Source organism: Dipodomys merriami, unplaced genomic scaffold (assembly GCF_024711535.1).
Source record: "Dipodomys merriami isolate MVZ:Mamm:240054 unplaced genomic scaffold, mDipMer1.0.p SCAF_10, whole genome shotgun sequence".
NCBI classification, from domain to species: Eukaryota; Metazoa; Chordata; class Mammalia; order Rodentia; family Heteromyidae; genus Dipodomys; species Dipodomys merriami.
The window spans coordinates 22,757,270-22,901,448 of NW_027202271.1; the positions used below are offsets into that span (position 1 = coordinate 22,757,270).

General features: G+C 40.5%; 1 protein-coding gene across 2 annotated transcripts; it reads right to left on the reverse strand.

Moving 5' to 3' along the window:
* Positions 1 to 26,056: 26,056 nt before the first annotated feature.
* On the reverse strand, positions 26,057 to 83,479 carry Lrig3 (leucine rich repeats and immunoglobulin like domains 3). 2 transcript variants are annotated; one of them, XM_069987707.1, is made up of 19 exons: positions 82,888 to 83,479; positions 76,687 to 76,758; positions 76,454 to 76,528; positions 50,694 to 50,825; positions 49,771 to 49,914; positions 48,385 to 48,528; positions 47,878 to 48,021; positions 47,070 to 47,213; positions 46,056 to 46,136; positions 45,191 to 45,262; positions 42,395 to 42,466; positions 41,488 to 41,651; positions 37,449 to 37,769; positions 35,531 to 35,812; positions 33,791 to 34,243; positions 32,231 to 32,389; positions 29,212 to 29,355; positions 28,837 to 29,112; positions 26,057 to 26,637 (listed from the first exon to the last, which is right to left on the reverse strand). In XM_069987707.1, the coding sequence occupies exons 1-19, from the start codon at positions 83,142 to 83,144 to the stop codon at positions 26,393 to 26,395; spliced, it is 3,381 nt and encodes a 1,126-aa protein (XP_069843808.1). In that variant the 5' UTR covers positions 83,145 to 83,479; the 3' UTR covers positions 26,057 to 26,392. The 2 variants fall into 2 exon arrangements, with proteins under 2 accessions (XP_069843808.1, XP_069843818.1); XM_069987717.1 differs by lacking the exons at positions 76,454 to 76,528; positions 76,687 to 76,758; positions 82,888 to 83,479 and having other exon boundaries at positions 50,725 to 50,783.
* Between the last annotated feature and the right edge of the window lie 60,700 nt (positions 83,480 to 144,179).

Here is a 144,179-nt window from a genome sequence, read left to right on the forward strand (position 1 = left end):
AGTGGACTGAAATATGGGGTATGCAGGAGTGGACATCCATGGTTTGGCTTTGAACAACTAACTGATACATATTTCTTTTAAACAAAACGAATACCAGGAAGCTAAAACTGGGTTTGTAGGTGTGGGACTTGGGGGAAGCTGATAAATGGAGGAAATGGTGAAATGATAGTCATAATATTCAATCTGCATATATGGAAATGGAATCGGATAACTTGAGGGATTGGATGGAGTTGGGCTGGATGGGAACAGAATGATAGGAGGGCTAGCACTGTCCATAGTCCATTGTACTCATCAACTGACATGCTAAATTGAATTTCCTTTGTATAACTATTTATTTATTTATTTATTTATTTATTTATTTATTTATTTATTTATTTATTTATTTATTTATTTATATCAGTTGTGGGGCTTGAACTCTGGGCCTTGGTGCTGTCCCTCAGCTCTTCAGCTTAAGGCTAGCACTCTACCACTTGAGCCACAGCACCACTTCTGTTTTGTTTTGTTTTTTTCTTCTGGTGGTTAATTGGAGATAAGAGTCTCAAAGACTTTCCTGCCCAGGCTTGGCTTTGAACTGTGATCCTCAGATCTCAGCCACCTGAGTAGCTAAGATTACAGGTGTGAGGCACCTGTGCCTGCCTGGCTTATTTTATTTTTGTCAGTCATGGAGCTTGAACTTTGGGCCTGGGTTCTGTCCTGCAGCTCTTCAGCTCAAGGAGAGTGCTCTACCACTTGAGCCACAGCACACTTCCTAAAGATAATAATTTTTTTTTTAAAGAAAAGGAATCAGGCAAGAAGGGGAAAAAAGCGTATTTTCATGATGGCCAAAAAAGAAATGAAGAAAATGTGGTACATATGTGTGTGTGTGTGTGTGTGTGTGTGTGTGTGTGTGTGTGTGTGTGTGTGTGTGTGTGAATTCTATGCTTCCATCAGAAAGAATGACACCGCCCCATTTGTTAGGAAATGGAAAGACTTAGAAAAAATTGTATTAAGTGAAGTAAGCCAGGCCCAAAGAAATGTAGTTCCCATAGTTTCCCTTAATTACAATAACTAGTATATGTCTAGGACAAGTAGAAAAGGTTAAAAGCTATGTACATATGGCCATATAAGATGATGCTAAGTGAAATGAACACCAAGATAGGGACACAAGTGGTTTTATCATTCTTGCTGTCGTTTTTAATGTATTATAATGTACCATGTGATTTTTTTTTTTGTTTCTGTGGTATGTTCTTCCCCCATGGTATAACCTCTGTTTTCACTGTATTTGATTCTGGTGCCCTGCATCTTGTATATACATTTTTCTAATTTAGGGAGGGGAAGGGAAATAACAAAATGCTGAAACAATGTTACAGGTTGACCAATTGTAAGAATGAGATGTACAAGACACTATGTTGACAATGAACTTTACAACTTTCTATAACTTTTGCAACATTCTATAAACTCCCCTGTCTTCCCATTCATGATGGGCTTCTATTCACCCCACAGGTAGGATTTCACTTCATGGAACTTTAAATATAGTATCTTTTGCTTGTTCATTTGTTTGTTCAGGCTAGAAGAGTTTTAACTCAGGACCTCACCCTCACTCAAATTCCTTGTTTGGTTGGAGTTCTATCACTTGAGCCATACTTCCAGACCAGCTTTTTATTGGTTAGTTTGGAGATGGAATCTCATGGATTTTTACCTGTGGACTGTCTTCAAGCCACAATCCTCCAGATCTTAGCTTCCTGAGTAGCTAAGATTATAGGTGTGAGCCACCACCACCTGGCTAGCTATTTCTTAATCTTATCATGTATATATGTGTATGTAGTTTAAATGGACATGCTTACTCTAATGCTCAGCCTTTCATCTTTCCTGAAAAGGGGGTGGAGAATGAGGACATTATTTGTTTACTGCATCCTTGCCAACATTTTGTGATTAAGGTACACACATATACACACACACAACTTTGTCAGCTTTTCTAATTAGCAACCTGCAAAAAAAGAATGCTTTTGATAAGCAAGTGTTAGAAAAAGATTTCAGTTCCTCAAAAATTTTTTCCTTCAAGTGTTACACATGTACAAAAGTGAATACGTCCTAAACGCATAGTTCAGTGATGTTTTGCAATGTGAATACCTTTCTAATCAGCATCTTCTGTTCCATTCAATATTGCCACGTGCGACCACTTAACATTTAAATTAATTAAAATTAAATATAATGAAATATTCAGTTCATTTTAATACCCAGACAAGAATAACAGGGACCAGATTTACCCTTTCAACTGAAACAATGGGAGAACTAGAAAAATATTTGAAGTATATGATTTTCATTATATTAACTCTCAGGCAACCAAGGAAAGTAAATCATGGGAGCTGAAAATCTGCAAGGTGGGCTTGACCATAATCTCAATTACTGCCTGGATATCTCTAGGGTAAATATCAATAGGGCTGGATGATCCCTTTGAGTTAACGAGATGTATCTAGATTTCTGCACTGCAAGGGTATGTAGCATTCACAGGGCAGAATCCTGGGCAAAGAGAACTGCACAGAGAAAGAACGCTGGAAATTTGTGAGACTTTCCCTCCAAGTATTCAGTTGAGTACTTACCAATACATGTATATGAGAAAAAAAATACCTAAAGCTAAAAGAAGAACTTCAAAAAAAATGAGAAGGAACCAGTGCTTAGTATGCTTTTTTTGATGCTATAACAGAATACTTGAGACTGGGTAATTTGTAAAGAATGTAGTTTTATTATAATTCTGGAGGCTGGAAAATCTAAGATCCAGAGGCCTATATCTGACAAAGGGCCTTACTGTATGCGTCCATGGTAGAAGACAGAAGGTCAGTAGAGTGAGAGAAAGTAGAGGGATCTGAACTCATTTTTGCAACAAATCTGCTCTTGTGGGAAGGAAGTCTCATTGCACCCACATTGACACATTTAGCTGGAGGCTCTGTCCTTGTGATTGTGTATTGCTATAAAAAATTTAATACTTTAGTAAGTAGTGCTGAAATGATTGGAAAGCCATATTTAAAAAAAAAAAAAAGCAGATCTTAGGGGCTGGGAAGGTGGCTCAGTGGTAGAGCACTTGCCTTGCATGCCTGAGGCCCTGGGTTCGATTCCTCAGCACCACAAGCAAAAAGAAAAAAGCTGGAAGTTGCACTGTGGCTCAAGTGGTAGAGCACTAGCCTTCAGCTGAAGAGCTGAGGGACAGCGCCCAGGCCCAGAGTTCAGGCCCCACAACCAGACTCTCCCCCCCCCCCCCCACACACACACAAAAGCAGATCTTGATCTTTATATCCCATATAGTTATTTTTATACCACCACACACAAAAAACTAATTTTTGATAAATCTAAAGAAAATGTAAAACTTTAAAATTTCTAGAAAAGAACCTGAGACACCCCATATGATCAATGATTAAATATTGTTAACTCTAACACCAAATGTGTGGGGTATACAAGAAATATTTTGAAATTGGAAATTTATTGAAATTTATCAGATTAAAAACTTTGGCTTATTTGACAGATATACCATTAAGGGTTAAGAGCCACAGAGCCAAGCATGGTGGCACACACACGTAATCCTATCTACTCAGGAGATGGAGATCAGGAGAATCATGGTTTGAAACAAGCAACACATTTCTGAGGCTCCATCTCAATCAATAAAAATCTGCATGTAAGCCAGGCATTGGTGGCTCATGCCTGTAAGTTTAGCTACTTAGGACACTAAGATCTGAGAATTGTGGTGTCTGCTCATGCAGGAAGGGCTGTTGAAACTCCTATTGCCAATTAACCACCAGAAACCATAAATGGTGCTGTGGCTCAAAGTGGTAGAGTGCTAGCATTAAGTAGAATAGCTCAGGGACAGTGCCCAGGCCCCAAGTTCAAGCTCCATGACCGATCCTACCCCCCCCCCAAATCCTGTACTGGTGCCTGATCATCCCAGCTAGTTGGAAAATATAAATAGTAGGATAGTGGTCTGGGACAGCCTGCAGGAAATATCTATTCAAAAAATAACTAAAAAGATGGCACAAGTGCTACAGTACCTGACAAGCAAGCATAAGGCCTCCAAATTCAAACCTCACTATTACCAAAAAAAGTGCTACCCTCCAAAAAGAATTAACTACAAACTTCATAAAGTATTTCCAGATTGCATATCTGAAAAGGAACCCATATCCACAATATATATTCCAAAATCCACAATATAAACCTATATAAAATGATCAGATGATGAAGAGAAACTTCTTGTAAGTTTATCTTTGTTTCTCATTAGAGAAATATACACAAAACAAATCTTAATGAGGTACCAATTACACATCTGCTAAAATTCTCCAATTATTAAAACCAATGATATCAAAGGTTAGTGATAAGCAATGGGAACGCTTGTTCATTGCTACTAAACATTTTAGAGCCCTCTGGAAGTTTTGAAGAAACTGATACATATACCTAACATGATCTAACCATTCCATTTAACGGTATGTATGTAAGCAACATCAAATCTATGCCAGTCAAAATATTTACATTGGTTATTTATTGAAACCTCACTTAGACAGCCCTGAACTTGAAAGAATTTAAATACTTGTTAAATGACTAATCAAAAAAAATTGTGAACCTGTTGCAACAATGAGAAGTACAAGTTGTCATGTCGAAAATGAACTTTACAACTTTGGTGGGGATGGGGACCTGGGTTGGGGGGTGGGTGGGGGAGGCTGGGAAGGGATGTGAAGGATAAACAAAGGAGAAGGCTGCAATGCTTGATAAGAAATGTACTCATTATCTTGCCCATGTAATTGTAACCCCTCTGTACAGTATGTTCACAAAAATAAAAATTAAAATAAAAAAATTGTGATATGTTCATATAAGGCAACCTACTCCGTAATAAAAATGGATGAACTACTGAAGTGTGCAACTAGCACAACTGCATCTCAAGTAAAAGATGACAGCCAAAAGAGGCTATTGCAGTAGAATTCTAGTTCTAAGAAATATTAGAAAGAAAAGTAAAATTATAGCACTAGGAAGCAAATCAGTTGCTTCCTGGTCAGAAGGTAGAGCGAAAGAATTGGTTCTAAAAGCACGTGATGAAAATACTGGAGGTGAGCCGGGCGCTGGTGGCTCACGCCTGTAATCCTAGCTACTCAGGAGGCTGAGATCTGAGGATCGCGGTTCAAAGCCAGCCCGGGCAGGAGAGACCGTGAGACCCTATCTCCAATAAACCACCAGAAAACCGGAAGTGGCGCTGTAGCTCAAGTGGTAGAGCGCTCGCCTTGAGCTGAAGAGCTGAGGGACAGTGCCCAGGCCCAGAGTTCAAGCCCCACGGCCGACAAAAAAAAAAAAAAAAAAAAAAATACTGGAGGTGATTAAAAATGTTCTGTGAATAGCATGGTCACAAAATGGTATGTATTTGTACAGACACTTCAAATTATATACTCATACAGCTGGTGAATTTAATCCTCTGTAAATTATACCTCACTGACAGGAAGTAAATGAAATGGACATACAGCCGTAAGGCCAGATATGTACTTCTTTGGATTTTGCCTTTCCATGAATTTAGTCATCAGACATGATGACTAACTTGAGTGCTTGTCTTCCATGCTCTTATTTTCCATCTCCTTTATATACTGTCTCCATTTTGGACACTGTTGGATTTTCACTGGTCCCTTCCTTTGAGTCTTTATTGCCCCCCCATTTTTAAAAAAAAATAAACATTACTTAGTTCTACAAGGGAATTTCATTTTGAATGTCCATCTAAGTGTATAAAACACCAAGACCAGATTCAGTTCCTCTTTCACACTGTACCCACTTCCCCAGCTAATCTTCCATTGGACACCTGTGCATAAAGCATTTCTACCTTCGTGCCTTTCAATATGGTCAAACAAAACAATAACATTCCTAGACCATCACATCAGTTGCTGCTCTGCCTCTCTTGTCAACTAGTCCTTCTTTGGCTCATGCTATTTCCTTGGCTAGTATATGTTTTCTAGCTCTTTGTCATGTGCACTCCATTTTCACCTGATTAACACATAAATATTCTTGTTAACAATTTCTCTTGGAATTTTTTTTTTTGCCAGTATGGGGGCTTGAACTTGGAACCTGGGCGCTATTCCTGAGCTTCTTTTGCTCCAGGCTAACACTCTACCACTTGAGCCACAGCTCCACTTCCAGCTTTTTCTGAGTAGTTTATTGGAGATAAAAATCTCATAGACTTTTCGGCCTGGACTGGTCTTCAAACTGCGATCCTCAGATCTCAGCCTCCTGAGTAGCTAGGATTAGTTCGGGGTGAGCCACCAGTACCTGGCTAAAATTTTTTTTTTCTTTTACAACTTAATGATAAATCATCCATTTTCTGTTCTCAAATTTGCTCATCCTATAGTGGTTTAAATCAGCTAATTGTAAGAACCTATTGAAGTTACAGACCTAGATAAACTAGTAGATGGTGATGTATGAATAACTTTATAATTTATAAAACATATATACATTGAAATTACAATGCTGGTTATAATCCATTTCATGGATATTTAAATTATCTTTGGGGAAACCTTATCTTAGCATCTTCAAAGACAACTTAGTTAAGAAATGGCAACCCCAAGTAGATTTCTCAATATATACCATGGCATGCTTACAGGCAGCTTCAAGTTATTCAGATGAACAGTTACCTCTAGAATTCTGACAGACATAGTGTTTACTGTAAAAGTAGTAACAGATTCAGAATGCTTTCATACACATCTTACCCTCAGCTCTGTTTAACAACACTTTAACAAAAGGCTCAGGCCTTGATTGCCATGTCATAGGGCTGTAATAAAATGTCTTCCACCTGAGGTGTTGAAGCTAGATGGCAGATCATTCTCCATATTTTTTTTATTGTTAAACAGATTGACCACACAGAAGTTAATGCCCTCTTGGCTATTAACAATGACCTTTTAGGAGAAGTAATTTTTATGTAGGTCATATTAACATAAAAAATTAAAGTTTTCATTTTTCCTTGAAATTACAGAGCTATAATTTTACACAAAGAAGTTATATTTCACCATGCCTAAAGAACTTTTTCCTTTATAATTCAATATAAAAAGGGTGCTTTATACATTGCTTCTCTCCTCTTAAATGACTTGCTTTTACTCTGTGTGTGTGTGTGTGTGTGTGTGTGTGAGTGTGTGTGTGTGTGTGTGTGTGTGTGTGTGTGTGTGCATGAAAACATATAGATATTGCAGCTTGAACTCATGCTCTCCCTTGGCTTTGTGCTCAAGGCTGGTGCTCTACCACCTGAGCCACTCCTCCACTTCTAACTTTTTTTCTATCTAGGCTGGCTTTGAACCAGCATCTTCAGAACTGAGCATCCTGAGTAGCTAGGAACACAGATGTGAGCCATTGGTGCCAGGCTAGGATTTGCTCTGTTAATGGGCAAGAATTAAAATACAGCTGCTGTATGTGATAACCAACAACATCCTTGACAACCAAATCCACATCTGATGTCCTATGCTACCAAGGCCAGGCAAGTTGGATGAACAGTGTATCAGACATATTGCTGTCTACAGCTGGGGTTGCTAGCACAGGCCTGAATCAATGCAGGAGTAAACAGAAAATACCGAGAATCTCCTGAACGATAGGTGTCACTCTTCCTCTTGAATCTGCCCCCTTGTTGCTTTGGAGGAGGGAGGGAGTTTAGTATTGCCATTAGTGGTTTATAGAGATTGTCTTCCAAAGTCAAGTATTTTATTAGCAAAAACAGAAAATAGTATCTCCCTCGTCAGTTATAGACAATAACCACCCACGTTACAAATTGCTGATTGAAAAGATCATGGCCATTAACATTTGTTGAGCAGCCCCTGGGTACAATGGAAGAAAAGAAAGGAGAACTGAATGATAAAATGAAGGGCAGGTTCTGGAGTTTCTAAGCTGCCTATCAAACTCTCAGACATACTTAGGTATGCTTGGAAGGCAACTTAATAAAGTAATCATCCATTTAGAATTGATTGAACCACTGACACTGTTTTCAAAGATTTTAAAAGGCACAGATATGACATAGCCTTTCAAAGAACTAATGGTCCCAGCTATGCACACAGAGCCCAAACATATAAAATACTAACAATATCAGCTGATAAATTAGTTCACAAAAGTAAAGAAAGTCATAACATCTGCGGATGGGACAATAGTGGAAAGTATGTGACTGCTTTTTTTTTCCTTTTTTAATATATATTTTTTATTGTAAAGATACTATACAGAGGGGTTACAGTTACATGAATAAGGTAATGAATACATTTCCTATTCCTTCTTTGTTTGTCCCCTACCATCTCTTCCTTCTCCACCTCCCCAACTCCTCCCTTCCCCGCCCCCAAGTTGTAAAGTTCATTTTCAACATAGTGTCTTGTACATCTCATTCTTACAATGGGTCAACCTGTAGCCTTGTTTCAGCATTTTGTTATTTCCCTTCCCCTCCCCAAATCAAAAAATGGTACATGAAAGATGCAGGGCACTGGAATCAAATACAGTGAAAATAGGGATTATACCATGGGGGAAGAACACACTGTATATGTCTGGGACAAGCAGAATAAGTCAGATAAGATGATGTTAAGCAAAATGAACTCCAAGATAGGGACATAAGTGGATTTTTCTTTCTTGCTATTGTTTCTAACATATTTATAAGGAACCATGTGATTTTTTTGTTGCTTTGTATGTCCCTCCCCCATGGTATAACCCCTGTTTTCACTGTATTTGATTTTGGTATAATTTGGGGAGAGGAAGGGAAAAATCAAATTTTGATTGCAACAATGAGATGTACAAGATGCTATGTCGAAAAATGAACTTTACAATTTAGGCGGGGGGGGGTTGATGGGGGTGGATGGGGGAATGTAGGTGAGGAGGTGGGAGGGAAGTGATGGTAGTGGAAAAACAAAGGAGGAGGCAATGATGTTTGATAAGAAATGTACTCATTACCTTGCTCATGTAACTGTAATCCCTCTGTACAGTATTTTCACAATAAAAAACTTATTACAAAAAGAAACAAAAATCATATAGTACATTATAAGTACATTAAAAACAACAGCAACAAAGATAAGACCTCTTGTGTCCCTATCCTGGGGTTCATTTCTTTTTTTTAATTGGGAAAATATTGTACAGAGGGGTTACAATTACATGGGCAAGGTAATGAGTACATTTCTTATCAAGAATTGTAGCCTCCTCCTTTGTGTCCCCTTCCCATCCCATCCTCCCTCTACCCCCTCCGCCCCCCACCAAAGTTGTAAAGTTCGTTTTTGACATAACGACTTGTATGTCTCATTGTTGCAATGGGTCCACCTGTATCCCTATTTAAACGATTTGCTTTTTCCCTTCCCCTCCACAAATTATAACAACATCAAATACAGTGAAAGCAGGGGTTATACCTTGGGGGAGGGACATACAAAGCAACAAAGAAATAATCTTATAAATGTGTTAGAAACAATCGCATGAAAGAAAAAACATTTGAATACATATCTTAGGGTTCATTTCCCTAACATTACCTTATCTGACCTTTTCTGCTTGACTCAGACATATACTAGTTATTGCAAATAAGGGAAACCATGGGACCTATGTTTCTTTGGGCCTGGCTTACTTCACTTAATATAATTTTTTCCAAGTCTTTCCATTTCCTAACAAATAGGGCGATGTCATTCTTTCTGATGGAGGTATAGAATTCCATTCCATTAGCATCATCTTATATGGTTGTATCTACATTAAAAAAAAATACATTTGTGGAGCTGAGGGTGTATAGCTCAGTGATAGGCACATGTGGTAAAACCCTAGCCTGGCCAGTCTAGTTACTTTGCAAGACTCAGAAGAAGGAAAAGGAAGAGGAGGAGGAGAATAGGGAAGAAGAGGAAGAGTCAGAGAAGGAAGAGGAGGAAATGAAGGAAGAGGGGGAAGAAAAAGAGGAAGCGAAGGAAAAAGAGGAGGAGGAGGCAGATGAGGGAGAGAAGGAGGAGAGGACATGGAGATTTAAAGTGAGCAATATTTGGTACATGAAGGAGAAATTGAGGCCCATAGAATGAGGCTTACAGCCGTCTACGGTAAGTTCCTCATGCTTCTGCTTGTCAGCCTGAAGATGCTTTGGGGACTAAGAGTGGATAATGTTGAATAACAATAAATGTATTTTTCTTTGAGGGATTTTTCAAGACAAAATTGTACGTATGATCATTTTTTACTATTCTCTTTTGTTTGTTTCTTTGTGGTGGTATTGAGGCTTGAACTCAGGGCCTGGGCACTGTCTTAGCTTTTTCACTCAAGGATAGTACTTTACTACTTAAGCTGAACCTCTACTTCCAGCTTTTGCTGGTTAATTGGAGATAGGATTCTCTTGAGTTTGTCTGTCTGGGCTGGCTTTGAACTATGATCCTCATGTCTCAGCCTCATACATCATATCTGTGAGCTTCATATATCAGCCTCCTGAGTAGTTAAGATCATAGGCAGGAGCTACCAGTACTCAGCCTACTTGCAGAACCATGATTTTCAGATCTCACCCTTTTAATAGCTAGGATTATAGGTGTAAGCCACTGACACCTGCTTACCTTTCGTTGTAAACTTTGGGAATGTATTTTCTTATGTGTTTCAATAGCCTCCTTCTTGCACAGGATTTTATTCCAACCAATCACATGCATTGGGTGATGAAAGATGTTAGGTAAAAGCATATTAAAGAGCTTATTCTGGGTACCTAGAGACCGCTGGAACAAATAACACTAATGTAGGACAGCATATACTTAACCTGTGTGAGAGAAATTTCACGTGAGATGTGCTTCAGATAAGGTAGCATTTGCATCTAGGGTGAAGCCATAAGCACCATATGTCCTAATTGGTTTTGTCATAGTGCCTAAAAGGGCATTTGGGTTTAAGGCCCTTTCCAGAGGTTTCTTGCTCAACCAGAAAGCGTTGTCATGAGTTAGTAGGTGATGCAATTGCATGGTTATGGCCAAAACTTTAGGGAACATGACAGGTCAGGACTTTTTCCAGAATACTTTTCTCATCTGGTGACTGCCAGCTATCTGGATAGAATTATTGACACACAGCAATGTAAGCAAACTCAGGAGGTTTTACATCCCTGTCAAAAGATCTGCCTTCCATATTAAAAAAAAAAAACCAACAGGAAAATACTGAGCTTCTTTAGAACTAGCAGAGTTGACAAATTATTTCTCCTTTATTCAAATTAATTTAACAAAGCAAGTTGTTGTCTAGTATTCATGTATTTTATTATTTTAAGTAGATGCAGAAAGGAGTTTCAATTCAACAAGTCACATCATGAGTGTTATTAATGTGCTTTAAGTGATGGCCCAATTAACAATCATTTTCTATGGTAGCTGAACATAAATGCTTCCTTAATAAAGGAAGTATTTCATATAAGCATAAAAGGAATGAGTATTTTAATAAATCATCTCAGGATATTGTTAAATCATCTGGAAAAAAAGTTAGATCCCATCTTCACATCAAAATAAATTCCAAATGGGCCAATAACTTAAGTGCAAGGTGAATTTGTGGAAGAACCAGGTGAATATACAGATGGTGATTGCTACAATTCTGGTAAGCAGATGAATTACTAAATATCACAATGCTGCAGCAGCCATGATTATATAACATATACAATTGTTTTTATGCAAATTACTATCTGTAGAATTCAGATAAACAAAATGTCTGAGAAACATATTTTATCCAAAGCACTTGGTAGTTTGTATATAAAATTAGATAGTAACTGCCAATAAAAGATTAATACCCTGAAATACGAGGGAGAAAAATACCTGGAATAGTAAATTCACTTATTCATAGAAAAACCCAATATTGTATGACATAGTGTGATCTCACCATGTGTATTATCTAAGTAGCCCCTAGGTTAAGGCAATGTAAGTTCAAATCCTGGCTTAGCTACAAGGTGAAATTTTCATTAGCCCAGAGTAAATTATTTAGTTTAATATTTTAGCTCATGAAAAGTGTTTAACACCTTTGTTCCTTTTCTTGAGTGAAGCACAATGGTATTAGTAGGAATCACGGTATAGTGTATATTTCATAGGGTTATTAAGAGTACCAAGTGATGAGATTTATTTTTAAGAGCTCTAAGAAGTGTTTGACACACAATAAGCCCTGAAGAAGTTTAAGTAAAAGAAAGTTACAGTAAGACTCTACCTTTGGAGCGGGGGTGGTCATGGGGCCTGAACTCTGGGCCTGGGTACTGTCCCTCAGCTCTTCAGCTCAAGGCTAGTGCCCTACAACTTGAGCCACAGTACCACTTCTGGCTTTTTTTCTGCTTATGTTGTGCTGAGGAATCGAACCCAGGGCCTCATGCATGCAAGGCAAGCACTTTACCACTGAGCCATCTACCCACCCTAAGACTCTACTTTTTACACCCCAGAGAAGGGGATGTACACATTGCCATGCTTCCAGTAAGGCTGAGAAACTGGTCCCTCATATACACTATTTATGCAATATACAGTAAGGTAAACTGATAGGAAGCTGTAGAATATGTAGGCTTTGATCTGATATTGCCTCTTCAAGTTATCTTTTCTGAGCAAATGAATAACATTGATCAATGTGTTATTTTCACTACAGAAAAAATATGCAACTTACATATCAAACAATATAAAAATAGTTAAATTATGACATACATGGGGTTTTTATTTGAATTTGATCGTTTTGTCTGCTATACATTCCTGTGCATGTAGTTTTTAAAAGTATGTACATATGTTTCATACATGCGATGCATACATATAGTATATTTAGTACTGTTTATATTTGTATGCATGGTATTTGTGGGGAAATAAAACGTAGAAGTATGATCAGATTTCACCATGAGCATAATACGTATATGAGCTACCATTGAACAGAGGGCTGGCAGAGGATCTTTCCTTTCTTAACTTCAGTTACCACAGCTTCACAAGTGTCTTTATCATGGAAACAACCAGAAGAAAAATGTGTTGCTGTTGATGTCACTGTTTTCTTTCATTGCTGGTTTTGATTTCTGTACCTTTTCTCTTGTCTGTAAGTTTATCTGAATTGGGGAGGGGAAGCAGAAGCACAGAAATGGTGGACAAAGGGTGAACCAGTTCAGCAGTGATGCTCACTAGACACTATGCTGGAAATGAACTATGCAACTTGGGCGGGGGGGGGGGGGGAGGGCTTTGGGAGGGGAAAAACTGGGAGAAAATAGGGAAAGGATGACACTGTTCAAAAAGAAATGTACTTAATACCTGACTTATGTAATTGAAACCCGTCTGTACATCACCTTAACAATAAACATAAAAATTAATTAAATGTTTTAAAGACAAAGAAGGAATGGGAAATACTACAGCAGGCACTTAGAAGATTGGGTTTGAGTATTCATATGGCTTTGCATCTTAACAAGGAGCATTATCTCTAAGTGATGATGCTGTCTAAAACTAGTGTATTTTGAGCCACCTGGAATGAAAGCATTGTGTGTGTGTGTGTGTGTGTGTGTGTGTGTGTGTGTGTGTGTGTGTGTGTGTGTGTGTGTGTGTGTGTGTGTGTGTGTGTGTGTACGAGTGCGCTACTGGGGCTTGAATTCAGGACCTGGTACTATTCCTGAACTATTTTTTACTCAAAGCTAGTGCTGTATCACTTGAAGCTCAGCAGAACCTCCAAATTGGAGATAAAAATCACACAAACTTTCCTGCCCAGGCTGGCTTCAAACTACTCTCTTCAGAGGTCAGCCTCCTGAGTTGCTAGGATGGAAAGGCACGAGCCTCCGATGCTCAGCTGTGAATGAGTCTTGCATCAAGACAAAGACTGTGAAGTCAAAAGCCAACTTCTTGATATCTCCACTGACATGATTAAATGTTAGTAAATGTTAGTAAATGCATATAAATGAGTAACATAGGTGGATAATAGAAGAATTGCATTGTTTTCTGTCAAATGTGTGTTGAGCATCCGGATCCCTTGTCAGTACCATGTTACATCCCAGAGAGAGGACAGGAAGGAATAGTGGTTGGCCCCTGTCCTGACTACGCAGTCACTCAGGTAAGGACAGTGGCATTATGCAGGCACGCATTGTCCAGTATGGCCAGTGTCGTAATCAGCCAAGTGTATGTGCCGACTGTGCACAGAGAACAATCACACACACTAGCAGTACTATCATGAGCCTTACCAGTCCAAATCGCTGCCCTAGTGGGGCTTACATTCAGTGAGGACAGACAAAAAAAATAAAATAAAATGCAAGTTAAGTTAAATAGTGGTCGGTTCTAAGGGCATAAAAGCAAATGAATACTTTCAGTTTGAAATTTTAAAAGGACGAGGAGGGAGAGAATGAGTGAGGGAAGCGAAACCGAGCAGAGGCAGCCTATCAGAGAAGAGAGTGATTGATAAAAGACTGGAGGGAGAGGAGGGAGTGAGCCATGGGAATACTTCGGAGATATTTTGGAAGAAAAGAAAAAGGAGGAGGAGGTGATGAGGTACATGTATAGAAGGAGGATGAAGAGGACGAGGAGGAGGAGGAGGAGGAGGAGGAGGAGGAGGAGGAGGAGGAGGAGGAGGAGGAGGAGGAGGAGGAAGAGGAGGAGGAGGAGGAGGAGGAGGAGGAGAAGGAGGAGGAGGAGGAGGAGGAGGAGGAGGAGGAGGAAAGGTAGGCAGAAGCAAGAGTTGAGCAAAGGCAAATATTTGGAGATGAGAGCCTGTCTTGAGCTTCCAGGAAGAAGCTGGAAGCTTCTTCTAGAATCTGGACCTTACTTGGTCTCACAGACAAGAGTAAAGGTTGCTATCTTTCATTCTGAAGTCACTATAGCATTTAGAGTATGAGAGGGACATAAACCAATGTGTTATAATAGACTTCTTGAGAGTAAGTTGCATTGCAATGATAGGTAAGAAATACCAATTGTTAGCATGCTGAAGTAATCCAGGGAATGAAAAGGAATAAGTGGGCAGGAAAGATGAGGTGAGAAATATCTGGGATCTGGATACACTTTAAGAGCAGACCCAACAGAATTTACTAATGAATTGGACATATGTATCACAGGAAGAGAGAAATCTCAAAAGTGACTAATACTTTTAAAATACGATCGAGGAAAGTCTGAGTTTCCATTAAATGAAATGAGCAATGTTGCTGGAAAAGGGAGGGTCAGGAGATCTCAGGAAGACGGGGGGGGGGGGGGGGGATAAACGAATACAGATATACAGATGACAGATTAGGATTGGGCAGTAGAGATGAGCAAAATGAGCATTCCGATGCTATTAAGAGTGGTGATACAAGATAATATTTTTAAAGAGTGGATACAGTTACATGGCTATAGATAAGAGGTCCAAGACTGAGCCCCGCAATTATAATGTAAGAGACTGGGAATATGAGATTGAACCACCAAAGAAGAGAAAAGAGGTAGGAATGAAACCAGGAAACTATCCTAGATGTAAGAAGTCAATTTGTTTCAAGGAGGTGGATGGGTCAACTTCCAATGGTGACGGTAGGCTGGGAAGAGGCAGGACTAAGCAACTAGCTAGATATAAACACACAGAAGGCATAGGTGACCATACCAGAGGCAATTTTAGAGAAGAGATGGTATATAGGTTTTGGGTAGGTTCATGAGCATCCTAGGAAGTGAGTAATTAGATACAACTCTTCCAGGAGTTCTGTAGTTTGTAAAATGCAGGGGGGGAAAAGGAGAAACATGGAGCAGATGGAGAAAGAAATGGTGTCCAGATGGCATTCACATTTTTATTTTTAATATGAGAAATAACAATGGGTTGTATCCTTATAAGGGAAAAACAGAATATAGAGAACAGTTAATGATGCAGAAGAGGGAGATTCTTGTAGAGATGTTGCTGAGTAGAGCGAGGACAATGTGCACAGGCTGAGGGTGTCTAGTGGGGGCCCAGGAAAAACAAAGCCTGTGAGCTAACCTTTCAGTGGGAACAAAAATCCCAGGGAAGCAGCATGGAGAATGAAGGAGGTGATGTGGGAAAGAAAGAACAAGAGAAGGTTGCTGAGCTGACTGTAGCTTCCTGACAAACTGCTCTGTCATGTGGGACATCTTCTGAGACATTAGAGTAGAGAAATGAGATGTTTCCTAACAGTCCACCCTAGGGGAGAAAGAGAGAAGCATTTGTTCAACCATTCACACCTTCCAAGTGTCCACGATGTCTCCTCAGTAGAAAGTCCAGGTAGGCATTACTAAATAGATTATTATTTTAAACTCGTGTTCATTCAGTACAAGTTTCATCTTGTCTGACAACATGGATCATCAAAATATGTGGTGAATTAGGGTTATGGAAGTGCAAATAAAGAGAAAGAAATGTGTGTTGATTGTACAAGGGATTTCATGTAGACATATGTTCATATGTACAAACAAGATACCTTCATCAGACTCTTATAATTACTGTGAAACTCAGATATATGGGAAATTACTGATATTCCCTAATCAAAGTCACAATTAAAATGATTTGTTGCTCTAGTGGTAGAGTGCCAGCCATGGGCAAAAAAAAAAAGCACAAGGACAGTGCCCAGGCCCTGAGTTCAAGTCCCAGTACTGAAACCGACAAACCAACAAATAGAACCGAAAGTTAGAATTAGCTCTATGAACAGAGCAGTGAACATACTTGCAATTCAAGTATGTGCACAAATAGAAAGGGTATTTATAATTTTGTAGATAATAGATTGTATTGCCCTCAGCTCTTCTGCAGTGCCTTTCAAGCTATTGCATCAAAAGGGAATTTAATGGTATACAAAGAATACTTAGTATCTTTAATAGAAGTGTCCTAAGAGCATACTTAGCATTCTACAAACACACAACTATGTGCATGTGTAGGTACTCATAACTTTTTCAGAGAGGCTAGATAAAAAGCAAAATGCAAAACTCGTAAATAAAACCAATTACTATCTATATAGGCATATCTCTGAAAATTCAGACAGCAATGTTTTAATACTTGTATTTGCGAGTATTTATCCTTCTCATACATAATCAACATATAAGTGGACATATGCCTTCTAAAACTATAGAGAATTAAGAACAAATTAGATTGAGTAATGATATCTATTTTTAAAAATCCACATGGGAACTATTCAAATTGTAGATATTCAACTAAATTTATTAATCCTGCTTTATCTACCTTGAATGTCTTGAGATGCATCTGGAGGACCCATCTTTGATTTTGTTCATTCTTCAGTATAAAATATCAGTGGGATCCCCCCATGTTCTCGTCATTCTGCTAAAAGCTACGGAGAACACGAAAAAGTAACAGTGTCTACTCTTGGGAGGTTCCCAGAGAAAACTCGTGAAAACTATATTTCTCTCTCCATTCCCCATGCACAGAAAGTAATTGGCTTCAGTCCAGTAGACTTCTCAAATGGAAGAGGGGGTCTGGGAGAACAACGTGAATCATAAATGCTTCCATCATTAGCCATTAAAATACAGTGGAAAATTTAAGTCAGTCCCTGCCTGACATGTTGTGGTCCACTGAAGGGGTGGGAAGTGGTATGCTTTCTTTAATTATTCCCATGGAACTGAGCACATGTCTAGCCATAGCCTTTTCTTTTACTATTTTCCAAATTATGAGGACTCTAATTGCTTCATCTGGAGTAGCCCAAACTCATTGGAACACTTGGCTGCCAATGTTCTTTCCTTTTCTTCCTTTTCTCCATTCTCCCATTCTACACATATACATTCCCTGACACTCACCCGCCTCGTCCCCATCACCTCTTTTGGGGTCTAAATCTGATGAAGGTCTGGTTGTTCCACCCTTAGACATTTTTCTTAAGTGCTTGAATTAAATCATAACTTGCTTTGGTCAATCATCTAGGGAGCTCTTTAGGAATTGGGGAAACATTTTATTTACGACTCAAGCTTTCCACCTGTGCTGGCATGGCATGGAATTTACAGCTATACTGAAAGCGTTATAACCATCGCCTCAGAAATTCCACATTTTCTTGAGCTGCATTATTATGGAGCATTTGTCAGGCAGCCAATTGCTGTGTCAGCCCCTAATTGATTTATATTAGCATCTGTAGGAGCAAGGTGGGGTGAGGGTGGAGGTGAGCCTGGGCCCACTTCTCATTATCCAATCACAGAGCTTCTCATAGATGTGGAAACCCAATGGGATTTGCCAACAGAATCATGGGAGGTCTATTTTTTAAAATCCTTTCTGTTTTATTTTTTATGCAAAGTGTTTAAAATGACTGATGTTAACCAAACCAGTGTACTCCTTCATCATTTCTGAAAAGGATAGTGAGCTTATCCTTGCCTTACTGCTATTCCTTAACTCTAATGAACACCTGACTCTAAAAGATGAGCTTTGGGCTGGGATGTAGCTCAGTGGCCAAGCACTTGCCTAGCAAGTGTAATGTCCTGGGTTCGATCCCCAGTGCCAATAAGGAAAATGGTGAGCTTTGTTTTCTCTGAAGCAGGGATGGAGGTAATGAAATCAAGAAATCCCTTCAAAGTTTCTCCTTCTGATAGCCTACATTTACAAAACAACAAAACTCCTGAAACTCCAGCTTGTATTTATCCCTCAATCCTACTTCTCTTAAATGAGAAAATACATCTATCACTTATTTAGAAATAAGTCTGAGGTTAAGTCCAACTTAAGAGAACCCAAAGAAATCAATGAAAGAAGATCCTGGTAAAAGTGTTCAGGACAGGCAGGTGCTGGCTCATGCCTATAATCCTACTCAAAAGGTTGGTATCTCAGGATCATGGTTCAATGCCAACTCTGGGCAGAAAAGTATGTGAGATTCTTATCTCCAGTTAACCACCAGAGAATTGGAAGTAGTGCTGTGGCTCAAAATGATAGAGTGCTAGCCTTGAGAAAAAGAGCTCAGGGATAGTGCCCAGTACAAAAAACAAAAAACAAACAAACAAAAAGTTATCAAGATATTCCACATTCCACTCTTATGCAAGCTAGTAGGGAGTTGCCAGTGTGCTGTGCCTTGGCCAATGTGGATTATACTTACTGGCATCCATGGTCTTTACTAATCGCTTCAGTGTCATATGTGACCCAATTCACATGTTTAGATGATCGGCCAGGACTCTATAGATATGTGGGTGCTCAATGAGTTTCAGACTGCCACCCTGAAGCATTCCACAGGGGCGGGGTCTGTGATACTGGAGATGGGCATGGTATGAATGTGGAGACTAGGGGAGCTGTAAGAAGAAAGGAAGCACATGGATTTAGCTGGCCCTCTGGCTGGAAGGCAACCTCCACTAGTGGCATTAATGCTGGAGAATTTGGCCTGTCCCAAAGAACTACTGCTCTGTCAGGTAGCAGGCTGAGACACAGTGTTACACACTACTTTGATCCAAGTGTGTGGGGAACACTACTATTGGTTCAGAGCATGTCTGGGTCCTGCTGCTCCTTGGGAACCATGGACTTTGGTCAAAACTAGCCTCAGTTATAGCAGCTTAGTCTTGGCCTACCTTGGTCTGAGTGCACCTTGATCAAAACACAGTGGGCCACAATGCTCCTTGGCTCCTAGATGGCAGTCTCAACATACTGGTTCAAGACTCCCTTTGACATATGATATGTTGGTCATGGCACAAAGCCTTGTTCACTCAGTACCTTGTCCTCAGGGTCATAGTGTGCCTTAGCCACAGTGTTCTGGCTTTCTCATGTCTGGATCTTTGTGGATGGATGATAATAGGTTTTGGCTGTTGTGGACACCTCATGCCTTGTGGTTGGGTCACAGAGTACCCAGCATGCTTTAGTCACATCATACATGATGGTCACCATGTGTCTGGCTACCATGTACCTGACCCCTGTATCTTGGGTCACTGTGTGCTCAGATCATGGTCTATGTGTGTCTTAAGATGCTTGTGTTGCAAAGTAAAATCTTTTAGTATTATGGTACTGTTGTGGGAGGGGGAAGAGGGTATCATAGACACTTGAAATTATTAGTATCCATATATGATCGCTTAAATCTCTCAAAGGCTCATGTGTTAAAGATTTTGTCCCCAAGATTGTGACACTATTAGAAAATGGCAGAAAGTTTAAGACCTGGGGCCTATACCTGGTGCAGTCAGTAAAGCCTGTAATCCTAGAAACTACAGAGACAGAGATGTAGCCTCTTGGTTGGAAATGAGCCCGGGCAAAAAAGTTTGTGAGATGTCATCTCAACCAATGGCAGGATGTGGTGCTTCATGTCTGTCATCCCCAGAGACATGGGGAAGGCCCGAGAATTTCTTCTCAGGCCAACCTAGCAGGAAGTAAGAACTTACCTCAAAATTAACCAGTGCAAAAAAACAGGGTGGAGGTGTGGCTCATGCGGTGTAACCTGCACAAGGTATAACACAAGCACAAGGCCCTGAGTTGAATCCCCAGTTGTGCTCTCAACCCCAGGCAAAGGAAGCAGTGAGGTCACTGAAGGAGGTACTGGAACTCTCCCCAGTTGCTTCTCAACCACGCTGAAGTGAGCAGCTTTACTCCACCCCATACTCTCTGCCATGAAGTACTGCCCTGCCACAGCCCTCAAAGCAATGGAGCTTTTGATTATGGTCTGAAAGCTTGGCAACCATGAGTCAAAATAAACCTTTCCTCTTGAGAAGTAAATTTTTTTCCATGGAAAAAGAAGTCAGAATTATACAGCATGGTAAAGAATTTGTGCTTCAGAATGTTGAAGTGGGCATTTTGGACACACACACACACACACACACACACACAAAGGTGATAGACAGATACTCACATACATATGGAGATAGGTGGAGTCCTTTATCTTCGAAGTCTCTTCTGATTCTGAGAACACTTCAAAGTCATCCTATGGGAGAGTCAACTCAATCATAATAGAAACATGGGAATCCAGTTTCACCTTTGGGATCTTACCAGCCTTGACGGGGTTCTGCATGGGTCACATGTTTGTCATTTCTTGGTCCCCACAATATGCCTAGGATAAAAATTGTACGTACTTCATTAAAAAAATTACGATATTTTCTTTTTTTTTTTTTTTGTCAGTGTGGGGCCTGAAATCTGGGCCTGGGCACTGTCCCTGAGCCCTTCAACTCAAGGCTAGTGCCTACCACTTGAGCCACAGTACCACTTCCAGCTTTTTTTGCTTATGTGGTACTGAGGAATCAAACCTAGGGCCTTATGCATGTGAGGCAAGCACTCTACCACTGAGCCACCTTCCCAGCCCCTTTTCTTCTTCTTCCTCTTCTTCTTCTCCCTCTCTCTCTCTCTCTCCCTCTCCCTCCCCCTCAGATTCAGATTGTAGTTTTAAGTTGGATAAGTTCCCAAATCTTTCTCTTCTATGATCCTTAAAGATGATCATAAATAGTTTTTTCATTTAAATCTGAAACCTCAGAATGAATAAGGAAGTAGATATAGCAGTAGGTCTTATTGTTCCATCACAGATCATCTGTCCATGGCTTTTTTACTGGCAGATATAAAATCAGGTTATGTAAGATATGGGTTGTTCAATAATAATAAGAATGAATAAAATCATAGTAGTAACTATCTTTATGTAAGTGTTAGGATTACATAAAGTACAAACTTCACAGAAACATGGAAGCAAGTGTTATATCTAATTTACATGTAGCAAATGTATGAGGCTTTGAGCTAGTAAGGTAGCTCTGTTAGGTAACTAACATGAATCTGAGATTGCACTCCTGACTTGTAACTTCCATTTACCTGTAAACATCTATTTGCATGATATTCTTTATGCTGGTTTCCATGGATAAATAAGAAGCATTGGTCAAGTCTGATACAATTTGTGTCTATTAGGAAGTTTTTTTTTTTAATTCTTATCTCCTTAGCACACGTCTTAGCTTTCCCAGTGTGACCTCTGTGAAAATAAACTCATCTTCCAGATTGCTTATTAGTGGCTAGTCCCCGAGTTCATTCTTGGATACCTGCCTGTATTCACTGAATTAGTTTGTTCCAAATATCTTAAATGAAGTATCTATCTATCTATCTATCTATCTATCTATCTATCTATCTATCTATCTATCTATCTATCTATCTATCTGTCAGGACTTAGGTTTACACTCAGGGACTCACATTTACTCAGCTTACTTATTCAGCTGGTGTGCCGCTCTTGAGCTATGCCTCTAGCTCTGCTTTTTGCTTATTTATTGGAGATGGAGTATTGCGGACTTTTTCTGCCCTGGTTGACTACTATCCTCTAGATCTCAGTCTCCTGATAAGTTACAATTACAGGCAATAATCACGTGTCCAGCTTAAATATGATTTCTATGCAAATCATATCTTAGATTTTACATTTAAAACCAAAAGGTTCATGTATTCAACTGCCAGCTTGTAATGTCCACTAGATTATTACTCAGAATTCACACATCTGTGCAGAGTGGAGCTGACATTCTCTTCTACAAACTTGATCCTTCCACCATGCTCCCCATCTGACATTAAACATCTGAGATGAAGTTCACCTTTCACAAACAATGTTTTTGGTCACCCATGACTCTACTTTGTCTGTCATTCAACTTATCAGCACATTCTGTGTACTAAATATAAAATATAGAAATAATATAATCCTCACTACCTTCAGCAACTGTTAAATCTTATCTGGATTGTGGAAATGCCACATAATTATGTTCTTGTTTCCAACCTAGTATCTATTCGATCCATTAACAACAAAGCCATAAAATAACCTGCTAAGGGATGAAGAGTAGCTCAGTGGTTGGATTTATGTTTGGTATGTCCAAGGCCCTGCTTTTAATCATAGCATTAAACAAACAAATTTGTTAACATTCTTGCCTGTGATCAAAATTATTGAAGATCTATGCCTGCCCCAAAGAGAAAAAGGGCAAATCAAGTTTCCTTCTCTAAAGGATGTTGAATGGTAAGCACAGACTTCAAATTCTTTACATCAAATGAGTAGAAATCAAATCAATCTAAAATGTGTAGTAAGAGACTTGATAAATTGTGTAAATCTAAATAAATATCTTCCAAAAATCTTCCACGCACTGATTGACACCCCCCCCCTTTTTTTCTAAATAAAGGTCCCAACTATTGGGTTAATTCTATAAGGTTATTGTATTGTTCTCTCACTAGAGGTTAGCTTCAGGAATCCTGGTAAGTGGATATTTCTGGAGTATTGAAATTATTCAAATCATAAAGAAAGGGCACCTCACTTTGGAGACTAATAGCTTTTTTGGCAAGACATTGTGTTACTTGATGTGTTAATGGAAGACTGTCTTTAAAAAATAACTCTAAATTATCCTACTAGACAAGTCCAATCACTATAGTTCCCAAGAGTGAAAAGACAGAGAAGACATTTTATAATGACATTTGATTTCGTTCTCTTTGAAAATACCAGGGTAGCAACATCTATTATACTATTGGTTATAAATTCTTTCTACCACATTGTCAAGAGGACTAAAATCCTTCCGTGTGTACAAACACCAAACCATTTCCCTATTTTGACTGGTATTTTTAAAGTACTATGAATGAGTTTCTTCTGAGAGTCAATAATTTGTGATTTCCTTCAGTAACAAGGATATGGAAATTATGTATGTTCCATAAGTACTTAATCTTTATAAAAGGTTACCAAAATCCAAAGACAGATAAGATTAAACATGCTAACTATCTTATCATTAGTGTCAATAGTGAAATCGTGGGGAAAAATAATATAAGCTAGTCATGGTAGCTCATTCTTATAATTCTAGCTCTTCAGAAGAGCTGAGATAGGGAGGATCATGGTTCAAGGCCAGCCAAGAACAAAAGTTCACAGTCAATAAAAAGCAAAGTGTGGTGATGTGCACCTATAATCATAGCTATGGTAAGAAGAGTGAATTGGAAGACTGTGATTTGGACTTGCTCAGGGAAAATGTTTATCTCAAAAATAAGCAATTATAAGAAGGGCCAGAGGACTGACACAAGTGGTAGAGTGACCTTGAGTTCAAACACCAGGATGAACTAAACTATATATACATGAATATGTAGGAACTATTTCCCATGTTGTGTGAATATCTATGAAGGTATGAAGTCCATGTCATGTGGTCTAATAGAATGGGACATTTAAAAGTTTCAAGCATTCTTCCTCATACATAAAACAAGATGATTACAAGGTTGGAAGTATGTTTCAGTGGTTAGATCAATTGCCTAGCATGTACAAGGTCCTTAATTCAGTCCCTAGAACCATTAAAAAATAACTAAACATATGACACAAGTATCTACCTCCACTTGGGTTTCCACTTCAGTTATTTTAGTTTAGCTTAATACCCACATACTCACACAGTTAAATAATCCAAAGTCTCAACAGGTATTCTCTTCCTCTAAGTGTCAAAGAGAAATCAAGTTCAATGACAGAGATTCAGATGACATCGAATCTGTAAGTTTTAACTCATAAGTTGTGTAGAAAGGTGAACTCAACCTGACGAGTTTTGTTCTTCCATTTTGGGCAATGATTTAAATCTTTGTGCTTCTGTCTGGAAAAACCAAGTTCTTTGAAAGAAGTTTATTGCTCAAAACACATCTGTTACACATGAATAATAAAATGTTGGAAATCTGACCCTATGATAAAGCAAAGCATAGGAAACTGCTGTGTCCTCGTCGCTGGTGGAGAATGGAAGGATCCATTTCTTGCCTTGGCCCATGGCATCTTAGTTAAAGGGGAAGAAGCTCACGGTAGGCTGGATTCAGGCTCCTGGCTCATATACAACACAGCCTGAATTCACTAAGCAGGAAAGCCTTTACCACCAACTATGCCCCAACAAGAATCTGCATTGCCCGGAGCTGTTTTCTATTCAGTGCAAACAACAGTGGCGTAAATCTGCACCTTCAACTTGAGAAGGTACAGATTATTTTTATTCAATTATTAAATTTATTTTTATTGAATTTATTTGTATTCATTTTTGTTTAACCCCTTTCAGGACAATTCATCTCGAACAACAGGGCTTTCTCCAAGCTACACGTATGAACAAGAAATTCCTGAGGGAATTTAGTTTAGTAAGCTCATTGCATTCATAAAAACTATGTCATCCAGTTTTAAAAACAGCACTAAGCCCATCTTCCTCGCTATGCAGGCCTGTTGTGTATAAGCATGTCCACCTAATTTTGTTTAAAACAAATGTTTTATGGGGAGCCCGTGGCTTATGCCTATATTTCTAGCTACTGAGGAGGCTAAGATCTGAGGATTTGCAATTTGAAGCCAGTTCAGGCAGAAAAGTGTGAGACTTTTATCTCCAATTAACCAGCAAAAAATCAGAAGTGGAGCTGTGGCTCAAGTGGTAAAGCACACACCTTGAACAGAAAAACCAAAGGGATAGAGCCCTATTGCCCAGCCACATACCAAAAATAAAACATTTTAAGAGTGGCTAAGTAACAGATTCAATTCTTAGTTACTATCAAGGAAAACTGATGAAGAAATTAGGGAAGTATTTTGTTAATTGCTGAATAACACTGTATGATGATGGTTCAGAAGAACCATTCATATACATTCATTCAGCAAAAAATTTAAAAAAAAGAAGTAAGAACAGAAAAGAATTTCGCCAGCATCCACTGCGACTTGAGCAGTGCCAGGGTAAAAATTCACCCATTAGAACCATGTTGCCTGTAGGAACTCCAGCTAAGCCAACGTGCTGTTCCAACAACAGGAGTCAGGAATGGGAAATGGGATAAGCACAGGTATTATAACTAAGGAGCCTGAGCTGACAGTGCTTGTATTTTTTTGCACCAAACAGTAACAGTATATCTTTTTCCTGTCTGTAGATTTAAAAATGAATGTATCTTATGTCTGTAGCTTCTTATATAGATTGCATTCACATACAACAACATACTTCAAGAATCTGTATGACACTTGGGAGAAAGGATAAATGGTAATTTTTACTTGTTTTTCTGTGTGTGTGTCTGTGTATATTTATGTGTATGTGTGCTAGTATTGCTGCCAAAGCTGGCTTTGAACCATAATCGTCAGATCTCAGCTTCCTGAGTAGCTAGGATAACAGGTGTGAGCCACCAGCCTGGCTTTTTTTTTTTTTTTGCTTGTATTTTAATGAGCTAAATGTATTTTGATCAATTTGAGGCAGAGCAATATGAATTAATTCAGTCTAAAAATGTATTGAAAATGATCATAATTCTTTTTTGGATGAATGGGGTTTGGCACCAAAATGATATGTTTTATTAAATGTAATGTGCAAAAAAGTAAAAATGAAGGGGATGTCTATGCAAAAAAGGTACAAGGCAGTAGGTACTATTTCAAAGGCTTTAGTATTCATGTTTCAATAAAAAGAAATCTGGCATTATAAAAATACATAAAATAGTCATGGATTTATACCATTAATTTACACAAGATACTTTTTTCTTGCATAAAACAAAGTTATAAAATATTTTTAAAGGTATTTCTTATAAGAAAATTACTCCCAGTATAAAATTTCTTATAACTTTTTGTAATTTGGGTTCATCTGTATAAATAAAGCAATTTATCCTTTTTAAAATTCATAACTCCATTTAAAAACATAAGATTCTGTCTCTTTTAAATAAAGGTCTGTGTGAGGTAGTATGTTGAAACTGTCCTTTGGTTCCATTCAGTCTATGTGTCTGAGTCATAAGACTGAAAATTTGGAGTCCTGTAGTTTTCCAGGCTCTGTTTATAGGCACATGTGTGGTTTTCTTCTTGAAAATCTGTAGTTTCTTTCTCACCAACCTCTGACCCGAAGTCCAGGTTGGGGGAGGAGGGAGTTTTCAAGTGCAAAGCTCTGGGCTGACAATCTGAGGGCTGAGGAAAGCTGGGAGGGGCGTGGAGATGTGGTCTCTGCAGAGACTTCCCAAAGGTACCTGAAAGAACAAGAGCTCTTGAGCACCTGGATCCTTTTACCAACATGTTAGTGCAACAAAACCCTGCAAACGATGAGGTACCTTACCACACAGGCATGCACTGGATTTCCCTACAAGTGCATGTGACAGTCCTCCCATATAGGAGAGGACTGTCTATGCTATTAGATACTTACACGATGCAGTGGAGGTCAACCACTCCCTCTTATTTATTATTATTATTTATCCCCAAATAAATGCATCCACTCTTTATCACTTGCTATGACCCACCGTAATATTAATCATTACACTAAGCATTCTTTTTTTTTTTTTTTGGTCGGTCGTGGGGCTTGAACTCTGGGCCTGGGCGTTGTCCCTCAGCTCTTCAGCTCAAGGCGAGCGCTCTACCACTTGAGCTACAGTGCCACTTCCAGTTTTCTGGTGGTTTATTGGAGATAGGAGTCTCACGTCTCTCCTGCCCGGGCTGGCTTTGAACCACGATCCTCAGATGTCAGCCTCCTGAGTAGCTAGGATTACAGGCGTGAGCCACCAGCGCCCGGCTACACTATGCATTCTTGAAGTTGGCCAATTCCTTGCTTTAGGCCTTGACAGCCTATGATTCTCTATAAAGGGCATTTGGATAATAATCTTATATGAGGGTTTAATTGTGCACAGACATAGCAAGTTTCAAGGGCCAGGAATGATGTCCATAATATAACCCCAGCTACTTGGGAAGCAGAGATGCGGAGGATTATGATTCAAGTCCAGTCCAGGTCTTGAAGTTAGGGAGGTCCCCATCTCAACAAATGCACTTCTATAACATCCAAGCTAGAATGTACAGATTATGGTCCAAGGCCAGCCCTAGGCAAAACTCACAAGACTCTATCTGAAAAATAAATCAGAAAAGGAATAGATAGCTGGTGGCTCAAGAGAAAGTGTGAGACCCTGAGTAAGAAGTTCAGTACCACCCCAAAACAAAAATAACAACTTTATTTCAAAATAATCCTCCTCCTCCTCTTTTGCTTCCTTGTCTTTTTCTTCATTTTTTTAATTTAATTTTTTTGTGGTACTGAGACCAGCCATCTACCACTTGAAGTTCTGTTTGACATACTTCCATGTTTGAGGCATGGTCTTCCCAAAAACCTCTACCCTAGGCTGGCTTTGAACTTGCCATCTTCCTGCTTCTACCTCCTGAGTAAAACAAGGATCACAAGCATGAGCGAACAACATTGGGCTCATAATATAGGTTCAAGTTGTTTCAAAAAGGAATATAACTAATAACATGATAAGACATAAAATGTCTTAAACACTGGATATAAAATAGTTTAAAATTTGACAGAAACAGAATTAAAAAAAAAAAAAAGGGAAAGAAACACCAAGGCAAATTGTGGCTCCTCTTCCCATATGGCTCCATTCATTCTCATTGTTCCCACAGACTATACCAAAAAAACAAAACAAAAACGCACAATGGAATCTCGGTGCTGTCAGCCAGTGCCTCACACCAGCACTAGGCTGGACACTTCTGAAGGCCTCTCTGGCAGCAGGTCGCCCAGCTTGTCTGCCTGAGCAGCTGTTGCTAGGTAAGATGGTCTTTTCCACCCTCCTACCACGGGTTCAGTTAGAAGCCACCAGACACACCAAACCACAGTCATGCAACACATGCAACTCCACCCCAAAGGCTGCTTGGGGCCTCAAACCACTTTTTCCACATGGCTGACAAGCTCAGCTCCGAAGTCATTCCCCCAACTCCTGCCTCCCAGATACCACACACAGTGTTACCCAGAAAGCGCCCAAGGCTTCGCTACAGATTAAATCCATCATCAAGTAAAAATCCCCTGTCTTTGAGTTCAGAAACAGCCATACTAAGAGGTTATTGTGAAGATGCTGTTAAGGGAAAATTCACTTTCAGAGGTTTGATAATTCCAATACTCAGAACTGGGAGATGGGGCCAGAATTAAGAAATGTAATCACACTCATAATCCTAGTGACTCAGGAGGCTGAGATCTGAGGAAAGTAGTTCAAAGCCAACCTAGCCAATCTGCAATTAGCCAGCAAAAAGCTGGAAGTAGAGCTGTGGCTCAAGTGGTAGAGTACCAGCCTTGAGTTAAAAAAAAATGAAAAGGAAAGAAAAGAAAAAAAGCTAAGGAACAGTGACCAAGCCCTAATTACTGGCAAGCCTCAGTACTGATACAAAATAGAAACCTAATACTTTCACAAACTTACCCATGAAAGAATTACTGGAAGGAACAGATGCTGGTTCTAGACTTGTACTGAAATCTAGAGAAGACTTGTTGAGACATAGACTTCTCAGCATGGGCCCTTCATTTTGGGTGTAGGTGGGGTTGATTAGCTTCCTCCCGTGGGAAGGCCATGCTCCGTTACTACAGCTCCGTTCACAAGACTCTTCCATAGGTGGCGGACATGGATAGCAGTCCTTCCTCTTCAGAAGACTCGGCTCACAGTGCTCCATCAAAGCTGTCCTTGCATCGGGACTGCAACCTTTGCAATTTGAAATCCACATCAGAAGAGGACACAGTTAGCACTTGCAGTGGTCTCCCTGGGACTCAGATGAGTTCCTGGCAAGGAAAACCACATTACCTGGATGATAGGCTTCAAAGGGATCCGGGCCATACACGTTCGCCTTCAAATACACAGGGCTCGAGGAGCTCAGAAAGGGGCACAGGAATGGGTCTGTGGCAGTCTCCACGTCAGCCTCACTGCTGGTATCCATGTGGCAGGTCCCTTTAAAACATACATCCGAGTCACACAAACGTTTTCTGTCTTGGAAAGTGGTTTTAGCTACAACATGATACCAAAATTGTACAGAGGGATGGATTTCTTTCAAACTTATGGAGTCCTTTGGCTTCATAAGTGGGCGAATCTGGGCCTGATGAGCCACTGGGTGAGGTGACCAATCTTGCTGCCAGGTCCATCCTGTCTCTAAGGGAAACAGCTCTGTGTGTGGTCCCCAACAGCCAAAGCAGACAGTCTGAATTCCATCTGTCAGCACTGGCCCCTTTCTACAAGATGTCACAGGTGACTATACCAGGAATTGGCACGCGACCAATGACCTATCAGTGTCCAGTTCAAAGACAGGCATACTCAAAAACAACTTCTCCAAGGGCTGGTGGCTCATGCCCATAATCCTAGCTACTCAATAAGCTGAGATCTAAGGAACATGGTTCAAAACTAGCCTGGGCACCGCTTTCACTATATTTGATGTCAGTATAACATGTGGAGGAGATGGGGACAAAAAGTCGTTTAAGGATTCAGGTGGACCTGTTGCAACAATGAGAAGTACAAAATGTCATGTCAAAACCAGCTTTACAATGTCGGTGTGGGGGGGGGGAGGGGGGTATAATTGGGTGGGGGGAGGGGGGTAAAATTGGGTGGGGGGAGGGGGGAGGCGGGGAAGGGAAGTGAAGGGTAAACAAAGGAGGAGGCTGCAATGCTTGGTAAGAAATGTATGCATTATCCTGCCCATGTAATTGTAGCCCCCCTGTACAGTATGTTCTCAAATAAAATAAAATACAATTAAAAAAAAAAAAAAAACTAGCCTGGGCAGCAAAGTCTGAGAGACTCCTATCTCCGATTAACCATCAAAAACCCACAAATGGAGCTGTGGCTCAAGTGGTAGAGCAATATCCTTGAGAGAAAAAGCTTAAGAAGGGATAGTGCCCAGGCTCTGAGTTCAAACCTCAGTACACACACACACACACACACGCACACACACACACACACACACACACACACACACACACACAGCATACAAGATAAACAAAAAAAAACCCACAAAACAACCCCCCCCCAACATCTTCAATTAAATGCAAAAGGTACTATGCCAGTTAGACGTGGATGCTGCTGTCCAGGGATTGGCAATATTGTCAATTCAGACCCATGACCCTGAATGGGGGCAAGTCTCTGCTGTTTGCCACCATTTCATCTAAGCAGAATGTGCACTTTTAAGCTCAGATTTCATCTCTCTGGGCACAGCCCCTTCTCCCTGCTTTGTTGAGCGAGAAGTCATTTGTCTTACTGCTGGTTACACTGTGAAACTGAAGACAAGTATACCTGCCCCCACCTAGGAAGCCTGGCACACAGCAAACACTCAATAAATGCTTGGGGTAAAAGATGATTCACTGTGTGAAAAATAACACCAATAACTTCCATTTGTGGACTTCTCAATAGGTGCCACATACTATGTCCTTCCTTCCTTCCTTCCTTCCTTCCTTCCTTCCTTCCTTCCTCCCTCCCTCCCTTCCTCCCTTCCTTCCTTCCTTCCTTCCTTCCTTCCTTCCTTCCTTCCTTCCTTCCTTCTTTACCTTCCTTCCTTCCTTCCTTCCTTCCTTCCTTCCTTCCTTCCTTCCTTCCTTCCTTCCTTCCTTCCTTCCTTCCTTCCTGCTTGCCTGCCTGCCTGCCTCTCTCCCACCGCCCCACCTCTCTCATGCTCCTAAACTAGTGCTCTATATCACTCGAGCCACATCTCCACTTCTGGCTTTTAATTGGGTTTGCCTATCTAAGCTGACTCTGTACAACCATCCTCAGATCTCAGCCTCCCCAGTGGCTCAGATTATAGGTGTGAGTCACTGGCACCCAGCTTCAGTACATTCTTATAGACATTTAGCCAGGAAAGACTGTCACTGTCCACTGTGTCAGGCAGCCTCCCTCACTACCCTCAAATCCATGGACCATCTAAAGTAGGGGTGGGGAGTCTTTTCAATCTTACCCCAATCTGGCTGTATAAGGCCTACATCATTTGGTTTGTGATGATTCAAACATGTTTACTTTTCCTATGCTTCACATTGGTTGCTGAAGGCCATCTGCCTGGATTGATAATTTTGAATGGCCTTTAGATGATGTTAAAATATCCAAATGACCCCTGACAGAAAGAAGAAAAAAAAATTCTCACCCTTGTAGGGTCAGAATTAAGAGTTCTCTAAGGTGACTTTAAACCATTTCACATGGGTGAACATTCACTAAGAAGGAGTCAGGAAAGATATTCTGGGGTGGTTTAAAGGAAGCAGTACAGGGCCTGGAGGGATTCAACTCCACTTATTTGTCTTCTATTGTCAAAAATGAAGACTTCTCTTTTTTTCCCCCTAACAGTTGAAAAAAGGACATAAAAACTATTGAATTTCAACTTTACTAGTGACTTGGGCCAGCTCTTGCTAGTGTGTCAATGTCTTGCAATAGTATTACATCTGTCCATTCCCCTGTATCATTTCAAAACAATTCCTAGCCACGGTCATGCAATTTCGTGTCCTATTGCTGGACAGTACTGGGGTTCTTGATTCAAATCCTCACACTTGCTAGGCAGGTGCTCTAGTCGTTAAGCATGCTCCTACCTCCTCCATTTTTTAGGTAATTATTTTCAAATGGGGTTTTACTTTTTCCCTGAAGCTAGCCTTGAATTATGATCCTCTATCTATGGCCTCGCAGGTGCTGAGATGGCAGGCCGGGGCCACCACACCTCAGCGACTGGTTGAAATAGGGTCTTTTCCTATCTTTTGGCCTGGGCTGGCCTTACATCACAATCTTCCTATTTGCCTTCTAAGCAGCGGGGACTATAGGAGTAAGTCACCATACCTGGCACTCATGTCCATTTTTAAACACTTACCAGGACTGTCGTGTTGTGGTAGGAAAAACCCACCTCCTGAAGAGGTGACAAACTGGTGGTGACTCCCACTTTCAGAGGACACGTACCCATCCTGCCGATCAGCTAAAGTTCCCTGAGAAGACAGGTAACTCGGGATATCTGCAGGCAGGTTGGTCTCATCTGTAACCAAATAACAGCAAGAAAGATCACCATGGTCCCTCCCAGACTCTCAGGAGCAACAGTCTACGCTTCTTCCAATACGTGCACATAAAATAAGTGAAGAGCTACTCTGAACAAAGCCATCCTGAGTGCAGTATCTAGAGAGGTAGATGAAGGCTTTGAACCCTGAGAAGTGTGAGCTGAGTTTCTGATTTATCCCTCGCTACTGGATGTACTTCCTAAAAAATGTAATAACAAGTATCTTTAAAAAATACTAAAAGCCGGGTGCCGGTAGCTCACGCCTGTAATCCTTGCTACTCAGGAGGCTGAGATCTGAAGAATCATGGCTCAAAGCCAGCCTGAGCAGGAAAGTCCATGAAACTCTTATCTCCAATAAACCACCAGAAAACCAGAAGTGGCGCTGTGGCTCAAGTGGTAGAGCACTAGCCTTGAGCTGAAGAGCTGAGGGACAGCGCCCAGGCCCAGAGTTCAGGCCCCATGACCAAAAACTAATAATAATAAGCACTCCACTCAGGTACCAGAGGCTGATGCCTTGTCATCCTAGGAGATGGCATCCTCAGGAGGCTGAGATCTAAGAATTTCAGTTCAAAGCCAGCCCAGGCAGGAAAGTCTACGTGACTCTCTCCAAATTAAGCAACAAAAAGCCATATGTAGAGCTGTGCTCAAGTAGTAGAATGCCAGCTTTGAGTGGAAAAAGCTAAGTGTGAGCACAAGGGTCTGAGTTCAAGCCCAATTATGGCACAAAAAATAAAAAAATAAAACTCAAGAATTTTCATCAGATAGTAATTTAGTCCTTAAATCAAACTTGGGTTTGTTGGTATCACAGTGTTCACATTCTAGTTAACTAGAATAACTAGGACCCTGTATGTGCTCAACGCACACAATTCCCACAGCAAGCAAAGCTCATGACAAAAGCTAAGTGTGAGCACAAGGGTCTGAGTTCAAGCCCAATTATGGCACAAAAAACAAAAAAATAAAACTCAAGAATTTTCATCAGATAGTAATTTAGTCCTTAAATCAAACTTGGGTTCATTGGTATCACAGTGTGCACATTCTAGTTAACTAGAATAACTAGGACCCTGTACATGCTCAACGCACACAATTCCCACAGCAAGCAAAGCTCATGACACAGGGGCTCCTGGTTCCATCTTGAGAAGGAGTAACACTGGTTTCACTGATTGGGTAGTTTATTTCCCAGCCAATCTGATGAGGTCTGAGCATGAAGTGTCAGTCTTTACATACCAGCTTTGCTACTTTTGGTTAACCTTCTTTCAGCGTGAGCCAAATGAACCACTTAGGAGATGGGCTCAGACTGCCGATACATATTGTAGAAGAAAATGACAGCAACACCCATAAATCCACACCACTTGGGCATTCCAGGCCATGCCGCTGGGTACACACCTGTGTTGGTGATGCTGCAGTCTTCGCTCCTCCGCCTTGTGTGGTATATGATGACCACCCACACGAGCGACGTGCCCACCACACAGCACACCACAGCGATGATCACCACGCCCACTGTGGCCCAGCCATCGTCATCTAAGGAGGGGGCGGCCAGCTGCGGGGAGTCACAGGTGGGGCTGGGGATCACGCTGAGGCGCACATTGCCCCTCTCCGTGCCCAGGGTGTTGGACATGGAGCAGGTGTATTTCCCAGCATCGCTGACATCCGAGTCCACAATAATCAACAGCTGATTGCCGGCCGCAAAGAAATGCCTCTCGGTCACCACCAAGGGGCTGTCATCTTTGGTCCAGTTCAGCCTCGGGGGAGGGCTGCCCCCAGCAATGCACTGCAGCACAGCCGTTTCTCCCTTGGTTACAGTTCGGTCTAACAGAGGTCTCAGAAATGATGGTGTTTCTGGAATGACAAGGGACCCTTTTACTTTCCTAAGGGACAGCTGGCTTTCATAGCTAGCACTTGAATTCATTCAGATCGAGGAGTAAGATTTCATGTTTCCTCAGTGTACCAGGCATGGTCAAGAACAACTCACAACAAAAAAATGTAACAGTCCTTGAGATCTTATTGTTCTGCATTCATGGACTCATGAGAAGAGCTTAGGATCAAACAAGAAAACATACTTTATAGGTGGGTGTGCTGGTACCGTGGCTTGAATTCTAGGTCTTGTGCTCTCTCTTCTTTGCATCTGGCTGGCACTCTTATCACTGGACCCATGTCTCCAGTTTGTCATTTTGCTGACTAACTGGAAATGGAATGTCACAGACTTTTCTGCCTGGGGTGGGCTTCAAACAATGAGCCTCTAGATCTCAGCCTCCCAAGCAGCTAGGATTACCTTAGGCATAAGCCACTGGGGCTAGATAAAATGTAGTGGGTTTTTTTTTGTTTGTTTTTTCAATTTTTATTTCAACCTCTTTCACCCTTACCAATGGTAGGAAATTGGTGGTGGCAGGGGTGGGCAATAAAACATCTTAAAAAATATGCAAAAATATTTTTAAGCACAAGTATGTGTGGGTGGATGGTAAAAAAAATCAGAATGTGTACATTGAATTTTTCAAATTAATGTCTAGTGCCTGATATCTAGGTCAATGTTAAAATTCTGAAAATAGTTTCCTTGTATTAGTAGGTAAATACATTTCACTCTTTCAAAGTCACATATAGGAGAAAAAAAAGCATTCCAGTTTTAATAAGCACGTGTTTAGGTCATCAAAAGATTCCTCTGATGTCCAGATTGGTATGGGAGAAAACAGAAACGTGTTCCCCCTCGATCTGACTGACTGCTTCACCCATTTTTTTTCTTTTGGTTTTGTATTTATGTACCTAGCACAAACTGGCCTCAACATACCCAATCCTCCTGCTTCAGCTGAGTGCTGGAATTATATAGACATGTACTACTATGCCCAGTCCTCATACATTTCTTGTCTTCAACGTGCTTTATAGAAGAGTATGTGTGTACAGTGGAGGAGGGAAAGCACCAACGCTTTTACTTGGCACTGAGGGAACAGATTCATCTCCCAAGGTGTTCCCTTCAATTCAAAGCTTACAAAAGGCATGCCCTCTCCAGATAGGGCAGGATCCCTGGCATCTGCTCTCTTCCAAGCCCAAACCTTTTGGCACCACGGGCCGGCAGGGGAGCCGGGCTGCTCGGGCCCGGCCCGCACAGTGCGTTCACAAGCGCTGCGCCCTTACCCAGCACCGTCAAGGTGGCGTTGGCGGAGATGCTGCCCGCGCTGTTCTGCGCCGTGCAGCTGTACACGCCGATGTCCTCCGTCTTCACGTCCACGATGAAGAACACGTCGTCCTCGGGCATCACGTGCATGCGCCGCTCCCGGGCCGCGGGGAAGTCCGTGCCACCGTCCTTCTGCCAGGCGATCTGCGGGGCCGGGTGTCCCAGCGCCGCGCACTCCAGGCGCGCCATGGCCCCCGCGCGGATGGTCAGGTCCATGGGGGTCTTGGTGAAAAAGGGAAGCACTGCAATCCCAGAGAGCAAGGCGGGCAGGAGAGTCAGGGTGTATCCTAGCTTTGCTCGACTCCTCCCAAATCCTATGACCACACACGCACACACCTACACACATATACACACGTACCCCCCATACCCACACTACACACACCACACATACCACACATACACCTCTCCACACACATACTACCCACATACACCCTCACTCCACACATACCACAGGCACACACACACAGACACGTACATACACATACCCACAGCCCCCCCAACACGTACCACAAGCCTATATACCCACCCATACCACAGACACTTTAAGAAAAGATCTACAAGTTCCCTGACAAAGGTAAGGCAGGGTTATTTCTAACACAGGTACCTGGCACAGAAGGCTGGTGGAGAGCGGTAAGTAATGAGCCAGGTTCAGCCCGTACAGGGGAACGACTCAGGATAAAGCACCAACCGCCCCATACTCTAGCCAGCAGTCGGTCTCCCTGCTACTTTCTAGCCATGTTTTCAGTTTCCTCAAGAATTAACTGTGAGATCTTGGGCAAATACATCTCTTGGTATCCTGCCCATTCACTTCATCTCTTTTTCAGTTCCCCTGGGAAGGAGGCCCTGCCATTTTTCTAAATTTATATAGGTATTCGGGCCTAAACACTAACCTTTCCATGTGCCAGACCTCAGGCATCACTGCGGTTAGCTCTCAAATCCATCCACACAGTGGCACAAATGGTTAGAGAGGCCAAAGTGCTGAGGAGCCGGTTGTAAAGATGAATGCGTGTCTCAGAAAGCAGATGATGATACAATGCTGGGGCTTATTAACTACAGCTAACAGACTATGTCTTCTCAGTACTACCTAAACACCAAGGCATTCTGCGAGGCCCTTCATACCCAGGGTTTTATCTCATGGCTAGAATGGCTCCATGAGGTAAGGACTATTATTCCTAACTGGACAATGTAGAGTCAGAGGTCAGAGAGGTTAACTCACCTGCCCAGAGCAACATTGTTTTAAGATGCGGTAGCAGGATTTACACCCAGATCTCTGACTTAAAGGCAGAGTGCTGCTTTAGCAATATATTTTGTGGCCTCCCACATCAATACGATTGATCGTGAACTCCCACGGAGCCTAAGATACCTGCCTGCCTCATCCCAACACACTGCAGTGAGCTCAACTGAAAAATTGCTGGCTTCAATCTAAATAACCAAGAATCCTGATGTTTGTGGAGTGAAGGGTGGTGAAAGAAAGAGCTAAGTGGAAAGTATGAGAAGAAAGGAATCAGGGTAAGGAATGAGAGCGAGAAGATGAGTGATAGACAGACCTGGAGAGACAGAGAAAGAGCGAGAGACAGAGATATGGAGAAAAAGACAGACATAGAGATAAAAGAGAAATAGGGAGACAGAGAGGGAAAGAGATTAAAAAGACAGAGGGAGAGAAAAGAAGAGAAAGAGAGAAAGGAAAAGAAAAAAGAGAGCCAACTGAAAGAGAAAGGGAACAAAACAGAGACAAGAGAGAAAGGAAATAAAGAGAGGAAGGAGAGGGATAGAGACAGAGACAAAGAGAATGTGCGTGAGAGAGAGCACAAGACACATACAGTGTTTTCTGCATCTAAAAGCTCTCGTTAAGTACAAAAAAGCAAATTGATGACATACTGTTTACTGTAAGCTTGGCTTTGACAGAGTAGGAAGAGCCAAAGTGATTGGAGATGACACACTGATATTTGCCTTCGCTGGCAAATTCCACGTTGCGCAGTCGAAGAATGGTGGTATACTCCATCAGCTCTCCACCTTGGGCCCGGAGGTGTGCATAATTCTCCATTTCAGCATCGTGTAATAACTCATTGTCTTTTTTCCAAGCGAAAGTCATTGGGGAATCACTGCTGCTGGCAGCCGAGCAGACAAAACTCAAATTGGAACCTTTTATTGCCGACTGTGTTTCCGGCTGAACCGTAATCTGGGGTTTGGGAAAATCATCTGTTCAAAATGGAGAGGAGGAAAGCAAACAATGTGAAGGCTCGAGAGTCCAAGGGCTGTACAAATCTGAACACCAACAAATGCAAAATGAATGGCAGCTGAGCTCTGACCCTCCAAGTCTTTCAGACACATACAAGCAGTCCCAATGTTGAAGTGGTACCCAGAGAACGTTGGACATCAGACGCAGACAACAGGCCCATTTATCCATCAGTATTACCGAGAGAAGGTTGTTACCTTGAATCTAGAGGTAACCCATTATTTATTCCAAAGGCCTTATGCTTCACGTAAATGGAAGAGAGCAATAAGAAGTCACAGGGGAAATCAGACAATATTTTAAAAGTGAGCAATGCCCAGTTATCCAACTATGTTTGACAGCAATTAAGTGATTATTCAGAAGTGCCAAGACAGGACTTCCAACATTCACAGAAAAGGAAATGGTACATATTTGAGGTGACAGGCTGGTTAGTTTGATGTGATCATTCCATATATTCATATGCAGAAATGTCACACTGTACCCATCCCTATATACAATTACTCGGTTTCAATTAAAAATGAGAATGTTAGTCAGGATTTGGTGGATCAAGCTTGTAATCCTAACTACGCAGTAGGCTCAGATTTGGAGGACAATGGTTTGAAGTCACCCTGGGTAGAAAAGTCTGGGAGACTCTTATCCCCTAAATAATCAGCAGCCAGGCTGGAGGCACCGGATCAAGTGGCAGAGCACCAGCCAAGCAAGCAAGCTGAGCAAGCCAAGGCCCCATGTTCAAACCCTGGTACCAGCAAAAAGAATAAAGAAAGAAGGAAGGAAAAAAACCAGGAGGTATAGCTCAAGGTCAGAGAGCCAGCCTTGAGCATTTAAATAAACTAAGCAAGAGGATGAGACACTTGAGTTCAAGCCCCAGTACCTGCACAAGAAAGAACCAAAACAGTGAAGAAACTTCAAAGGCTCATGGGATATCTTAGAATTCTTTTCTCAGGAAATGCAATTTTGTCCACGAAGAAAGCAAACACATCGATCAACAATCATCAATATCACCAAAGATAACAATTACTCCATCTACCCCAAACAGAAGCAATTAAAAAAAAAATAGTACTTTGGGCAGGGCCAGAGGAAAAAAAGAAAAGGGAAAAGAAAGCTTTCGTTGGAACGAAAAGCATCTGGACTCTGCGTGTGTGGTGCTGGCCCTGACCTGCAGTCAGGCAGCCAGGCCATCACGCTGTGTGCCACCCTGCCCAAGCTACAGTATAATTAGAGTTGAGCAACTCTTTCATTCTAAACACTTATTTTTAGTTCTCTCTTACTTTTTGGAAAAGTTACCTTTTTAGAACTTCAGCTTTCCCCAAAGGAGGCATCTCAGATCTACCAACATGTATTATTTGGGTAGTTTAAAAAGATGACCTTTTGCCACGTGACAGTGGTTCATGCCTATAATCCCAGCTACTCAGCATGCTGAGATCTAAGGATCATTGTTTGCAGCCAGCCCAGGCAGATTTTTTTTTTATCTCCAATTAACCAGCAAAAAGTGGAGCTGTGGCTCAAATGGTAAAGGGCCTGTCTTGAGCAAAAAGGGTAAGTAAGGGACAAGACCTGGTATACATACATACATACATACATACACATACACACACACACACACACACACACACACACACACACACACACACAAACACACACACATGACCTTTTATGAATGTGAATAAATATGGGGATGTTCACATTCCAGGACAGGCCTGTGTGCTGTAAACAAGATAGCTTCTCCTGGAAGATCCTTTGAAATGTTTGCCTATGCTCAGATTCACTATGGAAGCATATGTATATCTGCAATTGTATCAGATTACTAAGGAGTTTCTATCTTGGGATTTGGGGGCTGAGAAACAAGGATCATGGGAAAGCAAATGCTTACTCAGGCCCTTACAGATGAATGCCAAAAGCTTATCTGTTCCAAAAGCTACACCAGAGATTTTATTTCCAGAAACTGTTGGCACTCTTTAATGCTGCAACCTAAAAAAAAATAGTATGTTGTAGACAAGGCAATGTTCAGTAAATTTTTAAATGTCAGTGTAAAAAAATGACTCTGCCCTCTTCACTTGGTACTTAAAAGTAAATTTTGATCTCAGGTTTTATATGCACATCTATTTTTGTAAATTTTTTCTCTGGTAGCCAGTGGCAACAGCAATGTGGTAGCAGACAGCTACATCAGAAACAAGAACCTTATATTATTATTTCTTTAAATCAAGATATGATACTGTCTAGTTGTATGAATTATAGGTAAGCAGTTGCTAATGCTGTTTCTTGGGTGATAAATCAATAGATCTTAAAATTAATTGTAATAAGACAGGCTCTGGTGACTCAGGCCTATAATCCTAGCCACACAGGAGGCTGAGATCTGAGGATTGAGATTCAAAGTCAGCCCAGGCAGAAAAGTCCATGAGATTCTAATCTCCAATTAATCACCAAAAATATCAGAAGTGAAGGTGTAGTTAAAGTGGAAGAACACCAGGCTTGAGTAAAATAGCTAAGCAAGAGCATGAGACCCTGAGTTCAAGCCCCAGTACTGGTAGACACACATACACACACACACACACAAATTATTTGCAAGGGCTGGGAAGGTGGCTCAGTGGTAGAGCGCTTGCCTTGCATGCATGAGGCCCTGGGTTCAATTCCTCAGCACCATATAAGCAGAAAAAGCTGGAAGTGGCACTGTGGCTCAAGTGGTAGAGAACTAGCCTTGAGCTGAAGAGCTGAGAGACAGTGCCCAGGCCCAGAGTTCAGGCCCCACGACCAGCAAAAAAAAAAAAAGTAAAAACAAATTATTTGCAATAAATTCAAACTTTCTATAATGTATCATGCTTTACCTGCCAATAGTTAATTTCTCAGCAGCCCATAAATCCTTAACTACTTCATTTTCTCTGCTACAAGCCTCTCAACAAGACCCAGGGAAAGAACAGAGCCGCTAAGAAAACTTCATGTACTGCATCTTTGGATGTCACTATTAGGAACTGCAATTTTCTCCACACTCTCCAAAAATAAGCAGCAGTAAGATTAAGAAAACAAACATCAATCACAATAATCAGCAACACCAAAGACAGCTATTAATACTCCATTCACTGAAACCAGAACCAACATTCAAGAGCAGCCGCAGAGAAAGATGATGAATGTGGTTGAAAATGTGCACCTATGAAAACTGAAGAGGAAACCTATTGGCATTGCTTTGGGAAGAGCAAGAAAGAGTGACCGGAGAGTGATGGAGGGGGTGAGATTGATTGACCCATCACATAAACATGTGTGGCTAGATACCAATGAAATCCTCCTTTGTATAACGAATGTGAGCTAATAAAAACAAAGCAAACAGCAAACAAACAAACAAAAAGCAGCACCAGAGGAGCCTCCACTTCCTGGATGAAGAGACTAAGGTCTGGGGAATTTAATAAAGTGAAGCAGAGCCTGAGACTGTTTTCAGTACTCTCCAGATCCAATTTCATTCTCTTTCCACCAGACCACCACAAGGCCAAAACAAAGATGAAAAAAAAATGCTTTTAGAAAACCCTCTGTTGTCATTTGTAAGAATTAGAATGATCAGCAAACTATAGATCCAATTCTATCTACCTCAGCAGAACTGACAGCTTTATTAAAGGAGTAGAAATCTAGTCAAAACCATTATTTTGGGCAAATGAGAGGAATAAATAAAAACCAAGAGTGGGTGATACTTATACTTACCACACACAAAGCCATCTGGGCTAATGGCGAAAATACTTCTTCCTTTTAGCAGCTGAGGATGGGCACAAATAGCACTGACAAAGCTCTGAAAGTTATTCTCTGCCACCCACTGGGGCAGCCATTTCAGCTGGCAATCACACAAAAGGCTTGATGTATTTAAATGCCTGCGGAGAGTAATTACATTCAATTTGTTTTGTATGAAATGCAGATTTCTACAAGTAAACTAAACTTAAGTAACTATTAACAAAGCAATGAGTGTGGAAAACAAATACACACCCATGCAACATCCTATAGGACATCTTAAAATGCAAAGAAGCATACCTTGCTGGATTTGCTTTCTGCCATTTTTGCTCTTATTGTCCTACATGACGGCCAAAGTAAGGCATCAAAATTCCTTACTACTGGGGCTGGGAAGGTGGCTCAGTGGTAGAGCGCTTGCCTTGCATGCCTGAGGCCCTGGGTTCGATTCCTCAGCACCACATAAGCAAAAAGAAAAAAGCCGGAAGTGGCGCTGTGGCTCAAGCGGTAGAGTGCTAGCCTTGAGCTGAAGAGCTGAGGGACAGCGCCCAGGCCAGAGTTCAGGCCCTATGACCGTATCAAAAACAAAACAAAACTAAACTACAAAATTCCTTACTACTAAAATATCACTACTATATTTAGGCATCAGACTATATTTGGTCCCATAGATTGAAGTGGCAAATTTAAACAGAAAAAAAAAAAAAAAAGAAAGCTCCTATTGGGTAACAAAATGAACAAATAACCAATGCCTTTGGTTTTCTGGTAGAAAAAACTAATGTGAAGAATATGCTAGACACTTTTTAGAGACATATAATTTGGGATGAAACCCTATGACAGTTTTCTTGTGGATGCTTCATTTAAAACTCAAGGGAAGAAAAGGAAAGCTTACAGTTGTTGAAGTTTCTTCATTTGGGAAAATGCGTTTCCTTGTAAAGACATGATTGCATTGTCACTCAGGTCTCTGAAAAACAGCCAAACACACCACACAGGAAGGTAAACAACAGTCATCTTGGGTCTTGGGACAAAGTTTGGGCCACACTACCTATCCCTACCCATACACTAAGCAAGTAGTCTGTGTGTTCAAATGCATGAGTATAGGAGTTCCTGAGTAATCTCTTAGAAGAGTGGAAAAATGGAGAGTCTTGTTATCAAAAACTCATCTGTTACAGAGATGCCAGGTCACCATATTATTTCATTCCTAATGGCCCAATTTGTTCAGCCCCATTGCTTTATTGTCTTTCTCGTGCTAATTAGTTAACTATTAGTTAACTTTTCATCACAATTATACATTTGAAAAAACGTTTTTAAAACAATTTTATTAGCATATAGTAGTTGTGGTATTTCCATATATGGTCAAAGTCACTCCCTCTCTCCCTCCCCCCACCATCTTAAAACAATGTCAAAGCTGGCGATGGTGGCTAATGCTTGTAATTATAGCTAGTCAGGAGGCTGTGATCTGGAGGATCAAAGTCCAAAGCCAACTTGGGCAGAAATGTCAGCAAGATTTTACCTCCAAGATAGCCTCAAAAGGCCAAGTTAGAGGCATTGCTCAGGTGGTAGAGCACCAGCAGAACAAGCAAGATGAGTGAGAGGCCCTGAGTTCAAGCCCCAGTCTTACCAAATTTCAACAGGTTTTACTGTTCTATTTTCTTTTCTTTTTTGTGGGTCATGGGGCTTGAACTCTGGGCCTGGACACTGTCCCTTAGCTCTTCAGCTCAAGGCTAGCACTCTACCACTTGAGCCACAGCGCCACTTCCTGTTTTCTGGTTTATTGGAGATAAGAGACTCATGGACTATCCTGGCTGGGCTGGCTTTGAACTGCAATCCTCAGATCTCAAACTCCTGAGTAGCTGGGGTTACAGGCATGAGCCACCAGCACCCAGCTCACTGTTCTATTTTCATATGTGTGTATGAAGTACTTTCACCAGTTCATCCTGGCTTTACCTCATTTACAGACTACTTTCTATAATACATACACAAACTCCCTTAAAGTGATTTATGTACATCTACTATTTATTGTATTTATTCTTAGAGTGACTCAAAAGAAGATGGTACTACCAAGTTGTTTAGCTTGAAAGGGGAAGGTGAGAATCCATCCAATTATTTTTAACTCTAGAATTCTAGAAATCTGTGCTTTTAAACATCTGCCGAATCCTACCATACACAACTCACTAATACAAAGGTAGTAGGTGCTCAGACAAGATGTCCTTGTTAAAACAAATAAACATTCCAGATAGGCCATTTATAAAATGACACACTACTTGAGACTGATTTTATTTTTTCACTGGCAATTATAAACAATTTGGTTGAAAGTACTGATCACAATGGTTAGCAATGGTTCACACTGCTGTTCTGCAGAGGTCACAGAAGTACAAGGAAACTGGAAAAAGGCAGGGAGAAACAGAAGGTGAAGAGTGAAGGTAGCAGACTTGCAAGAGTCAAGAAGGGTAAAAGAAAATAGAAGTAGGAGCTGGGAAGGTGCCTCAGTGGTAGAGCGCTTGCCTTGCATGCCTGAGGCCCTGGGTTCGATTCCTCAGCACCACATAAGCAAAAAGAAAAAAGCCGGAAGTGGCGCTGTGGCTCAAGTGGTAGAGTGCTAGCCTTGAGCTGAAGAGCTGAGGGACAGCGCCCAGGCCCAGAGTTCAGGCCCCACAACTGGACCAAAAAAAAAAAGAAAGTAAAGAAAATAGAAGTAGAGGTTAATACTCCACTGCTCCACATATTCCACTTTTCCAGAAACATAATGGGCTACTTGTGAACAAGCCCATTTTGGCTAGTTTTCCTTTGAAAACATAATCTGTTTTCAGGAAGTAGAACTATACTGACCCACCCTTCCAGAGCAGCTTTGAGAATCCAGCTACCAGTTTTCCTACTGCACTGTCAGGCTGGCTAGTGAGCCATCTCTCTCTCCAACAAACTGGTGGAATCAGAAAATAACACACAGTGGTTCATGGTAGCAAAGGAATCTTCCCTATCTGTCCCCAGCAGAAATGCATATAAACCAAATGTGAATTTTACATTGTAACTTCTTCTGCCCAAGTTAACACATAGGACAACTGCCAGCTACAAGCCTTCCGCAATAGATGGAATATATTACTTATTATACTGTAACTTTACTGTACCAGTGTAAGATGGATAGCCATGGTTATAAACAGTTGGTTTGCTCTTAGTCAACACACAGTGCTCAGACAGTGTTGGAGTCCTCCCAAGATTAACTAGCCTTCCTCTCTGACCAGCTGAAAATCCTCCACCCTAAATCTCACTGCAGAACTGTGTGCCAGCAGCTCTGAGGAAGGGCAGAGATGGCAGGCTAAGGCTAAAGACATAAGGATATTGAGGGCCAAGGCAGCCTCCTTCAGTCCTCTGTCTTCCTGTTATGGATGGAGAACAATAGGGAGAGCTACATTGTGCATTCTGTATTAAGCAAAAGCAGCAACAAAACCCTCAAAATAGTGTGAAAAACCCTTCCATGTCACTATTAAGGATTGTGGGTGTTGCCTATGATCTTTAATAGAATCAGTGAATCTTCAAGGCTTCCACCTAGTTAGAAATGAAGAAAACTACTGAACAGTATTCTCGTAAAGATTAAATGGAACTTTCTGTCTTTGTTGTCTCTCACTTTCTGTATCTATTTCTTTCTCAATAGCAAGGTGAACTTCAGGGTAACTAAATTTCTGATACTCACAGATGTTCTAATGCATCCAGACCAGTGAAGGCTTTTTTAGTAATAGATCGAATCCGGTTTCCCTGGAGTATTCTGGGGAAAAAAGGATAAGGAAGAAAAATTACATTGGAACAGTGAATTTTGATGAGTTAGTTTAGAGGTAGAGCTCTAATTTCTCTTTAAATCATTTGTAAAGAATTCTATTTTCTTGAATTAAACAATCTATCTTAAGTGTGTCCCTGTTATCTATAGTTCACTAATGTGGCTCAATATGGTTTTCAAAGGATTCGCCAGAAAACCCAGCAAAACTAAGTATTCAAGAAGTTACTTTGATGGGCATTTTAAAGTAGTCTCCTTCCAAGTCTTTTTAAAATATGAAGAAACTTTATTTCAAGGAAGTGATTACAGATAAAGCAAAGAATATTGAAAGTTTTCTCCTCTCCTCTTCCTTGAATATCTTCATTGTCAGCTTAAAACATAATCTTGTCTCCTGCAAGACTCTTTTATGGCTAAACCTAAGATGCTTCGTCCTGTATTCTTGGAGTCTCCTATGGCATTATCAAGGCATGCTGGGTCATTATCAATGGTCTCTAGATAATTTCTGGTGATTAAAGTTCAACCTGATGGCAGGGGAGGGGGGGGAGTCAGAGTTGAAGTTTGTATGGGCCCTCACTTTTGAATACAATTACCAAAGTCTAAACATTCAAAACTATTTAAAGTTCATATACTCTTTACTAAAACAAGTGGGAAAAGAAGCTAATTACCATGCATACATCTTGTGACACCAGCACTCACTAGGAAGAGATGAGAAGGTATACAAACAGGATGCCACACCTACTCTCATCTCTTACAGGTGGAGCCCCATTATGAGACAAATTATACTCACAGCTGTCTCAGTTTATCAAGCCCAGAGAAGGCGCCATTCATGTCTTCGATAGTCCATGAAATCTCATTGTTTTTCAGATCCCTAATAGAGACAAGCATTCTCATCAGAGAGAGTGCTCCAGAGACCTAAGGTCACCACCCAGGTGGCATAACATCTGTAACCAATTCCTCCTAATCCCGGGATCACCTCCACCCCCCTTTCCAAATAATGAACTTCATTTTCCAGGAGATTGCTCTTACTCTGTACTCTTCCCTCAATAACATTGTAAGGATTTGCTCCAAATCAAGACAGTTGACTCTCGGGCTCTGTGAGGTCCTCCTCGATCAAAATGACTAAATACAGAAGGCTTGAACTTGTTTGGGAAGAAAAAAAATGCATCAAACTTGAAAGCCATGGTGCCAGCCACACAAGCAGGAGTCACCAAGGCACACGGGCTGTCTTTCAATTCTGTTAACGCTTCCAACAGGAAACGGCACCAATTTCTGACAGGGCAAAAAAATCAAAAGCCCATTGTGCAATGTTCAATTCACATTTGAGAGAGTTTTCAAAGGTCAATTAATTCAACTCTCTCAGTTTTTGTTTTGATTTGTTTTGTTTTTTCTCACTGGGCAGAGAACAGCTTGTGTATAGACTTCACACAATAAGCATATGTCTTCCCACACTGCTCTTTGTGTATCTTTTTGCTCGGAGTTATTTTTAATTTGTATTTTTTTTATAGAAGCATGAGTGGATTTAAAGTTATTTATCTCTTTAGAAGTTAGGAACGTCCCAGAAATCCTGAGAAGGGTACCTACAGTCACTCCACAATCTGATCACCAGCCTTTTTAATTCCCGTAAGAAACACATATGGATGAAATGGATCCATCTTAATCAAACTGTTCTGGGAAAGATTAAGACCCTCTTTTTGAGGCTATACACATTTCCTTAACAACAAAGGAAATCTGCTGAGAGAAAAGTGGGCACATTTAGGAACCAATTAGGTTCTGTGGATGGAGAGAAAAACGTGTAACTTACAAAGTCTTTAAACTGGAAAGCCCCCGGAAGGCACAATCAGCAATGTAGTTGACTTTGTTGTTCCCAATGGACAGGGTATTTAGTAAACTTAGACCAAGGAAGCTTGAATCATCTAACCTCGACAAGTGGTTGAAAGTTAGGTCTCTGTAAAGGAAAAAAAAAAAAAGATGTATGAAGAAAAAAAAAAGCAGCTTTTATTTTTTTTTTCCATTCAATACAATGATCTGCTTTTCTACAAGACAGGTAATAAATAAAACTGTAATAATCCTTATTTTTAAGTTCTGACTTAACAATAACTCAGGAAAACATTTCCTTTAATCTCAGTAATTTAAGAAAAAGGGAAGGACGAAGGGTAAGCAAAAACACTGTCTTTATATTCAAGAACATTATATATATATATATAAATTGAACTATGTTAACTTGAGTATAGGAATAGGAGAGGGGGAAAATGAGGGAGAATGACAGAAAGGTGACACTGATCAAAATTCTGTATTTGCAACCCAACTTATGGAATCCTAACGTCTTTGTACAACTATGTAACATTAAAATAATAATGATGATAATGATGAGAAGAAGAATAATGAGAGCATGATTGCTTTTGACTCTGGGCCAGGGAAACAAAAGCAGCCAAGTTGGCTTCAATTTATCACAGCAGAAATGTGACAAGGTGGCATGTGGGGGGTGGGGAAACCCCAAAACCTGTCACCTTGGAAACATTGTTATGAAAATTTCACACATCAGTGGTAAGGAGCTCATGCTCTGCCATGATCCCTGTTCTCGAACCTGAGGAGAATAAAAAGCGACTCACAGCTCACTGAGTTTCTGGCAGAACTCCCAAGCATCAGGGCTGATCCTGTGAATGGCATTCTGACTCAGATGAAGTTCCTGCAGCATCAGTAAGCCGTAAAGCCAGCCTTTGGTAATCTCGGTCAGGTTGTTATGGTCCAGCTGCCTGCATTCAGGGCAAGAATCAAAGGCAAGGAACGAGTTCATTATCTGGTATTTTCAAAGGGCACAGATGACTGCCACCTAGCCCTTAGTCTATTACTAGAGATTTAGCTTTCCAGTTCTGTTGGAGACATCAGCAAAAGGTACTATAAAGTCTTCCTCATAAATGGATATGCTCGTAAATTCCAGATTATCTGAAGGAAAGCTGAAAACCTGAATATTAAATTACAAATGAGATTGCTCATTATGAGATTTTTGACATGGTGTCTCTCACATAAGAGCTACTGAATGTTCACTGAGCCTTGAATGATCATACAGCCTAAAATAGGAACAGGGTGGCCACCACCCACCACCATTGCTTACTTACAAGATTTCCATGTTGCTCAGCCCCCAAAATGCGCCATCCATAAGTCTCGTGACTCCATTTCTTTGCATTCTCAGAGACTTCAGAGCACCAAGACCTTGGAAGGTGAGGCCATCTATGTTTCTAATCTTGTTTCTGTTTAGCTCACTGTGTTGGAGATTACATTGGAACAGTTAATTTGTACAACAAATTCTGGAAATAGTAATAAAACGTATCACTGCTACAATATAGTTCATCTAAGTCAGTGTTAAAAGTTAACATAGAACATTTTAAATTTCACTAAGAAGAACATCTCTTGATTAGCAGAGAGTGGCTCTATGTCTGAAAGGCAGGGTGAATTTTTGGAATAATAAAATGCTAACACAGTCAGGTGCTGGTAGCTGACACCTATAATTCTAGCTACTCAAGAGGCTGAACTCTCAGGATTGTGATTTGTTTTCAATTAACCATACACATGCAAAAAAAAAGCCAAAGTGGAGCTGTGACTCAAGTGGTAAAACGCCAGCCTTGAACAAGAAAGCTTAGTTTAGTGACAGTGCCTAGCCCCAGTGCTAACACACACATGCAAAGATAAAGCATACTGGTACTAGATGACACTTTAATTTCTAAACAGTAGTCCATTCAATACCATAGTATAAATTAATAGCAGCCCACAAATAAGTATTTGGTTTTAAATGACCCAGAATGAGGAAATTAGACATTATACTAATATGTAAGGTATATTCAAGAACAACGCCATCAAAGGTATCTCTCACTTAGGTGGGTACAAAGCCTGTCACCATCTCCCCTGATTCTTTTCAGGTAGAATGCATTCTTGTAGGCAATAGTTCTCAACCTTGGCTGTACATGGTAACCACTCGGGAAGTTGTAAAAATTACTGAGGCCTGGATCTTACTCCCAGAGGTTTTAATATAATTGGTTTGGGGTGTGGCCTTGAAGCTGTGAGTTTTTTTTCAATGCTCCCCAAGTCTCTATAATGTGCAATCAAGGTTGGAAGCCACTCTTGCAGGAACCTGCTCACAGATGTACCATTATTAACAAGACAGTTCTTTATAGCCACTTAGGCTATGGAAGCCTCCTGGAGTTGTGGGTATTATTGTCATAAACCATAGCTGCTGACAGCCCCCAGGATTTCTGCAGTGCCACAATGGTACCTTTGGAAGAGGGGCTTTTAATGATCATACGATTCACTCCTTTAGTAACAATCTAACGTGTCTTGTCAGCCAGTCACTGGCATTAAGTGACAGTTGGGTTTTTCCAACTCAGATCCTGTAACTCCTGCTCTCAAAGGCAAGGCTGTGGTCACAGGCTTGGCTCTACTTCCTCTCTGTCACAGGTTAGGTTTTAGCAGAGATGGGATATGGTATCTAGGAAGCCACTCTGACTTACAGCTGCTGCAGTTGTGGCAGTTTAAACATCTTGGGTGGGATGGTTGACAGCCGGTTCCTATTCAACTTTAACACCAGGAGTGTGTTGGCCAAGTTGTCAAAATAACCAGGTTCCACAGACATGACTCGGTTGCTGTTGATATACCTGTGGAAAGTTTGAAGAGGAGCTGTCTTTCTGCTTTAAGAGACTAAAGTGCATTCAATTTCTGCATTTCCAAGATTCTTTGGAGAAGCTAATCATCCATGACCACTTTCAAATATTATTGTTTAGGTCCTGATGGGAAAGTTGTTAATTTACACATATGGACTAGGAAGAAAACCACTGTGCTTGCTATATCTGAAGGACACGAAAGTTTGTTGTGTAGAAGTGGAAGTGTGGCTCAAGTGGTAGCACACCAGCTTTGAGGAAATAGGCAAAGCAAAAACATAAGGCTCTGAGTTGAAGCCGCAGTACTGGTGTGCATGTGCACACTAAAGTGTGTGTACGTGTATGTGTGTGTGTGTGTGTGTGTGTGTGTGTGGATAAATTTGTTGTGGATACACTTCCACTTTCTGTGCTACTGTTAATTAACAAAAACCAGCAACAGTTTAATTTTTATTATATTTCTTCCAGTATTGGGGTTTGAACTTAGAGCCTTCCTTGTACTTGGTTGCAAAGTATTCTACCACTGAAGACACAACCCCAACCCTAACTTTCATTTTTACTTTGAGCAAAAAAAAAAAAAAAACCCTAGTATTTTATAATCTAAAATGTAAGAACAAAAGGAAGATTGTGGCTCTTTAGTCCCAGAGCAAATGTCAAATCAATGAGAAAGTTTCATTTTTGGTCCATCAACAATAACAGGTTTAAAGTTTTCTTGTTTTCTTTTTTGTTATAATATTTTCATTACAGATGAAAATTTTGGCAAAGAAGTGTCCACTTACAGAAACTTGAGTTGCAGGGGTGGAAATGCACCTTTCAGCTCTGAAATATTATTGCTGCTCAGGTCCAAAGTTTCAAGGGACTGAAATAGTTTGAGACGCTCAGGAATTATCTCGGAAATCCTGTTGCCAGCCCTGGAATTAAGGAGACAGTCCAGATAATGACATTCATGATACCACAAATGGAAAAGAGGGTGAAAATTCTTTAATTTTAATTGGGTCTTTAGAATTATGGAACATTTGAGTGATTGAAACAGTACTTTTCTAAGTGAAACAGAAATATCATGGCCACTTCTGATGTATTCATTGGCTCCTAAGCAATGGTATTAGAATATATGAAAAGCAGTTCTACATGAAGTGGAGATAATCTTTAGCAATGACTTCTTGAATGCTAGGCACTTAAAGACTACTGCTTGATTTTTCTTTAGGCTACTTTTCTGAATAGTTGTTCTCATTTTACTAAATGGATAATGAAATGCCCAGCATCCAGTGGGCAAATCAGGAACTGATGAAATAATTTCTTGTTCCTTTCCCCTTGATTTCTAATCTAAGTCTTCTATTGAAAAGTACCCATAACTCCAGTGTAAAAGATCTGGACATAGTCACCAAAATAGGGCTGAAATAGGCTCAAGAGATCTGTTCTTTTAACATGTTTCAATGCATTGCCAGAGGCTTCCGGAGCAGTAGAAATATCCCAGGGTTTGGAGGATTATGAAGGTGTCACACTAAGAGCACATCAGTCTAATCCCTGGACACAGATTAGGGTATGTTTGACATTAGCAGTCATCAACAATAGACTACAGCCACTAGCCATGTGTACTTTTTAATTTAAATTATAGTAAACGTTATCTAGGCATTGTGCACACATCTGCAATCTCAGCATTTGAGAGGCAGAGGCAAGAGGATTTCAAGTTTGCAACCAACCTGGATTGTATGATGAAACCCAGTCTACAGGATAGGTAGATGATGCATACCTAGGTAGGTAGCTAGGTAGATTTAGATTTTAGACTATCTGATAGATACATTAGAATTCAGTTCCTTAAGTTGCTCAGTTACAGTAGCAACATTTTAGGAGCTCAATTGCTACATGTACCTAGTAGCTAGGACAGTACAGATTCCTATTGCTAATAGCCTTCAAATAGGGGAAAACGAGAATATGTTAAGAGAAAGATCATGTCAAATCTCTTTTGAGGAATGTGAGGTAGTGTGATCTGAACTCAAGACCTTGTACTTGCTAGGCAGGCACTCAATACTTGAGCCATGTCTCTATCGTTTCTTTGCATCCATTATTTTGGAAATAGGGTCTTGCTTTCTGTCCTGGACCTCGATCTTTCTGTTTTACACTTTTCACTGTAACTGAAATAATAGGTATCCACCATCACACAGAGTTCTTTATTAGTTGAGATGGTCACACAAACACTTTATCATTGGGTCTAGCCTGGAACTTTGATCCTCCCTATATCAGTCTCCTGAGTAGCTAAAATTAAAGGCATAAGCCACTGAACCTTGCTTCAAAGCAGTTAAAAGGATATCAACACAACAGCTCAAAGGAAAAATTTAGTATTCATTGGCCACTGTGTTAGAAAAAAGTAAACTGATATATTAGCCATCTCAATTGCCATCTTAAATCTGATAGCCCAGTCATCCAAACTTTGCTTTGCATCGAATCAGCCATGGCCTCTGATTCTGGCCAGTGTCTCCATGTGGATTCCCCAATGTACTAACTCCTTGATCTAATTGTGAGGTATGGGGGGCGGTGATGTGTGAGGGATAATTAGTCAGTTTCTAGGTCATGGAGATGGATTCAATCCATGTGGAAAGACATGGGGCTTTAGAATCATAGAAAAATAACCTGTTAAAGCAGAAAATCTGGGAAGATAATAGTCCTTTTATAAATCTTAGTGAGGTCTTCTCTTCACAAGAAGGAAGAATCTGCATATTCTAAGTGGAACTCTGTAACTTATACAAGTCACACACTGCTGTTTCTAGGTATGGTCTTTTACTTACCAAACAAGATTAGATATATTTCATGATTGTATTTCTCTTGGAAAATATCTCCTCTCTCTCCCCCTCTCCTTCCCTCCTTCCCCCCTCTTTCTCCAAAAGCTAGCTAGATATCTTTTAATTTTTTAATATGTGTTTTTATTGTAAAGATACTGCACAGAAGGGTTAGAGTTACATGAGTAAGGTAATGAGTACATTTCCTATTGAGCACTGTTACCCCCTCCTTTGTTACCCCCTACCATCCCTTCCCACCCACCTCCCAACTCCTCCCTCTCCCGCTCCCAAGTTGTAAAGTTCATTTTCAATATAGTGTCTTGTGCATCTCATTGTTACAATGGGTCAGCCTATATCCTTATTTCAGCATTTTGTGATTTCTATTCCCCTCCCCAAATTAGGAAAATGTATATACAAGATGCAGGGCACCGGAATCAAATACAGTGAGAACAGGGGTTATATCATGGGGGAAGAACATACCAAAGAAACAGAAAAATCACATTTACATTAAAAGAAACAGCGACAAAGATAAAATCTCTTGTGTCCCTATCTTGGGATTCATTTAGCTTAGCATCATCTTATATGGTCAAATGTACATAGATTTTGACCTTTTCTACTTGTCTAGTAAGATTATCCTAGATGTATACTAATTATTGCAAAAATGGAAACCATGGGACCTATGTTTCTTTGGGCCTGGCTTAGCTCACAATATAATTTTTTTCCAAGTCTTTTCCTTTCCTAACAAATGGGGCGGTGTCATTCTTTATGACGAGGTATAGAATTCCATATATATATATATATATATATATATATATATATATATATCACATGTTTACTAAGTCCTTTTTTAAATATTTTATTTATTTATCATAAAGGTGATGTACAGAGAGATTACTGTTAGATAATTCAGGTAAAGAGTACATTTCTTTTTGGACAATCTCACCCTTTCCTCGCTCTCTCCCAGTTTTTTCCCTCCCATCCCCACCTACAAGTTGGTTGTATAGTTCATTGTTACACAGTGTGTAGTGAGTACCACTGCTGCATTTGTTCGTCCTTTGTCCCTCCATTTCTGTGCCCCCTGCCCCTCCCAAAGATAGGTAAATGAACAAACAAGACTGAAAGAAAAGAAAATAAAACAAAGAAGAAACCTCTTGTTGTCATTTCCTGGAGTTCATTTCAATAAGTACTATTTTATATATCAGATGCACATAGGCATCACACCTTAGTGATCCTCTCCTTTCAGTCTCACTGGAAGTCACACGTCTCCCCCCCAACTCAAAAGGTTCCTGAGTCAGGTGTACCGGGGCTTTCTCACATAGCATGGACACTGCCAGTCTTCTGGCACAATGCACACATCATCAATGCAGGGGTAGAGTTTTATCTCTCTGTGTTGGGATGGGTATGTAATCTAATATTGAATATAAATTAGGTACCCCCCAGCCATGTGCTAAACACTTTTTATATATTATGCCAAAATAATTTCTCTAGATTAGGTGTGATTGATAAATTAAAAATCAGGCATGCAAAGTTTTTCATTTGCTTTTGCATCACCTCCTGGAGTAAGACCAGGTTGATTCCAATGCAATCCCTGAAGGTTTATGGCATATAAAATAAAAAATCAACAGTATTTTGGCAACTATGTTCTGAACAGATATGTACCTCCTGAAAAGTCTGCTACATCTCAGTCAAAAACAGACAAACAAAAAAAACTGAGCTTCTGGTTTCAGAAATGGGAATCCATCACGGCTCAGGAAACCACCATCATGCCAACATTTAAGGAAGAAAGTGGGTTTCCCTCCTACTTTGGGGGGGAGGAGAAAGATGGGTCTTCAAGGATTTCTGGGTGTTCCTTACCCACCAGAGTTACAAAGCTGATTTCCTGAATACTAGCAAACATCTCTGTGCCGTTTTGTCCATGAGCAAGAAGAGTAGGGTAAGAATGAGGAAGTTCATTCTATATTTCGACAACACTTCTCTAGATTATTATTAAAAACCTACAGTGTATTACTTTTGAGGGATGTAGAGTGATTGTCTTTTGCTAATTTTTGAAATCCCAGTCTGAGTGTCTAACTCCCTTTCGAAAAGTAAGCCTACACAAGGTTGACAAACACAGACAATGTATATCTTAAGAGCCTGACTTTCATAATAATAGAGTTAGCAATGCAGTCTTGTGTATAAGTCCCAAGTTATCAGGGCCCTCGGATTCCCATAAAATTGTGCAGATTTTGTTTAGAGTCAAGTCAGCCATGACCTTTGATGCTGGCCATTGCCCACATATGGATTCGCCAGCTAACCAGCTCCTTGATCTAGCTGTGAGGTTTGGAGGATACAGGGAAGACAATTAGTCAATTTCTAAGTCCTGGAGATGATGAATTCAATCCAAGAGCAAAGCCACAAGGCCTTAGGGTCAGGGTTTGTGGGTTCAGCAAAACCACGTTTGCAGAGGCAAAATTTTTCTTTTAAATACATAAGCCAATGTTTGCATTACCAGGATATCCTCCCACAAACAGTGGAGAAACCCACAAGTGTCCAAGTGCCTGCCTTTCCAGCCCCTGCCCTGTCCTACCACAGTGCCCTCCAAACTCTCCATCTGGCTTTGCCCCCTGCCCCCGCCTCCCAAGCTGTCTAAGGCAAGCCAGGATGGCTACCTTTATACCATATTTAACAACAGAAAGAAAACACTCGAGTTATAACATTATTTTAGTGATAATTGGAGCTAGTTATTTTCTCGGGTGGAGGGGAGGGGGCGGGGGAGAGAGGAGGTGTACAGGTGTCTCCTATCGCTCCTATTGGGCTGCAAGGGACATACCTGACCATCTACTCTGGTTTATACATGCGTTTGTTTATAAGGTAATTATGAACAAGGTATTAAAACTGCCAATTACTCTGTGACGAATAAAATTTTCCTTGCAGTGAAAGTATGCTCCAGCCAAAACCCAGCAATTTCCTGAACTGCACACCTCCTAAATTGCTGTGTGAAAGCGTTCACTTATACAGGAGGCACGCACAGTGCGGTCTTTGTCAGCTCTGCCTTCCAGCACAAAAAATCCCTTACACCTATCAGAATAATAGCTCCTGTATCGCAATAAATAAATAAATAAATAAATTTAAATCCGTCCTAATGGAACTGAATTAAATCCAAATGCCATTTTTCAGGAGCCCTTAGACCAACTGGTAAATAATCACCTGATAGGTGCCAGTTTAAAATTAAAATAATAATAATAACAAATCTGCTATAAGTCACAAAAGACGGGCCAAAAAATGGGGATAATTACAGGAAAAGTAGACTTAAAAAGCTCTGCCATCGGGATAAACTCTCAGAATAAATGTATTTTATCCAGTGTGTCACAAACAGTAAGTTCTAGAAGACAGAGACCTGATTCTGTGGCAGCTTTCCTTTTCTTCCAAAAATGGATAAATGCCAACATTGATTGACACATTAAAAAGCACTGCAGCTGATTAATTGTTTGGGGGCAGGAAAGGTGCGACAACTTGAACCACAACAACTATACCGTCGAAATCTGTGTGGATACTTTTTTCTGTAACTTCAGTTATACAGAAATGCCATTTTTCCATTGTGGAGAAATCATAACACTCAGCAAGCATTAGGAGGTGTCTAGCCCTCATGTAAATCCAGCTTAAGCGACAAGGAATATTTTGGTCTTCTCTGTTTGTTGATAGTACAGGGAGTTCCATGGTCAAATCACTGCTGAGGTGAAATATAATTAGTCTCTTGCGGACAAACAGACCTGGGGGCTTGGTTGGTGGGGAATGTGGACGGTTGGTTCCTTCAGGCTTCTAAGAGGCCACAGAGAAAACCAGAGTCCTAGGTATTTTAGCCTTAGCTCTGTAAGTCCAACCACAATAGCTTCACTTTGTTGTTACCTTGGCCAGCCAGCCAATTTTGCCAAATATCTTTTCAATGTTAGAGGCAAGCATGGATTCGCATCTTTTAGTCTAAGGATGCTTACTTGGAGGGTGTTGGAGGAAAATCTAGTCATGAAGAAGACAGACATATCTTTGACCTTATCTGCAGTCAGAGAGAAGAGCAGGCGAATGAATGGGAGAGGCCAAAAGGGTAGCAAATTCCCGTAGTAGGAAGGAAGAGAGAGCAGAGGCTGAAGAACGGACAGGCACATGGAGGGGAATGAGAAGAATAAGGAAGTCATTGAACCCCTCCACAGGAATGAGGGGCTACAGGAAGAGCCAAGGAGTCTGCTTGCAAGGGAGTACACTTGCCATATACTAAGCAGAAGCAAAGGCATGGTCAGGATTCAGGTAAGTGAGTTAAAGCCAGGCTTCTTCCCTTCCAGGAAATGAAGTAATGCCTTCATAGCTGGAGTATATATACATCACACATTGGTAGTAGAGATAGGCAAAGCACGAAGCTTGGGAGTGAGGGAGAAGTCACATGGGGTGGGGGAAACCATGCCAGGCCCTGGCTTTCATTTGGGTTAACTGTAGAGAGGGATCTGAGGGTTTTGAATGTGGTGGAATGATACTTCTCATGTGTACAGTAAAACACCTGCTCTAGGAACAGTGGCTAGGAAGTGGGTGGAGGGTACGCGGATGTACCAGGTGGGAAGCTACTGATTTGATGCCAAAGACAAGATGGGACAATGGCACCAGGGCATCACCCTATCTGTGGCCTCCTAATGGCACCCTGAGCTTTTCCTCTCCTGCATACAGGCCAGGTTTCTCAAGTGCTGGTCTCATGGACAAGTTTGGCTTGCCAAGGAGTTACTTCCTATGTGTTCTGTCCCTTTCCTTAGTGATTTGTGTTTCAAGTAGGAGACCCCTCCTGAAGCCTGGCATGCACACTAGAATTCCCTCTGGCTCAGAGCAGCTCAACACAAGCATTTTCCAGTGTCTGTAATCGCTAGGAAAATGGGTAAAGGTGTCCTTGTCATGGATCAGACGTGCTCACTTGTTCTGATATTCTGAACATCTGGTCTGCATGTAGCCAGTACCTTCATGAGAGTCAAATGTGATGAATAGGGGTTAGTGCTAGGACCGCTCGATAAAAAGATGATTGGTCCTACTGTTGACTCACTGTGACCTCCAGAAATCCCAAGTAGTTCAAAAACCCTCACACACTCTGAAACAGTGTGAGTTTATGTCCAGAAGTGGAAAGGAGAACCAGATTGGAATACTTTTTGCTTACTAGTAAGGGATCCAGAATATCCGGGGGGAGGGGGGGAATTGCTTTTATTATTTTTTTTAATCACACTGAAATTGAAATTCCTGAGCCAATCAGGCCTTTGGTTTGTTTTTTTTTTCTTCTGGTCATAGGGCTTGATGCTGTCCCTGAGCTTTTTTTGCTCAAGGTGTGCTCTACCACTTTGAGCCACAGTGCCACTTTCAGTTTTCTGGTGGTTCATTGGAGAAGAGTCTCTTGGACTTTTCTTCCCAGGCTGGCTTTGAATCAGGATCCTCAGATCTCAGCGTCCGGAGTACCTAGGATTACAGGCATGAGCCACTGGCACCCAGCAGACTGTTGGCTCTTGATGAACAAGATACATCCATCAATAGTCTTAAGTATCTCCTATCTATTGCATATAAGAGGCAGCTCAAAGTCTGGCTTGGTGATATGAAAAGATGTGCAGATTTGGCCATTCAAGGAAACTATGTGCATGATGCATTTTTCCTTTTTGAGAGGTTATATGCACTGAAATTTAATTTAAAATTTTTTTAATTTAATTTTTTTGGGGGGAAAGGGGCTTGAACTCAGGGCCAGGTACTGTCCCTTCACTCTATCGCTTAATATTAGTGCTGTACAATTTGAGCTATGGCTCCAATTCTGGCTTTTTGATGTCTTATTAGAGTTAAGAGTTTCACTGACTTTCCTTCCCAGGTTGGCTTTGAACTGCAATCCTCAAATTCCAGCCTCCTGACTATCTAGGATTATCATGCTTTATATGTTTGTAGTGCCCTATCTTTTTATGATTATTCTAATCATATACCGTCAGTCCAATTCAGCTATTTCAACCAACAATTGCTGAATCTGTGGTTGCTCCACACAGCCATCATGTAAACATACTCAACATATTTATAACCCCTGCTACACACAAATATCTTGCAAGTGGCTAGCTGAGCACCACTGATAAAAAAAAAAAAATCGCAAGTTATTAAAGAAAACATTACACCTGGGCAGCAGTGACTCATACCTATAATCCTAGCTACTCAACAGGCTGAGAGCTGAGGATCCTAGTGTGAAGCCAGCCTGGACAAGAAAGTTCAATGAACCACCAAAAAGGCAAGAAGTGGAGGTGTGGCTTAAATGGCAGCATGCCAGAAATAGCAAAAAAAGATGAAAGGACAGCACCTAGACCACAAGTTCAAACCCTAGTAGCAGTGCGTGCGTGCATGCGCACACATACACACACATCACACACAAAAGGAAAGAAGGGAAGAATGGATTAAAGAAAATATTACAGGGGCTGGGAAGTTGGCTCAGTGGTAGAGTGCTTGCCTCACATGCATGAGGCCCTGGGTTTGATTCCTCAGCACCACATAAGCAAAAAGAAAAAAGCCGGAAGTGGTGCTGTGGCTCAAGTGGTAGAGCGCTTGCCTTGAGCTGAAGAGCTGAGGGACAGCACCCAGGCCCAGGGTTCAGGCCCCACGACCGGACCCCTCCCCCCAAAAAAAGAAAAAGAAAGAACAAAAGAAAGAAAGAGAAAAAAGAAAATATTACATTGTACAAACATACTACCATGCCCACCCACCCCCCCCCCAAAAAAATAAAACAATGTTTCCTGAACTTCCTTTCCAAATGACTGGCTGGAATACCTAATACCCCATAATATCAGGCTTTCTAAAACAGAGTTTTGACAAATGAAGAACTCCTCACAAACAGATAAAAATAAACTGCCTCTGTTCATCTCTTTGCTAAAAAGATAATTAGGAAGTTTCATTAAAAGAACACACATGTTACACATGTTTAGACTCGTCCACTAGGACTGGAGCATCAAAGACTAAAGCCAACTGTGGAAATTCCTAGAGGAGACAGAATCTTGATGAACAACTAATGATACTAAGGATCAAATGAGCCAAGGTGTTAGGAGCAAAGAGCCTTAGTTCCTTCTAGCTGAAAGTCAGGTAAATATGAAATATAATTATCTTCTGGATCACAAACAGGATAGAGATGGCTACCACACAGTATTTTAATCCACAAGTCCTGGAATAATCAGGGCCCTATTCAAGTGCCAGTTTTAACACATGCTAAAAATGAAAAAGAAAAAAGAAATGTAGGTCAAAAGCCCATTCATACCACATACAAAACCACCTTTCTTTGATCCCCAAGTCGAAATTCAATTTAGTCCTCTACATAGACAATTTAAAAGCAAACACTGGAAGACATCATATGGTATAGATGCTGAGAAGAGAGCTTAAACTGAAATAACTTAGCTTCTGTACAATAAGAAGCAACTCTTCTTGTATGTGACAAAATTTAACATTTCTTTATTTTTCTCCTCCTTGTGAGGCAGAAGCCTTCCAGAGACATTTGTCCAGGTGGGACCACACTCGTGAGAATCTCCACTCACCTGTGATTCCCTTGTGAAACCACTGAGATAACCGCTAATTAACTCATCTTTGCTTTCCCAGAACTCAGCATTAAATGAATGAGTTTAATACAATTGGACAATCTCGACTAGCTCTGAAACTCACAAACAGCTTGAAACTGGCCTAGAAAGATGTACTGGAACCTGAACTATGTTGTCTGTGCATCAGAAAACAGCGTGCCCCATACAGCTGTCAGGAAGAGAAGTAAAACTATAAACTGGGGTTCCTTCACATGAAGCAACTTGCTAAAGGGAAGATCTCACTGATAAAATAATTCCAACTGTAGTTGCTCAGAGAGGATGTTATCCTATTTCTGGCCCTAGGTCATTTACTACATTTCTCAGATCTACTACACTTTCTTACCTGTAGATGGAGGGAGATAGATCCAGAAGATGGAGAGAAATGAAATGGAATGATTCTTCCCACCTCTAATGCTTTGGGATCCTAGATCTGAATAACAAACCCCATATATGGCACTATTTGCTAAGGAGCTTCACATAACTGAATCACATATGAAAACTGCAGCTTCTCCCAGAGCTTGGACTGCCTTTCTTTTTTGAGGGGGGATGGGGTGGGGAGGTCTTTCCTCTCTCCCCTGTTTTGGTGTCCCAGCACCCAGTCCTTGTCTCTCTGGGTCAACTCTCTCCTTCCCCACTGTCTCTGGGTGTCTTTTCCAATGTTTTACATGGTGACTTGATTGTTAGAAGCCTCATCAGAATTCTGTTGACTGATGGATATGTAGAATATAGTCAAATTTTTTTTTCTAAATGATTTTTTTGGGGTCAGTCATGGGGTCTTGAACTCAGGGCCTGGGTGCTGTCCCTGAGCAATTCAGCTCAAGGCTAGCACTCTACCACTTGAGTCACAGTGCCACTTGTGGTTTTCTGGTGGTTATTTGGAGATAAGAGTCTCATGGACATTCCTGCCTGGGCTGACTTTGAACCATGATCCTCAGATCTCAGCCTCCTTAGTAGCTAGGACTACAGGCGTGAGCCAATGGCTCTCACTGAATTTTTTTTATTGTTCTACATTTTTTTATTGTGATTGTAAAGTTGATATGCAGAAGAGTAACAGTTACATGATTCAGATAATGAGTACAATTCTTTTTGAACCATGCCTCCCCTTCCCTCACTCTCTCCCAGTTTTTTCCCTCCCATCCCTACCCACAAGATGTACAGTTCATTTTCTATGTAGTATCTAGTGAGTATCACTGTTGTATTTGTTCACCCTTTGTTCCACCTTTTCTGTGCCCCCTCTTCCCCTCCCAAATACAAACTAACTAATAAGACAAAAAGAAAACAAAAACAGCAACAACAGCAGCCAAATATATATATATACATACATATATATATATATATATATATATATATATATGTATGTATTTTTTTTTTGGGTCAGTCGTGGGACCTGAACTCTGGGCCTGGACGCTGTCCCTCAGCTCTTCAGCTCAAGGCGAGCACTCTACCACTTGAGCCACAGTGCCAATTCTGGCTGTTTCTACTTATGTGGTGCTAAGGAATTGAACCCAGGGCCTCATGCATGCAAGGCAAGCACTCTACCACTGAGCCACCTTCCCAGCCCCCCCCCAAAAAAAAATATTTCTAGAAAGTATTTTTAAATAACACACTAAAGGCAGTTCACTGGTGAGCCGGGCAGGGTTATGCATACTTATAATTACAGCCCTTGCAAGGCTGAAACAGGAAGATCAAAAGTTCCAGGTCAGCCCAGGCTAAGAGTGATAACCTTTTTCCGACATCTAAACAAACAGAACACCTCACTGAGGACCACACATACCGTGGACTTGGCTGGTGGTGAGGCTAGGAAAGGACTTGCTTTATGATGGAATGTCAGTTTCCCGGGGTCCTCCCTCTCCAAACGTGTCCCTAGTCAGGGGGGATGTAAGAATGGCAGTTCTCTGAGAAGTCTAACAGGGAGTAAGTCGGAGGGCAGATATCGTCTCTGAGATCTGGATTTCATTTCCTCTAAAATGTCCTCAATCCCACCAATTCCAGAGACTTTTTGGTTCTCATGCTTCTGGAAGTACATGCACAGACTTCGTCTTAGGAAAAGGATGGTCAGTCATGAGGTTTCAAGTTTGAGAAGAGGAATGTGGAGGTCAGGTTTCTTCTTTTGAAAGAATTTGAACTAATCCCCTGTTTTCAGTCCAGCTCTATACTCCTGCTGTTAGAGGTTTTGAATTCCTGAGACGCTCTGATGGTTTGTACACACACACACCACACACACACACCACACACACACACACACACACACACACACACACACACACACACACACACACGGGTGTATACAAAATCAAATGGTTGGATTTTTTTTTTCAGTCAACTCCATTTCTCTCTCTTTCCGTCTCTTTTTGTGTCTTTCTTTTGCTCTGGTTCTTAGGCTTCTACTCAAGGCCTGGGCACTTGGCTTTTTCTGCTCAATGTCAGCACTCTACCACTCAAGCCACAGCTCTACTTCCAACTTTTGTTAAGTTAATTGGAGATAAGAGTCTCACAAGGAGCTAGGAATATGGCTTAGTGTTAGAGTGCTTGCATAGTATGCATGAAGCCCTGGGTTAGACTCCTCAGTACCGCATAAGCAGAAAAGTGACACTGTGGCTCAAAAGAAGCTCAGGAATAGTGCCTAGGCCCTGAGTTCAAACCCCAGGATTAACAACAACAACAAAAAAGTCTCACAAACTTTCCTGCCCAGGCTGGCTTTGAACCATGATCCTTAGATCTCAGGCTCCCAAGTAGCTAGGATTACAGGTGTGAGCCACCAGAGCTGGCCCACTTTCTCTCTTTCAAGTCAGCTACTACTTATTCCATTACTTGCAAAATTTTTACAGCATCTTTCATTTGGGCTCTATCCTATCTCTGTTCTTTATTTTCCTTTTGTTCCTGATGTACTATGTTTGAAAAAATTATTTACTTTCTTTTTAAGGGTGTTTACAAGGAACAGAATGAAATGAATGTACTCAGTCCATAGTAGGTCTTCAGTAGCAATTCAACCAAACACTAGTTTTTCTTTAAAAATCCAAATAAATAAAGCTTCCTTTTAAAAAAAAAATCTACCCTTACTTGTTTCTTACTGAAAAAAAAATCACTCCACTCAGATTCGTATGTATGGGATTTTATTACCCCATCAGAAGCATTTTCACTTATAATGATAATATCAACCAGAAAACACTGCTATGAACGCAGTAAGCTAAAACGACTTGATTTCATTATCTCAGGTGGTTTTATGAACCATGGGAACAGCACGGTCACTGCATTTCTTGATTTCATCTTTATGAACAAGACACAGAAAACATGGTGACGATGGTCACATATGCAGGTGTGCTCACACCTTTGACCCGACTCAAAGGTTGACACTGAATTCTACAGAGTTCTATATCACTACAGAAAGTACTGTTGGACAGGACAGGTCAAAACCCCCAGGCCATGCAAGAAATAAGCAAGAAGGACAAAAGGACAGAAGGCTGTCAGCAAACCGGACGGACTATCTATCTATCTATCTATCTATCTATCTATCTATCTATCTATCTATCTATCTATCTATCTATCTCTATCTAATGTTTGTGCTGGTCCTGGGGCTTGAACTCAGGACCTGCCTACTGTCCCAGAGCTTCTTTTGTTCAAGGCTAGTGCTCTACCACTTTGAGTCAGAGCACCACTTCTGGATTTTTTCCCCCTTTTTTTAGGGGGTAGTTTATTAAAGGTAAGTCTCATGGACTTTCCTGCCTGGGCTGGCTTGGAACCGTTATCCTCAGATCAGGTGCGAGCCACCGGCACCTGGCTAAACCTGACATTTTAATACCTGTAAGTAGTATGATGACTGAATGGAAAGGGAGTTGTACTCCCCCCCGCCCAGGATGATGGGACACCAGAGAGAGGCTGCGGGAAGGCAGAGCTCAGCTTAACATACAAGCACACTAGAAGTTACGGCAATTAGAACTCTGGAGAGTCCTATTTCCCCAAAAGGAGCATTTCATCCCTGGAAGTGATAAAGAAGAGAATGGTCAGATACATCTCTTCCATTTTCAGGCTATTAGGATTGAACAAAGATACACGAAACTAGTAACCAAAAATGGCTTACATAACATTGCAAACCATTTCTACTTCCTTTCACATTTTCTTTAATACTTAAGGGACACTGTAAGACTAATAGACGTATAAAATGAAGAGAATGCTTCCAAGTCTGTAAACACACTTTTGCCACTACAGAATACTTTCTTCTGTCTTTTTTTTTTTTTTTTTTTTTTGTCGGTCGTGGGGCTTGAACTCTGGGCCTGGGCGCTGTCCCTCAGCTCTTCAGCTCAAGGCGAGCGCTCTACCACTTGAGCTACAGCGCCACTTCCGGTTTTCTGGTGGTTTATTGGAGATAGGAGTCTCACGGTTTCTCCTGCCCGGGCTGGCTTTGAACCGCGATCCTCAGATCTCAGCCTCCTGAGTAGCTAGGATTACAGGCGTGAGCCACCAGCGCCCGGCTTACTTTCTTCTGTCTTAAGCTAACCCCTACATAAGCTAACCCACAATCAGTCACCAAATTATAAAAAGCATCTTATTTTTTCCCACATATATGCTCACTTTTGACTCTATTCTATAATGTATTTGTCTTGTTGCAAAAAAAAAACCCAAAACTAAAGTTGTTCATACCCAGTAAAAGTGACAGATCACAAGTGTTTATCACATGTTTATTCTATAACAGATCACAAATATTTTTTCCAATCAAGTGTTTATCCTCTGCCATATTTTAACATACAACATGAACATCACCTAACCCACTCATCTTGCCTTCGATCTTCTAGAGACTTCTCTATCTGGTAGCTACAGATATACAAAGAGAGAGGGAGACAGCCAAGAAGGTGATGTTTAGTGCTCCAAAGGAGGTGCTTATTTTTATAATTGCCTTTCCTTTCATGTTTTGAATTTAGCACACCAATAACTTTCAGGCAAAGAATGAAAGCATGCTATTGGTTAGAACTGTGTTTCATTGTTTTGGTGTCTCCCAAACTAGAGGTCTCAATCTCATGCCCTGTGGCAGCCAGTGAAGAAACTAAAATAAGGAGGAGAAGGGAAAGTAACTAGACTGGAATAGAGAGGCACGTTGGATCTTGCTGCCCCAATTATGAAAAGCTACTGACTATAACTTTGTTTTGTCTGTCTTGGCAGAACAAACCTTACTCAGTATTCTGGTAGGAGTTGTACCTGATACTTCAAAGAAGTACTTCAAAATGGTTATTACTAAGCCGAAGAAGAGTTCTGTACAAATGCTGATAATGCAGGCATTCCCGTGACAAGCTGTTGTAGAAGGTAAAGTTCAAGGGACTGGAGGAAGAGGTCACTTTTATGGGCTGTCAGAAATACCAATGGAAGAAGTTACCCTGTGGGTCTCTCTGTTAAAATTACTGTTACTTTGGAAAAACCCAAGTTTTATGAATTAAGTGGAAATGTTTTGCATGTGAAGAGGCAGAAATAGACCAGGTAACTTGTTATATTAACTTATCCATCCATCCATTCACTCACTTCTTTCTCCATCTAGCAAGCGTAATACAATGTGTTGAACAGTGTGCTACATATTAGGGCTCCAGCAGGCACAAAACCAGACATGATCTCAGCTTTTCTGAAGTTTCTTTATGGTAGGGGAAATAGACATCGAATAATCACAAATATATAATTAAGCTGTGATTGTTTATATGATGATAATGATCATTATAATAAACGAGATTAAGAATGTGAAAGCAAAACCTAAGTCTGATTTGGGGGTAGAATCAATTCTATCTATCAGGGAAAAGCATATGCAAGGATTTCTGGGACCAGGCCCATCTCTAGAGCTAAGGAATACTTCCAGAGAAAGTCCAATGGGAAGAGATGCTCACTATTGAGTCATTAAAAAGATTTTGCTCCTGATCTAAGAGCCTCAAGGAAAACACTGAGGACTCTTAAAGAGCCACGGGAATGATGGCAAATTGCTGTTTCCAATTCAGTTATTCTAAATTGAGAATTCAAAGCCTTAGTTAGGTTTACATTCTGGAGATGGGCTGGTTTTATGATTAAATGTAAATTCAACAGTGTCACAAATACAGCTCTGTGTATAGTAAATTCTTGTGTGAAAGTCATATACAAACATTTAAAAATCCAATAAACCTATTATGAAGATTAAAAAAAATTGTTGTTGGTTGTGGGGCTTGAACTCAGGACCTGGGGTGCCGTCCCTGAGCCTCTCTGCACTCATTCTACCACTTGAGCCCCAGTACCACTTCTGGTTTTTGAGTGGTTAATTGGAGATAAGAATTTCATGGGGATTTTTCTTCCCGGGCTGGCTTTGAACCATGCTCCTTTGATCTCAGCCTCCTAGTAGCTAGGACTACAGGTGTGAGCCACCAGAGCCTGGCTACTAAGATGTTTTATGTGTTGAGATGTTTTATTTTGTTGAGACTTGCAGTTTATAAGCTTATTTCTCTCACATACAACAGTGTGTGGCTGGCATGTAGTGGCCAAGGCTACATGATTCACCTGTACCAGGATGAGTTTTTCAGTGAAAGCAATCCAACCCCACCAGTTCTGCTACATCCAGATGTGGACATGGTTTATGTTCTTTCTCTTTAGAAAACTAAGTTATAATTTTTTTTTGCTAAAGCTGATTCCCAACTTTCTCACTTCATATGATAAACTCATGACTTCAATATTGACTTGCAAAGGTTTTCTATTAAAGTAAGTCTTTGGGCTCTACCACCAGTGACAAAGTTACTCAGGTATGTATCATGACTTGAAGATGTTATAATGTTTGCCTTCCCCACAACCTTATCTCTGAGCTACAAAGATATTAAAATAATCAGTATTGTTTCTAAAGTTATAAATTCAGTTTGGGGAATGATTAAAATAACTCTGGGCCTTACAACCAAGCAGCAGTTTCTTAAACCATCATCTCCCAAACTGACTTCCTAAGTCTAATTTTTGGAACATAATGGGAAATGGATAAAACTTATGAATGAAATGCTCACTTTGCCTGGTTTTGGGTTCGGTATTTAAACAGAATGGAGATTCTCTTTGACTTAAGATGGGATTACACCTCAGCAAACACATCGTAAATTGAAAATATTATAAAGTAAAAATGCTTTTACTAATATACCTAGCCTGCCAAACACCATAGATTAGCCTAGCTTACCTTAAACGTGCTCAGAACACTTACATCAGCTTATAGATGGGAAAAATCACCTAACACAAAGCCTATTTCATAATAAAGTGCTGAATGCCTGGTGTAATGTGTTATACCACACTGGAAATGGAAAACAGAATCATAAGGGGAGTATGCCATCATAAAAGGGAAATATTAAAGAATCGTAAGCCAAGATTTCATAAGCTGAGGATAAGTAGACTGTACAGAAATCTAATTTTTCATTACCCATTCAACCCCACCCCACCCAGAAGGCAATGCTTGTATGACTTCCAGCCCATGGCAGATTTCCTTCCCCCTTTTGGGAAAAGCCCTACCACACCACAGGGCTCAAGAGTACAGAACAACTAACTCTGGGAATCTTGAGAAGACAAATGCTTGGCAAGTCATTAATTGGTAATCCTCTAAAGCCACATTGTACCACTTGATTTTGAAAGTGAAAAAGTTTATGACTAAAAAAACAAAAAGTAGATTCTGTGCTGTGTTGCTTCATTCTCTTGCTTAAAACAAGGACAACAGACTTCAATGACTCCTCTAAAACTACAAACCACCTAAGTATGGCAGTTACTTCAAGATAAGATAAATCTACCCAAGTATGCCAGGCACTGGTAGCTTACACCCGTAATCCTAGTTATTCAGGAGACTGAGATCTGAGCATCGTGATTTAAAGTGTGCCCAGTAGGAAAGTCTGTGAAACTCTAATCTCCAACTAACCACCAGACAGTGGAAGTGGTGCTGTGGCTCAAAGTAGTAGAGCGCTAGCCTGGAGCAGGAAAGGTCAGGAATAGCAGTCAGGTCCTGAGTTCAAGCCCCACAACTCTCTCTCTCTCACACACACACACACACACACACACACACACACACACACACATCTGCCCAAGTACCCAAGTCTCCTTTCATCTCTAGACGCTGCTTTGTACTTCTGCTCCATATATTCTGAAACCTGGGTGGCTACATACCTCCACCACCTGGGACATCTCCACCATCCTGAGCATCACCTCTATTGGCCTCCATTCAACCTGTCTGTCTTCCTGTCCCCAGAGCTGAGGCCAAATCCTACTTGGACTTGTTCTTTAGCACTTAACACATGGAAGGCACATAACAGGCACTATTGCTAGGCTCAAAATACATAAGCCTGTAGGCGACAAATATTGGTCAGATATTTATTGTCATTGCGTGCCCTTTTAAGAAACCACTTGAAGAAAGCAGAAGTTTTCCTGTTATTTTACCCCAGATACAAAGTGCTCTCCATTCCTCATCTCTGGTAGCCAGGATAGTTTCTAGATTTCACTTTTGGCCTGCGACCCTTATGCTCAAGAATCTATTTCAGCCCACTGTCTGCAGTCTTTAGCTGCTTGCTAAGGCCACTTCACTACAACTCCAGCAGCTGTGGCTGCTCCCACTCTACCCAGTCCTTTCACGTTTAGAATGACATGACATCCTCTGCCAGAAGCATGGGAGAAAGATGGGCAGACATCACAGACTGTTTATACAGATAAACAGAGAAGAGTTCATTAAGACTGCCTGAGGTCAGACTGGCTATTAATGTAAGATGAGACAAAAGCCTGATGCTCTTCCTAGGTCAGGGCTCTCCCCTACTGCACAAGGGCCCCCAATTCTTCTTGCTCTCTTAGATTCTTCATAAATGCCTACTATGTGCTTGGGTGTGTACTGGGCTGCTCAAGGGAGTGTTGACAGCTCAGGAAGAAAAGAGTCCTCTGCTGGAATGTCACAAGTGTCATTAGAGACCACATATCCTGCACCTGTGAGAATTTTAAAACCAAAAAAAAAATTAAAATTAAAATTAAAACTGATGATCAGTCTCAGTTATCAATCTGACTGGGTTGAGAAGCACCTAGGAGATTAGTAAAATACACCTCTGAGTGAGTCTGTAGGGATGTTTCCAGAAAGGCCTAATTAAAGGGAGAAGACCTTGCCAGGCACTGGTGGCTCACGCCTGTAATCCTAGCTACTCAGGAGGCTGACATCTGAGGATTGCGGTTCAAAGCCATCCCAGGCAGGAGAGACCGTGAGACTCCTATCTCCAATAAACCACCAGAAAACCGGAAGTGGCGCTGTAGCTCAAGTGGTAGAGCACTCGCCTTGAGCTGAAGAGCTGAGGGACAGCGCCCAGACCCAGAGTTCAAGCCCCACGGTCGACCAAAAAAAAAGGGAGAAGACCTTGTACCATCGCATACGGTGGATGGGCCAGATCTCTCAACCTCTCTTTGTCTGTTTCCCTCACTTCTTCTTTCTCTCCTTTATTCCATCCCTTCCTCCCCACCCCCATTCCCTGTATCTCTTTGTCTTCCTCTCTCTCCCTCTCTCTCTGCTTCTGTTTCCTGGCTACCATGATATGAGCTGGTCCCATCACACCCTCCCCTCCAGGAAAGACTGAATCTCTGAAACAATAAGCCAAAATCCTTCCTCCCTTAACAACTTTTTCTCAGGTATCTTGCCAAAGCAACAAGAAAGGCCTGCCTACCACAATCTCCACCCTTCTAAGAATTCTACAAAAGCAATAGTTCCTGCCACACACTGCCAGTATTACTGGCTCCCTAGTAGTCTCTGCAGTGCATGTGATGACTTGGGAACCCCTGAGAGAAGGGCGTGGTCTGATATATCCCTCCATCATCTCAGAGAAAAGGACACATGGTGTGATTTGAAGTGATAGGACCACCTTTCATCTGAGTTAGACTCCAACTGTTTAAGAGAGCCATCCATCATCACCACCACCCTTGCAGGTCCTTACAATACTTCAAGGACCCTGTGAGGAAATTCTTCCTCTTTGGCTCCATGAATCCAACAGGGCCAGTTTCTTTCAGAGTGCTGGCAGTTTGATTGTGTGGGGAAGGTGTCAATGCTTTACTTTTGTGTTGCTTTGCAATCTGAATGTTGAGTTCTGAACCTGATGCAGTAGTTTACAAGTGTGAGAGGGCACCAGGGCTGTGAAAATAAATCTCTATTTCTGAATGGCAAATCACCTGTGGGGATCTGGGACAAACTTAACAAAGGTGGCTAGAGCAGTATGCTGAATCCCCGAGCTACTTAAATTACTTCTCTTGCTCTTTTCCCTATTCTTTGAATTAGTGTTCATTATTATTTTACCAACTACACATACCTGTACACTGTCTCTACTGTAAACAAACAGTATAAATACTTATTCACAAGTCGAGACTAAGTACATGAGGAGATCTCTCTGAATTATGCTATGTGCATATGTTTATCTATAAATATTCCTTAAATGAAGCACTAACTACACATTATGTACCTCATGATGAGCTGGAGGAATGAAGAGTCAGCCACAGAGGCTCCAAACTTAGGAGAGTAGAAAAGTACAAACTAGAATATTTCCTAAGTGTCTGACTATTGAATATACAAGGCAAGGTGGGCCTAGACAGGGTAAGGTGGGTATGGAGATGACCTCTTCGACCCAGACACACATCACAGCCCTGACCAATGTTATCACCCCAGTTACCCTTCCCTGTTCCCCTTTATAACATCAACATCCCTCATATACATGCATTCTGCATTATGTCCTACCCTGACTAGCCCTCACCCTCTGCTGAAGACATTTCTTATTCACTTCTGATTCCTTCCTTCCATGAGAAGGTCAGCTCCATGAGGGCAGAGATTTCTATTCAATGACCTATCTTTCCCCCTACTCCCTCCCCATCACCCCCCCACCAATTACAATAAGAGAGAGTTTGGCTGCCTTTCTCCACTATACCACTATTTATCACTTAAAACAGAGCTTGGCACATAACAGATATTTAATAAATTTTAGTTGAACAAACTACTACCACCATCATCACCACCATCATCAAATTACTCACATTCACTCAGTGATTCCCATGTGTGGTGCTTGGTAGCTTTACTTGGGATGGCTCACAAGGACTCTGAGAGATAATGACCTCTGATCTCACTTTAAAGTTGAGGAAACAGCCAGGCACTGGTGGTTTGTGCTGTAATCCTAGCTACTGAAAAGGCTGAGATCTGAGAATCATGATTAGAACCCAGCCTGGGCAGGAAAAATCTGAGGTTCTTATCCCAAATTAACTAGCAAAAAGCCAGAAGCAGAGCTGTGATTTGAGTCGCAGAGTAACAGTCTTGAGCAAAAAAAACTCTAAAAGAGAGTGTCCAGGCCCTGAGTTCAAACTTACTAAAATAAATAAATAAATAAATAAATAAAGCAAGCAAGCTGAGGAAATAGACAAAAAGACAATTATAGACCCAGTAACTTAATCCTGGTCACAATCTCAGCAAAGGGTGAAGACTGTAATTAACCCTGGGGCCATTTAACTTAATTCTTGCTTTATTTCTTTTTCTTTTGGTGCTGGAAGCCAGGACTTCATGCATGCTAGGCACATGCTCTACCACCAAGCTCCACCCCAGCCTTATGTTCTACTTGATCCCTGTAGAACTACAGACAGTCTATGCAAAGGAGCTGCCGCCACCACTACTGAACCCCTGAAGTACCTGCCCCTCTCTGGCCACCCTCTGGACACCTCCAGGCCATTCTAAAGCCACAGAGACACTTTTAAATACCAAATATGATCATCTCACTCTATGCTACACCTCCACAATGACTTTCCACTGGTAGAGAGCATAGTTTGGAGTGCTACCAGAAAACATAATCATTAGTTGTAACAATCTATCTAAACAATGTTAAATGTGTTAAAATGGATACTTCCAAGCCCCACCTAATGCATTCATTGTTGAGTCTCTCCGGATGAGGTCATAAAATCCCCATCTTTAAGAAGAATTTCCAGGTACAGCCAGACATGATGGCTCACATATGTCATCTCAGTTATGTAGGAAATATGAATAGGAGGATCGTGGCCCAATTGAGCCTGGGCATAAATCCAAAGCCTTAATTGAAAAATAAAGAGAAAGAAAGAGAGGAAGAAAAAGAAAGAAAGTAAGAAAGAAAGAAAGAAAGAAAAAGAAAGAAAGAAAGAAAGAAAGAAAGAAAGAAAGAAAGAAAGAAAGAAAGAAAAAAGAAAGAGGGAGGAAGAGAGGGAAGGAAGCAGGGAGGGAGGGAGGGAAGAGGGGAGGAAGGGAGAGAGGAAGGAGACTAGGAGTGTGGCTCATGCTATAGAGCACCTGCCTAGTAAGTATAAGGTCCTAAATTCTAACTTCAATACTGTCAATAAAAGCAAAGGGCAGCTAGGCACCAGTGGCTCATGCCTGTAACCCTAGCTACTCAGGAGGCCGAGATCTGTGGATCAAGGTTCAAAGCCAGCCTGGGCAGGAAAATCTATGAGACTCTTATCTCCAATAAACCACTAGAAAACGGGAAATGGCACTACGGCTTAAGCAGTAGAGCACTGGCCTTGAGCTGAAGAGCGCAGGGACAGCGCCAAGCCCAGAGTTCAAGCTCCAGGACCGACAGAAAAAATAACTGGCCTACCACTTTGCCATTCCAGGACACCATACAAATGCCTGCAAGTTGGTAAGTACTATATAAATTGAGCGTAAAGACTAAGACCCAACCAGCTTTATTTAATGATCACCAAGGCCTCTTTTGTTCAGTGACAATATTACCTAAGTTACAGACTCAAACATCCATAACCCAGGTCACAGGTTTCAAAAGTGACCAATGTTTGAGCAAATCCTGTGTAACACCCGAGCAAACTAGCTCATAGATAAAATAACCTAAGCCAGGTTAAGAGTTTTTCCATAAGATATGCTCACTCCAAAGATCATTCCATTTCTTTCTCTAAAAAATACCATGCTGTTACAGCTATAAAATTATGAGAGGAAAAATATAAAATGATACACACTGAAGCCACCTGTGATTTCTGGTTCCTGTCTGTGATTCAATTGAAAGGAGGGCTCTTCAGCACTTTTGCATTCTAAAAGATCCCATAAAATGTTAGAGGTGAGCTTTGTTAATATTGGTATTTCCAGAGGTATGCAACCAGCCTATCTGGTATTTTCCCCAGGCTTTAAAACAAATCCTTAACTTTTTTTTTTCCATCTCTAGACATGGGGTACCATTTAACCCAGTGTTAGCTCTTGTATCTTACACCTAGTTAACAGAAAAGGAAGATCTCATACCATCTCTTCTGGTGGCTCCAATTGGGAGTATCCCCACACACACTTAAAGCAAGTAACTGGACTAAGCTCAGATATTAAATATTACATCTAAGCCTCCAACTGGGGCTGTAGGCAGTGGCTCATGCCTGTTATCCCACCTACTTAGAAGGTAGATAACAGGAGACTCGTAGATAGAGGTCAGCTCAGGCAAAAAGTTGGTAGGACCTCATCTCAACAAATAATTCAGACATGGTATCCTCTGTCTATGATCCGAGAAACATGAGAGGATAGGCAGAAGGACTGGGGTCTTGGGCCGAGTGTGGGCAACACTCAAAGCCCTATCGGAAAAATAAGTAAAACAAAAAAAGGTCTTAACATGAGCGGAAGGAAGCCTGGCAAGCGAGCAGGAGACCCTGTGTTCAATCCCTGGTATGCAATCCCTTCCTCTCCTTTACTCAAGTTTTCAAATTATTCAACCTGTGTCAATAACCCAGAAAAACAGCTGCCTCCGCAAAATGTAAACAAAGAATTTGTTTTTCAACCTGATAATAGAGATCAAACTGTCCTGAAAAATATTTGGAAAAATATGAGATTTAATCATACATCAAGTTTCTAATCTGAATCATGCCATGTAGAACAACAGACTTTTTTTTAATTAAAAAAAAATCTATGCAAGTACTTGTATTCGGCTCTGGTTCTTCTCAAGAGCTTCAATCTGAAAGAAAGTATCCTACTCTACAGAAGCAGAAACTTGGGGCTCTAGGAGCCATGATGACATAATTCCCAAAAGCGCCTGCATGAGAAAATCCAAACTTTTCCAGATGGAAACACAGAGAGAGGTGAAGGTGACCAGGTGTTACACAGGTATGGAAACAATTTCCCACTCCATACTGCACACGCATCCCCTCCATGGCTCAGCACCCAGGCTGTGAAATCTAGGCCATAGCTGGGTCTGCCATCACACAGGTTGACATAGCAGTCACTGGCAGTAACACCACATAAGAGGAAGGCAAAGAAAGGGGCTTTCCTGAGACTGGCTTGACACACAGCACGCCCTAAGGCAAATCACGCATGAAGACAACTCCATAGAAGGGCCCCATATCTGAAGGGAATTCAACTCAGGTTTCTAGTCATCCTAGCTTTCTGGTGGCAAGTGACAACTTTACAGGACACCCTCACTATTATTTACTTATTTTTTACATTGTTTCCAATAGAATGGCCTCACAGCCTCACTGGTTCTCATGTTGGTGACCCAGCACAAAGCCAAAGTTTAGACGTTTCCCCCACCCCAGCCAAACTATAGTCCAACCCTCCCCCGCCATCTCCCCGGATTGTAGACCCCCCCCCTCAGCCTTCACTTATGCCAGGACTCTTGAGATTCGCCAGCACACGGACAGATATGGCACAGCACAAGGACAGCAGAGAAAAGGCTCCTCTGGTCAAACAAGAAGAACTATATACGATGTTATAAACTGCCCAAACCAGTATTCTCCATTTAGACTCAAATATTTTAAGCAATTGGGAAAAGCAGAGAGAATGGGTATCAATGAGAGTGTAAAGTATTTTTTAAGTTCAGTGTTTATGTGTCAAATACCAACTGATTTTTCTTTCATTCCTTTCTGTTTCTGATTTTTTTTTTTTTTGGTGGGGAGGGGGAGAAAAAAACCACATCAGGATCAAATGTCACTTGGTTCTTATTAAAACAGAAGAAAGCAGACACGGCGGCTACACTGTGCCTTGGCTGACCTGAGCGCTCAGTAAAAACAAACCTCTATAAATCACCAGATGTGAGCAATTGGGTAGTGATCACTTTAATTAATTGAAAAGCTTTCCTGAAATTTACTGTATAATTTCAACCCTTCCAACAACACCTTTACTAGAAGCAAGGAACAATGGTGGTTCTTTTTCATAAGTTGTTTATGGGAAGAATGTGTTTTTAACATCAGAGATTTTTTTTAATTAAGATAAGATGGTGAAATTGCTTAATTCTAGAAATTAAGCCAGAAGCACTTTAAATGCTATCTTTAAATGCCACAAAGACAAAATATTCTCAAAGCTACTCAATACATGAATATAAACCTGTTATCTACCCCCAAAATATTTAACGTGATTTTAATTGCATTTGAAAATCCCTATTTGCAAACTAGCATGTAATGGTTTTTCTGACTTTTAATCACAGATTTGACTTTACCTGCCCAAGTTGATACTCCAAATTATGGCTTCTGAAGCCTGATTTCCACTGTAGGCATCTGTCCTCAGAAAAATAAAGAGTGATAAACAAGGCACAGGTAGTTCATGCCTCTAATCCTAGCTGCCCAGGAGGCTGAGATCTGAGAATCCCAGTTTGAAACTAGCCTGGGCAATGAAGTCTGTGAGATTCTTATCTCCATTTAATGAACAAAAAACTTAGAATGGAGCTGTGGTTCAATGGTAAGTACCAAAGCTGAGCAGAGAAAAACTAAGGGACCATACAGGTCCTGAGTTCAAACCCAAGAACTGGCATCAAAAAAAAAAAAAAGAAAGAAAGAAAGAAAAAAGAAACTACATAATTAACGTATGATCCATAGACCTCCTCTCCCACCCACAATGGCAGTCATGGAGCAATGCCAGGATTAAAGTCTTTGTCTACAGAATATAACTTGATGGAATCTTGGAGAGGAGTTTCAGTTATGACAGAAAAGTGCGTTTAGTGTGTTGTTTTTAGGAAGCCTGGGGACTAGGAATGCAGTTCAATGGAGAAGCACCTTCCCAGCCACAGCATAGGAGAAACAAAACATAGTACATATTCATAAATTTAAATTTGTAAGGATGGCAGCATAGCCTGGAAAACCAGTGAATCAATTCAGAAAGTCTTTCTCTATCAGACTCTGGAGGACATGTTCAAAATTGGCTTTTTAGATCTCTACATTAGTCTAAATGGACCACCTACTAGCCTATGCTCCTGAAAATGTACCTAGGAAATACTGCTGGTATTTACTTACAAGGAAAGAAATGTAATATTTGCGGCGACTGGCCCCAGATCTGGAATGGCTTCCAATTCATTGTTGTTCAGTTTCCTACAAATGCAAAAACAAACAAACAAACAAGATGCTAATTAGGTCATCAGTCATTCACAGAGGTGAGAACTCTATAAAGCATTCTTCAAAGACATCTCCCACGTGCAAAGCTTTAAATATTCATACAGTGACTAGTAAGTAAAGACATTAAGACTTACACTTCTCGAAGGCTTTGCAGGTGGCTCATAGAACTTGCCTTGATGAAAGATAATCTGTTGTGACTTAGGTCCCTGGAAGGCAAGAAGAAAATGATAAGTAGCTGCTACACACTAATAGTGCCTCATGATATGCACAAAACAATGTGCTGATGAAATATCTCAATCCACATGAGTGACAACCCTAAAACTAATTGGTCTATTCTGTCCACAAACTATATGGAAACCAAAATGCCAAACTCTAAGCTCGGAGGACAAAATTAGTTTAACAGGCTGGCAGATTGAAATACTTTAAGCCCACAAACATTTTAAGAGATGTTTTTTGGCACATGGTGAACAGGTCCTTTGTGAACGGCTAGTTTTGCTTTACCCTCCCATCTCCCCACTCTCAACTTGATACGATGACATCATGGCCCATGAAACATGGCTAATTAGGCAGGTCAACGAAATGACAGTCTCTACAGAAAGGTTTTTAATCACAAAAGTCAGCACCAAGATCCCTACTGCAAAGAGAACAGAAATAACTTGTCAAGCATATTGCGTAAAGTATGGTACATGTTTGTGTGTGGACACGTGTGTGTTCAAAGTTAGTGTGTGTGTGTGTGTTGTGTGTGCGTGCGCACGTTCAAAAGGAAACACAACAACCTGAACCCTCTGCTTTGATTCCCCAAATCGCCACATGTCATAATTTGACAAATTAAACCACACCAACCACCTAACAGATTGTCCAGGCCCCTAGGAACAGATTTCAGCTACTACAATAAGTGAGCTGCTTACTCAAAGACTCAATCTAATGTAGTAGTAACAACCTCCACAGGACACCAGTACGAATAAAAATAAACTCCAACCCATATTAATACTGCAGGTGAGGAAATTACCTAAGCATTTAGATTCAAAAATCCAGCAAACGCATTTGGTTGTATTGCTTCACACATGTGTATGTGCCTTCAGCTGGTGTCAGAAAATGCAAACGCTGAGGGACTCCTTAGAAACCAGGCAAATGGATAGCGATGGCTCAAAGTTCCCTTCTGAGAGGCAAGCTAACCTTCCTAAGACAATTCTTTCGGTGTTTAAAAAACGAAGGCCTGAAAATAACCCAAGATTTAGATAGTAAAAAGTGACTGAAGCAAAGCATGAATTCTATCCCATGTGCAAGTTTCCCACATGCGTAAACATAGATAGAATTGCACACAAGGAGGAGTTGTGGTGTATCTTTCTCTGTGAACGAGTAGATCCTTTTAGTCTTGTTTGAGTTTTGATTTCAAGAGTACACCTGGATTTCTGTATTCAACCTTTAAGCTATTTTTTTTTAAATCTGCAATGGTTTTATTTGATATATGTTTGCTTAAAAAGACCTACCAGACAGTAACACACATGAGTAGATTTGTTCTGGTAGTTATAACATGAAAAAAAAAAATCTGGCACAGTCTTGAAACTATAAAAGTCTTGCAATTACAAGCACCATGGTGCATGCTTACCACGCCGGCTGGAGCCAGACACTTTCCCTCACCGTCCGCTCAGATCCATCTGGAGTTCATCAAGGAAACCGTGAGCCCAACAACTCACCGTTCGTTAGAATTCCAGCAAACCTGTGTGCCTTGAGCACCCCCAGACAGTCACAGATTTCCTGTATGACTTCAGAAACAACCAAGGCCTTGGCAGGGGAGTTTAGCTGAAAACCACACAGGCCTCGCTGGACTCTCTTGACTCCAATATACTATACCTGCCTCGTTCATTGTTCCTACTTCCCAAAGCAAAGGGGAACCAATCTGGTATTTACATGTATTACAGGTGACTTTTCCTCTAAATCCAAAGACACGCACGTATGCGTGTGTGTGCGCGCGCACACACACACACACACACACACACACACACACACACACACACACACTTCAATCCATTGTAAGGATTATTTCACATTTTATGAGGCAATCTTGTGAGCAAATGGGATTCAGTGTTTCACTTGGTTTCATGGGTGATAAAAGGAAATCCTCCAGCAAAAGACCATTAAAAGAAGAAACTCCTGGGGCTGGGAAGGTGGCTCAGTGGTAGAGTGCTTGCCTTGCATGCATGAGGCCCTGCATTCGATTCCTCAGCATCACATAAGAAAAAAGAAAAAAGCCGGAAGTGACGCTGTGGCTCAAGTGGTAGAGTGCTAGCCTTGAGCTGAAGAGCTGAGGGACAGCGCCCAGGCCCAGAGTTCAGGCCCACGACGGGACCCCCCCCCCCCAAAAAAGAAGAAACTCCTTTGAGAGACAAGAGCACAAGCAGGCAGCACTCAGGTCTAATCCAGAAACAGGACTGGCAACTTGAACTATTTTACTCATAAAATAGTGTACTAGTAAAACCATTATTATATGTGGGAGAAGAAAAAAAATATCCCTCCAGTGACTTTTACTGCTAAATACTTAAAGCCACGAAACTTGTAATATAGCTAAATTTAGATTTTAATATAATTTACAATTCAGAAATAATTACTTTCCAGTTACAAAATGTCACATTTTTCCCAAATCTTCCTTACGTGTTTTGAGTTTATGGCTAGATGGTTAAAGTTATACTCAAGACATATAATGCCTATGTTTTCTTAAACAGAAAACATTCAACAGGGCGCACAGTTTCTTCACTACAGGTTGACCCACTGTAACAATGAGAAGTACAAGACACTATGTTGAAAATGAACTTTACAACTTGAGGGGGGAGGGAAGAATTTGGGAGGTAGGGAGGGAAGGGATAGTAGGGGAAAAACAAAAGAGGAGGTAACAATGCTCTATATGAAATATACTCATTACCTTACTCATGTAACTGTAACCCCTCTGTACAGTATCTTTACAATTAAAAAAAAAAAAGAATTCTGTGAATGGACATCTTTCCCCAGGAAACTTTTTTTAAGTTTTTTTTTTCTCCTTGATATATCTAGAAGGCAGCCTAACCTTCCTCTTCATAATCAAGGAATGTCTCTCTTGCTGCATTCCTATCAACACAATGAAGTATATAAAAACAATTCATTTAAAGCATTTGATTCCAACTATCCTTTCCTTCCTTGGAGCATTTGGAAATCTGACTTCCAAGTCAAATTTTAAAATGCAAATACAGCACAACTTCTTAATCAGTCCTACTGGGGTTTGGGGAGCTGCTAATTCAGCAGAAATCTGGAAAGCAAGTTGAACAACAACAACAAAAAAGCCAGCCTGGCGCTGTTTTAAGACACTGATCCAAAGTGACTCATAAATCAGCCTGCTATGTTCGAGTCTTCGTCTGGAAAATACAGGAAAACAGCTGTGAAAACCATAAGGACTAATACAACCCCCCCCTTCCCCCGCAACCCACCCCCAATTCTGGTACAGGCCAGAAGATTTATAACAGGCCAACACTAAAGTCAACACTAGCACACACTACCTTTCAGACTTGGGCCTAAGCCCTGTTGAGAGCTCATACACTGCTATGTGATAAGATAAATAATTACGAGTTTCCACAGAGAACCTCGTAATACTTGAGGTTCTCACTGGATATCAAACTTTCCTATCTTTGGGCTAAAATATTCTACCAACTACTGCTTTTGGGGCCAGAGTTCTGTAAGCACAGATCTAAAAACCAAGGCCCAGAAGTTACTATCCTAACCACTTGCATAAAGCATTAGAAGTGACTTTCTGAAAGAAATGAGTACAGTATTACTGCTTTACAGCTCACACTATTCAACTTCGTGTGAATGAGGCTCCTAGACCATTAAGTCACAACCTAATAACAGTGGGACACACACACACACACACACACACACACACACACACACACATACACACACACATAGTTTTCACTCTGCAAATGCAACAAATGAAAAAACTGTGATTTTGAATTCTGACTTCCAAGACAACTTTTTCTTCTTTCTCTTACATAAGGAAAGGTAAGAAATGGGGAAGGACAATATGCATCTTTCTACTTCTCTTTCCTGACCTCTTGATCGACTTAAATGTTTTTTTTTTTCCTAATTCTATAAAATGTAAGTAGCAGTTTCTTGAAGTCTCTGCATCCCCATTCCAACATACCAAAGATCAAAACATAAAACTCAATTCCACATTATTTTCCCCCTTCTTTCAAAGATAGAGAAGAGATCTCTCAGAGCCTGTGGCCTAGACAAAAGAAACATTTACAATAAAGAAGTTAGGCCACATGGCTTGGTGACACCTACAAAGAGGGTTAGAAATCAGTCAGTGAAGTAGCAGAATGACGGGACTGTGGGGCTGTGCTCAGAGTGATCCCAGCAGGGTTTCTGACAGCAGACAGAGTGCTTATTTATACAAGTGGAACTTATTTTCACATACATTTAAGGAATGTGGACTTGTATTGAGACAATTTACTGCTGGCGGAAATGTAATTAAAGACTGTGCTAACCAAATAAACTGTAATTTGTTTTTAGTGTGCCACCAAATTATCTGCAAAACAAAATCCTAATTAGGTCAGCTACTTTTTAAGACAATGTTTAAATAGGTATCGAATCCCTTTGGGTTCAACTCAACTTCTAATCAAGAGCTGCATGGTTATTTTTTTTTCAGACAGCTAAACTGAATATGTACCTACAGACTGCACACTGGCAGGATTCCAATGGTCCCTTGTCATTGAGAAACTATTGAATCAAGTTAGATTAGGTGAATAATCTAAGCTTTTCTAAAACACACTCCAGGACGTCCTGGACTACTTTTTCTTTCTCATCCATCTATTATTCCTAGGTGTTCACCTCCAGTCATTCAAATGTTCAGTTCCAGATGTTAACAATAGAGCCATTCAAGTCTCATGAATGCAACAGCAGGACCTCCACAAGAGGCAATTGAATGGAATTAGCCACAACTAATTGAAAGTCTTCCTGCTTTAGGTTTTAAAGCCCTTATCTCCTTCTTCACTTGTAATAATAATTTGAAAAAGAAAAAGAAAACTACTAAATAAGCCGTGCCACGCTTGGCGATTAAGCAAATACCAGCCATTTCTCCTCCATTCTGTTTCTGTATTAAACAAGTTTATTAACAGCACACACAACAGGCTGATGGATGACTAGCAATTCTACAATTCTCAAATAAATGGATTGAGATCAGAAGAGGACTTAAAAACACAACTGATTGATCTATCTGACTAAATCTTCGGCCACATAGTGTTATGATATTCGAGTTGTCCACTACTGTTGTTTTAAGAACTGAGGAGTCTCTTTGCAATTCCGCTAGGCCCAAATCTACAAGTATGATCTCTTTGAAGTCAAAGTTATATCTTCTTTAGAAAAAGATAGCTGTATCTTGTGCTTTGGGGGTTATGTCTTACCGCTTTTCCTGAAATTTAAACAAAAATAGGGGTTTGGAGAAGCTATAAGGAGAGTTGACATGTGCTAATGACGCGTCAAGTCAGTGACATTTTTCTCCCTCGTTGCTTTCGTGACCTTGGCAATGCTACCAGACTTCACCGATAAAATCCAAAAACCTTGCGTAATAGCAATTGAGCTCTTTGCCCGCTCAAACCGTCCTGGCTTGCTAAGAAGCTAAGCTGCACCAATTAACGTCCTCGAAAGAGAGTTAAAAAAAAAAAAACCCTCTAGCTCCTTCGGTTCCATAATCTACTTCTCAATCTTCCCACACCCAACTTCGCAAGGGAAGCAGGTCGTGCGACAAACGTGACCCAAACCTTTACAGTCGGTTAAGGTGATGGTGACGCCCCGAGGAGAGTAGAAAAGTAAAGGGCTGCGCGGAGGGAGGGCTTCCCACGTCCAAGGCGCGCTGGCAAGTACTGACTGGTAACAGTCAAAAGAGCCCGATCAACTTCGAAACCAAGTCTGTGTCTCCAGAGGAGAAACGGAAAAGTCAGGTCGCCCACAGGTTACCATCTGTCCTGGTCCGGGCCTTACAAGAAACGCGCAGAGGAGCCGGACCCTTTGCAATTGCCAAGAGTCCCAATTCCTGAGCCGTGCCAAACGTCCACCTGTACAAGCAGCAAGAGTAAGGTTGAACCTCTCCCCTCCCCCCCCCCCCCGCACCAACCCCCAGTCCTTTTCCACTCCCACAGGGAGCCGATCGCGGCCTGGACCAAGGAAGCGCTGCAGCAGAAGGAGCTGCACGCCGCGCCCACAGCGTGCAGGCCCTCGCCGGCTCTGAACACTCCCGCCCCGCACCCCTCCCACGCCCGCAAATCTTAAGAGGTCCCACACCACCTCGCCAGCTAGGGCATACTTACAGCCGAGAGATCCATCCTGGGAGAGGCTCGGGAAGGTGCGTGAGCCGCTGGCGACCGCAGTCCAGCAGATCCCCGAGGCAGCGGCAGGGAGCAGGGCAGGGGCGCTCAGAGGACACCCCTCCCGAGAGTGCCGAGAGCGGATCGGGTGCCCCGCGGCCGCCACGGTGGCTGCCGGCGGCCAGGCCCGCGCGCCCCAGCACCGCGCACAGCAGCAGCCCCAGCGCCGCCGCGGGCGCACGGAGCCTCTGCGCGCGCATCGCTGTCCCCGCGGTCTCCCTCTCTTTCTCTCTCTCTCTCTCACTCTCTTTCTCTCCCTCTCTCTCTTTCTCTCTCTCTCTGCCCGGCGCTCCGCCACCCGCGCGCTCCTGGGGCTGGGCACAAACTTTGCTGCCGATGGTGGACGCCCCGATCTCGGCCGCGTGCTCGCTCCTCTCTCGAGCTCTTGGGTAAAGTCTTTTTAAGTCTCAGCAGCGAAACCCTTCCGTAAGTCTTCCGCCTCCAACAACAACAGAAAAGCAACCAAAAAGAACGGCCAAGTGCGGCCGAGTTGCAGCTCGAACAACGTCTCCAAAGCTTGCCAGCTAAGAAACTTTTCCGCCTGGGTCCCGGGGACTGTGCGCAAAGTCCGCTCACGATGGAACAGCGAGGCGGGGCGGGGCCGGGCGGGTGGAGAGGGCGGGGAGGGCGAGCGTCCATTGGCCCGCCAGGCTGCCCCCAATCCACTCCGCGACCACGTGACAATAACAAGGCTCCAACCTCCCCCTCCCCCGCCCCCCCAACACACACACACAGACACATACCCCTCTCCCTTGCTTTTCTCCCCGCCCCTTCCCCCGGCGGGAGCACAGGAGAAAGTGGGAGCCGAGATTGTAGGAAATTCAGAGTTAACATTTTCCAGCCTCTCTAGCCAGAAGTCTCCACTGCGTCCTGGGAACCGTATATTAGTTGGAGTTGAAGGGAAGAAGGGAGTGAGCTAAGTCGTGAAGGCTTGTTGAGCTCAGAACTTGGGGATATTTAGGGCGTGGGGGGAGGGGAACTTAGGGGAGTAAAGTAAAATTAATTCTGTTAATTAGGAAACCTTTCAATCCCGAGTGGCAGAAATGTATTTCCTTATTTTAACCATCCGCACAAGATCAAGGACGGTTTCTATGAAAATAGTTATTTTAAATTTAATGCGTGTTGGTTTCCCCCCTCTCTCCCTTACAAATCAGCACTCAGAATGAAAGTCTAAAAGTCAGTCAGGGTTTTGGAACTGGTATGTGGAGTTACAAATAGCCTGCCATCCTGCCGAGGTGAGGGTGGAGTGTTATTGGCCTTCTAAAATTTCAGCCGACAGCCAAGAATCGTTGAAGGGCGATCACAGTAATATTCACGAGGATCTTGGAGGGAAAACTGTAGATGTGTGCCTTAGTCTCGCTGGTCTTAGAGTTGGAGATGAGAAGTTCTTGCCTGTCTTTGAGAATGAGGCTGAGTTCAGCCTTCAGGACTTCCTACTGACATCTGTCCCACAAAGTCCTAAGTGATTGGGACCGCAGGGTACTGAAACTGAAGGAGACCCCAGAGATCATCTGTCTAACCCCTTCTCAAGGCAAAGTAATAGATCCACGGGGGTCTGTAACTTGCTTGGGGAAGGTGGGGAGCAGGTTGAGAACCTTATTTGAAGCATCTACATGGATGCATTGCTTATTGGATGCTGTTCTACCCACGTGTTGTCAGTCCCAGGGCTTCTGTGACTGCGCGTTATTCAGGAGTGTCGTGGTTTGTGGAGTTGAGACTTTAACCCTGACTCTATCACCCACTGATTTCCATTGTAGCAAATTACTAGTAGAAAGTAGCCAGTCACCGGGAAAGGAAAGAACTCAACTTTCAAGTGGGCACACCCTGTTTTAGATAAGATAGCCCATCCTCTTTTCAACTGCCTGTCACACCAACCCACCATGATTAGTTTTTCCATGAGGTATATAGGAGAAATTATAGATAGGGTGCTTCAGTTTCAAATTATGATTTGTCTGCTTAGAGGTGGAAAGATGTACTGGTCATACTAAGAATTTTCCAGCTCAGGATCACCCATCTGTTTCATGAGGCAAACCAAGCTTAGTGCCTTGGAGTTTTGTTTTGTTTTGTTTTTAGAAGGGGGCTATTGTACATGTCATGGTGTGTGAGAATTGTGTTATGAGTATGGTGGCTTACATCTGAGGTGTTTCACCCACAGGACAGAAATATCAAGCAAGTTAACCTGTAATCCCAGATACTTGGGAGCCGAAGATTGGGATATTTTGATTGCAGGCCAGCCTGGGCATAAGTGACCCACACCTGTTCTCTGAGCTACCTGGGGATGCACAATGGTCAACTGCAGTGATGCTCACCTGTCATCCACACCCACATGGAAAGGATCACAGCCCAACCTAAAAAGAAAGTGTTTTGTAGGTGTGGATCAAATGGTAAACAGCCAGCTTGGGGGGAGGGAGGGGAGGCTGAGTTCCTCAGTTCCTCTACAATAAAAATAAAAAGAATCTCACAATCTCTTCTCCTCTTCTCCTCTTCTCCTCTTCTCCATTCACCTTATGTTACTTCGTCTTTTTCCACCAATCAAATTTACATTTATATTTACTACAACCATATTCTAGTCCATATCTTTCTCCTAAACAGTACACGCATACACACGCATACACACACACACACACACACACACACACACACACACACACACACATTTGATCAGCCACAAGTCATCTCAAATTGGATGTTCAAATGTGTGTAGAATGAGGTTTCATCATGCCGGTGACTTAGCTCCCTTCCCTTGCGTTCATTATCTAAAAGAATAATGTCTATCTCCCCATGGTTAACTGCTTCTGTCAATCCACAGAGTCAACTTGCCATGGCCTGAGTCTCACCATCTCCTCCACCTGCAACCAGCAAGCCCTGAAGAAGCTAGCACCTACGTGCCTCTCTACCCCTCTCTCCTTGGACCTGCAAATCCACGCCCAGTGGGCTCTTGCTTGAGTTTCTATCTGGCATTCCAATCCTTTCTCCACAAAGCATCTAAGTGATATCTGCAAAGGCCAAATCTGAGCTCATGACTCAACTACCTGATTCCTTTCACAAGTTGCCATTGTCCTGGGAGTAAAGTTCACATTTGTTAGAGTGATCTATCCAGCTTTACTTTTTTTTTTTCCTCTTTTTAGTCCTTCAAAACTCCTACTTCATCCTTTCCCTTCAACTCTAGGAACTATTTGCAGTTCTCTTCTTGGATCTCTGCTGGTTGCTCTCTTTACTGGCTGGTCCCTCGCAGTCCTGATCACTCTGTCCCTCTTCTGCCTGGTGGATTTGAGCCTTCTCCTTAGCATCCACTCTTCCTTTAGCAAAGACTGCCCTTACACTTTCTTCCAGTGAAACCAGTATGCACTGGGTCCTGTTTCTCAGTCAGTCAGTTGGGAATACAATAAAATCTTTATCTGATTTCCAATTGCCAGCTTCCTAGATTTACTGTCAAGCTCTGTTCCCTCTATAAAACCCTACTAATAACACTGGGCACCAGGTACCAGTGGCTCACACCTGTAATCTTAGCTACTCAGGGAGTTGAGATCTGATGGTTGTTGTTGGAAGCCAGTCTGGGCAGGAAAGTCTATAGGTTCTTATCTCCAGTTAGCAAAAAGCTGGAAGTGGAGGTATGGCTCAAGTGGCAGAGCACAAACTTTGAACAAAGAGCTCAAGGTCATGAATTGCAAGCCCCAGTAGTAGCACATGCATGTGCATGTGCACAAGTGTGCACACACATGCACGTGAGCATGCGCGCGCGCACACACACACACACACACACACACACACACACACACACACACACACACACGAGATGTCTTTAACACCCTGAAGTCAGCACAAAGAGGGACCCTCCATGAAAACCAAGGCAACATTTTCACAGGCTTTCTAAACCTTCATGAAGCAAAGGACTGAGAGAAGTTGCACTGGGGTGTGCCTCCATCTGTGTAACAATAACAGAAGATTGAGTATCCCTGAAGTCCTCTCTAGCCTTGAGCTCATTCCTTTGTAGTGCATGGAAAATAAGTATGAAAACTGAGTGCCAGAGCAGACGGCCTGTGGGAAAGAGCAGTTCAATGCTCTATTTATGATTATTGTTATCGTGAAGGTGATGTACATAGGTGTTACAGTTACATAAGTTGGTAATGAGTACATTTCTTTTTGAACAGTGCAATGCTTTTAAATAATGTTCCTGAGATTGTCGTGCTGCACACTTGTCCCCATTGCAAATGTGTTGGGAACTGAGGAAGTCATTTAGGCTCTGTCTGAGAAGGGATTAATGCTATCATCACGGGAGTGGACTTATTATCTGACAGGGGGTGGTGATAATAGTTGAGCTTGGCCCTTTTTCCTCCTCTTTCTGCTAGGTGCACTTTCTCTTACCTTTCTGTCATCTGCTATTTGATCATTCAATGAAAAGGTCTTTATCAGATATGAGCCCTGTGACTTCCCAGGCTCTAGAATTGTAAGAGATATATCTCTGTTCTTTATAAATTACTTGCTGTCAGGTATTCTGTTGCAGAAGCACAAAACAAACTGAAAAAAAATTGAATATAAAATTCTGTTTTACTTCCCAAATTTTTATCAATAAATGACTGTGAGCTAGACACAATAGACTTCATGTGTCACTGATCCTCTGACAATGTTATTTTTCTATGCACGTGCCCACACGCGCATGCGTGGTTACACAGCTGCACACACATGCACTGCAGGAGTGCATGCACATACACATGTGCACACGCATACTCAGGATGGCATACATGCAGACATTTGCACGTGCACACACAGGTGAGCATGCGTACATAGTACAAGGGACATTGCTTATGTCTTGAATTCTGAGGCTAATGTCTCATGAATAAGGATTTAGTGGAAGGTAGTCGCATTCATTTTTGAGAGGGATTATTTAACATTTCATTTAAATGCAGAGAAACTTAGACGGTTTTTCAACTCTTTAGAGGTTACCCTGGTTAATTTGGTAGGTGAAAACTGGCTTTCCATTGGAAATGACCTCAACCATCCAGCTAGCTTGCTCTCATCTATAAATGATTTCCCTTGAAGGGCCAGGACAAGCCCCATTTTAAATAGTGTCCTACTGCCCCTGTCCTCTGGTCGGTGGAGCCCAGACCCAGGGCTCTTTTCAGTTATCCTCTGTGTGTGTGTGTGTGTGTGTGTGTGTGTGTGTGTGTGTGTGTGTGTGTGTGTGTGTGTGTGTGTGTGTGTAACTGTTTCTGGCAAGTGTGAGACTTTCTTATCTTGAGTGCTGGCAAGGCCAATGACTCACAGATAAAAAGTAATAGAGGTGCTAAGCTGTCAGTTTTAACACGGAAGGACTGGGAATGGAAGCTCCACTCCTCAGACCTTGTTTTATCATTACAATGAATGATCCTGTGAACTGTGAAAAGGGGAACTAGATAAGGTAAAAGAGGAAGGAAAGCCCCCACAAACAAAAGTCCCGGCTCTCTGGGAACAGGGGCGGATCTTTCCCATTCCCAAGGCATTTTAGAAGGTGTAGATAACCCCTTTCCTTTCACATAGACAACACAACACACAGAGCACCAAGCTCCAGGAGGCCAGAGAACACAATCTTCCACTGAAAAATATTTAGAAAACAAAAAACAGCCACTCATCTGCCTGCTTCTTTCCAGTCAGCCAACTGTGTGATGTTCTTTCAGTTGAAAACACAGTTCTATCATCCACTAACTGGTGTGGTTCATACCTGTAATCCTAGCTATGCAGGAGGCTGAGATCTGAGGATCACAGTTTGAAGCCAGCCAGAGCTGGAAAGTCCCTGAGACTCTTATCTCCAATTAATCAGCGAAAAATCAGGAAGTGGAGCTGTGGCTCCAGTGGTAGAGCACCACCAGCTTTATGAGAAAAAGCTAAGGGACAGTGAGTACTGAAGCCCTGAATTCAAGCCTTTGTGCCAGCACACACACACACACACACACACACACACACACACACACACACACACACACACACACACACACACACACCTTTTATTCATTTGGATGTAAGTTAAATATATACATATAATCCATTTGTGCATAATTGTCACTCCTAGATGGTGAGACAAGAGTGATGCATGCTTCAAGGAAAGTTTATACCACAGACAAAGCCGGATACCTTGCAGATAGTTCTGTGTAGCTAGGACTTATTGGGAATGTTCAGGAGAGGCTGGGGGAGGGGTGAAATCCCAGGGCGCCTAGACCCACATCAGGCTATGCTCAGGTCTTTTCCTAGCAACAGATGGATCCTTTCAGTGAGTCCCAGTTCCTCCTTTGTGTGAAGAACTTGCAGTGCTCTCCCTTCTCCATCTTAGGACTGATCCTCATCAATCCTAAGAGTTTACTTGGAAATCCTTACCCTGGTAAAATTACCCATCCTGTCAGTCACAGAGGGTCCAGAAGAAACAGGATGGTCAGAAGGCAGAGGGTTGTAACACTGGTTCACTTGACAATTCTACCCTCCACGTTCCTTGTCTGGAAAATGGGTCCACAAAATGTAACTGCACAGCAGAAGTTATAACAAGAATGTCTCATAGGGAGTCTAGATTTTATCCCTCATCTTCCAGATTGCAATCTTTTATTTCCCCTTGTCCAGGGGGAATCAAGTGAGTTAAGAATATACGCATTTTCCTGCTGGGCTGAGTCACCATGGGAAGATCCTGGGACCCAATAAATTCTTGTTTATGAAGTTATATTTATTTTAAAATGGAAAAGAAAAATAATCTTATCAGCTTCAATTAAACTTAAATATATGTGTTTTGACAGCATATTATACTATCCAGCTTTTTCTGAGTAGTTTATTGGAAATGAGAATCTCATGGACTTTCCTGCCTACGCTGGCTTTGAACCATGATCTGTGATCCTCAGATCTCGTCTTCTTGAGTAGCCAGGATTATTGGTGTGAGCCACTGGCAACTGGCATCTGAATTTTTTTTTTCACCAGTCCTGGGGTTTGAACTTAGAGCCTGGACACTGTCCCTAAGCTTCTTTTTGGTCAAGGCTCATGCTCTACCTCTTGGGCCACAGCTCCCACTTCTGGATATTGGGTGGTTAAGTGGATGATAAGTCTCACAGGCTTTCCTGCCTGGCTGGCTTGGAACCATGATCCTCAGATCTCAGCCTCCTGAATAAGTAGGTTTATAAGCATGAGCCACTGGCATCTGGCTTTATCCTGATGTTTTAGTATATCATCAGAAGTAGCTATGCACAACTCAATTTGTTATGATTTATGCCAGGAGGTCAAAAACAAGATGAAAGCGTTTACTAAAAACATTCACTTCCCAACTGGGAACAGCCCAGGGTTTATCTCTTACCTCCTGGACAAACAATTGGTCTATATGCTATTCTATGAACTAATTTGCATTGTGAAAGCACTTAGAATGGAGTTATTTATTGTCGTTATTTACAAGCTCATCTTCTCACATATTTTACATTTACTCAGGCCTGTCAAATTACTAAGGTGACTTTGTTGTGAATAGTAGTCTTAGAATCAAGTCCTTGTATGCAATATTCTGCCTTTATTTAAGGGCTTAAATTTAAGGGCCACTAAACCACAGTGCTCACAGTATCAAGTATTTTCAAATAGAGAGCAATTGGTGGGGCTGGGGATTTAGCTTAGCGGAAGAGTGCTTGCCTGGCGAGTACAAGGCCCTGGGTTGAGCTTGGGGCTCAGCTCTGGGGGAAAAAAAAAGCAATTGGTCTGGCAGACTTGGTTTTGAATTTTTTTTTTTCTTTTTCCAGTGCAGGAGTTTTCTCAGCTTTCTCAGCTGGCGCTCTTCCACGGGAGCCATGCCTTCTCACAGACATTTCTGCCTGGGTTGGCCTGGAACCTTACTCTTCTAGACCTCAGCTTTCTAAGTAGCTAGGATTACAGATGTGATGCATCCACTGTGCTCATGTGGCTTGGTTTTGAAATTTTGTTACAATTGCAGTAAGGACCATGCCAATACTTCCCAGATAAACCAAAATGAAATCTCCTCTCCCCTCCCCTCTCCTTCCTTTCCCTTCCCTTCTCTTCCTTTCCTTCCCCTTCTCCTCCCTTCCTCCCTCCTTCCTTCCCTCCCTCTTTTCCTTCTTTCCTTCCTTCCTTTCTTCCTTCCTTCCTTCCTTCCTTCCTTCCTTCCTTCCTTCCTTCCTTCCTTCCTTCCTTCTCCTTCTCCCCTCTCTCTTTCTCCCTCTCTCTCTCCAGGTATATGGTTCTGAGTTCAAATCGTAATAACCTAGTACCCCCCCCCCAAAAAAAAGAAAGAAACACAAAAGTAACTTGTATAAAAGTGTATTGTAGCTTCCATATATTTAAAAAAACGTTATTAAAAGTGAAGGTCATGTGAGTAATTAATTCTGGAACTGGTTTTTTGGGGGGAGACTTTAGTGTTAGGATTGAACTCAGGGATTCCCACATGCTGAGCACACCTTTTTCCAGTGGAAAGTAGTACCCCAGTTCTCATGTCAGTGCTTCTAACAGAAAAGGCACACATTAAATGCACGAATCTGGCCAAAGTATTTATATCTCCTAATGAAAGTAGTCCCCAGGAAAGGAATGGTACCATGAGTAATTAGCTTTATCTAATGTCCAAAGGAGTCAAGAGTATTGATAGTGGATAAGTATTTACTGAAGTTTGTGACTGTTCATGGAAACTGGGTGGCAAACACTGAAACACACCGCATTTGGATCTTTCCTATGGTGTTAAGGAAAGTATGTGGTAGATGTCTCAAGGTGAGGAGCAATGCTCTCTCTTGTTAGTAATTATATTTGACTTCTTAGGATCTACCAAGAGAATGATGGAAATCTAATTGTACATAATTTGAATAAACTGATTACAGCCACAAAAGCTCTATTTAAAAGTTTTGCCCCAGGCTTTATTTTTTTTTCCAATATCAGCTTTTACAAAATCATTCAAATGTAACCTGTATGCTTCTATTACAAATAGCTTCAATATCCTAAGGCAAACCATATTTAGTAACTAGAAGTACATCTTTCAGATGCATTTTGCACAAGGCAAAAGATAGCTCCTTAAAACTCCAATATTTAAAAGAATTAGAGGAGGTTTAGTCAGAGAAGCTTTGAAATATCTTTCATCTTTCATCATACTTTGTTACAAAACTTTATACAAAAATGTGATTCCTTTAAACCTTGGAAGGCAGGGAATAAAGCTGATGGAGTTGGCAGGGAACTGGGAGCTCCAGCCTGTAATCCCAGCTATGCAGGAGACTGAGATTCTGAATACCAATATTCAAAGCAAGCCCAAGGTGTAAAGTTCAAAAGACATTTCTCCAATTAACCAGTTAAAAGCTGGCTGGCAGCATGGCTCAAGTGATAGAGCACCAGCCTAGGTAGCTCGAGAACTTAAAGATGATCATGTTCCTCCCTAGCTGGGTGGTTAGCATAACTTAGGCATCAAGGGTGACTGGAAGGAAGCTGGCTTAAGAACTCATTGTCTCTTACTCTGGTCTGCTGAATGGATAAAGTGTAGGTGGGTTCTGAAGGTGTCTGCATTTTAACCCTCCAAAGTTTGAGAATCTGGAAGATGCTAGCCTGAAATGTTGAGGCAGAAATTCCTATGGCCATGTAGTCCTTATGGTTTTCTTTCACAGGAGATAGAACCCTGACCTTGAGGGTTTGAAAACCCCTCTTCCCACTCAGCTCCCTCAAAGAGTATGTAGCACACATTCACTGATTCTATCTTAGTGAGCATGGCAGCCTGTGAGACCAGTGTAGAAATTTAGAAAACATGTTGTCCATATGTTTAATGTGAATAAGTAATAGATGAAGTAATAGATACTTACAGGATAAGTAGCTATCATAAAATGTTGTGCCATCTAAAATTCTGACAACCACCTAACATGGACATTAGGCATCCCACTAGGCTGGACCAGCCAGTGGTCCATGAGAACAGCTGAAGGAGAAGCACTAAAATAAATGCTAGAAAACTCAAAAGAGGAGGAAGTTCCTGTGTATATGTCTGTGACAAAACATGTGTGTATGTGCATATACGTGTGTTCTGTGTATGTGTATATGTGTGTTTTTCAACACAATGTGGGCCTTTTGGTCCTGTCTACTCCCCAAATCCCATGTAGAAAAAACAAAACAAAACAGCATTACTCATTGATGGGACTCTGTCTTGAGTCCTCAGCTCCAGCACCCAATCAAAGCTCTGTGAATCTGCACAGAATGACCAGAGGAGTGAACAGGGAAATGCCATCTCCCTGGTTGTGATGCTTTTCCCCTTGAGTAGAATGTACTTTGCAGAGAGAGGGGGTCTGACTAGTCCTCATTTCTGCTCCTCTGGCCAGATTCTCCCATAGGAACAGATTTTAAAAAAATTATACTTTCCTGTTTGAATGAAGGAAGTCAAAAGCAATCTAGTTCATAATGGGAAAAGAATTGGGGAGTTATTGTCTCCTGTACAATAAGCAGCATATTAATCTTGTAGTAAAGGAGGATATTTGGCCACATTCAGATTATCTTGAAAAAGTCAACTGGGTGCCAGTCATTCATGCCTGTAATCCTTGTTACTCAAGAGGCTGAGATATGAGGATGGAAGTCGGAAACCAACTGAGCTGAAAAGTCTGTCATGCTCTTACCCCTAATTAACCAGAAAAAAGCAAGGAATAGAGCTGTTCCTCAAGTAGTAGAGTACTAGCATTGAGCAGGAAAAGCTAAAGGACAGTTCCCAGGCCTTGAGTTTAAGTCTAGAATGGGTACAAATAAGTAAATACATAAATATGAGAAAGTCTGTATGAGAAATAAAATAGAAGAAGGTTATATGTAATGGGCATTTTTCCATCTCTTTCTGCCCCTATGAGAGTGAGAATAGAATATTCTAAAATAATCTGCTTGCTTTCATAGTTTTCTCATTACAATTTCTTCAGATTCTCAGAAGATATTGGTTTAGGGTTTAGCTACCTATTGCCTCTCCTTCTCACATTTCTGAAATTTTTAAAAAATAATTTGAATGTTTTATTCTATTTTGTTTTTGAGACAAGATCTCCATATGTAGCCCAGATTGGTCTTGAATTCCATATCCTCTTGCCTACACCTCCTGAATGATGGGTTTAAAGGAATGCACCACCACAACCATAACGAATAGAAAGTGTTTTACAGTGCATCTTGATCAATGTCCCCCCTTTCAACATTCTCTCCCATCCCTCCCAATCCACCCCTTTCCTTACTTATCTTAATTTTAGATTATGTATTGGATTTTTTTTTGCCATTTAACAAAGCAGCTTCGTGTACAATGAATCTTGATCTCTGTCACCACATTGATCAAGATGCACTGTATTCATAAACCGCTTCAGTGAATGGTAACTCCTTTGTATAACTACTTAAAGATGATAAAAAAAATATTCAAAAAGAAACAAAGACAGTGTATACAGAACAAAACCTGGTATAATTGAAAAGCTAAGGAATGTTTTTTGGTTTCTTGGAAAGATGTGTTCTTATTAACCTCTAAGTAACTTAACAATATCAACAATATCCTCTCCTGTCACTGGAGGAAAATATGGCCTCTGAGTGTATTATCCAAAATATTTTGCAAAGTGAAACAAATGATGATTGTGAATGACACCAGACAATTGTGGGTTATTTTGGTGCCAGTTCTAGGACTGGAACTCAGGGCTTGGGTACTGTCTGTCTCTGAGCTTTTGCACTCAAGGCTAGTATTCTAGCCACAGCTCCACCTCCAGCTTTCGGTGGCTAATTGTAAATAAGAGTCTCATGGACTTTTCTGCCCAGGTAGGCTTGGAACTACAATCCTCAGACCTCGGCCTCCTGAGTAGCTAAGATTACCATGTGAACTACAGGCACCAAATTGTATAATTATTTTGTGTTACTCTTTCTGTTCTCCCCTGAGAATTAGTCAAGGGGTAGTTTCTAATTTGCAAACAAGTGCTTCCCACATGTGACTTTGAGTTAGACTATAACAATGAAGTCATTGACGTGGAATATGCAGCGCTGTGATTTTCAGTGAGGGCTATTCCAGCACATCTGTGAGCAATGTGTTTCTAAAGACGGGCATCATTCTGCCAGGATCTCTGTTGTAATCTCACTCCGGCAAATCTCTAGCCATCTAATAATATAGAAAATAGGTGCGAAAGATAGTCACCAACAAGGTCAGTATTGTATTTCCTAATTAAGAAGCAGAAATTAAGTTGATGTATATTATACTCATTATACACCAGTTGAAATCCACTGTATGATAGATGATAGATAAGTAGATGATAGATGATAATCAATAGATGATAGATAGAAGATAGATGATTGATAGATGATAGACGGTAGATAGATAGGCAGGCAAGTCTGCAAATTAAATAACTGAAAATATGATCGAACATGATCAGGGTGATTTTTCTGGTTTGAGATAACAGTATAAGCTCATGGTGTGTTTGAGCCTCAAATATTTGAGGAAAAGTAGCTTGGGTCAAAGTAAGACTGGATTTTTCTTTCAAAGCTTTAAGATTGCCTGGCCTTATTTGGTTGGATTAAAGTGACTCATTATCTTCTGAGTAACCTGGGTCGGAGCTGGCCTGATGGAGGGGGATGGTCTGGGGGAGCAGCAAAGCTGCTGGGGGGGGACACTGCGGTGGCCTTTCTCTCCACAGGCATTCTCCCCCACAGAGCACAGTGCTCTGCTTGTGGGGTCTCCATGAGTCACCACTGAATTTTCACTGAAGAGAGAATGCTTCCCAGGGAAAGCATTAACAATTGGCACCTAAAACCAAGCAGCTGTATTTGGTGTAAAGTGAAATCCTCTCTTAGATTCTGCAATGCTTCTCAAACATCGATGTGATGTGACTGATAACAACACTGTAATCTTTGCCACAAACTACATCTGTCTGGGTCCTGTTTAGCAGGAAGGATGTTTGGTAGAACCATTTCCAATAGGCTCCTGGACTGAGGCTGGCCAAAGTGGGGAACATCCCATCATTTGTTACATACATGATTAGACAGGCATATAATGGGTCTCAGATGCTTCCCATTGGCTGCCCGAGGCCCATCTGCACACACTGATAATTTTGTATGGCCACGAATAATGTTATAAATATGCAAATGACCCTTGACAATAAAAGTTAAAAATGGTTCTCGGCCTGTGGGTAGAAAGGTTATCCACAGTGGCTCCAGGTTAGAGAGTGAGTGTGGACAAAGCCTTTGTTACATATTCCCTGCTATAGGACCTCTCCGAATGGACAAATTATTTCTAACTTAATTGTCACCATCATCTCTCAATCAAATGCCTTTTGCTTGGCACATCCTCCAGGCTTCAGAGCTCTGTGCTTTCTTGTGTGCCTGTGCATGCGGTTTGAAATTAACACAAAAGGAAGGAAGAAACAGATTGAGAAAATGAACAGGAAGCTAAATATCAAATCTAAAAAGCAATATGTTGGCTCACCTTGGATAGTTCATGCCTGTAATCCTAGTTGTTCAAAAGGCTGATATCTGAGGATCAAGGTCTGAAGACTCTTACCGCCAGTTAATCAGCAAAAAACCAGAAGTGGAGCTGTGGCTCCAATAGTAGAGCACCAGCCTTGAGAGGGAAAAACTAAGGGACAGCACCCAGGCCTTGAGTTCAAGCCTCATTATTAGCACCCCCTCCTTCACACACACACACACAAGTACGCAAGTGCTATGTGGGCATTTGCACAGAAATACACAGATCTGTGAACCCAAAGAGCTAGGCTGTTAAAACAGGGCAAAGGAGCATGAGTATTTGGACCCAAGATGGTGAACACTGCTGTAATACTGAGCATTGTCTGCAGAGCTTGGAAGCCAGGTTGGCCTGATAGTTTATTCAACTGGGATGGACAGCCACAAATCCTGAATTGGCATTTACTCCCATAGTAAGTCTAGCTCATGAACTCACTCATTGGTCTGCATACTCTCTCCTTGCAGATCCCGGTGTGTCCCCTTCTGCTCTCCCTACTGAAGGATTCGGAAGTCCCAAGGACTCCACAGATCAGCCTCTAGGCCTGCATGACACATACTTTGCCACCAGGAAGTGGCCCAGACATCAAGCTATTTTGGTTTAATTAAGAAAAAAAAATGATCTTTGACAGCTACAAGTGGAAAGTTTGTGGGATGGGACAACACTTCATAGACCCAGACTTGGCAATCTTCAGCAGAAATGCTGCCAGTTCTTAATTTTACAGCTAAGGCTGTATTTATGCAATACTTAAACAACTGGTTAATTCAGTGAAACCATGGCCGCAACTTAATTTGATGACATGTAAATGAACAGACCTTTGATAACTAACTCACCTTCCAACGACTTGTCAAGATGTTGCAGAAGTAGGCAGATTTCTTTTTTCACACAGCTGAGATTTATGATAGCATTAAAGAGCTAAGGTTCAATGACTTTAAACTACACTTGAATAATAACTTAGAACAATGCCTTACATTAATAGTGGTGGGAATGAAGATTTGCTTTCCAACAGCATGACTTATTTTGGCTTTTTCCAGACATATTTATTCAAGGCAAAGTGCTGAGTATATACAAAACTACAAGCCTCCTCTTTTTTCTCCTCCTCTTCTTCCTTTTCCTCCTCCTCCCCTTCCTCCTCTTTTGGTGTGCTGGAGATTGGATTTCGGGACTTGCTCTTATTAGGAAATCACTCTACCACTTGAGCCACACCTCAAACCTTTTAGTTTGCTTTTGTTAGGCTTGGACTTTGATCTTCCTACTTCTGTCTCTCTTAGAAATGTGTGCCACTATGCCAGTTTCTCTCCTCCTCTTCTCTTCTTCCTCCTTCCTCCTTCCTTTCCCTTTCTCTTTCCCTTCTTCCTTCTCAGCAGGACTATTTTGATCTCTAAGGAAATCTTTATTATTTCATAGTATGCTTTTATCTTCCCAAATCTTCAACATTATAGATGTGTACCAACCTCATTATGCTTAGTTTAAGTAACTATGAAAAAAAAGATTAAAAATACACCAATCCAAGTGATGACTATAGAGGGTTTGATTGCATTTGGAAGATTTCTGCCCCCCTTATCTATGCTTTCTGATTTTCTAAAATGTGTCTTGCCTCAATGTAAAACACTTTTAAATTGATTTTTGTTACATTTTACTAACTCTCCATTTCTTTGCCTTTAAAAAAAGTAGACTAAAATATGGAATATCTTGCATTTCACAGTCAAGTTCTTTGGGCTCAGGGAATCTGTGCATTTCATTAAAAATAGTCTCATCTCAGTTTTGTAGAATCAAAACTTAACACCACGTCCATGTTTACTTAAACAAACACAAATTAGGAGAAACAAAACAAAATTTTGTGGGAGAAATATGCAAGGCAAGTTGAGCAGCATATTTTTTAATACATAAGATAATAGCTCCTGAATAGGTGGTATTACAGATGTGAGCCACTGAAGCCTGATTTAAGCTAAGTTTTGTTTTGCTTTTTTTCCCTTGAATATTTTCTTGATCCGTTTGTAATGTTTTGACATGTCTTAGAAATGTCAGCCTCATGACTTTTCTACTTTACATTGCTGATATTGCTGTCTCCTGTCACTTCAAAGGGAATGAAGGGTAATATGTTGGATCTATTAGTTTGCTTATTTATTTGTTTGTTTGGCTCATGCTTCTATGGATTTTCTTTCCACTTTGCTACTTTTGGAAGGGCAAACTCACTCAGTAAGGTTAGTAATGATCTTAAAAAACCTGTCTTCTATTTCCATGATTTGAGATGTATCCTTTGAAAAAATAAAAATTGAACGTATACCCCTTACCAGTAGATAGAGAGTATCTAGGTGTACATACGTATATCTAAATTCTAACTCTTGGACTTCTCCTTTCCTCATGGGAAATTTGGAGTGTAAAGAAAATAGTGAATGAGTAGAAGGAAATTGCAAGTCCTTACAAAAGAAGGAAATGTGTCCCTGTTTGGAGTGAATAATTTAAAATCAACTGCCTTAGCAGCTCCAAGCTCAAATTGAGCTGAGAATAATTAGATTTCCTGCATTACTTTTTGTGGAGTACATTCAACCTTCAATGGGTGAAAACTTATTTTTTCTCACTCAATAGTAAAAATGATAAAGTTATATCTTACCTATATGAATAGGGATTATTTTAGGATTTTAAAAATATGCATTGCCTTAGAAAAAAATCATATATAGTCTTCAAGGTGAGACTTGAAATATTACCTTTAAATTATTAATTATATTTTATGGTACTACTATTTCAATTTTACTTGACTTTGGAATTAGCTGGCTTATAGCTTGGGGCTATACAAGGCTACTATAAGAAATTAACCTTAGAAATATTTTAAAAGGAAATTTAAAGGAAAGAAGATGGAAACTTTGCTTCTATGTAGAAACTAGAGAAAGCTCTTGTTATTTTCTCCAACTTATCAAGCAGGTGATATATTAAATGCTGTAATTGTAATCTTTTAATAGTAAGACATGAATCCCCAAATTAACCTGTGCTTTAGTTGCTAGTTTGCTGTGTTTTATAAAGCACAAAAAGTTAGGCTTTTCTAAGTGTATAGTTAGCTTTTTTTCAGAGTTTTTTTTCCTTTGTGAGAAGAATAGTTCACTCTTCTTTAGTTATAATTTTTCATTTTCTTGTTCTTCTTGGGTAGGTATTTCTTTGTATGTCAGCTCAAATAAATAATGAGAAGAAGAAAACACCAGATACATATTCATGGCAAATAAGAACTTACTCACTAGAGGGGCTGGGAAGGTGGCTCAGTGGTAGAGCGCTTGCCTTGCATGCATGAGGCCCTGGGTTTGATTCCTCAGCACCACATAAGCAAAAAGAAAAAAGCCGGAAGTGGCACTGTGGCTCAAGTGGTAGAGCGCTAGCCTTGAGCTGAAGAGCTGAGGGACAGCACCCAGCCCAGAGTTCAGGCCCCACGACTGGACACCCTTCCCCCCAAAAAAGAACTTACTCTGTTTGCTGGGGTGTACCTTGCACTAAAAGTCAATCAAGTGGTTATGATTCTGAGTCTTTCTCTGTGCTGGTAGAGAGGAGGATAAGTTCTAGGTGACTAGTTTAAGTATGGGTGGTGGAATCATCAGATTGATGCATGGGATCAAGAGGAAAAGTATATTTAGGGAAATTCATGAGTCTAGATTCTGAGTCTCATGTGCCTGCGGTACATCTAGAAAGAAATAGGCAGTCCATTGGTAGATCTGATTAGAGTTCGTATGTGAGGTCCAGGGCAAGCAGTAAAGAACCATGTGGTGGGGGAAAAACATGCAGGGGTGTCATATGCCAAGGAAGAGTAGATCAACTACATCAATTTCTCTGGTGTAGTCCAAGGCAAAGTCTGAGAAGAAGCTGTTAGTACTTTAGGGAGGAGATGGGACCAAAAGCCCAATGGCAACAGGCTGGTAATGAACAAAGGATTCTTTGAGAGTGACAATAACACAGGTAGACATTGATAACAGCTAATAAGGTGCAAAGTTCCTTAGGGTAGGAAAGAATTGCATGCCAGGTCTTTCAGATATAGAAAGAGCCAACAAAGAAAGATGGTTTAAAGGACCTTCAATGGAAATAAAAGATGAAGTAGGTCCTACCAAGGTGGAGGGAGCTGGGCACCACTGCTGGCAAGAGCTACTCAAGCACTAGTGCTCTGAGAAGACCACACAGAAGGGTCTGGCAAAGATCTATTAAAGCAATAGTTCTTCCCCTTTCTCTTTCTCTGTAAGCACACTATGGGTGGTTCTATTTTTTTTTTAATTTAAAAGTTTGGCATTGATCCAGAAAAATAATTAGCAATCTTCAAATTAATAAGTTCCGACTCCTCTTCAGCCTTGAGCTAGAAGCTATTGGAATTATCCGAGGAAGGAGGAGCTCCATTGCTAATCAGACCTCAGACTTTAGATTGTCTTTTCTTTTTCTTTTTTTTAATTGTGAAAATACCATACAGAGGGGTTACAATTACATTGGCAAGATAATGAGTACATTTCTTATCAAGCATTGCAGCCTCCTCCTTTGTTTCCCCTTCCCATCCTCCCCCCCACCCAACCCTCTCCCCCCACCCCCACCAAAGTTGTAAAGTTCGTTTTCTACATAACGTCTTGTACGTCTCATTGTTGCAATGGGTCCACCTGTATCCCTAGTTAAACGATTTGTTTTTTCCCTTCCCCTCCACACATTATAACAACATCAAATACAGTGAAAGCAGGGGTTATACCATGGGGGAGGGACATACAAAGCAACAAAGAAATAATCTTATTGGCTCACTTTCTCTCAGTCCTTTGGCGTTGGAGAAGATCTTATTTTGTTATCAGACTCCTAAAATGACTATCCCATGAAACTTTTGTTTGAAATCACCTCAAAATATTCTGCAGGTAGGGTAAAGATTTATTTAGCTGTGTTACCTGTTTAGTTTGGTGGTAGAAAAGGTGGCCTAGATTGTGTGTGTGTGTGTGTGTGTGTGTGTGTGTGTGTGTGCGTGCGCGTGTGCATGCCAATACTTGAGTTTCGTTGAAGATTTGGTGTTCCCTTAGCTTTTTTGTTCAAGGCTGGTGCTGTACCACTTGAGCCACAGCTTCAATTCTGGCTTTTTAGTTGGAGATAAAAATCTCACAGACTTTCCTGCCCTAGCTAGTTTCGAAATATGATCCTCAGATCTCATTCTCCTGTGTAGCTAGGATTGTAGGCCTGAGCCATTGATATCTAGTTTTTTTTTCTTATCTCATAAGGCAATAATAGAGTAAAAGAGTTAATTTCATTGTCATTTTAAATCATATGTTGCTTATTTTTCATAGATTATCCATATAATTTCATGTTTTTATAATAAAGAAAATGCCCAGAGGGTTGAAGAAACAGGTTTAGGACTGGTCCTAGGACTGGCCAAGTACAATGGAAGAGAGGTATTCTTTCCTCATGTGAGACTTTACCATTACATGAGGTCATCAATTGACAGCAAGCATGTGGGTATTTCTCACTTTCTTTTCCTTTTAATATATACATGCAGTTTGTCATTCTGCCCTCACACAAGCAGGTCCTCCTCTCCTGACCGGACAATCTAATCTGGGTCTGTTTGAAAGTTCTGCTACCTGAAAATGTAACAGGGCTCTGGCTGCCAAATAAATAAAATACTGTTTCCACCTACCTCATCTGTGATTTTACAAACCAATATAATTGGTTTATTTTGTAATTATCTCCTTTGTCAAGAGAATTAGTTTGCAGGACTTCTTCAGCTTGAACATTCACATGCTACAATATACCATGTCCGAAATAATGCCTACGTAATAAAGAATCAAAATCAGAATCAAACAAACCTATCTTAGAACTGGTATATTATTTGTCCCAGAAGTTGGGTAGTTGAAGTTTTATAGATTTAAATATAAAACACATGAATGGAAAGATCCTTTTGAAACTGAGCCTTGGAACTTTCCTTAGAAGAAGTCTATGTCAATTGAATTAAACATGACATAGGGATTCCCAAGGTAGAAATTTGAGCTCTTCAGAGAGTGTGAGGTAGTTGGGAAGAGAGGGGACAAATAAATCAGAGGTTTGGAAAGCACAAAGGTCTGATCAAGTTGTATTTACAATTGTGAGGTGGCAGTTTGTAAAACAAATTAAGATGTGTCTCTCTTGTGTCTAACTCCCAGGATAGTTTTCCAATTCTCTTCTATGTTAACTGTCCTACTGATTCAGTTTAGGCTGATGCGATTTTGTCTCAGAATTGGAAGTTCTCCTTAATACATTGGGTCTTCTTCTTTTTGTCTTTCATTTCCAATGACATTTGTGGATGATAAACACAGAGACCAACCATAACAACAAAAATAAGCTGATAGTCATGGCTTGACTATGTTGTAGATAGCTTCCTTCAATGACTAGACATAAATGAAGTCTATCAAATACAAATGGGTTCCTCTGATCTTAACAATTATGTGGGCAGGAGCAGGCTTGAATTATAGCTCAGAGGTGGGAGAAACCCTTCTTGATCTAAGAAGCTGAAGTCAATGACTTAGAAATCTCACCATTGTGTTAGAAGTTGGATGTGTGACATGTGACACTTATTTGCTGTGGGCATCCCTACAGTGTGCATGCTCTGCTATTTTAAGGTTTGAAAATTGTCACAGCAGTTTTTATTTTATGTTTGCATTGGGTGATTATACTTTTAGTTCCTTAAAAAAACATGTCTGCATCTTGACCTAAATTTGTATACATACAACAGAAAAGTAATAGCTAGAAACTAACACTCGAATATTGAATTCACTACCTAGAAGTAAGCACGGTAGACATTTGAGCTTTCTTTCCCTCTTGACTTTGTTTTATTTTTAAATTTTTATTTACTTTTGGTGGTATTGGGGATTAAACTCAGGACCTCACACTTCATCCATAATCATTCTTCTACTTGAGCCATTCCCCCAGCCTCTCTTCCTAACTTGTAAAGAATGTTCACAAGAACAATAAAAATGATACCTAAAGTAATAACAATATAATACTAACAATAAAACAATAATATAATAATTATAATACTAACTAACACTTATGGAGAACTATGAAATCAATTACTACGGCATATGCCCTACATAAATGTCTTCATCTAATTCTCAGCAGAACATATTGTGGGGGAACATATTGCTCTTCTTAAACCATAGATAGCTGAGACACAGACATTAAATGACTTGGACAAGAGCACACGAAGTTAAGTGGGACATTATTTCAATGTAAATTCTATACATACTGATTATTTAAATCATACCTTATACATACTGATTATACATACTGATTATTTAAATCATACCTTAAACTGTATTTTAGAAACAGCGTAGCTGTATGCCCTAAGAATTTCCTACATTAAGAACTTTTTTTAATAAACACAATTTAAATGGTCCCATTTTTTTTCCTTATTGGGTTGTAGTTCTTTGTTGATACCTCGCCCCTTCATAACAGGCATTTTGATTCTTTGCAGGGTGTGTGATATTCTAATCATACTCTGATGCACAGTTTTACATCAGTGTTAGCATTTATTTTCTTGGGATAGATTTCTAGAAGTAGAACTACTGCTTCTTCTTTTTTTTAATGGGACAGAAATATTCCATTTAATTTATTTATTTAGTTTTATTTCTTTTACAATTCTTTAAAAAAATAATTGTTTAGATGTTGTACAGAGGGGTTACAGTTACATGAGTAAGGTAATAAGTACATTACTTGTCGATCATTATTATCCCTTCCCTTCCTTGTTGTTGTCCCACTATCCCTTCCTTCCCCCACCTCCCACACTCCTATCCCCCCTCTTCCCCTCCCATCGCCCAAAGTTGTAAAGTTCGTTTCCAATATACTGTCCTGTGGGTAACCTCGTTGCGATGGGTCATCCTGTGTCCTTGTTTCAGCATTTTGTTCTTCCCCTTCCCCTTCCCAGATTAGACATATGTATATACAGGATGGAACTACTGTTTCTATGGTGACGTTTTCATGTCACACCTTCCTAAATTCTTGAGACCACAAGTCTGCTTGAAACAAATACATCTATGCCCAAGTTTGGAATCTTCTTCTAAAGTGGGTTAATGGGAGGACCTGCAACTCTGGAGACTTTTATGATGTGATGAGAGAAGGCAGCAGGCTAAGCCACAGGGAAGCGATTCTCTAATGCGCACCTGACCTTTGCTCCTTTAGTAGGCCACCGCCTTATCTTTGGATGAAACTCCTGGAGTTAATCCATAGCGCAGTGCCCATCGATTGTGACTACGCTGTGTTCTCAGAGCAGTAGTTGCCAGGGAAAACAGCAAGGAGACAAATTAGGCCAAAGATTGCAAAGCACACGCAGACTCTTAAAAAGCGCAACTTGAAATGTTGTTTGCAGTCGCAATTCTCACAGACTGCTTTGCAACACAAAAATAGAAGGGTACCAAATGAAATTGTTTCCCAAGTAGCAGTGATCATAACTAAGGGCATTTCAAGATAAAGGCAAGTCCACAAATGTCCCCATCCTCAAAGTAGAAGCCAGTACTGGCGATAGGAGTGGACCTAAATGAAGATGGTGTTTGTGGCAAGACTCAGTGGGTTTTGCTTCTTTTAGTAACCAGCTGTTTTCACTGGCTTCCTGTTTAGGGATACCAAACTCCAATTTTAACACCATTGCTCTGTTTTTTTTTAATTGCTTTCTTATTATTCCCATTGTGTTCTCTAATTCCTAGGGCTCTAAGTGTCAGAATCACATATATGCATGTAGTAAATGTACAGTCTTCATTAACCAATAGCTCCAGGCTGAAAATGTGAATCGTTTGAATCATTGAGTTGAATCACTATCCAATGCCTTCTTGTTATTTCTGGTCATCTCTACTTGTTTGTGCTGTCTTCTATCCTCCACAGTTTTTTCTTCTTACTTGTGTCTAAATTTGTCATGAAAAATAAAATACAATAAAATAAGCTGGGTACCAGTGGCTCTTGCATGTTGATCCTAGCTACCCAGGAGGCTGAGATCTGAGGATTGTGGTTCGAAGCCAACTGGGGCAGGAAAGCCCATGAGACTCTTATCTCCAATTAATCAGAAGTGGTACTGTGGCTCAAAGTGATAGATTGCTAGCTCTGAAGGAAAAAGCTCAAGGACAGTGCCCAGCCCCTGAGTTCAAGCCCCATGACCAGCAAAAAGTAAAATAAAATAAAAATGATGGCTAAGTAATCAAATGGGTAAACTCAAGCTAGAGGAAAGGGTATATTCTTGGCTCTCAAAAGCTGAAAAATGAAAGCAGGGGACTAAATAAAAACTGATTACAGTAAGAATATATAAATATAAAAGAGCATTTAGGATTGTCTAGCAGATTATGTTTCTGCAATTCTACCTTCCTCTTAAATAACATTCAAATGCCCACTTTCCAATGCTCCCTGGGGGAAGGTAAAACCATGTATAATGTTACCTATTCTAAAGGATCTATTGGTCCTTTATTCAGAGGCGAAGGTTTAAATTCTTGACTTTCAAGGAACATTGCAGAAAGAACTCTCTCTCGGTGAGTCTGTAAATACCAAGCAACTGTGGTCTCCCAAAGTTGGCGGCACAGCTGAATCCCCTAGGGAGATTTATTTTAAAAAAATGCTATGGGGCTGGGGATTTATGTCTCCACAAGCTCTCCAATTGATTTTGGTGCTCAGCCAGGATTGTGGGCTGCTGTTAAACTGGTTGCCTGGACATTTGCTGTGTTAGTTTCTGCTGCTTTCAGAGGAATTCAGTAGGTGACAAATCATTCTTGTGGAGGGTCATTGTGCCACTTACGGAAATGTGAGCGTGGTAGCCAAGGTTTGTGAGTGGCAGAAACAGAGTTCCAAGCAAGAGTCCACACCTTTGCATTTATGCAAACCTCTTCACAAAATGTTGCTGCTTCAGGCACTAAGATAGGAAAGGGATAGTGGATAGACTGGGACTGGTGGAGTTCTTTCCTGGTATGTGCAAGACCCTGAATTTGATCCCTACCACCACCAATAATAACCAAAAATAATAAACCAATTAAAAATAATAAAAAATACTCTTTCCTCTTCAACACTTGCATCTTAGTCAATCTATTTTTCCTCATTAAGTGGAGCTCACATATTTATATCTTTATGCCAAACTTTATTTTTTAAATAACTGTAAGCTTAAGACAGTTATAAAACCAGTAGAGTTTCTATGAACCCTAAACCAAACTGTCTCTTTTGTCTCTGGTATAAACATTTTATATCACCATAACATTTTTATAAAAATGAACAAATGAACAATGTGAAATGTTTTTAATCACAATCCTTACAGACTGCTTTGTAACACAAAACTAGAAGGGTACCAAATGAAATTCAGTTCCAAAGTAGCAGTGATGATAAATATGGGTCACCAAAGCATATTTATAAAAATGGAGAAATGAACTTTGGGATTTGCTTAGATTTTCTACTATCTCAATTTGTTCGATTTTGTTGCTCCAACAAAATGCCTTAGACTTGATACTTTATAAAAGAACACAAATGTGTTGGTGACAACTTAGGAAACTGGGAAGTCTGAGTTAAGGCCCCAGGAGCTTCAATGTGTGTGCTCTTCACAGACAGTACCTTCTCTACGTCTCATAGTATGTGCTTCAGAAAGGCACTAACCTAGTTCAGGAGGAAGGTATCTTCAGGGCTAATTATCTCTTAAAAGTCCCTTCACTTAATACTCTTGCACTGGGCATTAGGATTCATCATATGAATATTGGGAGAGCCACATTCAGATGTGATACCTATTTTGTTCCAGTATGTAGTTGAAGATAATACATTGCTTATAGCCATTGTATCTCCTCAAATCTGTGACTCTTTCTCTAGATTTTCATGACTTTGACACTTTTTTTCTTTTCTTTTCTTTATATAAGTTTTTTTATTGTGAAAATACTGTACAGAGGGGTTACAGTTACACAAGCAAGGTAATGAGTACATTTCTTATCAAGCATTGTTGTCTCCTCCTTTGTTTTCCCCCTATCATCCCAACCTTAACACTCTTTAGACCATAAACCTGTTGGCCATTTCTCTCTCTCTCTCTCTCTCTCTCTCTCTCTCTCTCTCTCTCTCTCTCTCTCTCTCTCTCTCTCTCTCTCTCTCTCTCTCTTTTGCTTGTTTGCTTTCTTCTTTCTGCTTCATCTTCCTCCTTCTCCTCTTTCTTTTTCCTTCTTTTTTTTTCTTTTGGTGGTGCTGAGGATCAAACCCAGAACTTCATTCATGCTAGGCAAGCATTCTGGTTATACCTCTAGCCCCATCTCAACACCTTTAAAAAAGGATTTTCCAGGTATTTTGTGACATGTGGTTCATTGTGAATATGTGGTTCACATATTCTCATGTGAGATGGATACTCTGAATCTTGGGGACACACTTCAGAGGTGTTATGCCCTTCTGGTTGCATTACATAGGGGCCTTTGTTAGATTTTTGGCTGTGAGGGATGTGCAGTTTGTCAGTTGAAGGTGAAAACCCTTAATGAAATGAATGGCAACAGCCAATGACTCTGCAGCACTGAAGGGATTCCTGCACATGTGAGATCTTTAAGACATCTTCCTATTCTGAAATCCCAAACTAGCAAGTGAACATCACAAATAGGAAGTCACACCTGACACAGGCATACATCTGTTAAAGGCCAACATTTAGAGCTAATCAGCTCCCCCAAAGAGTGACCTTCATCTTAGAGAGTTCTTGGGCTTTCCTGATGGAAACTACATTCAGAGTGTGATATCTCTACAGTGCCGAAAGCTTCCCTCAATATGGAATCTTCTTATGTATTTCCTAAGAGACTTTGAGTGAGTGTTTGTTGTGGGTAATGGAAGTCATTGGGTGCTCTTGTGGTTTTTCTCTTTGTTACTAAAAATTAACTTGATGTGTAATTAAGTGGAAAGCAATCTAATTTGAAAGAAAGTAATGACCCCACTCTAACCATCACTGTGGTTTGGATATATTAAGTAATCTTTATGTTGGCTTTAATTTCTGTAACTGTGAATCATAATCATATTGCCTTACATTGGAATCAAAAAGTATCTCCAGAAATAAAATGCCTTCCATTGGCAAAATATAATGTAACCAGGTTAGACTAAATGCTGTATTTCAGCCTACTCTTCCTATGATAAAAGTGCTTTGTTATATAAATGGTGAAAAAAATGATAGTTAATGAACTAGTTCATTAGAAATGTGGCAAAGTATCTCTGGAGAGATGGGAGCACCATAATTATTCTGTAAATGCTGGGTTGGAATGTTCACTGCCTATCTTGGAAACCTGTGATGTCATAGGAAATGCTTTTAGAGAACAGGATGGCTCTTTTAGTCCCAGAGTTTCTGCCTCAAGTCATGTTAATCTCACTTTTTGGCTTCTTTATCTGTTACACTAGCAAACTAGACATGATTTCTAAGAATCTGTTTTCCAAATTTTATAGTTCTTTGATTTTATTTTTTGAGATTCCAGCTAGCCTATACATAAAATAATTGATTCTACATGACTAATTTATTATTTATAAATACATTCTTCTGATAATTCCCTGGATAATGGAGAGAATATTTGTTTTTTCTACTGTTTTAAAAGGCAACTTATAAAAATCTTATGATGTGTTTAATCATTTCTCTGAAAATTGCCAACTTTTGTTTTATTTATTTCTTATTTGGATAAAAATCACTGCATTAGTTTCGGCAGAGAGAAGAGCTTAGTAGTGGAATCTTGTAATATTTGTAATAAAAATGATGTCATAGATGAATATGTATGCAATTAGATGCTTAAATTGTTTATCTGCCCAAGATGTTCTAAGATATCTTATTAGCATGAAAGTTGTAAAATATTGGAAAAATAGTTTCATTGTGATAAACAAAATCAACATATTTCCTGTAGCTGCAGGCCTGTTCACAAACAACATTAAAAGAAAAATCAAGTGACATAATGTCTGGAAAATAATTTCTTAATAGAAACAGGCTCAAGTGTATGATCTGTAGTTTTTCAAGTGCACACTTCTTTTTGGGAGGCCTTGTTGACAGATTTTCCCTGATCACTAAAGAAGTAGCTATTGTTTAGTTCTGAGCAAAAACAGTATCTGTTTGCTAGGATTTAGTTCATTCTATTTTCCTTGCCAACCAAAGACAGAGTGTGTTACCCAATCAAACCCCAATTCCATTCCACAGACTTCTTCTCCTTTATGTACCTTCTAGCAAACCCTTGAAGCTATAGGGTGAGAGCTTTCTTCCATATACCAAGAGATAAATGGAGCTTTGTGATAGGCCAGATGTGTCATGAGTGACCATGTCACTATATGTTCAATGAAATCAATCTCATTTAGAGCTTAATTGTTCTTTAAGAATCACAGAGAGCTGAGCTTTATATATCTTCAATGGTCTTGATCCTTCTAATGGTTTATGATCAACCGTGTTCAAATAACTAGGTGGACTGCTTGATTAAAAGTAAAAACAATGATCATCTATTAAAAACAGGAAAATCACATACTTTTCAATAATTCTTCCAACACATTTCACTGTGGATGCAGTGGGTGTGCTCTGTTGTTAGATGATATTTAGCAGCAAGCCCTATCCATGAATTGCTAATGGACTAATTGCTAGAAGGCTAAAACACGGAGATGTGTAGGGTCTGCTCAGGCTTCTGGTATAAATACTTCCACCATGGCTAATTTCAAGCTCCTGTGGTTCCTACATATGAAATGGGATCAAATGTGTATGGGCAGTTCCCAGGAGCCAGTGCTAGCCAACTCTACTATACTACTGATTATGCCCATTACATGTGGCAATTCAAGACCACAGAGCCATGAGCATACAGAAAAATGCCTGCTTCCCTGGGTCAGCCAGGCGAGCTCTGCAATTTCAGAATACCCTTTTATTTTATTTTTTATAGCTGAACGTGGCTAAGAATAACTTCTGTAGGAAAGCAGATTAAGATCAACTTCTAATTCCTTTTTGATAAGGCTTTTTTTTCTGCCAGTGTTAAGAAAACTGAGTGCTTACGAATTGTGTAATTTTTCATCCCGAATTACATAGGTATAAAGGATTCTCCTGTACAAAATTAGAAAATGCACAAGGATTGCACTGCAATATGAGTTAGAATAAAACCACCATGAATGGATTGTTACTTAACTTTTGAATGAAGGGTAGCCTGGAGATCTTACCCAGCCAGGCTTCTTACAACTTTGAACAAAAGTAGGGAGAGCTAGGGCTTTATTCCTCTTTACTATACAATGTGACTTCTGTCACTGCCTTTCTATCTCTGGCTCACTCAGTCTCTGTTTCTGTTGGTCTGTCTCTCTTTTCTGGAATAGACAGATCTCTTCCTAATTTTGGGCTCTTAATTCTAGCCTTACTTGTTATGTGTATAACTAAGAGCAGGAAAAACTACAATTCTGGAATTGGAAAAAAATTCTTTGAGGGTGGTCTTCTGTTTTGTGTTGTTTGCTGGAATCAAACTACAAATAAAGCTTTGTCAGGCTAATATTTTTTAAATGTCTATTTAAAATACCTTTCTCTCAGACTACGGGTTTTCTTTTCCTCATTTTAGGTGAGAATGATCAACCATTTAAATATTAGCATTGCAAATTTTTAAAAATATATTTTATTGGACATATTTGAGTTACAGGATGTGGTGTTATACATACAGCTAGACAGTAAAATAGGTTCTGCAACAGAGCAAATGAATGAATCCATCATCGACCCAACCTCCATCTTCATGGCAGGAGCATTTGAAATCTTTTGGACATTTTCCCCCTTGGCTTTTCTTTTTCCTCCTCCTTTCCTTCCTCCCCTTTCGCTCTGCACTCCCTCTCCAGCTCTTTTCATGAAGAATGAGAAGACTAAACTCAGAAAATGAATTCTAATTGTAATACAAATACAGGAAATTCCACGGTTAAGCCTCCTATGGCAACGTTCACTTGGCCAGCAGCCTGCTGTACTTTGGACTTGTCTAATGTATTGCCTGCATTAGGGTAAGATACCAGATGTCCTCCATTAGGCAAGGCAGTGTCTGTTTTATGTTTCAGCTTTTTTGTCTTTTCCTCTTGATAATACTACTCCTCAAACGTTCCTATTAGGGCCACCCTGCTTTTTGGCTTATTTTGATTATAGAAAGGCTCACAGCTTCCCTGGCTTAGACTGTCTCCTGAGGTCCTTGAGCCTTCACATTTGATCAGAGATGAGATACAATAGCTCTCAAGGGGTCTCAGCAGCGATAAGGAACCATTCACTCAAGGGGCCCATTTCATCAAGTGACTTGATGATCCTGGGTTGCTTTGGAGCCCAGAGTACAGCCAATATCCAGGGCCTTCTGCAGTGGGGAGAAATAAAGAAGGATTCCTTGATTGACTGGGCTTTTCATTCTGAACTCAGAGGCAGCCTCTCCTAGTTCACCTGTGCATCCCTTGTCAAATCCATTCTTTAGCAAGAACCTTCATGAGTTGAGTTGGCTTAGCTAGGATCCCCCAGCCTCCAAATCTGCTTGCCCAGTCTGGTGCCTTTCCCTCCTCCATCCCCACGTGGGGATGTCTGATGGTCCTGACCTGTTTTCGCCCAAGAGCTCTCTGTAGGCACCTGTAATGCCATACTTGAGAGGCTGAAGCTGGAGCTGAGCTCGAGGCTAGACTGCACTGCAACAGAAAAGCTCCTATTGATGGGGTTTTGTTAGAAACTCCCTTCCTTCTCAGATATCTTGTCTTTCTCCTTGGCTATAAACCATATCCCCAGCCCCCTTCACCTCGTCTCTGCCACATTAGAGTTGAGGACAGTTTACACCAAGTTATCTTTTCCTCAGCTACAATAGAGGAAGAGTCCTGAATAAAACCCTTTTTGACTATTTTAACTGCTGTTCAGCTCTGAGTTTTCAGAAGCAGCAGCAGCTAGAGTAAGGAAAAGATGGAGGCTAGATGAACAGGAAGTCATTTTCTCCCCAGGGGTGAAGGAAGTAACAAAAACAAACTTACTGGACATACTTGACATCACCCACTACCTTAATTGTTCTTAAAATGAGAAATCTGCCCTTCCCTTATTCTTTGGTCTTAGTCTTAAAGTAAAAAAAAAAAAAATCATTAGCTATTCAGGAGACTAAGTAAGATCTGGAGGATCAGAGTTCCAGGACAGTCCAAGCAGAAAAGCTTGCTAGATTCCATCTCCAAAATCGTCAGCAAAAACAAAAACCTGGGCTGGGAGCATGGTGCAAGAGGTGGAGCACTAGCAATGAGCAACAACCCTGAGCAAGTGCTAGGTAGGCCCTGAGTTCAAACTCCAGTACCGACGAAACAAATCAAAAGGCCTTGGCTTATTTGTGAACATTTTGTTTCCTAATTTCTACAACCAATGGAAAAAACCTATCCATCTGTCCGGATTCATTCTCTATTCTCTGACAATGCTCATTTACACATCCTACTTAGGGTGGATTTCTTAACCCAGAACACAGTTCTGCACTGTGAATCTTTATATCTGAAAGCACATCTGCAATATATTTTCATGGTGATTTTATGCTAATGATGAGATTCTAGGTTTAAATGTGTGCCAGCAAATAATCAAGTAGCTAGTGTATGATTAAAATACAAGGACTGGCCAAGCCCACCTTGGGGCGGGGGGGGGGGGGGGGGGCGGGGAGGGGCCTGACCCTGTCTTACATCTTGACTCTCACCACCTGACATTCATTACCTGCCACCACGTCTTCAGTTGGAGCTTTGAACATTCTGTGCCGCTTCTTACTTCTCTGTTCCTGCACAAACTATTCTTTCAATGCCCTTGAACTCTATTCCCATGACAATTTCAAAATCACTTTTCATTCAAATTGACAAGCCCATCAGATATAAAAGAGAAAATATCCAACAAGAGACGTTTTTTTGGACAGAATAAAAGAAGTAGCCTACTCCACACCAAAACATAGAGGATGAGTCAATATTGGTATTAAAATAGTGTGGGGTTAGGCGTCAATAGGATACAACATAATTCCAGAAATGGGTCACATGTAAATAAAAAATTTGATGTCTGATTAACATTGTTTTTTTCTTTTTTCTTTTTTTTGGTCCTGGGGCTTGAACTCTGGGTTTGGGTGCTGTCCTTGAGCTTCCTTTTGCTCAAGGTGAGACTCTACCGTATGAGCCACAGTGCCACTTCTGGGTTTTTCAGTAGTTTCTTGGAGATAAGAGTCTCACGGACTTTCCTGCTCCAGCTGACTTTGAACTAGTGATCCTCAGATCTCAGCCTCTGAAATAGTTAGGCTTACAGGCATGAGTCACCAGTGGCTAGTTAACATTGCATTTTAAATCAGAAGGAAGAACTATGCTAAGTGTAAGCTGAAACACAGAGGTGAAAATATCCTCTGCTTTCTTATAAGATTTCCTTGTATTTTAATTTATTATAAGCATCAATTACTTCCTCATGTCGACATTGATAGTCACTTGTTTTCTTCTATTATTTCTTCTGCCTTGGTTTGGGCTAACGACTGGATATTGTGTGTGAAAAGCCTGGACTTTGACATTGAGATTGAACTCTTAAACCTAGCTAGCCTGCCACTGAGTAGTTTACTTGTTTTTGGCTTTGACACATGTCTTAACCTCCTGGTTTAACAATAATTTGTGTACTACAATGACTATATAATACAATTTTTTTTTTTTTTTGTCGGTCGTGGGGCTTGAACTCTGGGCCTGGGCGCTGTCCCTCAGCTCTTCAGCTCAAGGCGAGCGCTCTACCACTTGAGCTACAGCGCCACTTCCAGTTTTCTGGTGGTTTATTGGAGATAGGAGTCTCACGGTCTCTCCTGCCCGGGCTGGCTTTGAACCGCGATCCTCAGATCTCAGCCTCCTGAGTAGCTAGGATTACAGGCGTGAGCCACCAGTGCCCGGCTATATAATACAATTTTATATATGCACTCATACATGCATTTTGTGTGTGTGTATGTCTACCAGTATACTCATTCTTATAATACAGTAGTTGCTCTATAAAAGATAAGTTTTATGGGAGAAAAATGAAGGAAGGGGTAACAAGTTTGACAAGAAAAGTTAATTATTACCTTACTTATGTAACTGTAACCCCTCTGTATATCACCTTGATAATAGCAATTAAAAATTAAGTAACAATAACAATTAAAATTAATAACAATAAAAACAATTAAAAATAAATACAATGATTAAATGGTCAGTCTATCAAGAAGATTAAGTAATTATATACATCTGTGCTCATGACAACAGAACATGAAAATTAAACATATAAACAACAACAATAATAATAAAAATAAGTTTCTTTAATAGTTTAATGGCTTCATTTGTCCTCACTATTGGACTCTAATATTCAAAAGAGCATCAACCATGTTCAATTTAGTTTGCGTTCACTCCACAGTTCTCAGTGTAACGATTTACACACATTAGCAACCCTGTCAGAGTTTCTTTATTTGAAGTCTTGAGTTCCTTAAAAAAATAAGAATAGGCTTTTAAAAAATCTGAACTTTAATTTCTGTACCTGTAGATGCATGTGAAGTAATTTTCCAAACTGAAATACTTTTACTGCAACAGTATCCTTTTCCTTTCCTAAGAAAAAAGATACTTTTAGCTATAAGGTCCCAAGCTTTTGCTTTTGCTTTTGCTTTTCTGACCACATAGCCATCAAGTGGTTGACAGGAAAACACAGATGCACAGTTCTGTTCCAGAGGGAGCGTTTGCTATCCTAACACTCAAGTGCTTGCAATTTTCAGCCTTGCTTCATCTGTAAGTGATTCCAGTTCAGAGATCAGGAAGAAGTGAAAGGTCAAGAGAATGTAGTTCACTGAGGAGTAGTTTGTACCAATCAGGAGCGCACAGAATGCTTAGGGAAGCCGAAGGTCTTCCTGTGGCTACAGGCACCATAAGGAAATTGATTTGTAAAAAGAGGAGATTTGAATGGGAAGGCAAATACAAATAAATTCTGTTTGTAGTTGTAAAAAGGAACAGGGAAGCCAAACTACAAAGCTGACCAAATGTAGTCATTTGTATCTCCCCCAGTTTAGTATTAGCAATTTGAATTAGTCTAAAGAACGTTGTAAGCAAGGGTGTTTATGCTGTTATAATGTTGCTTTTATAAAAAGTTCTTAGTGGTATAAAAACCTCACTGAGGTGAACTTATCCCACCAGGGGTAATTTGTGGAAATCGCAGCAGTTTCATTTGCCCAAGTAATACCTCATCAAGGTTACATTATTATGCCAAGTTCACAAGACCACAATGGCAAGAGGGAAAAGCTCTGGTTTCCCATGGATGCCTCAATGGCAAAAACCCTACCATTCCTGGTATATGAATTCGCTTACCTAGAATAGGATATATTATTTATGTTACATACACTTGTGGAAAAGTAATCTTCATAGTATTGCCTTCCCCTTCCAAAATATAACTTCCATATGACAGAAACAAGCATTAGTAGCCCAGATTGATATATTTATACCACTTCTTCAGTCAATAACTAATTCTGAGTACCTTACCATCTGCTAGAAATTGTGCTCTAGCATTGAATTAGCAGTGGCAAGCGGCAATGAAGTATGATATGAATGTCAATGATACATTATCATCAATATTGTGACAGGGAACACATGGTAGTGTCCATGGCACTCAAGACAATCTAATAGGGTAAGGATGGAATATTTAGGGTAGAAAAATACACGATTTGCAGACGCTTTGAAAGTTTTCCAGCAGCAGAGAAAAAAAAATGATCGCCTTTGGATTTTGTAAGATCACCTTGTGGTGAATAAACTGAATCACACGAAATGAAGGTAGGGTTGTCTCCAGCCATTTGATGGAGGGAGATCTTTTAGATGCTCAGCTCCTTCATCCATTGGGAATACATAGCAAGGTGGTCTGGAAATGCACTGTGGATCTGTAACACTTGTAGGGAAACTGGTGGCCATCAGGGCTATGCCAAACATAGACCTAGGGAAGACAATGGTTCATTGGCAGGCAAGCAGGAAGGAGTGCTACCCTCACTGGGGACACAGTCGTCAGGCATGAGAACTTCCTGAATTTTCTTTCACCCTCCTAGCTGTGTGTCTCTCTTGCACTTGCCCACGTTTGGACTTGTGATCATTTTAGACTTTGACTCAGCAAACAGAATTCTGTTTTCCCAGTCTCAGAGCTGGGTTGTGAACTTGTTTGTCAATTGTAAAAAAAGAAAACAAAACCTTTCTAAAGATCAACAAAACTTTCAAAACCATGCTTTGGGTTTCTTCAGATACATACACATTGTTGCCTATCTCTGAGAGATTATTTTTGGGGTGTTGGGGATTGACCACAAGGTTTTGGGGATGCTAAGAATGTAAACCTTCCACTGAGATGTCTCATATGATACCAAAAAATCATGATAGAATGTTATTCAAAATACAGATCAGGATGACAATGTTTACTGAAGTAAAAGTCTATGTACTAGTGAAAGACTTACCAGTTTTTCCCACCCCAGCACCATTTTCAAGTGTAGGTATGTTATAACTCTTCACTATGCGGTCATTTGTCATGTTTGACACCTGTGGTCCAAAGCAGATTCACCACAGCACTGGGCAGGCAGTGTGTTTTTTGTGTGACCAGACAGCTGTTGAATGGCTTCATAGTAAATCTTGTATAAGAAGATTGTAAAGCAATAATACCAAATCAATACAAGGATGCCTTATTCCAGGAAGGTCCTTCTAGTTGAAAGTGATCATAGAACTGTCTTCAAATGGAACAGTATTTAAATGCTTTGATATTAATTCATCTCTAAATGTTAAGCCAGACTTAGGGATTGTTGTTGAGAGTAAAATACTCTAAGCATTCTGCTTTGCTTAATAGCTTGGTGCCAGTATTGAGACTTGAACTCAGGGTCTCAAACTCTTGCTTGGCTTTTTTTTTTTTCACCCAAGGTGGGACTTGTTCTATTACCAGAGGCACACCTTTACTTTTGGCTTTTTGGTGGTTAATTAAAGGTAAGAGTCTCATGACCTTTCCTGCCTGGGCTGGTTTTAAATTGTGATCCATAAATCTCAAACCTACTGGTAGCTAGGATTACAGGCATGAGCCACTGTGCCCGGCTAGCTTTTGATAATCTTTGATAGTCAGAATCACAAAGAATTATTACACTTTGGGAGAATAATTCTCAGACTTGGATACAGTTACATTTTATTTTGCTTTGATACAAAAGAAAAATGTATATACTGTAAAAATGTAATTAATTTCTATTACTTTCTAATTTTTGCTTGCTCTCTCTGTATTTATTTTATTTTTAACTTATGCATGATTTATGAAGTTGTATATTTTGCCTACACATATTGTGTGCTCATATTTCTTTTCTTTAAACTTTTAGTGTGATTTTCTTTTAATACTACATTTAATAACTACTTTTAATAACTAAATTATAGTTCATATATGTTGGGAAAATATGTTTCAGTGCTCATTTATAATTAATGAAGTAAGTTCTAATGTTTAAAATGGAATAGCATTTGAAATTAATAGACTTGTGAAAACACATGATGTTGTAAAATTTCTTGGCAAGTGTTTTTAATCTGATATAGGATGAATGATTTAGTTAAAAGCAAACTTTTGCATGAATCTGCAGACTTGAATTATTTTCTTTATTAATTTCCTTACTATTTCATGAAAACTACCAAGTGTTTTTCAAGTTTTATTATGATTTTTGGTCTTATATAGTTGTTAAAAATTGTCATTGTTGTTGCTTTGATAAAGGTATTGATTTTTGGTGTAATCTTCACACAGTGTTTCTTGATTTTTTTTTTACAATGGATACCTATTGACATTTAAGGGTAGATTATTTTTAATACAAAACCATAAAAATGTACCAGGAATACCTTCAAAGGAATGCCAGATCAATGTCTTTTTGCAAAGAAGAGAATATTCAAACTTATGAACCCTGGTCCTCTGTATCTTTCTGGATTCTTCTACTTTAGGACTGCAAACAGAGGAATTTACAATGGAGGTATTTTCTTCTAAGTGAGGATTAAAGATGAAATGCTTCTCTCCCTAGAGAGACTTCTTTAGGATGCTGTTCTTCAGGATCATCTTTTCGTCCTTGGACATGTGGTAAAGCAGCCCATGGACCAGAAACATCTCCTGCACAGAACACCACCTGGGATCTCCTCTTTGTCAGGAAGACATCAAATGAAATAAAACCAGCTTGGTTATGAGCAAGCCATCGTAACACAGCCTTTGCTGAGTTCACAAGGAGTCATCTTTATACCCATTTACAAAGGACTTCTAATCTGCTACACACTTCGTGGTGAATAATTTTTTTTCTGTCTTTGACACTCACCTGTTAATATTATTTTCTCCAAGCCAGACTGTCTAGGCTGGTTCTACATATACATAGCTGTGAGTTTGCATTTCTTGAGGACAGATGCCCTGCGCTTGTTGGGTTACATGAAACCCTTTCTTGTGTTGAACACAAGAAGGCTGTGATTATGGAGACCACAGATTCTCACATTCTTAACCAGTTCCACCTGGCCAATAAACAGCAAAGCCAGGACAGCTTCTCTTCTGTGTGGGTTTTCTACTTTATGGGTAATAAAACTGTATTGGTGTGATTTAGGAATTCCTTTGAAGCCTGCTAGTTTACTGTATTGGTATTTCAGGGATGTTGGCAGTCCCTGGTGAGAGTTCAAACTGGTGGTGTCCCTGAACTGTGGCAGTGGTAGTTTGGCAGTGGTAGTTTCCCATGGAGGGAATACAACTTAGTCACATGTTTTCTCTTACTTACAAACAACAAGGGGAAATGTAGAAATACCATTACTGAAATGAACAAGGCCCAGAGTGGTGAGATTTTTTTCAAACCTAGAGAAACAACAGAAGGAAAGTTGGGAGAAGAGAGGAGAAAGGGAGAAGGGATGCACTGGAGTTTTTCTTTAACTCTGAAAATATGGAACAGTTCTTTGTAGTGGTCCTTAGTTAAAATTCTAATGTATTTATAAGTTGATTTTTTTTGTTGCTTTGTATGTCCCTCCCCCATGGTATAACCTCTGTTTCCACTGTATTTGATGGTGGTATAATTTGAGGAGAGGAAGGGGAAAAAACAAATTGTTTAAATAGGGATACAGGTGGACCCATTGCAACAATGAGATGTGCAAGATGTTATGTCAGAAACGAACTTTACAACTTTGATGGGGGGGGGGATGGAGAGGGGAAGAGTGTAGTCGTGGAAATGGGAGGGCAGGGATGGTAGGGAAAAACAAAGGAGGAGGCAACAATGCTTGATAAGAAATGTACTCATTACCTTGCTCATTTAATTGTAACCTTTCTGTACAGTGTTTTCACAATAAAAACTTATTAAAAATTGCTGCCAGTCTACAAATTAAAACAGTGAAGGGCATCCTTCACCTTGTGTGTGTGTGTGCGTGTATGCATGCATGTGTGCATATGTGTGTGTGTGTGTGTGTGTGAGAGAGAGAGAGAGAGAGAGAGAGAGAGAGAGAGAGAGAGAGAGAGAGAGAGAGAGAGCTCAGAGTCTCCTGTTTTTGCCTGGCTGAAACTCTACCACTTGAGCCGCATCTTTACTTCTGACATTATTATTATTATTATTATTGATTGTTAATTGGAAGTGAATCTCTTCAGATCCCAGCCCCCTGAGTAGTTAGGATTACAGGTGTGAGCTACCAATGCCCAACTATTCTTAACCTTTCTAGCCAGGAGATGATGTGTCCTGTAAGGTTTTCAGGAAAGAAAGAAACATTAAAAACATTCTTTTAGGGGCTGGGAAGGTGGCTCAGTGGTAGAGTGCTTGCCTTGCATGCCTGAGGCCCTGGATTCGATTCCTCAGCACCACATAAGCAAAAAGAAAAAAGCCGGAAGTGGTGCTGTGGCTCAAGTGGTAGAGCGCCAGCCTTGAGCTGAAGAGCTGAGGGACAGCGCCCAGGCCCAGAGTTCAGGCCCCATGACCGGACCCAAAAAAAAAACAACAAAAAAAAAACAACAAAAAAAAACACATTCTTTTATTCTCTTTCTAATTCCAAGGTTTCTTGTTGGTGGTGGTGTTCTTCTGGATTCCTTGGTAATTAATTGAAGACAAACCTCATGAACTTTCTTAACTGGACTGGCTTGAAACCACAATCCTCAGATCTCATCCTCTTGATGATTACAGGATTACAGGTATGAGCTCCTGGTGCCCAGCTATCTTTTTATTGTTGGTGGTAATTTTTTTTCTAAACAACTTGTGTAGTAGTATCTTTGAAGTGGGAAAGACAAGTCAGACAAAAAGAGAAGTAACTGATATTGACCCCAAAAGTGAATTCTTTGTGAATTTGTATACCTCTGCTTGGTTGGCACTATTCATCTTAGAAACACACTTAATCCACATTCACCAAAGACTCCTTGGGAACAGTGCTATGACATGCTTCCCTTGTTTGTATTCTGGTGCATGATCTTGTCTGTGGTTAATTATTAGGGCTGCTTCTTGGATAGAATAAATGCTATAAGTCTGAATATCCTTAGATCATCATAGGTATAAAAACTGGCTACAATTTATTTATTTATTTAAATTCTTTTATTGTAAGGATGATGTACATAGGGGTTACAGTTTCACAAGTCAGGTAATGAGTACATTTCTTTTTGAACAGCGTCACCCTATCATCCCTCATTATCTCCCAGTTTTTCCCCTCCCAACTCTCCTTTCCCCCAGGCTGTATAGTCCATTTCCAACATAGTGTCACTGCTGAATTAGTTCACCCTTTGTCCCACAATTTTTGCGCTTCTGCTTCCAGCCCCCCAAACAGATAAACTTACATATGAGAAATAATGTACAGAAATCAAATACAGCAACAAAAGGGAATAAACCAAAGGGGGAGGGAGGAAGAACCGCAAATAGCACAATAATAGACCTCTTGCTTTCTTTTTGTGGAGTTCATTTTGAGGAGCATCACATTATATGATCATGTGCACATAACTGTTGCAGGCTACAGTTTATAAAACCTTTCAGGAACATTCTCCAATAGACAAGAGAGGCCTCTCCCCTCAATGTTTAGTGCTCAAAAGTGATTTGCTGAATACATGAAAATTGTTCAAGTCACGATGCACTTTCAGAGACTTGAATTCTTTTCTTGAATTCATTGATGTACCTTAATATATTTAAAAAATATTGTTCACTTAAGACGTATAACACAGGAAAGATTTAGCAATCCATCTTGTACGTGGTTAAAAAAACCCATCAGAGACAGCTTAGTATGTGAAGAATGGACACAATGTGTGTGTGTGTGTGTGTACCCACACACTCATGCACAAGTGTGTCTACAAGATCCATTTGACAAGCATATCCCTAGCACCTATGATGCTGGTACATGCTTGGTACCATACAAATGAATACTGTACTCTCCTTACCCCTGAGTGTAGGGGTGCAGAGTATAAGGAGATAATAGAATTTCAAATTAAAAATTGCACTCAAAGGCATGAAAACAATAGCATAATAAATGAAAATAAATTACCATCAAAGATGATAGTTCTGTAAGGCCTTTTAAAGAGCAGCTTCTTAGCAAGGCTGTCCTCTCCTGACTTCTGTAGTAGCCCATGACACATCTACTCATATCACCCTTTAGCTTGCTATCTGTTTCTTTCCCTTTTCCCTGACTCAAGCAGAGATCTTCCTGTCTCTTTCCTTCACAAAGGCACCCCGAGCACCTAGAACTCTGTCTAGCTGAGTGGGTAGTTTCTTAATAGAATGAGATAGTTTCAAGCATAAACCACAAAGGATTTTTAAAAATGTATCTTCTTTGATGATTACCAGGACACTGGTGATCTCCAGATTGCTGCCTTTTATCAGATTCTTTCTTGATCTTTTGACTATTGCTAGCTACAAGGATGGCTTCATAAGTGGCTCAACTAACTTGTAGTTTAGATTTTTTTTGGTACAGCTCTTAAAGGCTGACCATGCTGTCTTACAGACAGGGGACTGGAGCCTAGAATAGCTTTAGATATATTGTTTGAGTGGTACAGTATTTAGTGTGGGTGGTGGGTTCTATCATAATAATGCAATGATCTTACTTTGTCCATATTAAGTGTTCAATGAAAAGAAATAATTATTCTGGCAGTTGGAATTCCTGGGGTTTGAACTCAGGGTCTTTTACTTTTGCTCTGCCACTTGAGCTTCCAGCCCTTCTAAGTTTAGATGATTATCTTTTAGATCCCCAGGCAGGCCACTGGGACACAGTCTTTCTGCATATGTCCTCCCATGTAGCTGGGACTATAGACACATGCTACCCTGACCACCTAATTTGTGGAAATGAGGTCTTGCTAACTTTCTGCATAAACTGACCTCTAATCACAGTTCTCACTACCTCTGCCTCCCAAATAGCTGGGATTATAGATATGAGCCACCCTGGTCTGATAGTTGAAATTTATATAATACTACTGAAGATAATTCCATTTCCAATACTGTGGTATAACCATTATCACCCTATAGAAAATAAGTATTCATTTTTATTGTGACATTTTCCAACTATATGTATCAGGTAAGAACTACCCAGGAAAGGAACAAGCGACTGTTTACATGAGTCATAGGTCAGCTTTCTTTTTTTTTTTTTTTAAATTTAAAATTTTATTTTATTTTATTTGAGAACGTACTGTACAGAGGGGTTACAATTACATGGGCAGGATAATGCATACATTTCTTACCAAGCATTGCAGCCTCCTCCTTTGTTTACCCTTCACCTCCCTTCCCAGCCACCCCCCTCCCCCCCACCCAATCATACCCCCCTCCCCCCCCACACCGACATTGTAAAGCTGGTTTTGACATGACATTTTGTACTTCTCATTGTTGCAACAGGTCCACCTGAATCCTTAAACGACTTGTTTGTCCCCATCTCCTCCACATGTTATACTGACATCAAATATAGTGAAAGCGGGGGTTACACTGTGGGGGAGGGACATACAAAGCAACAAAGAAATAATCTTATAAATGCGTTAGAAACACATGCATGAACAGCTTGGTATTGGCATAAGAACAGACCTCAGGACCAATGGAATAGAATTGAAAACTCAGAAATGAACCTATAGACCTATAGCCATCTAATCTTCGATAAGGGAGCTAAAACAATAGAATGGAAGAAAGACAGCCTCTTCAGTAAATGGTGCTGGCAAAATTGGTTAACTACATGTAGAAAACTAAAGCTAGATCCTTATATATCACCCTGCACCAGAATCAACTCCAAATGGATCAAAGACCTTGAACTCAAAGCAGACACTCTGAAAACATTACAGGATGGAATAGGAGAAACCCTAGGTCTCCTTGGCTCAGGCCGAAATTTTCTGAATAGAGACCCGGAAGCACAACAAATCAAAGAAAGGTTGGACAAATGGGATTGCATAAGGTTGCAGAGCTTCTGCAGGGCAAATGACATAGCTAGCAAGATCAATAGAAAGCCCACCGATTGGGAGAAGATCTTTACTAGCCATACAACGGACAAGGGTCTCATATCTAAAATATACTTGGAACTCAAAAAATTAAACCACCCAACAACAAATCCTCAAAGAAACAACTGCCCAATAAATAAGTGGGCAAAAGACTTAAAGAGAAGCTTCTCTGAAGAAGAAAGAAGGATGGCCAATAGACATATGAAGAAATGTTCAACATCCCTAGCCATAAAAGAAATGCAAATCAAAACAACATTGAGATATCACCTCACTCCAGTTAGAACAGCAAAAATCAAGAACTCTAACAACAACAGATACTGGAGGGGATGTGGACAGAAAGGAACCTTACTTCATTGTTGGTGGGAATGTAAACTTGTTCAACCACTTTGGAAAGCAGTATGGAGGTTCCTCAAAAGACTTCACATAGGTCAGCTTTCTGTTCCTTGTTCATCATCAAGTGAACTACTTTAAAAAGTCCCCCCCCCCTGCCCCGTTCGTTATAATGATTTTTTTTCTTGGACAGACTGAAAAAGTGGAATACTTTTCCTGCCATCTTATATCCTAGTAAATTCTTATAGGCATTCAAGCTGCTTCAAATAGAATTTGTGGTACACAACCAATTTCCCAAGAGTTTGTCACTACCATTTTAATCTCCTTAAGTTCTTCTCAAAGTGAGTTCTGAAGGTTTTCCTTTTACACATGAGACCAGAGTCTGACCACTCTGAATGTCACCTAAACTGATAAGAGAGCAGACCCTAGAGAGCAGACCCCATTCCTACATAGCCTTTGTCTGTCGCTCAGCCACCAGCACCTCTCACAACACTTCAGAATATTCCTCGACGTGATGGCCTGGATGCTGACTGTAGCTGCTGTATGATCTTGGGTAAGTCATTTCTTTGCCTTTTCTCAACTATGTGATTCTTCATGTTTCACAATGACATGATTCTTCACATGCCTTCAAGGTTGACACTGCTATGTTAAGAAGGCAATGTTGGCTGACTTTTTGTGAGCTTAATACGTTCACTGGAGACACATAATATGTAGCAATTGGCTACTCTAAACAGCCAGACCAAAATGCCCAATTTATGAGCTCTTATTTACACATAAATAAGATGAGGAGGAAAAATAGTGTTTAGCAAGGCATGATGATACTTGTTAAACTCCCTAAATTTAGGATGAGTAACAAAGGAACAAGCTAATAATACTGAGGAAAATTGGGCTAAGGGATGTTATTTTCTTCAAAGTTTCTCTTACTGTGTATCGTATGTATTATAACGCAGGCTTCACTTTGTTCTTTCACAGTGCTCTAGCATTTCAGATGGAATGTATTAATTAGACATGACGGGCAGCTTGGGTATAGTACCTTTGAAGAGGCCCTTTGCAAATACTTCAGTGCTAAAAACAAATGCTAATACTCTAAAATCCAAAGAAGAAAACCCTATAACGAACACGATAAATGTTTAATTAAATATCTGTAAAACACAATATTAAGCCAAGTTCATTAATTTTTAAAATTAGTGTTCATAAAACTTGCATGACATTTGGAAACAATCTGTGGTTTTGATTTCTTCTTGTCTGGGAATTCCTGAGTTTGCAAAATGGTTATCATAAAACTACAACCCATTAGGAATTCAGCAAGACATCTCATCTAAGAGCTTCTGGAGCAAAGTTATCAAAAAGTTCTTCCAACATTCTGGACTCACAGAAATCGAGTTTTATGTGCAATATGAATATATTTTAAACATATTGGGTGGTGAGGATAACAACAACATAAAAACAATAACAGTATCAAAGGTTTATTATGTGGCAAATATGAACCTGAGCTCTTGTCTACTGAATGTGCCACTGAATTTTTTCTTCTTTTCTCCCTCTACTTTTTTTTACTTGAACTTTGGGGGTTATGCTCTTCAACGAGCGCTCTCCACTTGAGCTGCAGCACCACATTTGGTTTTCTGATGGTTTATTGGGGATAAGAGTCTCATGGACTTTCTGCCAGGGCTAGCAGTCCTCAGATCTCAGCCCCCTGAGTAGCCAGGATTACAGGTGTGGGCCATTGGTGCCTGGATTCCCTCTACTTTTTTTTTTTTGGGTCCAGTTGTGGGGCCTGAACTCTGGGCCTGGGCGCTGTCCCTCAGCTCTTCAGCTCAAGGCTAGCTCTACCACTTGAGCCACAGCGCCACTTCCTGCTTTTTTTCTTTTTGCTTATGTGGTGCTGGGGAATCAAACCCAGGGCCTCATGCATGCAAGGCAAGCACTCTACCACTGAGCTACCTTCCCAGCCCCTTCCCTCTACTCTTTATATAATCAATTTCCAGTCCAATATTGAAGACCATCCAATTGCTGTTCCCTCCATTAGTAAATGCTCACCTTGAACTCCTAATCCAAAATTTCACTATCTCTGAATTACACTGCATCAAAAGTCTCCCAGTGGGTATTTTTCCCTTTAAATGTAAAAGTCTGCGTTAAGCCTCTCAGTGGCTCTAAATGTTAGTATGATAAAGTACTAAATCCTAAACATGACCTGTCAATCTCACACATTTCACAACCAACCCTTTTCTCAGGGGCATCACTTTATGCTCTAGCTGTAGGAATGGAACATGTCTTGTAGTATCCTGCCTCAGGGACCAGGAGAGAGAGGGCACAAGGATTACTCAGAAAACCTTGAGAGTAGATTAAGACGTATAGAAATCTGATGTTATTATCAAAGGAAGAGGGGAGACTTCTCCTGAGAGGGAAAGGAAAAGACAGACATTTGCTGAGACTGGATGATGTGGGCAGGTCTGCTGACATGCCTGGTGTGCAGTTGTACTAAACACTGCAGCCCTCTGGGAGGCTGACTTCAGGACAGAAGGCCCAAGTGGGAGGCTCAGGGCAGCCCAGCTAGTAACCACAGCTTTGGGATTTGGAACTTGCTTCTGAAGTGAGTGTTTCTATTCACTACACTCCCTGCCTTTCTCTTTAACCACTGCATGATCTCACTCTGCTTCCAGAGATTGAAGACACCAAAGGCCTACCTAATAAATGATGGGGAATGGAATCCTGGGGTGACCCAACTCTGCTCTAGGGCTTTCCTTTGAAGACCACCCACTTCATCTGGGCCCTTAGAGGGTTCATGAAGAGGCTGTGTGGCCATTTCCAAATATACCCATGTGCCCAGTGGCATCCTATGGCTCATGTTAGTAGAGTATAACACTAGTACTGAAAAATCGTATATACAGATCTTTCCACATGATTTCTCTAAGCATTTTTTCCTCTGAAGAAAAACGATGGTTTAAACTATACAGCATTTCCATAGCTTTTAAACATACCTGAGGTCATTGCTTTGTTTAGTTTTAATAGCATGGAGTTAGAAACAAGTTTTCACTCAAGCAAAGGAGGCAGGTATGCATGGAGGCTGGTAGCTGTTTACCACCAGCCAAGGACATTTTCATCTCAAACTTGCTTCCCTGCATGAAGGAGAAGATAGTGGCTAGATGATTAGTGCATGTGTGAGGGAGAAGGTCAAGTATCAAAGTTCCTCAGAAGCTCTGCTGTAATTGTACTTCCTTTGTTGTTTTTTTCTACATAGGGCTTTTAAAACTCTGCTTAAAAGATGTAATAAAGTTTGGGACATCTCCAGATATGTCCTTTGAGCTAAACAGAACACAACAATGTCCTCCCTAATATTTCCTTCTAGAATTTTAAAGGAACTACACAAGAATATTTATTTACTTATACCAGTTCGCTTTGTCTGTCTAAAGAAAGTTTTCAGCATAGATATTTCTATTGTATCCCATTTCCCAAAGAGCAGAACCCAGCATACAAAATATCCAACTTTTGGATTTTAAAAAGTATTATATGCTGGGTGCTGATGGCGCATGCCTGTAATCCCAGATATTCATGATGCTGACATTTGAGGATCACAGTTCGAAGCCAGCTCCAACTGGCAGAGAAATCTTACAATATTATCTCTACTTAATAAGTAAGAAAGAAACAAAACAACAACAACGAAAAACCACTAAAGTGAAGGTGTTGCTCAAGTGGTAAAGCTCCAATCTTGAATGAAAAAGCCAAGGAAGGGCCCAAGGCCCTGAGTTCCAGCCCCAGTGCTCACACACAGACACCCTCACCGTATAGGCAGGAGTCACAACAGCCCAGGAAGAGATAATGGGCACTAACCTACTTGAAAGGAAGCCAGCATCAGTCTGCATTTGGTTTTGTTCCTAGGCCTTCCATTTCTCATCTATATCAGGCCTGCTGGAACTTGTAACTCCTCAGAGATAATGGCCATAGACTGGCCTCCTCCAGGATGGGACAGAATTGCTGAGCCGAAGGCTGGGGTAGGGGCATGGTGGCGGGGAGGGGGTGTGGGTGTGTGAGGGGGTGTTCTTTACCCAAAGCTGTAACTGTGGGAGGGCACCCGTGGTACTGGGAACTGGAGTCCAAGGAAGCTAGAGCTGGAAGGAGTTCTGCTATTGTCTATTATGTGACCTTGACCAAGATTTCTAACCAAGTTCCTTGCCTGGGCTTTCACTGAAGTAGTCATGATTTTTCTCAACATTTTGGCCTTCCTGTGCTTTAAACCTAGGGCTTGATACTTGCTGGGAAAGTAGTCTATGGCTGAGCTATAACTTCAGCTCTTCCCTCAACATTTTAGTTTTGATTTTAGTAAAACTCTTCAATTTGTCTATGGTAATTAGGAATATAATTCATTTTGCATAGAAATGGAATAGCTACAAACAAAAGGTCTAGCTCATTTGTGGAGCTTACATTTACTCAATAAATTTTTTGGGGGGGTCCGGTCGTGGGGCCTGAACTCTGGGCCTGGGCACTGTCCCTCAGCTCTTCAGCTCAAGGCTAGCGCTCTACCACTTGAGCCACAGCACCACTTCCGGCTTTTTTCTTTTTGCTTATGTGGTGCTGAGGAATCGAACCCAGGGCCTCAGGCATGCAAGGCAAGCGCTCTACCACTGAGCCACCTTCCCAGCCCCTCAATAATTTTAATATAACTCAGCAACATAGCTGATAATTACGTTAGAATAGGCCTAACATTATTTGTTACTAAGAAGTCTGGGTTATATTCCAGGTATGTTATGCAATAGTTAGAAATTGTAGTTTGTGTTACTTATAAAGATGTTTTCCTCATTCATTTTTTTGATAACTTCTTGGAAGAAAGAGAAGGAACTACTGCTTTTTTAAAATTTTATTTATATATTTTTTTTAATTGTATTTTATTTTATTTGAGAACATACTGTACAGAGGGGTTACAATTACATGGGCAGGATAATGCATACATTTCTTACCAAGCATTGCAGCCTCCTCCTTTGTTTACCCTTCACTTCCCTTCCCCGCCTCCCCCCTCCCCCCACCCAATTTTACCCCCCTCCCCCCACCCAATTATACCCCTCTCCCCCCCCCACACCGACATTGTAAAGCTGGTTTTGACATGACATTTTGTACTTCTCATTGTTGCAACAGGTTCACCTGAATCCTTAAACGACTTGTTTGTCCCCATCTCCTCCACATGTTATACTGACATCAAATATAGTGAAAGCGGGGGTTACACTGTGGGGGAGGGACATACAAAGCAACAAAGAAATAATCTTGTAAATGCGCTAGAAACACATGCATGAAAGAAACGAAAACATTAAAATACATATTTAAGGGTTCATTTTCCTAACATCACATTATCTGACCTTTTCCGCTTGACTCATACCTATACTAGATATTGCAAATAAGGGAAACCATGGGACCTATGCTTCTTTGGGCCTGGCTTACTTCACTTAATATAATTTTTTCCAAGTCTTTCCATTTCCTAACAAATGGGGAAATGTCATTCTTTCTGATGGAGGCATAGAATTCCATTGTGTATATATACCACATTTTCTTGATCCATTCATCTACTGAGGGGCATCTGGGTTGGTTCCATATCTTAGCTATGGTAAATAATGCTGCAATAAACACTACTGCTTTTTTTAAATAACACACAAGTTGTAATCTGCTGTCTGAAAGATTAGTTTGATCCCTTGATTGTTAGAGGCTTTACTTCCACATAAGTCCCCAAACTCAGTTTGTTTTTAATCCCTCTCTCATTTCTGACATTGCCCTAGTCATAGTCAGAGGGACACTCACACTTAACTATAATTTTCTTCTACATTGTACTACTTTAAAAAAGAAAACTATTGGTAAAACTTAGAATTTTTCAATGTTTGTTCCCCAAATATACTTCTTTTTTCAGGTTCACCAGTGCTTTTTGGTGACATTGATAGATGAAGTAGCAGGTGCTTTGCAAGGATAGGTATCTTACTGCAAATGTAATTGGTTGTGGCATGAAAGCTTTTCATGATTATGACTCATGACTGAGGACAAGGTAAAGAGATTGCACCTTCTGTTCTATCAACATCTGGGAAATCAATATTTGAGGCACCACCCGCTTTAGAGGGGGTTGTATACATTGGAACTGAAAGTAGGATTAGTTAAGCCTCCTTTCAAGCTTTGAAAAAGTTTTTATGGTAAAGAGCATTAGTTAGATATGGAGTTAGTGAAATGCAGTATATACTCTAAAGAAAAAAGCATGACCTATGAGGACAGGCTCTGGAATTACATTCCTTGGGCTCAAATAACCTTCTAGGGGGAAGGTGTATATGGTCAATGTTCTTTATCTGCATGTGTGAAATTGTTTTAGGAAGGGTGAGTAGAACATGAGAAAGTGCTACAAAGAGGTGAAATAATCAAAATACCCTGTTCACATGTGTAGAAATTTCAGCATGAAGTACCCCCATGGACAGACAACTAATTACAGGAATAATGAAAATGTATCTTCTATTGCTACATAGCTAAGTATCCATACAAAAGTTACTTACCTCCCTTCCTCAATTACCTTGACCACAAAATAAGGATGACAATAGTAGCCATTTCATCTGTTATAATTAGAGTTGTGAGTTAACTCTTGCAAAACAGAACAGTATGTGATACATAGACAGCCCTCCATGGATAGTCACAATTGCTATCATTATCACAAAAGGACATTATCATTTCTTCTTTCTTTCATGCCTGGCAAACTCCTACTCATTGTTGAATAGTTCATTGTCCTTTCCATGAAATTCTTCCTGATAGCTATTTGCTTCTCCCTGGAAAGTTCAGATTAAGCTACTTCTAAAAATGTCTCCGTGTATTTTTCTTTACCAGTAGCTATGAAATATCATAGATCAAAACCAATTTAATTTGAAGAGGAATGCTTAGCACAGTGCTGAATATCATAGGCTCCTATAATTAATGAATAGATAAAAAGTGAGAAGACACTAAAATCCTGAATGCTCAAAAATTTCCATTAGTGGAAATTTCATATCTGACTTCAAGGGACAGGACATAACTGAAACAGAGGCCCATTAAAAATGTTGTATGCCATTACCTTCAAGCTCTGTGTGCAAGCTCTGTGTGAAACATAAATGTTTAGCCTTGGAATTCAACCCCAAAATAGCTCATGTAAATATAAATTCAGATAAAGAATATTCAACCTATTCCTAACTGACCATAGAAAGAAGCTTCACATTTATTTGAAGTACAATGGAACACTATAAAGTTGTCAAACACCAGAGAGATGTATCTGCTTTGTATTTTGTGTTTATATTAAATGTGATTAAAGCCAGGCACTGGTGGTTCATGCTTATAATCTTACTTTGGAGGCTGAGATCTAAGAATCGTGATTCTAAGCCAACCTGGGCAGAAAAGTCTGTGAGTCTCTCATTTTCAATTAACTAGCGAAAACTTAGAAGTGGAGGTGTTGCCCAAGTTGTAGAGTATCATCCTTTAGTGAAAAAGCCAAAAGAAAGCTGAAGACCCTGAGTTCAAGCCTCAGAACCAGCATGCACACACATATACACAGAGTAATTCTGGTAAGATAATGGTAATCTGTTGAGGAAGTCTTATAATGAAAAGAGAGGATGCACACACATATACACAGAGTAATTCTGGTAAGATAATGGTAATCTGTTGAGGAAGTCTTATAATGAAAAGAGAGGATGCATTGCCCTTCAAGAAAGAGGTGATAGAGAGGGAGGAAAAATAATCAAAGAAGAAATGTTCAGAGGAAGAACTACATAAGTTTCAAGGGAGTTGTATGCAAAAGAAGACAAAGAGAATTACAGATACTTCTTAGGTTTGGGGCATGAGATCTAGATAAACAGCCACATTTACTGAGGAGTGGAGGCCGTAGGAAAGGACAGAGAATAAGAAAATTTATAGATGGATGAAAGTATTAAAGAGATAGATCATTGTCCCGACCCGCAGGACTTCAACGAGGGCAATTAACCTAAGCGAGAAGGAATGAAGGGACAAGAGACACGAAGAAGGACAGCAAGACAAGGATTCTGATCAAGCTGCCAAATTTTATTTTTCACGCAGGGGTATTTATATGCTTAGAATAAGGAAGCTTTTTCATTGGACGTAGCAGCTGCAGGATGCTTGCTTAGGGCAGTGAAAAGGTGGTCGTTAGCAGCTACTGAGGGGTGAAAAGGTGGTCTTAGCAGCTACCCGTATTTGTATGGGGCAGGATGAAAAGACCAGATTCTGTGAACAGCCTCCTGATGTTCCAGTGAGATAGTCAAGCCTATCATGCAGAGAGACTCCCTGCAGGGCTCTCAACAGATCCTAAACAGTTACTTAGTATCTTTTCTTTTTGTTGGTCATTAGGTTTGAACTCAGGGCCCAGGCACGATCCCTGAGCTCCTTAGCATTCTACCATTGAGCCACAGCTTCACTTCTGTTTTTTTGTTTTTTTTTTTTTTCTTCTTTCTAGTAGCTAATTGGAGATAAGGGTCTCACAGACTTCCCTGCCTGGTTTGGCTTTGAACTGTGATCCTCACATCTCAGGCTCCTGAGTATCTAGGTTTACAATTGTGAATCAATGGGGCTTGGCTCTTACTTAGTATCTTACTTATTCACCATTTCAATCCATGAAGGATTTGAAACATTTTACAGTGGGAACACATATTGTAAAGAGTGGTTAAAGAAAGTAAGAGCAGAGCCGGGCACCGATGGCTCATGCCTATAATCCTAGCTACTCAGGAGGCTGAGATCTGAGGATCATGGTTCAAAACCAGCCAGGGCAGGAAAGTCCATGAGACTCTAATCTCCAATAACCACCAAAAATCTGTAAGTGGCGCTCAAGTGGTAGAGTGCTCACCTTGAGCTGAAGAGCTGACCCAGACCCAGAATTCAAGCCCCATGACTGACAGGGGGGAAAAGAAAAAGAAAAAGAAAGAAAGTAAGAGCAATTAGAGCTGAAGAGAAATACAAGCAGAAGTAGAAAGTCAAGTACAGGGAAGTAACCATATCTGCAGGTAATTAGGCCTCAAATGGTTACTGTTATTTATCATTTTCAGATTTGGCTCTGAAGATAAAAGGAAGTCTTGGCCAGTTGCTTAAATTTTATTATTGGATCAGAGGAGGCATACCTATTCCTCAAGAGAGGCAAACTTTTTCAGGCTTCAGGGTTTTGGGTTGGTTGTTTGTTTTGCCAGTCCTGGGGCTTAAACTTGGGGCCTGGGCACTGTCCCTGAGCTTCTTTTGCTCAAGGCTAGCACTCTACCACTTGAGCCACAGCACCACTTCTGGACTTTTCTGTTTATGTGGTACTGAGGAATCGAATCCAGGGCTTCATGCATGCTAGACAAGCACTCTACCACTAAGCCACATTCCCAGCCCAGGCTTCAGGTTTTAAAGGAAGTTCTTCACAATGAGGCTCAGAAGAAGTGTGTGTGGAGGAATGTCGATGTGAGAATTCTGATTCAATCTCAGTCCAGGGCCTTCTTAGGAAAGGATTGTATTGGATGCACATTTGCATAGCACCTACAACCTGAGAACTGCATTGATGGTTTCTAATTCTCAAATTCTCCTAATGGGCTGTCATGACACTCTGCAGTGGAGAGACTGACCTATTGATTTTGTAACAGATTTCCCCTTGTTTCGCACTGAGGGCTCTGAGGGTTAATGGTCTACACTAACTACCTACTTAACGTGTGCTGATAAAGGTTTTGGCTTGTTTAGAAAGCCTGCCATGATTTTTTGGGTCCAAACTTCAAAGGCATACTACTTTGTTTTCTCCGCCTCTCCCCCCTCGATATTTTATTTCTTAAAAAATATCTTTCCTGTGTGTCCCAGGAGACAAGCGCTTTGCCAGACCTTGTGTAAGTGGCATCTGCTATTGAGGATTGTATACTCGTGCAAGTCTACACCCACCAGGTCATCTTGATCTTTAAGCCATGTCTCAAGACACATGTGTTCATTTAAATAGCTGGCTTATTTTGTAGTTAAAAAATAGCAGTTGGGCAAGTCTATTTCTCTGAGGTAGATCTGGAGAAGTATTTTATCTACCATCTGTGGTTAAGGGTGCAGTTAATAATTTGAACATGGGGATCTTTCCTGAAATGTACTGCAGATGTGGAAGGAGAACTTTACAGGAAAGAAATGTACTCCAAGTTCTAATGAGATCACTTCTCACAATAAAATATTCAATCAAGTAACATAAATATTTCAAAAGTGTTACCTTTATTTGTGTGACAGAAATACTCATACTATAAAGAAATTGTGGTGGGAGCCATCTATAAAATTCATAGAGATGTGAATTTAATCACTTAAATGCCGAGGTATGAAATATTTAGGATGAATGATGCAGAGATTTCATGTGCTATGCTACAATATGCAGAATTATAAAACCAGTATCCCAAAGAAGAAAGGCATAGATTAGTAAAAAAGGGTTTGCGTTTTCAAAACAATTGCATGGAAGTCAGAGGTAGTTTTGATTTATTAAGATTATGTGAGTAATAAATATAATGGCATATTGATATGTGAATAATTTCAAATTGTATTGATGTATGTAACCAGAATTATCCTTTTCCCTTGTAGTGGCAGTCATATACCCAGTGTTTTAAAATCATAAAGTACATAATGATATTTATGAATGCATTTCTTTTTCATGCTAGGGATTATTTCCAGAGAATCACACATTTTAGGCAAACAGTCTACCTCTGAGCTCAAATATTCAGACCTGTCATGGTATATCTGCATTAATTTACACAAATATTTATTGGACACCTATGACAAAAGCTCTGTTACAAAGACAAAGATGACTTCCAGTCTAGTTAGGAGACAGTTTAGACACAACTAACTACTAAAAGAACATTTTAATGGATGTTTTAGTGTGGGATCAAAAGGACAATGAGAGAGGAAGAGATACACAGACTTTATGAACTTATAAAAAGAACTTTGTGGAGCTGAGATATTTTAAAGAAAGAAATGGCTACAACTTTTGATCACTGGAGAAGAGTAGGTTAGAAAATCATCGGGAATTTATTTCAACATATTTTCATTTCTGTTCACTACCTCCTGATCTTCATAAATCTCCATTATTAGAAAGCACTGTCAAATGCCACAAAGAAAGATTCCATGCTTTCACTTGTTTTAGGTATTGACTTATTGTATGATGGCTTTTAGGTATTGATGTATGATGCCTTTTAGGTATTGACTTGTATGATGGCTTGAACATTACTGTTACTCTTAGTGGGGGAACAAGTCCCTGTTCATTCACTTGTTCTTTTTTTTTTTTCATTCACTTGTTCTTGTCATCCACACTTTCCCCTCTTCGCCAAGGAAGCAGTAGAGAGGAAACCTCTGCAAATGATGTCTGGGGACCAATTTGCTCTGGGTAAATTAGTGAGCTTCTGAGTCTGGGTTTTCTTGTCTCTAAAAAAGATGTTAATCTTGTCATCCTCCTTGTTCTGTTTCAGGATTCAGCAGGTTAGTTTGAGTGAAACAACGCATTCTTCACCTACGTGTTCAGGAGACTATCACTATAAAAGGTGTTGGGGGCTAGGGGATGATGGGGGCTCACTCCTGTTAATCCTAGTGACTCAGGAGGCTGAGACCTGAGAATCATGGTTCAAAGCCAGCCCAGGCAAAGAAATCTGTGAGACTCTTACCTTCAAAGAACTAGAAGTAGTGTGGCTCAAAGTGATAGAGGGTAAGCCCTGAGTTAAAGAACTCAGGGACAGTGCCCAGGCCCCAAGTTCAAACCCCATGACAGACCAAACAACAATGACAACAACAAAACCCAGAAGACCCAACCCCTCCCCACCCCCCCAAAAAAAAAGAAAGATGAGGGAAATTAAAATGTTCATATAGGAATAATTTGGTACTTCTTGGTATCAAGTATGGCTATTTGTGAAATCAACTGAGCCATTAAATACACGGGTCATTTTTATAGATTGTAAATTACGTTCTTCAACAGTATGGTTGCATTCATTCACATAATTCATTTATTCTCTCAGTTAGGGAATATTTATGAGTACATAATTTAAGCTATGGCATGATGTAAGGTTGGGTGTGCTGACAGACAACATGTAGCATGTTCATTTGTAGGCACAGCTGGAAGATCATTAATATGAAGGTCTGGTTTGTTTCTCAGAAACTTTACTTTTAGAGTACTTTAATTTCTTTTTAGAGGATTTAGTCCAAGTAGAAGCACAATGAATTGAAGGGCAGTGATAAAATGTAGCAAGTTGAGTAGTGTAAAAAATGGATGAATTCTATTTTTACCCATAGAAGACTAAAAAAAAAAAGGAGCCCATATTTCCACATAAACAGGGGGAAAATAATTCCAGATGATGCCAGAATGAGGGTCAGAAGGGAGTGAAGGGAACAGAGGGGTAGGAGTCTGTTGGAGTCTTGAGATATTCATGGGAATATGAGAACTTTAGAAATGGATGAGGACAAATTAGCATTGAATATTCAGAGAAGAATATTCAGTCTAGCCAGTGAAACCAGAAAGGTAAAAAAAAACAAAAAACAAAAACTAACAAATCAACAAAGAAGCAAAAGTACAAAGTGTTTACAAAATAACACAAAATGCATCAATAGAAATAAATTTTTACATAAGATTAGGATAAAAACAACCTATTAAGCAGATTAGAAGTTAAGGAAAACACTTAAATTCAATTTCCAGCCGTAGATCAGATAACAAGGATGCACTCAAAGCAGGAAAGTTGAAAATAATGTAAATATTATAGCATAGACTAATAAATAGAAAAATACTACTAGGCAATCTTTCCCTGATGGGTAAAGCAAAGCAAAACAAAACAAGACAAAACACAAAGCCAAACAAAACAAAGTAAAGCAAAACAGCTTTAAAGAAAAATGTAGAGTCATAAAGTATCAAAGGTTTATAGAGACCAAAAATGTAATAACTGGGCAAGTCACTTGGAAGGAAGGATAACAGATCATTGAAAGTAAGTGGTGCTTATGTAGAAGGGGCAAGGGTGGGATTAGGGGTAGCATCATCTTTTTAGGAAATGATACAAAATCAGAAGGATGTTTCTAACTCATGATGATGTATCTGATGGTCAATTAATTTTTTTTACGTGAAATTCAAAAAAATAAAAGGAAAGATATGGAGTGAGTACTGGTACTCGAAAAGCTTTTGAGAAGTTCTGAATTTGCTATGTATTTTGTCTAATGTTTTGATGGAATGGTATCTAATAACTACTTAAAGAAAAGACATCAATCATTGAAGGCATTATGTGAGTTCAAATCTTGTCTTCACCTGTGTTTGTTTTCTCTGGGATCACCATTTTTTTTTTTTTTTTTTTTTTGCCAGTCATGGGGCCTGAACTCTGGACCTGGGCGCTGTCCTTCAGCTCTTCAGCGCAAGGCTAGCACTCTATCACTTGAGCCACAGTGCCACTTCCAGCTTTTTTCTTCTTATGTGGTGCTGAGGAATCAAATGCAGGGCCTCATGCATGCAAGGCAAGCACTCTACCACTGAGCCACCTTCCCAGCCCCCCTCCCATTTTTTTAATGATAGCAAAGATCTGTATTATTGGGTGATAGGAGAATGGAATGAAATAATTGATGTAAATTGTTTAGAATAGTGCTGGTCAAGAGAGGCATCTGTTTGAAAGGTCTATTCCATTTCATTGGCAATGTTTATTGCCTTTATATCTACTCTGCTATATGTGTATATATATATATATATATATATATATATATATATATACACACATATGTATGTATATATAATTTTGGCATAACTTTATTTCTTAAAACTGCTGTTGCCATTTCCCCATGGCTTAGAAATTCACAGTTTCAGAGAAGGATGGTAGATGGCAGATTTATTTTTAAAACATCCTTCTTAGTTGGAATTTTTTTTAAAGAAACTATTTTCATATCTTTGCAGCCCAAGAATTTTGCTGAAATTTATGTGAATATGAGTGCTTGTATTAGAGACTTAATCTGTAACATATGTGACCTTTCAATCTGGGTAGAGAGTTCTTTTTTCAACTCAGACAAAAGTTTATTACATTTGAGCTTTGATTTGAGTTTTTATATAGATTTTTCTTTGTGCTCTAACAAACTATTGCTCTTTACAAATATTCTGTGTACAAGACGGTGCCTGGTGTTAGCACTCATTTGTGTGCAAGGACAAAGTTAACCTTTAATTCTATAATCTTCTTCGCCCTTATTTATTTATTTATTTATTTAGTCAGTCGTGAGGCTTGAACTCTGGGCCTGGGTGCTGTCCCTGCACTCTTCAGCTCAGGTGAGTGCTCTACCACTTGAGACACACCACCACTTCTGGCTTTCTAGTGGTGTTTTGGAGATAAGAATCTCACAGACTTTCCTGCCTGTGCTGGCTTTGAACCATGGTCCTCAGATCTCAGCCTCCTGAGAGCTAGGATTACAGGCATGAGCCACCAGTGCCCAGCTCATATTTATTTTTGACCATATAAAATTTGCCTTTTGAAACTTTAATTAGCTCTTTAACACGATAACTCCTTTTTCACTGAAAAAAAAAAAACAATTTTTTCTACTTTTTTAGAAACTTGAATTTTAAAGATGCTGATGATACTTGGTATGTTGAAAGAGAAAACATTCAGTATTTACGGAGTTAGATGTGTTCAAGAATAACTATCAATAGTGTATTTTCCATGTTACTCAGATCCTTCCATTTCTTCTTGTAATTATAATGATACACATTTATAATAACTTTTTTGTTTTTAAAAAATAATTTTTATTGAGATTAAGTGATTACAGAAATTTCACATTATTGTGGGATAGTAATAAAGTCACAAACACATTTTAACCTTCACAAGGCAAATTGTCATCATCATGGTCTATAAAGTTTGTGAGTTCTTTAAGCTTTGACAATACAGCTATTTCTTTAAAATTGCGTGATATGTCCATTTCTTTCCTTTTGCTTAGTGTAAGCTGTTCCCTCTTTCCCTCTCATTCCACCCCTCCCATCGCTGCCCTTGAGTTGCTTAGTTTATCATCAATGTCCAGTGCAGCTGATGGGCCCCTCTGTTGTATTTTTTTCGTTTCCCTCTGAATCTGTGCCCTCCTCCTACCTTCCCTCAGATGTGTACATGTATATACCATATACGTGGTCAAGAACATGGTGTCATTTAGAAATGATATCACAAATTAAGTAAAGGTCCTTTGTTTCTTGAGTCCTGTTTACCTTGTCATATCTCCTTGTATTTTGAGTTTATAATAAATTTAAACATAAAATTGCATATCATTTTCATGAAGTTACCTTTTAAAGTTAAATACCTTTCTCAGCTATATTTTATATCTCTAAGTTTTCTAGTGTTAATTTTGGAACACAAAAACTTAATATGGTTACATTTGTCCAAATTATTTTTGTTTACTTTCTTCATATTTTGTGATACTTTGCTTCAGGTATGTCTTGCAAACAACAACCCGTTGAATTGTTCTTTGATTCAAACCACAAATGTTTTAATATAGACCAATTATGCACTTCATACATGCAATTTAAAAAAAAACTGATTCATCTTTTGTCATATAATCCTTGGCTGTCTATTTTTATATACGCTCCTCTATTTAGTTCTTTTTATAATTTAGAAATTTTTCTTTTACAGTTTATTTTTTATATGCATTTTCCATTCCTTTAGAAAATGTGGTGTTTTGCAAAGTGGCTTCCTTCCAATTTATGTTTAGTCTATGTTCATCTAATTTTTATACACTTGAGTAAAATAATACAACCAAGCGTCTCTATTGAATATTTGATGTTTGACACTTACTTTATTCTGTCTCTCCCCCATGCTTTTTTTCCAAAAGTAGCATGGAATTTTAGGTGTACATATTTTAGAAATTATGCCATACTTGACTTTTTACACTAAACATTATTTTTTCATGAATAGAATTTCATTACTTCTTTGGCATTCAGCTCAGATGTCACCTATTTACCCTCTTACCTTTAATAGAGTCTCAGATTTCCTTCTCTGCACTTAGATCATTCCTTCCTCTACCTCTTCCACATGGGATTTTTTTTCTAGGATGTTCCCCATTGGTATTGTAATCATTAGTTTAGATATATGTCTTCCCAATCAATGGTGAATTTCCTACTGATGTTTTAAAGACATACTATAGTTCATAATATATACTGGGAGCTTACTAACAATTGGTAAGTGAATTCAGAATGTCTATGTTAAATATATGGCTTCATTTTGGGACTCCTATATGGATGCAATTCTCTTAACCCAGTAAGAAAGGGACTATGAAATGAAGCTTGTATGTTTTTTTTCTCAGCTTTAGAAGTCTTTTCAATGGTATGAGTATTATTTAGTGACTGTAAAGGCATAACACCTGAACAATACAGTCTTCTCATGCAAAGAACATTCACCCCTCATCAGCATGTTTGATTTTGAGTAAGTGTGCCAGACACTGATACATAATATGCTCTCTAAGAGTTAGAAAGAATTTGATTCTGAGATGTTATCACGAATCCAGGAGATTGCTATAAGATTGATAAGGCTAAAATGTTGGTAAAAGTTTATTAAGTTTCAGAAGCTAAACTCCTCAAAAAATGTTCAAGTGGTGCACACTCTTAAATTCTTTAATCCCTGCCTTGAGATTTGGCCAGTAGAAGATCATCTTCAGTTTGGAAGTGACTCCTTTTGTTTAAAAACAATTATTATCACATTTTAGGTACAAGACCCATTGCTGGCACTGGGGGGGGGGGTGAGTCCCATAGATTTAAACCATTATCAGGAGTTGTGCATTGTTGGATATAGTTCACGTAACTCTGATCTCTGATACTGATTTGAACTAGAAATGTGCATTAATTCATATACATGTTCATTCTAATGGAAGTCTTAACTTTTATCCTCCATGGGAGATGGGGTTGGGAGTGAGGGGATTGCCAGTGGCTCAGACCTGAGTTTAATGAGTTAAGCTCATTTTCTAACCTTGCTGTTCCACAAGTGAGATGTTTTCTAAGCAAACCAAGCATGACACTGTGTCTTTTAATACCCCAGGCTCTGGTTTATGACACTTGTGTCCTTTAATACCCTGGGCTCTGGTTTCAAACGCAGTGCAGCTGCTGTTACTGTCCCTTCATGGAGATCAAGAACTCCCTTCCTATGGTAATTAGTGTCACTGATACCATTCATGACTCCAAGCACACTACTGTGGGGATTATGTCCTATTTTGCTCCTAAGGAAACCCAGCTCATTGATTCCTAGTGTGCAACCAAATGATGGCCCTGTGTTTCAGACTTCAGTGTGTCAAGATTGATAGGACATTTTCATACAAATAATCTGCTTGCAAGTATAAGTAACCTCTCTGAGCACTGAAATTCCAAATGTTCAATTTAAACATCAGCAAAGAAATATCCACAGGTAAGTGGGTGTAAAAGTTTAGAGACAGTGGGAAAATAAATACTCATTTGCTCTCACAACGTATGTATCATGTACTATATTAGACGGGGAAAAAGTAAAACCAAAAAAATTGTGATCCAAACAAGTGTGTGGGAGAACCAAGTTTTCTCATCCACACCTTTCCAAATTCCCAATTAACTTCAGTGGTGTCAGTTGCCAGATCTTCCCTTCCCCACTCCTCCCTACCAAATTGTAAGGCTTTGAAATTCTACTCCTCAGCAAGAAGGCGGGGAGACCCTTTCTTACATGCTTCCTTGGGGAGATGAAACAGACTTCTCTTTCTCTTTGTTCACCTACTGAATCTTGAATTTACAGAGGGGCAGGAGGGTTTTCACAGTCCTTGCCTGCTTTAAAAAAAATTTCCCAACTTATACCTTCTGATGTCAAATGGAAACTTTCCCCCTTTTATAATTAAAGCATATGAGAAGGTTTCAAATCACCTGGCTAATGACATATTAAATGTAGAAAGCTCATTTATCAGCTTTTTTTTTCTCCCTAAAAGTGAGCTGCAGTAGCTACTTGTTGGCAGGAAATGTTTAAAACTATGCTTTTCTATATCCTGGGCCAGAGTAAGTCTCTGTTCTCCTGAACTCAAGGGTTAAGGTTCCCTGGATCAACTGGTTTGCCTGTGTTTCTCTGTGGAGAAAAGAATATCGAAGTTTTTAAAATTTGTATATGGGATTTATAGAAATCAAGTGTGGACGTTTTAACAGATTAAATAAACATTCTAACCTTTTCCTTCTAGCTAAAATGGGGTCACAGGGACTGGATTTGCTCTTTCATGTGGAAACTAGAACATAATGCCAAGAACATAAGGCTGAGTGTATTAGCCAATGGTGGGCAGTCATCTTCAGGAGAGGAAACAGGAACCTGCGACTCCTGAAAGCCACAGCCTTGAGAGACTTGTTGTTGTTGTTGTTGTTGTTGTTGTTGTTGTTGTTCTTCTTCTTCTTCTTCTTCTTCTTCTTCTTCTTCTTCTTCTTCTTCTTCTTCTTCTTCTTCTTCTTCTTCTTCTTCTTCTTCTTCTTCTTCTTCTTCTTCTTCTTCTTCTTCTTCCCCTTTCTCCTTCCCCCTTCCCCCCTCCCACTTCCTCCTTCTCCCCTCCCACTTGAGCCACAGTGCCACTTCTGGTTTTCTGAGTGGTTTATTGGAGATAAGAGTCTTACTGACTTTCCTGCTCCGGCTGGCTTTGAACCGTGATCCTGGGATCTCAGCCTCCTGAGTATCTACGATTACAGGTGTGAGCCACCGGCGCTGGGCTTCTATGTTGGTATGGGTGGAGAGAATTTAGGCAGGGCTCGATGGACTCCCTGACTTGGGGAGATGGTAAAGAGGGTTAAAAAAATACCCAACACTAAAGCTATCAGCACAACTATGTTTATTGCAGCATTATTTACCATAGCTAAGATATGGAACCAACCCAGATGCCCCTCAGTAGATGAATGGATCAAGAAAATGTGGTATATATACACAATGGAATTCTATGCCTCCATCAGAAAGAATGACATTTCCCCATTTGTTAGGAAATGGAAAGGCTTGGAAAAAATTATATTAAGTGAAGTAAGCCAGGCCCAAAGAAACACAGGTCCCATGGTTTCCCTTATTTGCAATATCTAGTATAGGTATGAGTCAAGCGGAAAAGGTCAGATAATGTGATGTTAGGAAAATGAACCCTTAAATATGTATTTTAATGTTTTCGTTTCTTTCATGCATGTGTTTCTAACGCATTTACAAGATTATTTCTTTGTTGCTTTGTATGTCCCTCCCCCACAGTGTAACCCCCGCTTTCACTATATTTGATGTCAGTATAACATGTGGAGGAGATAGGGACAAACAGTCGTTTAAGGATTCAGGTGGACCTGTTGCAACAATGAGAAGTACAAAATGTCATGTCAAAACCAGCTTTATAATGTCGGTGTGGGGGGGGAGGGGGGTATGATTGGGTGGGGGGGAGGGGGGAGGCTGGGAAGGGAGGTGAAGGGTAAACAAAGGAGGAGGCTGCAATGTTTGGTAAGAAATGTATGCATTGTCCTGCCCATGTAATTGTAACCCCTCTGTACAGTATGTTCTCAAATAAAATAAAATAAAATAAAAATACCCAACAAATCAAAGAAACAAAAAACCCAACTAAACAAAAACTAGAGGTCAAGGAACAGAGGATTTCATGGGGAGGAAGAAGGTAGGAGAATCCCATTCGAGCAGTTAGCAGAGGACTGGATAGCTATGTGTATGAAGAAAATAGGCGACTGGAGAAAAACTGAGAAAGGGAAGCTTTGGATAAAAAGTGATAAACAGGGATAAAAAGTGATGGACATAATATATGGAAGATAGCAAGGGTCCTGTCATGGTGCTTGTTTTTCCCATAATGCCTCAGGCTCCTGCTCTTCTACCAGTAATTCTGTGAGTTCTTGCTCAAACACTTCTTCCCATAATGTGCTGGGTCCCTGTTCAACCAATGAGAAGACCCAAGATCATGCACACACAAGCCATCAAGCAATTGGCACAAAACGCAGGGGAGAAGACCCAGGAGGAGCCCCATATTATAAAACTGTCCATGAAGAGGACTCAATTGGACACCTCTTTGGGCCCCCTCTGTACATGGAGAATCTCTACCTTCCCCCCCCCCACCCACACTTTCAAGTAAACTCACTCTGCTTACTTTAAACACTTTGCTGCCTTTTAACTCCTTAATGGGCAGAGAAATGAATCCATTCCCCTAGCCAGTATCAGAACCAATTGAGAGTATTAGAACAGTAGTTGGTACTCACACAAGGTTGTGGATGGTACCTGCTAGACTCCAGACCCCATCAACCACATTCAGTAC

Excerpts from the sequence above, each read along its gene's own strand:
- Lrig3 (XM_069987707.1), bottom strand. The coding sequence starts at position 83,144 with ATGCGCGCGCAGAGGCTCCGTGCGCCCGCGGCGGCGCTGGGGCTGCTG. Across the intron at positions 48,529-49,770 it reads CTGCCACAACTGCAGCAGCT|TGAGCTAAACAGAAACAAGA; the intron begins GTAAGTCAGAGT and ends TCTCCAACACAG. Across the intron at positions 26,638-28,836 it reads TTCCAGTAATTCTTTCATGG|GTACCTTTGGGAAGTCTCTG; the intron begins GTAAGTTTGTGA and ends TTGTTCTTTCAG.